Source organism: Notolepis coatsorum, assembly GCF_963971535.1.
Source record: "Notolepis coatsorum genome assembly, chromosome: 2".
NCBI lineage: Eukaryota > Metazoa > Chordata > Actinopteri > Aulopiformes > Paralepididae > Notolepis > Notolepis coatsorum.
In genome coordinates this window covers 63,322,156-63,442,709 of record NC_140166.1, presented here as the reverse complement: position 1 = coordinate 63,442,709, position 120,554 = coordinate 63,322,156, and the positions used below count along the sequence as shown (strand labels likewise).

General features: G+C 42.7%; 4 protein-coding genes across 4 annotated transcripts; all 4 read right to left on the bottom strand.

Moving 5' to 3' along the window:
• Window positions 1-10,191: 10,191 nt before the first annotated feature.
• LOC311223404 (carbonic anhydrase 4-like) lies at window positions 10,192-19,589 on the bottom strand (the record flags this gene model as incomplete). Its single annotated transcript, XM_084308192.1, has 7 exons — window positions 10,192-10,407; window positions 11,665-11,828; window positions 12,478-12,556; window positions 12,805-12,900; window positions 13,308-13,456; window positions 14,898-15,068; window positions 19,565-19,589. The coding sequence occupies 7 exons, from the start codon at window positions 19,587-19,589 to the stop codon at window positions 10,192-10,194; spliced, it is 900 nt and encodes a 299-aa protein (XP_084164318.1).
• A 13,460-nt stretch (window positions 19,590-33,049) lies between these two features.
• LOC311223403 (carbonic anhydrase 4-like) lies at window positions 33,050-65,914 on the bottom strand (the record flags this gene model as incomplete). Its single annotated transcript, XM_084308191.1, has 8 exons — window positions 33,050-33,265; window positions 57,165-57,328; window positions 58,178-58,256; window positions 59,014-59,109; window positions 59,515-59,663; window positions 60,936-61,106; window positions 62,427-62,499; window positions 65,864-65,914. The coding sequence occupies 8 exons, from the start codon at window positions 65,912-65,914 to the stop codon at window positions 33,050-33,052; spliced, it is 999 nt and encodes a 332-aa protein (XP_084164317.1).
• On the bottom strand, window positions 33,518-56,189 carry LOC311248873 (carbonic anhydrase 4-like; the record flags this gene model as incomplete). Its single annotated transcript, XM_084338102.1, has 9 exons — window positions 33,518-33,568; window positions 34,410-34,573; window positions 35,317-35,395; window positions 35,650-35,745; window positions 36,151-36,299; window positions 40,997-41,167; window positions 42,291-42,363; window positions 55,868-56,071; window positions 56,181-56,189. The coding sequence occupies 9 exons, from the start codon at window positions 56,187-56,189 to the stop codon at window positions 33,518-33,520; spliced, it is 996 nt and encodes a 331-aa protein (XP_084194228.1).
• Window positions 65,915-76,533: 10,619 nt separating the features above from the next.
• LOC311223402 (uncharacterized protein) lies at window positions 76,534-116,423 on the bottom strand (the record flags this gene model as incomplete). Its single annotated transcript, XM_084308190.1, has 15 exons — window positions 76,534-76,749; window positions 77,969-78,132; window positions 78,865-78,943; window positions 79,126-79,221; window positions 79,627-79,775; window positions 81,632-81,802; window positions 83,354-83,426; window positions 104,244-104,447; window positions 105,627-105,790; window positions 106,446-106,524; window positions 107,418-107,513; window positions 107,919-108,067; window positions 109,516-109,686; window positions 110,788-110,860; window positions 116,334-116,423. 15 exons carry the CDS (start codon window positions 116,421-116,423, stop codon window positions 76,534-76,536), a joined length of 1,974 nt encoding a protein of 657 aa, XP_084164316.1.
• Window positions 116,424-120,554: the final 4,131 nt, after the last annotated feature.

Here is a 120,554-nt window from a genome sequence, read left to right as displayed (position 1 = left end):
AGTAGAGTAAATTAGAATAAAATGAAATGAAATAAAATATACAGAAATAAATACAGTAAGAATATACTGAGCATGGGGGAAGCAGTGTAAACAATTTGGTCAATATAATTATAATTTAAATCTAACTAAATGAAATATATATTCCAGTATTCACAGTGTCACAAGGTGCACTGTATTGATGCTTCAATACAAAAAATTCGTTCTAAATTATATCAAAACCTAATATCAATGAACCCCAATGACTCGCTATACATTAAGTTGAAGTGGGAGGCTGAGCTCCAACAGGAGATCTCACAAGAGGAGTGGTTCGATGTTTGTACTGAAGCACATAGGTGACTAATTCTAATTCCTGGAGAGAATATAAATGGAAGGTCATTAGTAGGTTTTTCAAGACCCCCTTATTGACCGCTAAAGCAGGTACGACTCCCACAAGCGAATGCTGGAGGGGATGTGGTGAACAAATAGGTAACCATACACACATTTTCTGGACATGCCCAAAACTAGGTCACTTCTGGGATGATGTATTCAGGGATGTAAAAAAAATTATTCAACATGGACATTCCACAAGATTTCAAAACTGCCATCCTCGGAGTCATACCAGAGGGCATTGAGGAAAGGAAAAGTGTGTATCTTCTTCAAATACTGTTAACTGCTGCCAAGAAAATGATCACAATTAATTGGTTAAAACCCAGTCCCCCAACACATAACCAATGGCTAAACAAAGTTAAAGAAATTCAGGACATGGAGAGGATGACTCATCTGATCAGGTTGCAAGGTGAACAGTTTGATAGAAAGTGGGCTTGTATAGAGCGAATAGGGCTATAAAGGCAATGTATTACTTATTTTCATCTTATTATTTTCATCTCACTCCCCATTTTATTGTCATTTTATTTTTTTTAATGGTTTGATCCACACATGTAGTATATTATTTTTAATATTATTATAATTTTAATTTTTTTATTTCTGTTAATGTATTTATTTTTGCGCCCCTTCCCCAAGCATAGCTGTCTCTTGATGACACGGTACATACAGGATGTTGGTTGAGAACTAGTTGTAAGGTATATCTGCATATCTGTACTGTCTTGATTTTGTGCTGAATAGAAGGGAAATGTGAACGGGAAGAAGGACGCAATCCTAACTGCATGCATTTACATGCTTTTGAGAATGGTCAGTGATGGAGGATGAAGGGTTGGATTTGTAATGCAGTGATGGTGATACAACCAAAGCTCTGGTATAAGAGAATGTTTGCTACTGCTGTACTACACCCAGAGAAGAGAGGTTGACAACACGTAGTATATTCTGGGTTACCTGTTTATTTATTTATTTTGTTTTGTTGTTGGTTTTTGTGTGTGTGTCCCACGCCCCTTCCCCAAGCATAGCTGTCTCTTAATGATACGGTACAGACATGATGTTGATTGAGAACGTGATGTAAAGTATATCTGCATATCTGTACTGTTTTGATTTTGTGCTGAATTAAAAAAATATATGATCCGAAAAGGATATAGGTCAGTTCAATCCTTGGAAGTTCTTATGATTCAAGTTCAATCAGTTCAATCCTACCGGACTGTTGGTGTAACAGGAGTTGAGCAACAGGGGTATTCACATCAGGCTGGCATTAGCCTTGAGCGGGGTCATCCCTATGTTCCCCGCTTTTTTTCAAAGAAAGGGTCCTATGTTCCCCGCTCCCGAAATAAGGGTTCTATGTTCCCCGGTCCCGCCCGCTCCCGAGCGCTCGGGAGCGGGGAACATAGGACCCGGGGAACATAGAACCCTTTTTATCTTGACCGGGGAACATAGAACCCAGGGAACATAGGACCCGGGGAACATAGAACCCTTTTTATCTCGACCGGGGAACATAGAACCCGGGGAACATAGAACCCGGGGAACATAGGACCCGGGGAACATAGACATGCTCCCCTGTATTACTACTGTAGCTAGCTAACTAAACAGGTACCATGCTTAGCTGATTCTATGCTAACCTGTGTTCTCAATTTAGAAAAAAAGTGTACAAATTATTTTAGGATTATTTGCACAAAATATACCCATAGTACTTTAAAGTTCAGTGTGAATTGCTTTTTAAAGCTAACTTAAGAGTGGTAGTAAACTTAAAAATGGGTTTAGCATTGGCCTATATTCTATGATTACAGAATGCCAAGGAGAGAAAGAAATCGTTAGAATATTAAAAAGCTGCTGAAAAATGCTGCGAGAGGCAGCTTCTCTTTGAAAGATTGGGTCCAAGGCAACAATAGTAAGGGAGGAGATAAGGATACAGGTATACTTGTAAGTCCTCACTACTAGCTTAGCTACGTGTACAAGCTTGTCTCACAGAGCCATAGTTTGGATTATAACTGAGAATCTGGTTCTAACATGGTCGATAATGCTTATTTTGAACAGAAAAATGTGTCTTAAACATTTAAATTGACCAACCATAGATCCCTTTTATTCCAATCAAGGCAAGAGGGCTAGTGGTGGTGCTATATGACATATTATTTTATAATACAATTATAACATTGTAGGCTACAGTACGAATATTACAGTACAATTATATTACTATTATAAAACAAATATTTGCTCCACCTTAGATAAAGACAGTACAGACAATGAAGATGGAGATATTCAAGAGGGAAATTATGATATCAGGAAGAGAGATGGTGAAGAATTGGAGGAAAGAGAAAATGCAGATGATTCTATGGAGAGAAATGATGAAGAAGTTGACGAAAGAGAGAATGCAGATGATGCTATGGAGAGAAATGATGAAGAAGTTGACGAAAGAGAGAATGCAGATGATGAAGACGGTCATGGAGATGCTAAAGAAAGCGGGGATGAAAATGATGATAGGGAGAGAAATGTTGAACTTGAATGCTCTCATGTTGCCATTAAAATATCCCACTGATCCAGCCAGTATCCAGGTACAATATATTACGTTTATTTTTTTTGGATCTACTTCTTTCTCCCTGTTTTCTATTTTTCTCCCATCCCAATTTCGTATTATCCAATTCTTCCCTCCCCTGTCTCGAACGTTGCTAGACCATGCCTCCCACTGGTCAGTTGCAATGTGGACGAAGCCTTGCATCACGTGTCCCCTCCGGTACACGAGGAGGCAGCCGTCGCATCTTTTCACCTGTACAGCGCAATCTCTCAGTAGCGAGGAGTAACGCGTGGGAGGCTCACGCTGCCCCCGACACTTCCTGATTCTGCTGTACAGGCGCACCAACCTACCTGTAGGAGTCGCTGTCCACAACGTCCGATCCCCACCCACCGGCTTTCCCACCCCCTAATACTGCCAATTGTATTAGTATGAACGACCAGCCAAGCCGGAAGCAACGCCGAGAGATGGGCTCGAACCCAGCATCTCCTGCATTAGTGGCGAGCGCCTTGCCCACTGCGCCACTTAGCCGCCCCACAATATATTAAGTTTAATGGAGAGAATGGGGAAGATAGAGAGGGGGGGAGGGAGTGAGGGAGAAATAGAGGACAGGATGAGAGAAGGAGAGGAGAGGGCATGAGGAGAGAAGGAGAGGACAGGAGGAGAGAATGGGAGTATAGGAGGACAGAAGGAGAGGGCAGGAGGAGAGAAGGAGAGTTAGGAGAGAGAAAGGAAGAAGCTCAACGGCACTCGAATTAACTTTAACTGTTAAACTGTTTTATATCCTGTAAAATATATGTTGTAAATAGCTTTTAAAGAATAGGTTCACTATTTTTCAACCCAGACCATATTAAAATGCTGTTTCCCAAATATTTATATTCCTTATTGATATAGTTAGCATTGAGAAATGTACCACTGCAGCAATGGTTTAGGCCTTCAAACACCATGATAATCTACTTTTCAAACACCATGATAAATCTAAGTTTCAAACACTATGATAAATCCACTTTTCAAATACCATGATAAATCCACTTTTCAAACACCATTGATTGATTGAATTGATTGATTGATTGAATTGATTGATTGAAAAGTTTATTAACAGATTGCAGAATGGGTACAGTACAGTACAGCTCAATACATACAATTGTTAAGAGGATGCAGACCTGAGAAAGACTTTCGTCTTGTTTCCATCAGGGTCCTCCATTTTCAATTCATCATATGACACACACGACATACAGATAGACAGTACTGCTACATCTATACATTTATGACATACCAGATTTTCAAATACAGTACTGTTTGTGATACTAAAAAAATCCAGAAAAAGAGTGTATATACATTTGACATAGAAACTGTGCATTGGGGGAGGTTGGGTAGGTGGGGTGGGGCTGTACATTGGAGGGGGGGGACACACACTGTACATTGGAATACTGACCTACATTTGACATAGAAACTGTACATTGGAGGAGGTTGGGTAGGTGGGGTGGGGTGGGGCTGTACATTGGAGGTGGGGGGGGGGGGGGGGGTTGGGTACATTGGAATACTGACAAAGCCATGCTTGGTCTTTATTGTACAACTGGGTTAGGACATTTGTAGGGGCCAGTTTTGAATTGCAGTCTCCCGTAGGTGTTCTTTGAGAGTGTTTTTGAAGGTGGGTAGTGATTCACATTCCTTTACAGCTTTGGGTAGGGCGTTCCACATTGTTGTGGCATAATTGCGAAACGTGTTTAGTCCCTTGTTTGAGCCGAATCTGGGTTTTACATGATTTGTGGAGCTCCCTCTGGTGTTGTGATCGTGGTATTCACTGACCTTTGGGAAGTATTTTGACATGTACATGGGTACCTTGGTCGTGTAGTGTATCTTGTAGACCAGGCCCATTGCAAGTTGCTGTACTCTGTCGTCTACTCTAAGCCATCCTAGGTTGGCAAAGTGTGCAGGGGTGAGGTGGGTTCTAGGAGTCAGGTCAAGCAGTAGTCTGACTAGTTTGTTTTGAGATGTTTGTAATTTGGTTTTTAGTGCCTTTGAGGTGCTTTGGTACCATGAGGTGCAAGCATAGTCGTAGTACCCTTGAATGAGTGCTCCTGCCAGAGTCTTCAGGGTATTCTTGTTTACCAGGGAGGAGATCCGGTACAAGAATCGAGTTCGTTGATTGACTTTTTTTATTACATTGGATGCCATTTTGTCACAGGAAAGATTAGCCTCTAGGATGGAACCCAGGTAGGTAATTTCATCTTTCCTCTTGACAATATTGTCACCCACTGTAACTGAGAAGCCGTCGGTCTCGCTGAGTTTGTTATTTGAACCGAAGAGAATGGACTCTGTTTTGCCCATGTGTAATGATAGTTTGTTGTCGGCGAGCCATATGCAGATTTTGCCTAGTTCCGATAATTTTTGCCTAGTTCCATGATAATCTACTTTTCAAACACCATAACAATGAGGTGAAATACACATCCCTGTGTTTTTTTTATCATAGAGGTGTGGTTATACTATTAATCTGGATTGTCTATGTTATTCTAATGTTAATCTTAATCAAGGATGAAGACTATTTATAGCTTTTTTCTTTTTTTTATCTCTTTCTCCGATTTTCTCCGTTTTCTCCCCATCCCAATTTAGTCGTTGTGCCACAGCTGTAAAGGAATGTGAATCACTACCCACTTTTAAAACCACTCTCAAGGAGCACCTACGGGAGACTGCAATTCGAAACTGGCCCCGGTAAATCGAAACCCAACCCCCTCCAATGTACAGTTTCTTCCCCCTCAAATGTATATATTCTCTTTTATGCTCTTTTTGTACTCATAAACAGTACTGTATATTTGTAGATCTGGTATGTCATAAATGTATAGATGTAGCAGTACTGTCTATCTGTATGTCATATATGTTATGATGAATTGAAAATGGGGGACCCTGATGTAAACAAGACGAAAGTCATTCTCTGGTCTGCATCCCCTTAACAATTGTGTGTATTGAGCTGTACTGTATTGTACCCAATCTGTTCTGCAATCTGTTAATAAAATGTTCAATCAATTCAATCAAACCCTTCCTGCTGACTTGTTGTACCTTCCTGCTGACTTGTTGTATCTTCCTGCTGACTTGTTCTATCTATGCTGACTTGTTGTACAGAACTTGTAAGTCGCCTTGGATAAAAGCGTTCAGCTACATGACTAAATGTAAATGGTTTATACCAAGATAGTTAATACACCTCTCTGGTTAATAAGCGCCTTTTAATGTTAATTTAGTTTGTGATTAATAAGTCCCTTTTAATTTACATTTAGTTAATGATTAATAAGCGCCTTTTAATGTTCATTTAGTTAATGATTAATAAGCCCTTTTTAATGTTCAGTTCGTTTGTGATTAATAAGACACTTTTGATGTTCATTTAGTTTGTGATTAATAAGCGCCTTTTAATGTACATTTAGAGTAGAGTGTCCACCCTGAGTTCGGGAGGCTGGGAGTTCAAGCCCCGGCCGAGTCATACCAAAGACTATTTAAAAATGGTACCGATAGCCTCCCTGCTTGACACTCAGCATCAAGGGTTGGTTTGGGGGGAAGTCCTTGCGACATACTAGCGTCATGTCCAAGGGGTGTACTTGTACATCAAGCTGCCTCACGCTACGGAAACAGGAGATAGGCTCCTGCCCCATGTGCCGTTGCGGCTCGAGAACCATTGGTTCTCAAAGGCAAACTTTTAATGTACATTTAGTTAATGACTAATAAGCCACTTTTAATGTTTATTTAGTTTGTGATTAATACACCACTTTTAATGTACATTTAGTTTGTGATTAATAAGCCACTTTTAATGTACATTTAGTTTGTGATTAATAAGCGCCTTTTAATGTTCATTTAGTTTATGATTAATAAGCGCCTTTTAATGTACATTTAGTTTGTGATTAATACGTGCCTTTTAATGTTAATTTAGTTTGTGATTAATACGCGCCTTTTAATGTTCATTTAGTTTATGATTAATAAGCGCCTTTTAATGTACATTTAGTTTGTGATTAATACGTGCCTTTTAATGTTAATTTAGTTTGTGATTAATACGCGCCTTTTAATGTTCATTTATTTTGTGATTAATATGCGCCTTGAAATCCTGAGTTTATCTGTACATTGGAGGGGGTTGGGTTTAGACATTTACAGGGGCTAGTTTTGAATTGCAGTCTCCCGTAGGTGCTCTTTTAGAGTGGTTTTGAAGGTGGGTAGTGATTCACAGCTGTCGATTCCTGTGTGTTGGCTCCCACAGCACAAGTGTGTCTCTGGCAGTGACCTGCCAGCTTAATTCTCCTGACTGCTACTTTCTCACTCAACCTTAGCGGCCCCCCATACAGGTTTGCATTGGTGACATGCTCATCCTTGTTGATGCAGCATTCTGGTGTAGCGCCCATCTAGGGACTATAAAGTTAACCATCAAGAATGTCTGTTTTGTCTATTTTACTATGCGTGATGTTAGCTAACCCATCAGAGTTTGTTAGCCTACTGTGAAGTGCTTTTTCAATGTTTTCAGCCTGACATGTGTGACAACAGCACCACCCACCACTATAGTACATAGTATATACACACACACACACGACTCTGAAGCTGAAGGTTCACTTTAGTTTATTCTTATTTATTGTGTCTATAATATAACTAAACCATATTATGTATGCAATTGCTGATAAACTGCGTCTTCACACACACACACACACACACACACACACACACACACACACACACACACACACACACACACACACACACACACACACACACACACACACACACACACACACACACACACACACACACACACACACACACACACACACATATGAGGGGCCGGTTAGGGCATATACTGTGACTTAAATAATCAGGGCTTGGCATTAACGTTTTGGCTCACTAGCCACTGTGGCTAGTGGTTTTCCAAAGTCACTAGCCACTCAGCACTCACCAAAAATCCCCACACACGCCAATCATAATAATGTATTGAGCTGTACTGTACTGTACCCATTCTGCAATCTGTTAATAAAGTTTTCATTCAATCAATCAATCAGAGAGAGAGAGAGAGAGAGAGAGAGAGGGAGAGAGACAGAGAGAGACAGAGAGAGAGGGAGAGAGACAGAGAGAGAGACAGAGAGAGAGAGGGAGAGACAGAGAGAGAGAGAGAGAGAGAGAGAGAGAGAGAGAGAGAGAGAGAGAGAGAGGGGGGGGGGGGGGGGAGAGCGCGCGCATAGGTTCTAGGTTGAATCAATTGATGAACAATGTCGCCGTTGGAACGTTTCATTATAAGCGTCTTGCAAGTTGCAACTCTGGTTAAGATATGAAAATACTTGCCAGTACTGTAAGGATGGTTGTAGGCAGCTGTGTTCAACGAGCCCGTCAGCTTATGTGTATTGGCGACGACGTGACTCAGTGTGAAAATAACTTTGAAGAGAGGTTTCAGGTTTCACATGGCTTTTTTGTTTATTCCGTCATACAGCCAATCAGAGGCAGATCAGGGCATAATGAACATGATATCTGCCAATCAAAGGCAGAGATTTAAAAAAAAAAATAGAATATGCACATGGCCCGGGAGAAAAAGACGCTAAACACACACACATAAACACACACGCATACACACACACACATACACACAGACAGACAGACCACTAGCCACTGTGGCGGGTAGAATGACAGAGGTACACGCCACAGGGGAATTCTACCCTCATCTGGCGGGTGGGCAGGTGCCAATGTCAAGCCCGGTATGCTATTGAAAAAGTTGTGCGTATACTAGTGTTGTCAAAAATATCGAAGTATCGATACATATCGATACTGAATATTTAAAACGGCTTCGATACTCATTTCCCGAAGTACCGATACTTTCTGCAGTATCGGTACCAGCTGGCTTGCTCCCGCAAGTTGTTGACAGACAGACGCGCTGCCAGAGCGCCCTTCCGCCTCCTCCTCCTCCTCGCTCAGAGCAACAGACACAAGCTGCTGCAGCCTCCTCCCTCTCACAGCCGGGCAGCGCAGCCCTGTCTTCAGTTTGTAAACAACGCTATTATTAGCTAACGTTAGCTGTCGTGGCTATCGTTCTGGGAGCTAACGTTAGTAGTACTAGGCTGGTGCGGGCTAACTGGCTATCGTTCTGGCAGCTAACGTTAGTAGTACTAGGCTGGTGCGGGCTAACTGGCTATCGTTCTGGGAGCTAATGTTAGTAGTACTAGGCTGGTGCGGGCTAACTGGCTATCGTTCTGGGAGCTAACATTAGTAGTACTAGGCTATCGTTCTGTGATTTGTTTACTTGGTAACACGGGTTGCTAAGGAATTTAGGTTCGAGGTTGAAGAAAGTGCACTTTAGCTGTCGTTCCTCCGTTAGCTTAATGCTAGCTAGCCACCTATTACTCCGCTAGACCTAACGTTGGAAACGGAGTAACGTCAAGCCGAGCCCACTACACCAGTACACACATGAACTCGACACAACTACCCCATTTCCAACGTTAGGTCTAGCGGAGCCGGAGCCCATCCTACACCAGTACACACATGAACTCGACACAACGTTACCCCGCCTCCATGAAGTGTCCAATTAGCAGCAATGTTGTTGAAAATGTAACGTTAATAAATGCTCCGAGCATAGCTCCGGAGATCTCTCTCTCTCTCTCTCTCTCTCTCTCTCTCTCTCTCTCTCTCTCTCTCTCTCTCTCTTAACTAGAAAGGTACGTGTGCTCAGTAGACCTAAAATCTCTAGCAGCCACTCTCTCTTTCTCTCTCTCTCTCTCTCTGATCTAAAGATAAACAAAGGGTTTTAAAAGTGTATTTATCTTCTCGTATAGTACCAGAGAGAAGCTGAGGAGAATCAACCAGCAACAAAAGCAAAATTTGTTAAAAAAATAAAAATAAAATTATAATAAAAAAAAAATTATTATAATTTTTTTTTTTTGGTATCGAAATGGTATCGAAGTATCGATACTTTTCAAGGTATCGTATCGAAGTCGAAATTCCAGTATCGTGACAACACTAGCGTATACCATTGAAATCTGTCACGTATGCTAGTGAAAAGCTTGTGCGTATATACAAACACTGTCGCATTATGCTACTGAAAGCTGTCACGTATGCTACTGAAACGTTCTTACATATACTACTGAGATCTGTTACGTATGCTGAGAAATATGCAAATTATTTTTTATTTATGCAAATGTAGCTACTTTATGCTTTTGTTTAACTCTGTGTTAATAAATAAATACAAAATACAATACAAATACAAATACCACCTTTCATCCAATTAAATAAAATAAATTAGGCACAAAGCCACCATCGTTTGTTGAGTGTTTGTTGAGTGTTTGTCTGCTAGTTGGAGACGCTCCTCACAGCAGCCTCTAGGTGGAGACAGTCTTCAGCAGCAGGCTCAGGACGATGAGGCCCAGCGAGAAGCCGGCTCTGGAGACGGAGCTGGTGGTGGGGGTGGGGGCGGTGGTGACGGTGGTGACGGTGGTGGTGACGGGCTGTGCGGGCTGGACGCGCCGGAAGATGTTGGTCATCAGCGGCGTGGAGGACACGTTCCCAACATGCAGCTGACTGCTGAAGAGGTCAATCTGGAGGCCGGGGAGAGGTCAAGCGGTTAGCAAACAAGAGAGGATTGTGGGACAGCGCCGCTGTTAGCCTTTTCTTCACAAGCGTTACCTAGCAACAGCCCCATCTCACTTCAAATGTAAATATGAACTAGTAAAACTATACGTTATAGCCATGAGTACTGAGTAGTATATCAACGTATTTTATAAAACATTTACAATTTGTACATATTACAAAAAAGTACATATATTACATATTATTATTATAATTTTCTTTTACGTTCTCAGAAAACGTCCGAGTTCCCCTGCTGGAGAGTGAACCCGGGGCTTCAAGACACCAAGACACCAGAACCACACTGTTACATTAACCAGAACCCTCAAACCCTAACCAGAACCCTAACCACACTGTGACCTTTAATTAATAATTAATAATACCAAACCCTAACCATAACCGTTAGCTGTGTTTGTATCAGGGTGGGTGTCTTAATCTAGTGGTGAGACCTGTGTTTGTATCAGGGTAGCTGTCTTAGTCAAGTGGTGAGAGCTGTGTTTGTATCAGGGTGGGTGTCTTAGTCTAGTGGTGAGAGCTGTTTGTATCAGGGTGGGTGTCTTAGTCTAGTGGTGAGAGCTGTGTTTGTATCAGGGTAGTGGTGAGAGCTGTGTTTGTATCAGGGTGGGTGTCTTAGTCTAGTGGTGAGAGCTGTGTTTGTATCAGGGTGGCTGTCTTAGTCTAGTGGTGAGAGCTGTGTTTGTATCAGGGTGGCTGTCTTAGTCAAGTGGTGAGAGCTGTGTTTGTATCAGGGTGGGTGTCTTAGTCTAGTGGTGAGAGCTGTGTTTGTATCAGGGTGGGTGTCTTAGTCTAGTGGTGAGAGCTGTGTTTGTATCAGGGTGGCTGTCTTAGTCTAGTGGTGAGAGCTGTGTTTGTTTCAGTGTGGGTGTCTTAGTCAAGTGGTGAGAGCTGTGTTTGTTTCAGTGTGGGAGGCTTAGTCTAGTGGTGAGAGCTGTGTTTGTTTCAATGTGGGAGGGGCTTAGTCTAGTGGTGAGAGCTGTGTTTGTTTCAGGGTGGGATGCTTAGTCAAGTGGTGAGAGCACTCAACCACAACTACAATCATTGTTGGTTCGACTCCCGGTCACTTTTTGACTTTTGCTGACTTATACAAGACGTATGAGGATATAACATAATGTACATTATGTACCTTTTTTCCTGTGGTCGATCATTTACATCTCTCTTGAGACTTGTGGTGCCAGCTAGCTAACATCTATGATGAAATGAAACCTCACCAAATCTTTGCTGATTTTGATCGAGTCCTTGAACACGGTCCAAACCACAGCCTCGTTGCAGGCGGGGGTGGTCAAGGAGCCCAGGTAGCGGTAGTACTTGGTACGATCCACTCCTTCTAGCAGATCGTCCAGCGAAAGGCCTGCTGGCAGGGACGCGTGCTGACCTGAAGACGAAGAGACACAGACACACTTCCTCAGAGACGAAGAGACACACGTCCTCAAAGAAGAAGAGACACAGACACACATCCTCAAAGAAGAGACACACATCCTCAGAAAAGAGACGCAGACACACATCCTCAGAGACACAGACACAGACCGGTTAACTGTCTGTCGTGTGATAGTGAAAGGGTTAACCGTCTGTAGTGTGATAGTGAAAGGGTTAACAAGTCTTAAAAAGTATTACGTTCATAATTCTCCATTTAAAGCCTTAAAAGGTCTTGGTTTAACTTGTTGAACCCTGCAGACAGTCAGCCTGATAGGAGATGATTTAACTTGTTGAACCTGCAGCCAGACTGATAGGAGATGATTTAACTTGTTGAACCTACAGACAGCCTGATAGGAGATGATTTAACTTGTTGAACCTGCAGCCAGACAGGAGATGATTTAACTTGTTGAACCTGCAGCCAGACTGATAGGAGATGATTTAACTTGTTGAACCTACAGACAGCCTGATAGGAGATGATTTAACTTGTTGAACCTGCAGCCAGACTGATAGGAGATGATTTAACTTGTTGAACCTGCAGCCAGACAGCCTGATAGGAGATGATTTAACTCTCGTTGGACAAGGCAACACATATCGAAACATCCTCTTACCTTTCAGCGTGACGTTGCTCAGGTGGGAGGTCAAGGTGTTCCAACTGGCAGGTGAGTTAGTCGCATTTCCAGACATTTCCTGTCAAAACGCAGTCATGGTTTAGCGCTCGAGTCTATTGTACCCTGTTCTCTCTCTCTCTCTCTCACACACACACACACACACACACACACACACACACACACACACACACACACACACACACACACACACACACACACACACACACACACACACACACACACACACACACACACACACACACACACACACACACACACACACACACACACACACACACACACACACACACACACACACATCCTCACCTCGATGAAGAAGCCGAAGGCAGCCAGCCCGGCGGGGTCGGCGACGCCCAGCGACGTGTTCCCGCCGTAGGACGACTTGAGGTTCACGATGTGCATCTGAGGGGAAGCCATGCGGGGGTTAATGAACATCTGGCTCAAAACGCTCGCCTGCGCCCACTTCTCACTTTGGACTCCTTTTTCAACGCACCTGCATCTTTTTTCTATTGTTTCAATGGTTTTATATGTACAGTAAAGTACAGTAAAAATGTCATTCAATCAATCACAGCGCAGGTGATTGATTGATTGAACATTTTATTAACAGATTGCAGAATGGGTACAATACAGTACGGCTCAATACACACAGTTGTTCAGGGGATGCAGACCAGAGAAAGACTTTTGTCTTGTTTACATCAGGGTCCCCCATTTTGAATTCATAATGAATTGTAAGTAAGGGTGCAATTAGCACCGTGCAATCCATTCTTTGTGGATCTAGCCCCCAGTCTGATCCCTAGTCGAACCCGTACCTCCATGGCGTAGCGCTTGCCGTTCACCGTGTGCTCGGACCCCTTCACCTCAGAGCCGTTGCCCCAGTGCAGGTGGAACTGTAGGCTGTCGTAGGCCTCGGACAGACCCCCCCCGGACACCTGCACGCCACTCCTCAGAGTCACTTTGACTGGAAGACAAACAAACAGAGGGTGGGTTCAGCTACGTACCGCGACGCTACAGGTTCAAATCCTGGCTTATGACCTTTCGTCGAATTGTCATGGTGCACAATTCGTCTAACTAAACTGTCCCTCTATTCATAACTGCCCTCTATTCATAACTACTAAACTGCCCTCTATTCATAACTGCTAAATTGCCCTCTATTCATAACTGCTAAACTGTCCTCTATTCATAACTGCTAAACTGTCCTCTATTCATACCTGCTATTTGCTAAACTTCTCCGAAGTTGCCTACTGCAGCTTTAATAATCCAAAACAGAGAATAATGCATTGAGTTTTAAAGCACATTCTTGCATACAAAAAAAGAAGTTATTCCAGAAAGCCAGGGCACAAAACGTTGAATAATAAACTGAACAAGCATAACATGCACACAGAGTCAGACATGATGGGGTTGTACAAGAGCATGTGGATGAAAAACATCTCCATACATTAGGCCTACATGTCCCCGTCCTTAACCACCCCTAGGTCAGGGGTCTGGACTGGGAGAGAGGTCCTCTAGGTCAGGGGTCTGGACTGGGAGAGAGGTCCTCTAGGTCAGGGGTCTGGACTGGGAGAGAGGTCCTCTAGGACAGGGGTCTGGACTGGGAGAGAGGTCCTCTAGGTCAGGGGTCTGGACTGGGAGAGAGGTCCTGGACAGGGGTCTGGACTGGGAGAGAGGTCCTCTAGAACAGGGGTCTGGACTGGGAGAGAGGTCCTCTAGGTCAGGGGTCTGGACTGGGAGAGAGGTCCTGGACAGGGGTCTGGACTGGGAGAGAGGTCCACTAGGACAGGGGTCTGGACTGGGAGAGAGGTCCTCTAGGACAGGGGTCTCCAGGGGGTCTTCTTGTTGGGATGGAGGTGATGCACTGAACACAAACTACACCCAGACTGACTGGAGACTCGAGTGAAAGGAATCCTGTTTCTCCTCAAACTAGAAACTCTTTACAAACAGTCTGGTGGCGTTGTTCTAAATGACTACTAATCATCCTGTTTATTTTTGTTCCTCTTTATGTGACTGAATACTATCGTTTATCAATACATGTTCCCTATAGTTTATCAATACAGGTCCCTATCCTTTCTCAATACAGGGTCCATATCCTTTCTCAATACAGGGTCCCTATCCTTTCTCAATACAGGGTCCATATCCTTTCTCAATACAGGGTCCCTATCCTTTCTCAATACAGGGTCCCAATACACGTGCACCATGCACTTACCACTGCACTTGATAATCTCTGATTACCACCCATTATGCACTTTATTATTTAAAATATTCTGTTATGTACAGTGTTATATGTGTTATGTGTTCATGTATGTATATATGTACTACGGTTTGTGGGAGCTCCCCTGAAATTTCGTTGTATACTGTGCAATGACAATTAAAAGTCTATTCTATTCTATTCTATCATTGCTCACCTGTCTTGCCGGTGTTCTCGCTCTCGTACAGGGCAGAGGTGTTGCCATAGTTGACGAAGGAGAAGGCAGTGAGGGCAGAGTCCTCTGTGGCATTAGCCGACACGATGTCGATGGGAGACTGTCTGGAACCATTGCAATGGTCTGGGGCGATAGTGGGCCAGTGGCTGTCACCTGGATACAAAATATAGTATAGTTTAGTAATACATAGATATTATATGATGGAGTGTTAAACATTTTTTAACGTGTCTAAAGTGAATGTTAAAAGTGAGTGTTTAAAGTAGAACGCGCCAACATTATGGGAAATTATCTTATCGTCTTCTCCAGAGTCAGACAAGAAGATAGATACCAGTTTCCTCTCTGTGCATTCAGTAGAAAGATATCCTGCTGAAAGCTAGCCTAGCTTAGCGCAATGAATGGAAACAGAACAGGCCAGCTAGCCTAGCTTAGCACAATGAATGGAAGCAGGTACAGACCAGCTAGCCTAGCTTAGCACAATGAATGGAAACAGAACAGGCCAGCTAGCCTAGCTTAGCACAATGAATGGAAGCAGATACAGACCAGCTAGCCTAGCTTACTGTAGCACAATGAATGCAAGTGGATACAAACCAGCTAGCCTAGCTTAGCACAATGAATGGAAACAGAACAGGCCAGCTAGCCTAGCTTACTGTAGCACAATGAATGCAAGTGGATACAAACCAGCTAGCCTAGCTTACGTAGCACAATGAATGCAAGTGGATACCCACCAGGGGATCATCCCTATGTTCCCCGGGTTCTATGTTCCTCGCTTTGATTGATTAATAGATTGAACATTTTATAAATGTTTATTATTTTATTAATTATTAATGTCCGCGTTGTTTCGAACGGTTAAGCTTAGGCCCTCTTTCAAACTGGTTAAGGTTAGAGTTTGGAATCAGGGCTGGTGGTCTAAAATGTTCAATCAATCAATCAATCAATCAAAGCGGGGAACATAGAACCCGGGGAACATAGGACCCGGGGAACATAGACATGCTCCCCAAACCAGCTAGCCTAGCTTAGCACAATGAATGGAAGCAGATACAAACCAGCTAGCCTAGCTTAGCACAATGAATGGAAGTGGATACAGACCATAAAGTTGCCGTGGTCCTTTAAACAAAGAAAGCAGGTAAAGGTACTTACTGCAGTTTGTCTCATGGTAACACCAGTCTGTGGGGAAGGAGAGGCATCATCATTACTGTGTTTCTCACTCACTTCAATGTGACATTGTCTTCCAACATGGATGAATGAGTAGGAACCGTTAGTGGTTCCATTATTACCTACCTATGTCTTCTGCAGAACCGTGCGCCGTGGCGCTGAGGGCACACAACACAAACGCAACGACGAGTGGATTCATCTGGAGGGAAGGAGGCAAGGAGATCACAAGAGAAGATGCTGCTTACAAATGGAATCCGGTGAATTATTTACATTTAGTGACTTAGCTGAACGCTTTTATCCAAAGAGACTTATATTTAGTCACTTAGCTGAACGCTTTTATCCAAAGAGACTTACATTTAGTCACTTAGCTGAACACGTTTATCCAAAGAGACTTACATTTAGTCACTTAGCTGAACGCTTTAGTTTTATCCAAAGAGACTTATATTTAGTCACTTAGCTGAACGCTTTTATCCAAAGAGACTTACATTTAGTCACTTAGCTGAACACGTTTATCCAAAGAGACTTACATTTAGTGACTTAGCTGAACACGTTTATCCAAAGAGACTTACATTTAGTGACTTAGCTGAACACGTTTATCCAAAGAGACTTACATTTAGTGACTTAGCTGAACACGTTTATCCAAAGAGACTTACATTTAGTGACTTAGCTGAACACGTTTATCCAAAGAGACTTACATTTAGTGACTTAGCTGAACAAGTTTATCCAAAGAGACTTACATTTAGTCATTTAGCTGAACGCTTTTATCCAAAGAGACTTACATTTAGTCACTTAGCTGAACGCGTTTATCCAAAGAGACTTACATTTAGTCACTTAGCTGAACACGTTTATCCAAAGAGACTTACATTTAGTCACTTAGCTGAACACGTTTATCCAAAGAGACTTACATTTAGTCACTTAGCTGAACACGTTTATCCAAAGAGTCAAACAATGTTGAACTTGAGTGCTACAGTGTTGAGTGCATAGTAGCATAGACATAATTACCATGAGAAGTAGTAGTATAAGTATAGAAGCACAGTAGTAGGGTATTATATACCGGTAATAGTACAATTTTGGGTTTTTTACAAGATATGTTTGGAAGAGGTGTGTTTTTAGTTAAAAAATTGGCCGGGTTTCAGCTGTCCTGACTGTGGTGGTTTCAGCTGTCCTGACTGTGGTGGTTTCAGCTGTCTGTCCTGACTGTGGTGGTTTCAGCTGTCTGTCCTGACTGTGATGGTTTCAGCTGTCTGTCCTGACTGTGGTGGTTTCAGCTGTCTGTCCTGACTGTGGTGGTTTCAGCTGTCTGTCCTGACTGTGGTGGTTTCAGCTGTCTGTCCTGACTGTGGTGGTTTCAGCTGTCCTGACTGTGGTGGTTTCAGCGGTCCTGACTGTGATGGTTTCAGCTGTCTGTCCTGACTGTGGTGGTTTCAGCTGTCCTGACTGTGGTGGTTTCAGCGGTCCTGACTGTGATGGGAACAAATAATGATGGTTTCAGCTGTCTGTCCTGACTGTGATGGGTTCAGCTGTCCTGACTGTGATGGTTTCAGCTGTCTGTCCTGACTGTGATGGGTTCAGCTGTCCTGACTGTGATGGGAACCAATAATTAATCACCAATAATTCAAAGCTCAATTCTCCACAAACAACACCAGTACAAGAGTGAGAACACAGTGCACACAGCCAAGTAGCATGATTGAAGACAAACAACAACAAAAACAGTCCCTTGTAAGTAATTAAATGTTTCTGTCAAATATTCTTTTGGTAACATTACCTGACCTACAAAAATTGGCTGCAAAGGTTCCTGAAAGTTTCATGTCTTACCTTCTGAGTTGATCTGTTCACACCTGTGTTCTCCTTCTTCTCCTTCTTCTTCTTCTTCTTGGACATGTGTTCTCCTCCTCCTCCTTTTTATTAGGCCCAGAAAGACACGCCTCTACTGACCTTTTCTCTGTTTGAATATATCTCCTCCCCAAGGGATCAAACACGGGTTCAGGTTGTGTAACACAAATACCTTGTCAGGACCGAAAGGGGTTGAACCATTACTGCGTTGTGTAGGTATAGATTTACATACATACATTTAAGGCCATCCACAACCTCGCCCCTCCATACCTGTCCGACCTCCTCCACATCAACATTCCTGCACGGTCCCTCAGGTCTGCCTCCTCCATCAACCTGACTGTCTCCCCCCCAGCCCGTCTGTCCACCATGGGGTCAAGAGCCTTCAGCTGCTCTGCCCCCCGCCTTCGGAACTCCCTCCCCCCCCGACATCAGGAACATTGACTCCATCATCCCATTCAAAACCCACCGCAAAACCCACCTGTTTAGGCAGGCGTATATGTGTGATTTTATTTTATTTTTTAAATGTATTGTGATTGTTAATGAACTGTTTTTAAATTGTTGTACGGCACCTTGAGTGTCTTGAAAGGCGCCTTATAAATAAAATGCATTATTATTATTATTATTATTACCCCACCTACCCAACCCACCCAACCACCTCCAATGTACAGTCCCCCCCCCTCCACCGCACCTACCCTACGTCCTCCAATGTACAGTTTCTTTGTCAAATGTATATAGTCTCTTTTTTAGACTCTTTTTGTATCACAAACAGTACTGTATTTGTAAAGGTATGTCATAAATGTATAGATGTAGCAGTACTGTCTATCTGTATGTCATGTATGTCTCCTCCCCACCGTATGTATATATTCTCTCCCCACCGTATGTATATTTCTCTCCCACCCACCCCCTCCTAATGTACAGTCCCCTCCCCATCATATGTATACTCTGTCAGGATCTATGGGTAACAGTACTGTATATTTGCATATCGTATAATTATGTCACAAATGTAACAGTACTATATACCTGTATGTCATGTATGTCATATATGTTCTGTATGTCATAAATGTCACTATGAATTTAAAATGGGGGACCCTGATGTAAACAAGACAAACGTCTTTCTCTGGTCTGCATCCCCTTAACAATTGTATGTATTGAGCCGTACTGTATTGTACCCATTCTGCAATCTGTTAAATAAAGTTTTCATTCATTCATTCATTCATTCATTCATTCATTCATTCATTCATTCATTCATTCATTCATTCATTCATTCATTCATTCATATATGTTAAGATGAATTGAAAATGGGGTAACCCTGATGTAAACAAGATGAACGTCTTTCTCTGGTCTGCATCCCCTTAACAATTGTATTGAGCTGTACTGTATTGTCCCATTCTGCAATCTGTTATTACAATTTTCAATCAATCAAAGACCTGCTGTGCTCACAGCCGGCCTGAACGTTCACTGAATCAGACAAAATAGGCAATCTCACTGACCCTTAGCTGCCAGAGTTGTACCCTTCCTGCTGAATTGTTGTACAGAACTTGTAAGTCACTTTGGACAAAAGTGTTCAGCTAAATGACAAAAACTATTGATATTTCCAAATGAGAGGAATGTGTTTTTTATCTGGAATCAAACAGAGCCCCCAGGCTGAGGGACAGTTGACTCACCGGTTTGAGCCAAGATGTCGACCATTGTCGACTAACGAGGCAGTAGCCACACCGGAGTCATCTGTTGAGCTGTTGGTCAATAAAATGCTTTGTTTCATCTGGCATCTGCAGAGCAGACTGGTTTTTGACGGAACTAAACTGGCCCAGTACGTTTGTATCTCAATAGGGAGGTGTAGTCTGACGTCACTGGTTGTTCCACCCGTATAGGGATTTATCATTGGGAAAATGGATTATCGGCTATTGTAACAATTCTGCCGCATGGAAATTGAAAAGCTTTTTGTGCACAAAATGAGTTCCCTTCTATCACTAACATTATTGTTTAAGCATTTTTGGTTGAAATAAAATGTGTTGATTTTTTTTATGATTAATTGCGAATATTTTCATGTTGAGCTATAGATTGTGGATGAATAAGCACAGAAATGTACACCATGCAAATGTTCATGCTTTATTTGTTTTAAACGAGACGATTTAGAAATGGGCAATGGGGAAATACATTGCGTTGGACAGAGGGTGGAACACGAAAAACGGCAATGACGTAACCACTACACCTCCCTATGTTGTTTGTTGCCCATCTCGTTAATCTGCATGACAAATAAAGACTTCTTGAATGGTGTTTTTGATTGATTGATTGATTGAAAACTTTATTAACAGATTGCAGAATGGGTACAGTACAGTACAGCTCAATACATACAATTGTTAAGGGGATGCAGACCAGAGAAAGACTTTCGTCTTGTTTACATCAGGGTCCCCCATTTTCAATTCATCATAACATATATGACATACACGACATACAGATAGACAGTACTGCTACATCTATACATTTATGACATACCAGATTTGCAAATACAGTACTGTTTATGATAGAAAAAGAGTCCAGAAAAGAGAGTATATACATTTGACGTAGAAACTGTACATTGGAGGAGGTTGGGTAGGTGGGGGGGGGGGGATGTACATTGGAGGTGGTTGGGTGGGTGGGACACACACACTGTACAACTGTACAAGCAAAACTGTACATTGGAATATTGACAAAACCATACTTGGTCATTTACTGTACATTGGAGGGGGTTGGGTTAGGACATTTACAGGGGCCAGTTTCGAATTGCAGCCTCCCGTAGGTGTTCTTTGAGAGTGGTTTTGAAAGTGGGTAGTGATTCACATTCCTTTACAGCTTTGGGTAGGGCGTTCCACATTGATGTGGCATAATTGCTAAACGTGTTTAGTCCCTTGTTTGAGCCGAATCTGGGTTTAACATAATTTGTGGAGCTCCCTCTGGTGTTGTGATCGTGGTATTCACTGACCTTTGGGAAGTATTTTGACATGTACATGGGTACCTTGGTCGTGTAGTGTATCTTGTAGACCAGGCCCATTGCAAGGTGTTGTGCTCTGTCGTCTACTCTAAGCCATCCTAGGTTGTCAAAGTGGGCAGGGGTGAGGTGGGTTCTAGGAGTAAGGTCAAGCAGTAGTCTGACCAGTTTGTTTTGAGATGTTTGTAATTTTGTTTTTAGCGCCTTTGAGGTGCTTTGGTACCATGAGGTGCAAGCATAGTCGTAGTACCCCTGAATGAGTGCTCCTGCCAGAGTCTTCAGGGTATTCTTGTTTACCAGAGAGGAGATCCGGTACAAGAATCGAGTTCATTGGTTGACTTTTTCTATTACATTGGATGCCATTTTGTCACAGGAAAGATTTGCCTCTAGGATGGAACCCAGGTCCGTGTAGCCTTTTTACAACGCATCCGCGTTTCCGGCGCTCTGATTGGCCAGGTCATGTGACATGTGCGCCCAATAGCGTGTTTGCCCGTTTCCGCGTCGAACAGCCTGCAAACTACCTGGCATTCTATCGCCATGCTCTAAGACAAACTCTAACCGTAACCAACTTCGAAAGAGTGCCTAAGCTTAACCGGCGAAAGAACTTGCCGTCACGCTCTAAGACAAACTCTAACCTTAACCAACTTCGAAGAGTGCCTAAGCTTAACCAGTGTAGAAACTTGCCGTCCCACGATTGGCGCTCGGCTCATGTCACATGACCTGGCCAATCAGAGCGCAAAACGGGAACCCGGAAATGCGGATGCGTTGTAAAAAGGCTTCAAGCAACCCGCGTAGGTAATTTCATCTTTCCTTGTGACAATATTGTCACCCACTGTAACTGAGAAGCCGTCGGTCTTGCTGAGTTTGTTATTTGAACCGAAGAGAATGGACTCTGTTTTGCCCATGTGTAATGATAGTTTGTTATCAGCGAGCCATATGCAGATTTTGCCTAGTTCCGAGCTGAGGATTTTTTCAACCTGTAACTTGTTCTTGTCAGAGACCAGCAGGGCTGAGTCGACCGCAAACAGGAACAAGTTTGTTTGTTTGTTTGTTTATTAACACAGTTAAACAGAAGTAAAAACAATACATAATAAGTTATAACGATTGTGAAGGAGAAGTTAGAAGCCTAGAGGCTTATCAAGAACTTCCCCTGTTTTATAAAATCAAACATACAAAAATATGCATATTATAAAATACCAGAATACATTCAAAAGATTTGTGTTAATACAAACATACATACACACAGTGCATACATGCATATACTGTATACTGCGTACATAATAATATATAACAACCCACCCACCTGCCTACAAACATACCCATGCACATAACCAAATGCATACCTACATGTATGACCTATTTATCTAACTACTACTTTTGGATATGAGAATTTTTTTGTAGTTTGCTTTAAAAATAAGCAGAGATGGAGATTTCCTCAGCATAGGATCAGCTGCATTCCAAAGATTGGACCCTCTATACCTCATTGAGAATTGCCTAAGTGAAGTACCACAATAAGGTATATGCAGGTCCCTGGACTGACGTGTAACATATAAATGAACATCCGAAAAAAAAAAAAAAAAACTATTAAAACCATTTGGTAGATTGTGATCATGAATGCATTTGTACACAAATATACATATCTGTAAAATATTAACCTCAGACACAGTCAGAATGTTTAGTTTCTTGAAAAGAGGAGCAGATGGTTCAACTGTACAAGCAAAACTGTACATTGGAATATTGACAAAACCATACTTGGTCATTTACTGTACATTGGAGGGGGTTGGGTTAGGACATTTACAGGGGCCAGTTTCGAATTGCAGCCTCCCGTAGGTGTTCTTTGAGAGTGGTTTTGAAAGTGGGTAGTGATTCACATTCCTTTACAGCTTTGGGTAGGGCGTTCCACATTGATGTGGCATAATTGCTAAACGTGTTTAGTCCCTTGTTTGAGCCGAATCTGGGTTTAACATGATTTGTGGAGCTCCCTCTGGTGTTGTGATCGTGGTATTCACTGACCTTTGGGAAGTATTTTGACATGTACATGGGTACCTTGGTCGTGTAGTGTATCTTGTAGACCAGGCCCATTGCAAGTTGTTGTGCTCTGTCATCTACTCTAAGCCATCCTAGGTTGTCAAAGTGGGCAGGGGTGAGGTGGGTTCTAGGAGTAAGGTCAAGCAGTAGTCTGACCAGTTTGTTTTGAGATGTTTGTAATTTTGTTTTTAGCGCCTTTGAGGTGCTTTGGTACCATGAGGTGCAAGCATAGTCGTAGTACCCCTGAATGAGTGCTCCTGCCAGAGTCTTCAGGGTATTCTTGTTTACCAGAGAGGAGATCCGGTACAAGAATCGAGTTCATTGGTTGACTTTTTCTATTACATTGGATGCCATTTTGTCACAGGAAAGATTTGCCTCTAGGATGGAACCCAGGTGCGTGTAGCCTTTTTACAACGCATCCGCGTTTCCGGCGCTCTGATTGGCCAGGTCATGTGACATGTGCGCCCAATAGCGTGTTTGCCCGTTTCCGCGTCGAACAGCCTGCAAACTACCTGGCATTCTATCGCCATGCTCTAAGACAAACTCTAACCTTAACCAACTTCGAAAGAGTGCCTAAGCTTAACCGGCGAAAGAACTTGCCGTCACGCTCTAAGACAAACTCTAACCTTAACCAACTTCGAAGAGTGCCTAAGCTTAACCAGTGTAGAAACTTGCCGTCCCACGATTGGCGCTCGGCTCATGTCACATGACCTGGCCAATCAGAGCGCAAAACGGGAACCCGGAAATGCGGATGCGTTGTAAAAAGGCTTCAAGCAACCCGCGTAGGTAATTTCATCTTTCCTTGTGACAATATTGTCACCCACTGTAACTGAGAAGCCGTCGGTCTTGCTGAGTTTGTTATTTGAACCGAAGAGAATGGACTCTGTTTTGCCCATGTGTAATGATAGTTTGTTATCAGCGAGCCATATGCAGATTTTGCCTAGTTCCGAGCTGAGGATTTTTTCAACCTGTAACTTGTTCTTGTCAGAGACCAGCAGGGCTGAGTCGACCGCAAACAGGAACAAGTTTGTTTGTTTGTTTGTTTATTAACACAGTTAAACAGAAGTAAAAACAATACATAATAAGTTATAACGATTGTGAAGGAGAAGTTAGAAGCCTAGAGGCTTATCAAGAACTTCCCCTGTTTTATAAAATCAAACATACAAAAATACAAAAATATGCATATTATAAAATACCAGAATACATTCAAAAGATTTGTGTTAATACAAACATACATACACACAGTACATACATGCATATACTGTATACTGCGTACATAATAATATATAACAACCCACCCACCTGCCTACAAACATACCCATGCACATAACCAAATGCATACCTACATGTATGACCTATTTATCTAACTACTACTTTTGGATATGAGAATTTTTTTGTAGTTTGCTTTAAAAATAAGCAGAGATGGAGATTTCCTCAGCATAGGATCAGCTGCATTCCAAAGATTGGACCCTCTATACCTCATTGAGAATTGCCTAAGTGAAGTACCACAATAAGGTATATGCAGGTCCCTGGACTGACGTGTAACATATAAATGAACATCTGAATTAAAAGAAAAAAAAACTATTAAAACCATTTGGTAGATTGTGATCATGAATGCATTTGTACACAAATATACATATCTGTAAAATATTAACCTCAGACACAGTCAGAATGTTTAGTTTCTTGAAAAGAGGAGCAGATGGTTCAAATCGATCTGAGAAGGTTGCCAGTCTAACAAATCTTTTTTGAAGTAAAATAATTTTTTGAAGATGAGATGAATGAGTGCTAGCCCATATTATGTTACAATAAGATATGTAAGGAAAGATAAGACTATAATACAGGATTAAAAAACAACTTCTATTTATCAATGAACACACCTTCCTAATTATACCTACTGACTTCATTGCTTTTTTACAAACATGATCAATGTGTTTTTTCCAATTGAGTTTATCATCAACTAGGATCCCTAAAAACGTTGTTGAAGTTACTTGTTTGATTTCGGTGTTACTGATTAATAACTTTGCCTCCTTTTTCGAATAACTTTTACCTTTATTACAAAATACAATAAAATTCGATTTTTCTACATTTAACGATAGCTTATTAGTCTGGAACCAATCTGAGACACAAGATGCAATCTCCGCTACGCCACCGCATCATAGCTTTTTGCTCACTGATGGGGTCCCATGTTGTGCAGTAGGTGCTCTTTTTTTTTCTTTTCGCCCCTGCCCTTCAAACAGCCTGAGTCCGCCACTGTACCCATGACAGTACATCTCAAAATACTTCACAAAGGTCAGTGAATACCACGACCACAACACCAGAGTGAGTTCCACAAATCATGTTCAACCCAGATTCGGCTCAATCAAGGGACTAAACACGATTTGCAATTATGCCACATCAATGTGGAACGCCCTACCCACAGCTGTAAAGGAATGTGAATCACTACCCACTTTTAAAACCACTCTCAAGGAACACCTACGGGAGACTGCAATTCGAAACTGGCCCCGGTAAATCCAAACCCAACCCCCTCCAATGTACAGTTCCCCCCCCCCCCCCCCACCTCCTCCAATGTACAGTTTCCCCCCCCAGCCCCACCTCCTCCAATGTACATCTTCCCCCTCAAATGTATATACTCTCTTTTATGCTCTTTTTGTACTCATAAACAGTACTGTATATTTGTAGATCTGGTATGTCATAAATGTATAGATGTAGCAGTACTGTCTATCTGTATGTCATGTATGTCATATATGTTATGATGAATTGAAAATGGGGGACCCTGATGTAAACAAGACGAAAGTCTTTCTCTGGTCTGCATCCCCTTAACAATTGTGTGTATTGAGCTGTACTGTATTGTACCCAATCTGTTCTGCAATCTGTTAATAAAATGTTCAATCAATTGAATCAAACCCTTCCTGCTGACTTGTTGTACCTTCCTGCTGACTTGTTGTACCTTCCTGCTGACTTGTTGTATCTTCCTGCTGACTTGTTCTATCTATGCTGACTTGTTGTACAGAACTTGCAAGTCGCCTTGGATAAAAGTGTTCAGCTACATGACTAAATGTAAATGGTTTATACCAAGATAGTTAATACACATCTCTGGTTAATAAGCGACTTTTAATGTTCATTTAGTTTGTGATTAATAAGTCCCTTTTAATGTACATTTAGTTAATGATTAATAAGCGCCTTTTAATGTTCATTTAGTTAATGATTAATAAGCCCTTTTTAATGTTCAGTTCGTTTGTGATTAATAAGCCACTTTTGATGTTCATTTAGTTTGTGATTAATAAGCGCCTTTTAATGTACATTTAGAGTAGAGTGTCCGCCCTGAGTTCGGGAGGCTGGGAGTTCAAGCCCCGGCCGAGTCATACCAAAGACTATTTAAAAATGGTACCCATAGCCTCCCTGCTTGACACTCAGCATCAAGGGTTGGTTTGGCGGGAAGTCCTTGCGACATACTAGCGTCATGTCCAAGGGGTGTACTTGTACATCAAGCTGCCTCACGCTACGGAAACAGGAGATAGGCTCCTGCCCCATGTGCCGTTACGGCTCGAGAACCATTGGTTCTCAAAGGCAAACTTTTAATGTAAATTTAGTTAATGATTAATAAGCCACTTTTAATGTTTATTTAGTTTGTGATTAATACGCCACTTTTAATGTACATTTAGTTTGTGATTAATAAGCCACTTTTAATGTACATTTAGTTTGTGATTAATAAGCGCCTTTTAATGTTCATTTAGTTTGTGATTAATAAGCGCCTTTTATTGTACATTTAGTTTGTGATTAATACGTGCCTTTTAATGTTAATTTAGTTTGTGATTAATACGCGCCTTTTAATGTTCATTTATTTTGTGATTAATATGCGCCTTGAAATCCTGAGTTTATCTGTACATTGGAGGGGGTTGGGTTTAGACATTTACAGGGGCTAGTTTTGAATTGCAGTCTCCCGTAGGTGCTCTTTTAGAGTGGTTTTGAAGGTGGGTAGTGATTCACATTACAGCTGTCGATGCCTGTGTGTTGGCTCCCACAGCACAAGTGTGTCTCATGGCAGTGACCTGCCAGCTTAATTCTCCTGACTGCTACTTTCTCACTCAACCTTAGCGGCCCCCCATACAGGTTTGCATTGGTGACATGCTCATCCTTGTTGATGTTAAGTACTACACGCAGCATTCTGGTGTAGCGCCCATCTAGGGACTATAAAGTTAACCATCAAGAATGTCTGTTTTGTCTATTTTACTATGCTTGATGTTAGCTAACCCATCAGTGTTTGTTAGCCTACTGTGAAGTGCTTTTTCAATGTTTTCAGCCTGACATGTGTGACAACAGCACCACCCACCACTATAGTACAGTCAGGGCCGCCTCAGGGGGTGTGCGAGCAGTGCGGTCGCACAGGGCCTCGCGGGAAGGGGGGCCTCGCACAAAAAAAAAAAAAAAAAAAAAAAAAAAATACTTTTTATTTATTATTTTTTTTATTTTTATTTTTTATTTAATTTTTTTTTGCGAGGCCCCCCTTCCCGCGAGGCCCTTTTTCATCACAGACCTAAAATCTAGTTTTGCTTATATGCTTATATATTTCACATTAGACACGTTTGTAGAATGTGTCTGACTTGTTCCTGGGTCTGCAGACATACTCACTATTGGAGCTCTGGGGCTCTGCAGCAGACATACTATTGGTTTCAACGAAGGGAGTGGTTACATCATGTGTAGTACGCCGGCGTGCATCAGCTGCGTTTGACTATTTCGCGCGTGCAGCTTTGGAGGTTATGCTTAGTTATGCCAGCCAAGACGAAGAGGTCGGTCATTATCAGTCGGTCGGTCACCAAGGAACGTTGATGAAAGGCCTCTCGCTGGCAGGACAAAAAGAAGCTATGGTGGAGCCTTGTCATGGTGCAGTCGGGATATAGCCATGATGATGTCGGCTAGTAGCTAGCTTAGCTAAAGGCTAACTAGCGTTAGCTAACCTAGAGACAGCGCATGCAGCCAAGATGAAGAGGATGGTCGTTTGGCAGATGAACTTCGTCAACTCCACACGGTTGTCTCCATCCTCTTGGACGTTTGGTGAGTTTTTAACCTATTCTATTAACTCTATTCTATTCCCGCCGTGGATCTCTCTCTCTCTCTCTGGAGCCAAACTGGCCGACTAGCTGTTGTAGTACTAGTAGCTAACGGTGTGTGGCCTGGTGTCAGCACCTGTATTGCTTTTCTCACGTTGTACAGTTGTTCAGTGGTAGCCGCATAGCTTGCTTCTGCGTTAGCTAATGGTTAGCGATAGCCGGGTTGAGCTAACTGTTAGTCAGTTAGCTGTTTAGCTACGACGTTAGCTGCCGGCTGCGCTCGGCTGGGAACGTTAGCTTGATGCTATCAGTTAGCCTAGAGTTAGCTGTTAGCTTGTGCTACGACCATTGACATTAGCCGTGAGAATAGCAGGGGGTTCTGGCACTCTGACTACGACATCATCTTTGACAGAAGATGTAGTCGGGCCTGCACCATGACAAGGCTCCGGCCATAGCTTATTTTTGTCCCGCCAGCGAGAGGCCTTTCGTCAACGTGGAGACCTGTGTTGCGGCCTTTCGCCCTGCGTTCCTTGGTGCAGGTAAGATGAATGAAAATGTCATGACATTACCCCACTCTTCCTTCCTTCCCCTCCCGAATGTTTTGTTAATAACGATGTTTTTTTCCAGGCAAAACATATGTTACTTCACAACATTTGGAGATACGACATGTGCTGTGTGTGAATGAATTGTCTTGGTCGTTTGTGTAGCTTGGGTAGCGTTGGGCCGTTGGCCAAAGCTGTGTGTGGCCTGGTGTCAGTAGCCTACCTGGCTAGCCTATTTAGCTGATGTCGGCCATTGGCTCCTTGCTGCTTTGTTTTCTCTGGTATAGACCCTCTTCTCTTTGGATTTAAGTGTTGATCTTTGTCCTTTTGGATCTATGTATATTCATGTTGCCTTTGTGAAGTTATCTTTTCCTTCTGTTTTGTACTTTCATTAAAAGTTGAATATCCTTTAGGGGGTCATCTTTGCTTATCTCTCTCATACATGCTCTCTCTCTAACACACACACACGACAAACACACATGCTCTCTCTCTCTCTCTCTCTCTCTCTCTCTCTCTCTCTTTCTAACACACACAGTCTGCCTATGGCGGCCTTTCTCGATGGCTAGGCTGTGCTCGCTGAGTCTGTACCTAGTCAAGGATCTTCAGTCACAGTGCTCAGGTATTCTGCCACTGTGTACTCTCTGTTTAGGGCCAAATAGCATTTCAATTTCTTTCCAATGTGTCTCTCTCTCTCTCTGTACACTGTATATTGACTGTAGAACGGGAGCTCTCTCTCGCTCTCTCTCTTGCTATATGTTGACTGTATCATGCCCAGCCTCGGGCAGCGCTATTATTTAAGAATATGTTGACCGTATGAAAAAAAAATAAAAAATAATAATATATATATATATATATATATATATATATATATATATATTTATATATTTTTTTTACCTTTTTTGGGGTCGGGGGGGGGGGGGGGGGGGGGGCTCGCGTTTAAATCTCGCACAGGGCCTCGCATTTCTCCCAGGCGGCCCTGAGTACAGTACATAGTATATACACACACACACGACTCTGAAGCTGAAGGTTCACTTTAGTTTATTCTTATTTATTGTGTCTATAATATAACTAAACCATATTATGTATGCAATTGCTGATAAACTGCGTCTTCACACACACACACACACACACACACACACACACACACACACACACACACACACACACACACACAAACACAACACACACACACACACACACACACACACACACACACACACACACACACACACACGCGCACACACACACACACAGATATAAGGGGCCGATTAGGGCATATACCGTCACTTAAATAATCAGGGCTTGACATTAACGTTTTGGCTCACTAGCCACTGTGGCTAGTGGTTTTCCAAAGTCAATAGCCACTCAGCATTTTCACCAACCAAAAATCCCCACACACGCCGATCATAATAATGTATTGAGCTGTACGGTACTGGACCCATTCTGCAATCTGTTTATAAAGTTTTCATTCAATCAATCAGAGAGAGAGAGAGAGAGAGAGAGAGGGAGAGAGACAGAGAGAGACAGAGAGAGAGGGAGAGAGACAGAGAGAGAGACAGAGAGAGAGAGGGAGACAGAGAGAAAGACAGAGAGAGAGAGAGAGAGAGAGAGAGAGAGAGAGAGAGAGAGAGAGAGAGAGAGGGAGAGAGAGAGAGAGAGAGGGGGGGGGGGAGCGCGCGCATAGGTTCTAGGTTGAATCAATTGATGAACAATGTCGCCGTTGGATTGATTGATTGATTGATTGAAAACTTTATTAACCGATTGCAGAATGGGTACAGTACAGTACAGCTCAATACATACAATTGTTAAGGGGATGCAGACCAGAGAAAGACTTTCGTCTTGTTTACATCAGGGTCCCCCATTTTCAATTCATCGTAATTCGTAATGGAACGTTTCATTATAAGCGTCTTGCAAGTTGCAACTCTGGTTAAGATATGAAAATACTTGCCAGTACTGTAAGGATGGTTGTAGGCAGCTGTGTTCAACGAGCCCGTCAGCTTATGTGTATTGGCGACGACGCGACTCAGTGCAATAGGGGGTATCTGCAGAGCCGCAGAGCCGGGCTGCCTAAATATTAAAGGCAACCAACTTGTGTCTAGCCACGCCCAACTTGCGTCTAGCCACGCCCCCGCGGCGACGCGGCAGCAGTGGCAGCATTATGTAGCAGTAATCCGCCTTTTTTTATATCTAGAACTAGCTCAATTGGCAGTGCTGCCTTGCTGTGAATCCTACGGTCCGTTGCTGGCAAGTTTGATTCCCTTCATTTTTTTTTTTTTTTTTTTTAACGTGCCTTTTTCTTTCGCCGTTAAGTTTAGGCATGTTAACTTTAAGCATTGTTTCGGAGTTGGTTAAGGTTAGGCATTGTTTCGGAGTTGGTTATGGTTAGAAGGGTTAAGTTTAGGCGCTGTTAAGGAGCTGGTTAAGGTTAGAGTTTGTCTTAGAGAATGGCAATATTCTTTCGGAGTTGGTTATGGTTAAGGTTAAGGTTAGGCATTCTTTCGGAGTTGGTTATGGTTAAGGTTAGTAAACTTGTACATAGACAGTAATGTTACATCTAGACATTTATGACATACCAGATCTAGTAATAATAGAGTAAACTTAACTTTCGTCTCAGTAACAATGTTCATAAAGTGTTGAGTGCTACAGTGTAGGTTAGTTTATTAGGACAAGTGCATGACAGTAAGGTTAGTTAGGGTTAGATTTAAAAAAAAAAATTATTCAGATAATGGTTGAAGAAGTGAGTCTTTAAGTGCATGACAGTAAGGTTAGTTAGGGTTAGATTTTTTTTTATTTTTTTATTCAGATAATGGTTGAAGAAGTGAGTCTTTAAGTGCATGACAGTAAGGTTAGTTAGGGTTAGATTTTTTTTATTCAGATAATGGTTGAAGAAGTGAGTCTTTAGTCGACGGCGAAATAATAGAGTAAACTTAACTTTCGTCTCGTTTACATAGACAGTAATGTTACATCTAGACATTTATGATTAGCCGACGCTTTTATCCAAAGCGACTTACAAGTTCTGTACGACAAGCCATCAGGAAGGGCACAACTCTATCAGCTGAGTAACAATGTTCATAAAGTGTTGAGTGCTACAGTGTAGGTTAGTTTATTAGGACAAGTGCATGACAGTAAGGTTAGTTAGGGTTAGATTTTTTTTATTTAGATAATGGTTGAAGTAGTGAGTCTTTAGTCGACGGTGAAAGATTGGACGGGTTTCGGCTGTCCTAACTGGGGTAGGTAGTTCATTCCACCATTGTGGGGCAAGGACTAAGAATAGGCGACTTCTCTTTGATGACCCGACTTCTCTTTGATGACCCTCCCGGAGCTTGGATATAGGAGTAGGAATAAACTGTACATATACAGCACTGTTTGAACCTGGCACACAACATACTTCACATGTAATTTTTCTTTTTGTGGAGACGAAGATGATGAGTACTGGTCTTCTCCTCAGACATATAAAATCAGTTTTTCAATACAAGTACGACTCAAGACACAGAACATTAGTATGCAAAATAAAAAATGAACACAGATTTTGAGTGTGAATGAAAACTTTATTTCAACAAGATTGCAGAATGGGTACAATACAGTACGGCTCAATACACACAATTGTTAAGGGGATGCAGACCAGAGAAAGAAGTTTTGTCTTGTCTTCTCGTACTGAAAACGTGACTGTTAGCACAGAGACGGCTGCAGTTACACACAGGGCCATACACATTGCGCACTCCAACACATAGCGAGATAGCCCCCCCCCCCTCATCCGCAATACTTGTCCAGACCACTAATACTTGTCCAGACCACGAAGCCCCGCCTCCAACCCATCCAGCCTGGCTCTGCGGCTCTGCAGATACCCCCTATTCACTCAGTGTAAAAATAACTTTGAAGAGAGGTTTCAGGTTTCACATGGCTTTTTTGTTTATTCCGTCATACAGCCAATCAGAGGCAGATCAGGGCATAATGAACATGACATCTGCCAATCAAAGGCAGAGATTTAAAAAAAATTTAGTATGTACATGGCCAGGGAGAAAAAGACGCTAAACACACACACATAAACACACACGCATACACACACACATACACACAGACAGACAGACCACTAGCCACTGTGGCGGGTAGAATGACAGAGGTACACGCCACAGGGGAATTCTACCCTCATCTGGCGGGTGGGCAGGTGCCAATGTCAAGCCCGGTATGCTATTGAAAAAGTTGTGCGTATACCATTGAAATCTGTCACGTATGCTAGTGAAAAGCTTGTGCGTATATACAAACACTGTCGCATTATGCTACTGAAAGCTGTCACGTATGCTCCTGAAACGTTCTTACATATACTACTGAGATCGGTTACGTATGCTACTGAGAAATATGCAAATTATTTTTTATTTATGCAAATGTAGCTACTTTATGCTTTTGTTTAACTCTGTGTTAATAAATAAATACAAAATACAATACAAATACAAATACCACCTTTCATCCAATTAAATTAAATAAATTAGGCACAAAGCCACCATCGTTTGTTGAGTGTTTGTTGAGTGTTTGTCTGCTAGTTGGAGACGCTCCTCACAGTAGCCTCTAGGTGGAGACAGTCTTCAGCAGCAGGCTCAGGACGATGAGGCCCAGCGAGAAGCCGGCTCTGGAGACGGAGCTGGTGGTGGGGGTGGGGGCGGTGGTGGTGGTGGTGACGGTGGTGGTGACGGGCTGTGCGGGCTGGACGCGCCGGAAGATGTTGGTCATCAGCGGCGTGGAGGACACGTTCCCAACATGCAGCTGACTGCTGAAGAGGTCAATCTGGAGGCCGGGGAGAGGTCAAGCGGTTAGCAAACAAGAGAGGATTGTGGGACAGCGCCGCTGTTAGCCTTTTCTTCACAAGCGTTACCTAGCAACAGCCCCATCTCACTTCAAATGTAAATATGAACTAGTAAAACTATACGTTATAGCCATGAGTACTGAGTAGTATATCAACGTATTTTATAAAACATTTACAATTTGTACATATTACAAATAAGTACATATATTACATATTATTATTATAATTTTCTTTTACGTTCTCAGAAAACGTCCGAGTTCCCCTGCTGGAGAGTGAACCCGGGGCTTCAAGACACCAAGACACCAGAACCACACTGTTACATTAACCAGAACCCTCAAACCCTAACCAGAACCCTAACCACACTGTTACCTTTAATTAATAATTAATAATACCAAACCCTAACCATAACCGTTAGCTGTGTTTGTATCAGGGTGGGTGTCTTAGTCTAGTGGTGAGAGCTGTTTGTATCAGGGTGGGTGTCTTAGTCTAGTGGTGAGAGCTGTGTTTGTATCAGGGTGGGTGTCTTAGTCTAGTGGTGAGAGCTGTGTTTGTATCAGGGTGGCTGTCTTAGTCTAGTGGTGAGAGCTGTGTTTGTATCAGGGTGGGTGTCTTAGTCTAGTGGTGAGAGCTGTGTTTGTATCAGGGTGGGTGTCTTAGTCTAGTGGTGAGAGCTGTGTTTGTATCAGGGTGGCTGTCTTAGTCAAGTGGTGAGAGCTGTGTTTGTTTCAGGGTGGGAGGCTTAGTCAAGTGGTGAGAGCTGTGTTTGTTTCAGTGTGGGAGGGGCTTAGTCTAGTGGTGAGAGCTGTGTTTGTTTCAGTGTGGGAGGGGCTTAGTCTAGTGGTGAGAGCTGTGTTTGTATCAGGGTCGGTGTCTTAGTCTAGTGGTGAGAGCTGTGTTTGTTTCAGGGTGGGATGCTTAGTCAAGTGGTGAGAGCACTCAACCACAACTACAATCATTGTTGGTTCGACTCCCGGTCACTTTTTGACTTTTGCTGACTTATACAAGACGTATTAGGATATAACATAATGTACATTATGTACCTTTTTTCCTGTGGTCGATCATTTACATCTCTCTTGAGACTTGTGGTGCCAGCTAGCTAACATCTATGATGAAATGAAACCTCACCAAATCTTTGCTGATTTTGATCGAGTCCTTGAACACGGTCCAAACCACAGCCTCGTTGCAGGCGGGGGTGGTCAAGGAGCCCAGGTAGCGGTAGTACTTGGTACGATCCACTCCTTCTAGCAGATCGTCCAGCGAAAGGCCTGCTGGCAGGGACGCGTGCTGACCTGAAGACGAAGAGACACAGACACACTTCCTCAGAGACGAAGAGACACACGTCCTCAAAGAAGAAGAGACACAGACACACATTCTCAAAGAAGAGACACACATCCTCAGAAAAGAGACGCAGACACACATCCTCAGAGACACAGACACAGACCGGTTAACTGTCTGTCGTGTGATAGTGAAAGGGTTAACAAGTCTTAAAAAGTATTAAGTTCATAATTCTCCATTTAAAGCCTTAAAAGGTCTTGGTTTAACTTGTTGAACCCTGCAGACAGTCAGCCTGATAGGAGATGATTTAACTTGTTGAACCTGCAGCCAGACTGATAGGAGATGATTTAACTTGTTGAACCTGCAGCCAGACTGATAGGAGATGATTTAACTTGTTGAACCTGCAGTCAGCCTGATAGGAGATGATTTAACTTATTGAACCTGCAGCCAGACAGCCTGATAGGAGATGATTTAACTTGTTGAACCTACAGACAGCCTGATAGGAGATGATTTAACTTGTTGAACCTGCAGCCAGACAGGAGATGATTTAACTTGTTGAACCTGCAGCCAGACTGATAGGAGATGATTTAACTTGTTGAACCTACAGACAGCCTGATAGGAGATGATTTAACTTGTTGAACCTGCAGCCAGACTGATAGGAGATGATTTAACTTGTTGAACCTGCAGCCAGACAGCCTGATAGGAGATGATTTAACTCTCGTTGGACAAGGCAACACATATCGAAACATCCTCTTACCTTTCAGCGTGACGTTGCTCAGGTGGGAGGTCAAGGTGTTCCAACTGGCAGGTGAGTTAGTCGCATTTCCAGACATTTCCTGTCAAAACGCAGTCATGATTTAGCGCTCGAGTCTATTGTACCCTGTTCTCTCTCTCTCTCACACACACACACACACACACACACACACACACACACACACACACATACACACACACACACACACACACACACACACACACACACACACACACACACACACACACACACACACACACACACACACACACACACACACACACACACACACACACACACACACACACACACACACACACACACACACATCCTCACCTCGATGAAGAAGCCGAAGGCAGCCAGCCCGGCGGGGTCGGCGACACCCAGCAACGTGTTCCCGCCGTAGGACGACTTGAGGTTCACGATGTGCATCTGAGGGGAAGCCATGCGGGGGTTAATGAACATCTGGGGCTCAAAACGCTCGCCCGAGCCCACTTCTTTGGACTCCTTTTTCAACGCACCTGCATCTTTTTTCTATTGTTTCAATGGTTTTATATGTACAGTAAAGTACAGTAAAAATGTCATTCAATCAATCACAGCGCAGGTGATTGATTGAATGAACATTTTATTAACAGATTGCAGAATGGGTACAATACAGTACGGCTCAATACACACAGTTGTTCAGGGGATGCAGACCAGAGAAAGACTTTCGTCTTGTTTACATCAGGGTCCCCCATTTTGAATTCATAATGAATTGTAAGTAAGGGTGCAATAAGCACCGTGCAATCCATTCTTTGTGGATCTAGCCCCCAGTCTGATCCCTAGTCGAACCCGTACCTCCATGGCGTAGCGCTTGCCGTTCACCGTGTGCTCGGACCCCTTCACCTCAGAGCCGTTGCCCCAGTGCAGGTGGAACTGTAGGCTGTCGTAGGCCTCGGACAGACCCCCCCCGGACACCTGCACGCCACTCCTCAGAGTCACTTTGACTGGAAGACAAACAAACAGAGGGTGGGTTCAGCTACGTACCGCGACGCTACAGGTTCAAATCCCGGCTTATGACCTTTCGTCGAATTGTCATGGTGCACAATTCGTCTAACTAAACTGTCCCTCTATTCATAACTGCCCTCTATTCATAACTACTAAATTGCCCTCTATTCATAACTGCTAAACTGTCCTCTATTCATAACTGCTAAACTGTCCTCTATTCATAACTGCTATTTGCTAAACTTCTCCGAAGTTGCCTACTGCAGCTTTAATAATCCAAAACACAGAATAATGCATTGAGTTTTAAAGCACATTCTTGCATACAAAAAAAGAAGTTATTCCAGAAAGCCAGGGCACAAAACGTTGAATAATAAACTGAACAAGCATAACATGCACACAGAGTCAGACATGATGGGGTTGTACAAGAGCATGTGGATGAAAAACATCTCCATACATTAGGCCTACATGTCCCCGTCCTTAACCACCCCTAGGTCAGGGGTCTGGACTGGGAGAGAGGTCCTCTAGGTCAGGGGTCTGGACTGGGAGAGAGGTCCTCTAGGTCAGGGGTCTGGACTGGGAGAGAGGTCCTCTAGGACAGGGGTCTGGACTGGGAGAGAGGTCCTCTAGTACAGGGGTCTGGACTGGGAGAGAGGTCCTCTAGGTCAGGGGTCTGGACTGGGAGAGAGGTCCTCTAGGTCAGGGGTTCCCAAACTTTTCAGGCCGGGGCCCAGAAAATAAGGCGTCAGAGAGCCGCGGCCCATTGCACATCGTCAGGCTTTTTTTTTTTTTTTTTTTGCCAGGCGACCGATTTTTTAAGCCAAATATCACTTCAATCCTATTAAGTTAGTTCAAGTTAGTTATTAATTTATATGTGCTATTTATGAGAGGGCTAACTTGTTGCAAAATAATAATGATAATAATAATAGCCTCATTAAAATACTATTGTTGCTTCGGTTGTTTTCAGCGTTTTATGTGCATAATCTGTTATTTAGTTTGAAATGTTCGTTGAAATAAGTAGATTTTTCGTTTTTGTTTATTTATTAAGTTAATATAAAACCATATAGTCACATTTTAGAATACAATAGAAAATAATTTTAGAATACAACTAGAAACACTGTCCTGGCCTGCTTCTAAGTTCAGTGGCCTGAAAAAAAAAAAAAATGTTTATTTTTTATTTTTTTTTATTTTAATTTAATTTTTTTTAATCATCTCGCGGCCCATCCGTGGCTGCTCGCGGCCCACCTTTGGGTCGCGACCCCGACTTTGGGAACCACTGCTCTAGGTCAGGGGTCTGGACTGGGAGAGAGGTCCTCTAGGACAGGGGTCTGGACTGGGAGAGAGGCCCTCTAGGTCAGGGGTCTGGACTGGGAGAGAGGTCCTCTAGGACAGGGGTCTGGACTGGGAGAGAGGTCCTCTAGGACAGGGGTCTGGACTGGGAGAGAGGTCCTCTAGGTCAGGGGTCTGGACTGGGAGAGAGGTCCTGGACAGGGGTCTGGACTGGGAGAGAGGTCCTCTAGGACAGGGGTCTGGACTGGGAGAGAGGTCCTCTAGGTCAGGGGTCTGGACTGGGAGAGAGGTCCTCGACAGGGGTCTGGACTGGGAGAGAGGTCCACTAGGACAGGGGTCTGGACTGGGAGAGAGGTCCTCTAGGACAGGGGTCTCCAGGGGGTCTTCTTGTTGGGATGGAGGTGATGCACTGAACACAAACTACACCCAGACTGACTGGAGACTCGAGTGAAAGGAATCCTGTTTCTCCTCAAACTAGAAACTCTTTACAAACAGTCTGGTGGCGTTGTTCTAAATGACTACTAATCATCCTGTTTATTTTTGTTCCTCTTTATGTGACTGAATACTATCGTTTATCAATACATGTTCATGTTCCATTCTGATTGACAAGCTAAAAGCAATTGGTTTTGATAGTTTATCAGTGAGCTGGATACAATCCTACCTGGAGGGGAGGGAACAGATGGTGGAAGTAAACGGTACCCTATCCCCCCCCCTCACAGTGAGCTGTGGTGTTCCACAAGGAAGCATACTAGGACCGCTACTATTCCTAATTTATGCAAATGACATGTCGTCAGCTTGTGACTGCAACTTGTTCCTGTTTGCGGACGACTCAGCCCTGCTGGTCTCTGACAAGAACAAGTTACAGGTTGAAAAAGCCCTCAGCTCGGAACTAGGCAAAATCTGCATATGGCTCGCCGACAACAAACTATCATTACACATGGGCAAAACAGAGTCCATTCTCTTCGGTTCAAATAACAAACTCAGCAAGACCGACGGCTTCTCGGTTACAGTGGGTGACAATATTATCACAAGGAAAGATGAAATTACCTACCTGGGTTCCATCCTAGAGGCTAATCTTTCCTGTGACAAAATGGCATCCAATGTAATAAAAAAAGTCAACCAACGAACGCGATTCTTGTACCGGATCTCCTCTCTGGTAAACAAGAATACCCTGAAGACTCTAGCAGGAGCACTCATTCAAGGGTACTACGACTATGCTTGCACCTCATGGTACCAAAGCACCTCAAAGGCACTAAAAAACAAATTACAAACATCTCAAAACAAGCTAGTCAGACTACTGCTTGACCTGACTCCTAGAACCCACCTCACCCCTGCCCACTTTGACAACCTAGGATGGCTTAGAGTAGACGACAGAGTACAGCAACTTGCAATGGGCCTGGTCTACAAGATACACTACTTGACCAAGGTACCCATGTACATGTCAAAATACTTCCCAAAGGTCAGTGAATACCACGATCACAACACCAGAGGGAGCTCCACAAATCATGTAAAACCCAGATTCGGCTCAAACAAGGGACTAAACACGTTTCGCAATTATGTCACATCAATGTGGAACGCCCTACCCAAAGCTGTAAAGGAATGTGAATCACTACCCACTTTCAAAAACACTCTAAAAAAACACCTACGTGAGACTGCAATTCAAAACTGGCCCCTACAAATGTCCTAACCTAGTTGTACAGTAAATGACCAAGTAAGGCTTTGTCAGTATTCCAATGTACAGTGTAAAATGTGTGTGTGTCCCCTACCCAACCCCCCCCCCCCCCCCCCACCTCCAATGTACAGCCCTCACCCAACCCACCTGTGACGTACCTTGGGTACGTGGGTTGGTCATTACCATTATTACTGTATTTATGACACCTTCTGAACATCAGGTTAGTATATTTTAATGTGTTGTTTTGTATATGATGTGTGTGTGTGTAAACATGAGAGCTAATGCTGTCTCTTCTCTCCCTGTCAGGTGCTGCCCATCCCTACTGAAGAGTGCTGATTACTTGATGAATGACAGCTGATGGCAATCAATCTCGAGAGGGATGGGTAGCCAAATACCTGACAGCACACACACGTCTCGGCGCCTCATTCTCAGTCAATTGCTCAGTCTTTGAGTAGAGTGAGGTTGCCATTGTGTTTACATGTTTGTGGGAGATGTATATACTGTTGGCCACCTTGGATTCATCCTGCACATGGGTAGAGTGGTGTTTCTATGTTTAAGAAGGTGAGCTTGTATGTTTAAGTATATGTATGTGGATCTTGTTGGCTTCATGGCATCCTAAACCATGAGCTGTACGGTTAGAGCGGTGGTTCATCCCACACTCCATGTGATAGGAGGTGGATTGGTGTTCATCCTAAACTGGAGCGGCATGGTTAGAGTGGTGGTTCTTTGTGTTTGTCCAGACTTGGTTACTATCATACTTCCCTTGTTTGTTCTCCCCTTATATCTCCCTGTTTGTTAATTGTTGTGGGTTGAAATCCCCACCGACGACATCCCCTTTTCCCTTTGGGAAAAGGCCGTGGGTTGAAACCCCCACATTCTAATAAAACCTCATTTACTAATTTTGGAACAACGTCTTGTGTTTGTTATTACCTACCTGCCCGGGACTATTTTGAAAACATTTACTGAGAGAGGCTGTTTCTGTTCATGTACAGCCTGCTCCAGATACTCTTCAGGTGCGGTCGTTAGACCTTCGTACATGACACCACCCAACCCCACCCCACCCACCCAACCTCCTCCAATGTACAGTTTCTACGCCAAATGTATATACACTCTTTTTCTGGACACTTTTGTATCACAAACAGTACTGTATTTGCAAATCTGATATGTCATAGATGTAGCAGTACTGTCTATCTGTATGTCATGTATCATGTCATATATGTTATGATGAATTGAAAATGGGGGACCCTGATGTAAACAAGACGAAAGTCTTTCTCTGGTCTGCATCCCCTTAACAATTGTATGTATTGAGCTGTACTGTACTGTACCCATTCTGCAATCTGTTAATAAACTTTTCAATCAATCAATTCAATTCAATGTTCCCTATAGTTTATCAATACAGGTCCCTATCCTTTCTCAATACAGGGTCCATATCCTTTCTCAATACAGGGTTCCTATCCTTTCTCAATACACGGTCCATATCCTTTCTCAATACAGGGTCCCTATCCTTTCTCAATACAGGGTCCCAATACACGTGCACCATGCACTTACCACTGCACTTGATAATCTCTGATTACCACCCATTATGCACTTCATTATTTAAAATATTCTGTTATGTACAGTGTTATATGTGTTCATGTATGTATATATGTACTACGGTTTGTGGGAGCTCCCCTGAAATTTCGTTGTATACTGTGCAATGACAATTAAAAGTCTATTCTATTCTATTCTATCATTGCTCACCTGTCTTGCCGGTGTTCTCGCTCTCGTACAGGGCAGAGGTGTTGCCGTAGTTGACGAAGGAGAAGGCAGTGAGGGCAGAGTCCTCTGTGGCATTAGCCGACACGATGTCGATGGGAGACTGTCTGGAACCATTGCAATGGTCTGGGGCGATAGTGGGCCAGTGGCTGTCACCTGGATACAAAATATAGTATAGTTTAGTAATACATAGATATTATATGATGGAGTGTTAAAAAAAAATTAACGTGTCTAAAGTGAATGTTAAAAGTGAGTGTTTAAAGTAGAACGCGCCAACATTATGGGAAATTATCTTATCGTCTTCTCCAGAGTCAGACAAGAAGATAGATACCAGTTTCCTCTCTGTGCATTCAGTAGAAAGATATCCTGCTGAAAGCTAGCCTAGCTTAGCGCAATGAATGGAAACAGAACAGGCCAGCTAGCCTAGCTTAGCACAATGAATGGAAGCAGGTACAGACCAGCTAGCCTAGCTTAGCACAATGAATGGAAACAGAACAGGCCAGCTAGCCTAGCTTAGCACAATGAATGGAAGCAGATACAGACCAGCTAGCCTAGCTTACTGTAGCACAATGAATGCAAGTGGATACAAACCAGCTAGCCTAGCTTAGCACAATGAATGGAAACAGAACAGGCCAGCTAGCCTAGCTTACTGTAGCACAATGAATGCAAGTGGATACAAACCAGCTAGCCTAGCTTACGTAGCACAATGAATGCAAGTGGATACCCACCAGGGGATCATCCCTATGTTCCCCGGGTTCTATGTTCCTCGCTTTGATTGATTAATAGATTGAACATTTCATACATTTTTATTATTTTATTAATTATTAATGTCCGCGTTGTTTCGAACGGTTAAGCTTAGGCCCTCTTTCGAACTGGTTAAGGTTAGAGTTTGGAATCAGGGCTGGTGGTCTAAAATGTTCAATCAATCAATCAATCAAAGCGGGGAACATAGAACCCGGGGAACATAGGACCCGGCGAACATAGACATGCTCCCCAAACCAGCTAGCCTAGCTTAGCACAATGAACTGAAGAAGATACAAACCAGCTAGCCTAGCTTAGCACAATGAATGGAAGTGGATATACAGACCATAAAGTTGGCGTGGTCCTTTAAACAAAGAAAGCAGGTAAAGGTACTTACTGCAGTTTGTCTCATGGTAACACCAGTCTGTGGGGAAGGAGAGGCATCATCATTACTGTGTTTCTCACTCACTTCAATGTGACATTGTCTTCCAACATGGATGAATGAGTAGGAACCGTTAGTGGTTCCATTATTACCTACCTATGTCTTCTGCAGAACCGTGCGCCGTGGCGCTGAGGGCACACAACACAAACGCAACGACGAGTGGATTCATCTGGAGGGAAGGAGGCAAGGAGATCACAAGAGAAGAGGCTGCTTACAAATGGAATCCGGTGAATTATTTACATTTAGTGACTTAGCTGAACACGTTTATCCAAAGAGACTTACATTTAGTGACTTAGCTGAACACGTTTATCCAAAGAGACTTACATTTAGTCATTTAGCTGAACGCTTTTATCCAAAGAGACTTATATTTAGTCACTTAGCTGAACGCTTTTATCCAAAGAGACTTATATTTAGTCACTTAGCTGAACGCTTTTATCCAAAGAGACTTACATTTAGTCACTTAGCTGAACACGTTTATCCAAAGAGACTTACATTTAGTCACTTAGCTGAACGCTTTAGTTTTATCCAAAGAGACTTATATTTAGTCACTTAGCTGAACGCTTTTATCCAAAGAGACTTACATTTAGTGACTTAGCTGAACACGTTTATCCAAAGAGACTTACATTTAGTGACTTAGCTGAACACGTTTATCCAAAGAGACTTACATTTAGTGACTTAGCTGAACACGTTTATCCAAAGAGACTTACATTTAGTGACTTAGCTGAACACGTTTATCCAAAGAGACTTACATTTAGTCATTTAGCTGAACGCTTTTATCCAAAGAGACTTACATTTAGTCACTTAGCTGAACGCGTTTATCCAAAGAGACTTACATTTAGTCACTTAGCTGAACACGTTTATCCAAAGAGACTTACATTTATTCACTTAGCTGAACACGTTTATCCAAAGAGACTTACATTTAGTCACTTAGCTGAACACGTTTATCCAAAGAGTCAAACAATGTTGAACTTGAGTGCTACAGTGTTGAGTGCATAGTAGCATAGACATAATTACCATGAGAAGTAGTAGTATAAGTATAGAAGCATAGTAGTAGGGTATTATATACCGGTAATAGTACAATTATGGGTTTTTTACCAGATATGTTTGGAAGAGGTGTGTTTTTAGTTAAAAAATTGGCCGGGTTTCAGCTGTCCTGACTGTGGTGGTTTCAGCTGTCTGTCCTGACTGTGGTGGTTTCAGCTGTCTGTCCTGACTGTGATGGTTTCAGCTGTCTGTCCTGACTGTGGTGGTTTCAGCTGTCTGTCCTGACTGTGGTGGTTTCAGCTGTCTGTCCTGACTGTGGTGGTTTCAGCTGTCTGTCCTGACTGTGATGGTTTCAGCTGTCTGTCCTGACTGTGGTGGTTTCAGCCAGGGGCGTCCATTTGGTATGGCAAGGTATGGCACTCGCCATACCTTGGCAAATAAATATGTAAAAAAATAATTTTTTTTTCTTTTTTCTTTTTTACAATTTTTTATGTTGATTTAAAATTTGAATATCAACATTATGAACGAAGCTTCGAACTATTCGGTACAGCCCTAGCATATTTTGATATTGTCAATTATCTCACTTTTACTAGGTGACTTTTGCTGTGACTAACTGAAATATGCCCAAATAAAAAGGAAAATGGACATAGGCCCTAGGGACGTTTTTTTTTATCAAAGGGCAGCAGAGACAAGTGATACAGGGACACAGGTAAGGTCTGGCTTAGTGATTATAATAGTGCAGTTCAGCATTCAGTAACCCATACTTTTTGTGAATGTGTTTTTGATACTACATTCTGTTGAACACACACCTCAAAACCGTACCTAAGGAAAATTGGCTCAATTGCAAGAAAAGTAATAGACAGTTATGATATTACATTCTGCATAATTCGTATGCAAAATATTGTGGTTCCCTGCTATAGTCTGTTGACACATTTCTATACTAAAAATGCTTGTGTAGTCCTGTGTCATACCTAAATGTCATATAACTGAATTGTATAGAAACAACTCACCAAAAGTGACTATTGCACAACTGATTTGACAAAAAAATCCACCAAGGGGGGGAAACTCCCCCTTCACCCCCCCTCCCACCCCCCCCCCCCCCCCCCTCCTCGCCATACCTTGCCTTTTAGTAAAAGGACGCCACTGGTTTCAGCTGTCCTGACTGTGGTGGTTTCAGCGGTCCTGACTGTGGTGGTTTCAGCGGTCCTGACTGTGATGGGAACAAATAATGATGGTTTCAGCTGTCTGTCCTGACTGTGATGGGTTCAGCTGTCTGTCCTGACTGTGATGGGTTCAGCTGTCCTGACTGTGATGGGTTCAGCTGTCCTGACTGTGATGGTTTCAGCTGTCCTGACTGTGATGGTTTCAGCTGTCTGTCCTGACTGTGATGGGTTCAGCTGTCCTGACTGTGATGGTTTCAGTTGTCTGTCCTGACTGTGATGGGTTCAGCTGTCCTGACTGTGATGGGAACCAATAATTAATCACCAATAATTCAAAGCTCAATTCTCCACAAACAACACCAGTACAAGAGTGAGAACACAGTGAACACAGCCAAGTAGCATGATTGAAGACAAACAACAACAAAAACAGTCCCTTGTAAGTCATTAAATGTTTCTGTCAAATATTCTTTTGGTAACATTACCTGACCTACAAAAATTGGCTGCAAAGGTTCCTGAAAGTTTCATGTCTTACCTTCTGAGTTGATCTGTTCACACCTGTGTTCTCCTTCTTCTCCTTCTTCTTCTTCTTCTTGGACATGTGTTCTCCTCCTCCTCATTTTTATTAGGCCCAGAAAGACACGCCTCTACTGACCTTTTCTCTGTTTGAATATATCTCCTCCCCAAGGGATCAAACACGGGTTCAGGTTGTGTAACACAAATACCTTGTCAGGACCGAAAGGGGTTGAACCATTACTGCGTTGTACATACATACATTTAAGGCCATCCACAACCTCGCCCCTCCATACCTGTCCGACCTCTTCCACATCAACATTCCCGCCCGGTCCCTCAGGTCTGCCTCCTCCATCAACCTGACTGTCCCCCCAGCCCGTCTGTCCACCATGGGGTCAAGAGCCTTCAGCTGCTCTGCCCCCCGCCTTCGGAACTCCCTTCCCCCCGACATCAGGAACATTGACTCCATCATCCCATTCAAAACCCACCGCAAAACCCACCTGTTTAGGCAGGCGTATGTGTGATTTTATTTTATTTTTTAAATGTATTGTGATTGTTAATGGACTGTTTTTAAATTGTTGTACGGCACCTTGAGTGTCTTGAAAGGCGCCTTATAAATAAAATGCATTATTATTATTATTATTATTACCCCGCCTACCCAACCCACCCAACCACCTCCAATGTACAGTCCCCCCCCCCCCCCCCCCCCCTCCACCGCACCTACCCTACGTCCTCCAATGTACAGTTTCTTTGTCAAATGTATATAGTCTCTTTTTTAGACTCTTTTTGTATCACAAACAGTACTGTATTTGTAAATCTGGTATGTCATAAATGTATAGATGTAGCAGTACTGTCTATCTGTATGTCATGTATGTCTCCTCCCCACCGTATGTATATATTCTCTCCCCACCGTATGTATATTTCTCTCCCACCCACCCCCTCCTAATGTACAGTCCCCTCCCCATCATATGTATACTCTGTCAGGATCTATGGGTAACAGTACTGTATATTTGCATATCGTATATGTCACAAATGTAACAGTACTATATACCTGTATGTCATGTATGTCATAAATGTCACTATGAATTGAAAATGGGGGACCCTGATGTAAACAAGACAAACGTCTTTCTCTGGTCTGCATCCCCTTAACAATTGTATGTATTGAGCCGTACTGTATTGTACCCATTCTGCAATCTGTTAAATAAAGTTTTCATTCATTCATTCATTCATTCATTCATTCATTCATTCATTCATTCATTCATTCATTCATTCATTCATATATGTTAAGATGAATTGAAAATGGGGTGACCCTGATGTGAACAAGACGAAAGTCTTTCTCTGGTCTGCATCCCCTTAACAATTGTATTGAGCTGTACTGTATTGTCCCATTCTGCAATCTGTTAATACAATTTTCAATCAATCAAAGACCTGCTGTGCTCACAGCCAGCCTGAACGTTCACTGAATCAGACAAAATAGGCAATCTCACTGACCCTTAGCTGCCAGAGTTGTACCCTTCCTGCTGAATTGTTGTACAGAACTTGTAAGTCACTTTGGACAAAAGTGTTCAGCTAAATGACAAAAACAATTGATATTTCTAAATGAGAGGAATGTGTTTTTTAACTGGAATCAAACAGAGCCCCCAGGCTGAGGGACAGTTGACTCACCGGTTTGAGCCAAGATGTCGACCATTGTCGACTAACGAGGCAGTAGACACACCGGAGTCATCTGTTGAGCTGTTGGTCAATAAAATGCTTTGTTTCATTTGGCATCTGCAGAGCAGACTGGTTCTTGACGGAACTAAACTGGCCCAGTACGTTTGTATCTCAATAGGGAGGTGTAGTCTGACGTCACTGGTTGTTCCACCCGTATAGGGATTTATCATTGTAACAATTCTGCCGCATGGAAATTGAAAAGCTTTCCATTTGTGCACAAAATGAGTTCCCTTCTATCACTAACATTATTGTTTAAGCATTTTTGGTTGAAATAAAATTTGGTGATTTTTTTTATGATTAATTGCGAATATTTTCATGTTGAGCTATAGATTGTGGATGAATAAGCACAGAAATGTACACCATGCAAATGTTCATGCTTTATTTGTTTTAAACGAGACGATTTAGAAATGGGCAATGGGGAAATACATTGCGTTGGACAGAGGGTGGCACACGAAAAACGACAATGACGTAACCACTACACATCCCTATGTTGTTTGTTGCCCATCTCGTTAATCTGCATGACAAATAAAGACTTCTTGAAGGGTGTTTTTGATTGATTGATTGATTGATTGAAAACTTTATTAACAGATTGCAGAATGGGTACAGTACAGTACAGCTCAATACATACAATTGTTAAGGGGATGCAGACCAGAGAAAGACTTTCGTCTTGTTTACATCAGGGTCCCCCATTTTCAATTCATCATAACATTATGACATACACGACATACAGATAGACAGTACTGCTACATCTATACATTTATGACATACCAGATTTGCAAATACAGTACTGTTTGTGATACAAAAAGAGTCCAGAAAAGAGAGTATATACATTTGACATAGAAACTGTACATTGGAGGAGGTTGGGTAGGTGGGGGGGGGGGGACACTGTACATTGGAGGTGGTTGGGTGGGGGGGAGGGGTTGGGTAGGAGGGTTGGGTGGGAGGGTTGGGTGGGTGGGCGACACACACTGTACAACTGTACAAGCAAAACTGTACATTGGAATATTGACAAAACCATACTTGGTCATTTACTGTACATTGGAGGGCGTTGGGTTAGGACATTTACAGGGGCCAGTTTCGAATTGCAGCCTCCCGTAGGTGTTCTTTGAGAGTGGTTTTGAAAGTGGGTAGTGATTCACATTCCTTTACAGCTTTGGGTAGGGCGTTCCACATTGATGTGGCATAATTGCTAAACGTGTTTAGTCCCTTGTTTGAGCCGAATCTGGGTTTAACATGATTTGTGGAGCTCCCTCTGGTGTTGTGATCGTGGTATTCACTGACCTTTGGGAAGTATTTTGACATGTACATGGGTACCTTGGTCGTGTAGTGTATCTTGTAGACCAGGGCCCTGTTTCATGTACGTGGTTCAACTAAGTCGATCAACATGTCCATTATCCAGCTTCAGTTAACCCGATGTTCAAAGCCGGGATTTTCCTGTTTCACAAAGGAGGATTCAGTCTCGTTAACTCAAGCCAGACTTGAGAGTCAGGCTCAAGTCAGGCTAGATGCGCGCTCCCGTTTTAGGTGGAAAGCCAGCACGTATCGATGGCAGAGACCCTGATTCTCAACGGCATTGATTGATTAATTGATTTAAGACTTTATTGACAGATTGCAATAGGCTCAATCGCCTCGCCGACAAGTTAAATGCGTTATCTATAGGCTAATTCTAAGTCCCTCATTACCTCAATCAATCAGATTATATTTCTTTAAACTTGCCTGCTGGATTGAATAATCAAATGAGATCTTGCTAGCGAAAATAACTAGTTAACTGTTATACAGAATTACGAGACGGCTTTCTTGCCCATTGATTGATGTATAGTCAATGTTTAACTTATCTCCAATGTGGTCCAACGGGTTGTTCTTTTGACTTCCACACGGACGACCCGGGTTCAAGACCGGGGTCCTTCTTTTTGCAATATAGGAATAATTCAATTTGGTGCACGTTGAGAGCTATATAAAGAATGACATCCTCAATGCATGTAGATTTATAATATTTTAACTTAAGACCAGGCTACTTTGGCGTATAATCATTAATATTATATTCAAAAAAATCATATTGGAAACACCGGGATTTGAACCCGGATCACTAGGTTGGCAGACTTGAGCGCTACCGCTGGGCCACTGTGCCAGATGGGATAGATTCATTGTTTATACATTAATGAACGAGAGACCCGTGTTTAGAATATCCCTTATTTTGAATGAAGTTTTATTTCTTTATCCTCATTCATTCATGTGACGTCAACGGCTCATTCAATTTATCAAATCCGTCAAACAGCGCATCTCATCAGACATCTTAATCCCAGTTACAATTAAAATAACCACATCATGTGTACGTCGCACGAGCGAGCGCCACCGTCGCCACGGTATATATAACGTGCATTATTTAGGACAAAGTGAATTTAATATCAGCATTTTGGGTCTATTTTACATTTCGCTGCTGTCGGGACAAAACCTCATAACTCCAAAAACCCAACTTTTCAGCAGATGAAAAAAACGAACACAGATTTGAGGGTGAATAGAGTTAGGAGGTTTAGACAGATGATCGGTTTAATGCTTTCCCATTGTTTAAACTTTGTAAAACCCACACACACATATGGAGGATGATCTACGGAGTTGATTTATATAATAAAAAAAAAATTCAAAAAATGGAGTTATGAGGTTTTGTCCCGACAGCAGCGATTTCAAAAGCCCCCTCTGGAAGAATGGAGCACAAAAACGTAATTCAGAATGGTATAATGCAGATCGTAGACTGTGGGAATAGTTTCAGGAAACGGGCTGTCACTTCTTTGCGGGGGCGTGGCGATAGTTCAGGCTAACTTGAACTTGAACTCTGCTTTCGAGCAGGCTCAAACTTTTGGATCTGTTGGCATGGTGATCTGGAAAATCCACGTATATGAAACCGGAAAGTCCGGCTAACCCAGTTATCCAGCTAAAGTTATCCGGCTAACTCAGTTATCCAGGTACATGAAACGGGGCCCTGGCCCATTGCAAGTTGTTGTGCTCTGTCGTCTACTCTAAGCCATCCTAGGTTGTCAAAGTGGGCAGGGGTGAGGTGGGTTCTAGGAGTAAGGTCAAGCAGTAGTCTGACCAGAGAGGAGATCCGGTACAAGAATCGAGTTCATTGGTTGACTTTTTTTATTACATTGGATGCCATTTTGTCACAGGAAAGATTTGCCTCTAGGATGGAACCCAGGTGCGTGTAGCCTTTTTACAACGCATCCGCGTTTCCGGCGCTCTGATTGGCCAGGTCATGTGACATGTGCGCCCAATAGCGTGTTTGCCCGTTTCCGCGTCGAACAGCCTGCAAACTACCTGGCGTTCTATCGCCATGCTCTAAGACAAACTCTAACCTTAACCAACTTCGAAAGAGTGCCTAAGCTTAACCGGCGAAAGAACTTGCCGCCACGCTCTAAGACAAACTCTAACCTTAACCAACTTCGAAGAGTGTCTAAGCTTAACCAGTGTAGAAACTTGCCGTCCCACGATTGGCGCTCATGTCACATGACCTGGCCAATCAGAGCGCAAAATGGGAACCCGGAAACGCGGATGCGTTGTAAAAAGGCTTCAAGCAACCCGCGTAGGTAATTTCATCTTTCCTTGTGACAATATTGTCACCCACTGTAACTGAGAAGCCGTCGGTCTTGCTGAGTTTGTTATTTGAACCGAAGAGAATGGACTCTGTTTTGCCCATGTGTAATGATAGTTTGTTATCAGCGAGCCATATGCAGATTTTGCCTTGTTCCGAGCTGAGGGTTTTTTCAACTTGTAACTTGTTCTTGTCAGAGACCAGCAGGGCTGAGTCGTCCGCAAACAGGAACAAGTTTGTTTGTTTGTTTGTTTATTAACACAGTTAAACAGAAGTAAAAACAATACATAATAAGTTATAACAATTGTGAAGGAGAAGTTAGAAGCCTAGAAGCTTATCAAGAACTTCCCCTGTTTTATAAAATCAAACAAACAAAAATACAAAAATATGCATATTATAAAATACCAGAATACATTCAAAAGATTTGTGTTAATACAAACATACATACACACAGTACATACATGCATATACTGTATACTGCATACACAGGGACGTGCACAGGACTTTAGAGGGGCAGGTGCTCAAAGGCTGAAAAGGGCACTACACTTGTGTGTATATATTATCCGAGCACGCGTAGCGCGCTCGGATAATATATACACACAAGTGTAGTGTATTTGGTGATCAAATATTGAATATTGAACTATAATAATCAGTGCAGGAGCTCACTTATCCTTGAAAGACACTTTTATCACTGACTTAAAAGGCCCATACATCTCCATAAATGTTCAGGGGGGAGGGAATAAGTGCTTACCCTACAGACCCCAAGAAGTGCTGTATATTCTGTATTGTTTAATATAAATGCATTTTTTATTCCAATCCCGATTTGTATTTGAGATTCCCAAATCCCATCAGACTTGACTTCTTCGTGTCCCTCAATGAGTGTAATACCAGCATTCAACTGTATGCGCCACAGCGGTTTCTATCATCATCATCATCATCACCCACGCTATGCATAAAATATATAGATCCGCGGAGAGGCACGCTGAGGACATTTTTCAGTTGGAAGGGCAGTCTATATGCGTAACGGTAAAAATAAAATAAAAAAAAGGGCACTTTTTTGATGAGGCTCAAAAAGGCAGGTGCTCAAGCACCCCTTGGCCTCTATGTGTGCACGTGCCTGTGCATACATAATAATATATAACAACCCACCCACCTGCCTACAAACATACCCATGCACATAACCAAATGCATACCTACATGTATGACCTATTTATCTAACTACTACTTTTGGATATGAGAATTCTTTTGTAGTTTGCTTTAAAAATAAGCAGAGATGGAGATTTCCTCAGCATAGGATCAGCTGCATTCCAAAGATTGGACCCTCTATACCTCACTGAGAATTGCCTAAGTGAAGTACCACAATAAGGTATATGCAGGTCCCTGGACTGACGTGTAACATATAAATGAACATCTGAATTAAAAGAAAAAAAACTATTAAAACCATTTGGTAGATTGTGATCATGAATGCATTTGTACACAAATATACATATCTGTAAAGTATTAACCTCAGACACAGTCAGAATGTTTAGTTTCTTGAAAAGAGGAGCAGATGGTTCAAATCAATCTGAGAAGGTTGCCAGTCTAACAAATCTTTTTTGAAGTAAAATAATTTTTTGAAGATGAGATGAATGAGTGCTAGCCCATATTATGTTACAATAAGATATGTAAGGAAAGATAAGACTATAATACAGGATTAAAAAACAACTTCTATTTATCAATGAACACACCTTCCTAATTATACCTACTGCCTTCATTGCTTTTTTACAAACATGATCAATGTGTTTTTTCCAATTGAGTTTATCATCAACTAGGATCCCTAAAAACGTTGTTGAAGTTACTTGTTTGATTTCGGTGTTACTGATTAATAACTTTGCCTCCTTTTTCGAATAACTTTTACCTTTATTACAAAATACAATAAAATTCGATTTTTCTACATTTAATGATAGCTTATTAGTCTGGAACCAATCTGAGACACAAGATGCAATCTCCACTATGCCACCGCATCATAGCTTTTTGCTCACTGATGGGGTCCCATGTTGTGCAGTAGGTGCCCTTTTTTTCTTTTTCGCCCCTGCCCTTCAAACAGCCTGAGTCCGCCACTGTACCCATGACAGTACATGTCAAAATACTTCACAAAGGTCAGTGAATACCACGACCACAACACCAGAGGGAGCTCCACAAATCATGTTCAACCCAGATTCGGCTCAAACAAGGGACTAAACACGGTTCGCAATTATGCCACATCAATGTGGAACGCCCTACTCACAGCTGTAAAGGAATGTGAATCACTACCCACTTTTAAAACCACTCTCAAGGAGCACCTACGGGAGACTGCAATTCAAAACTGGCCCGGGTAAATCCAAACCCAACCCCCTCCAATGTACAGTTTCCCCCACCCCACCTTCTCCAATGTACAGTGTCTTCCCCCTCAAATGTATATACTCTCTTTTATGCTCTTTTTGTACTCATAAACAGTACTTTGTAGATCTGGTATGTCATAAATGTATAGATGTAGCAGTACTGTCTATCTGTATGTCATGTATGTCATAATTATATGTTATGATGAATTGAAAATGGGGGATCCTGATGTAAACAAGACGAAAGTCTTTCTCTGGTCTGCATCCCCTTAACAATTGTGTGTATTGAGCTGTACTGTATTGTACCCAATCTGTTCTGCAATCTGTTAATAAAATGTTCAATCAATTCAATCAAACCCTTCCTGCTGACTTGTTGTACCTTCCTGCTGACTTGTTGTACCTTCCTGCTGACTTGTTGTACCTTCCTGCTGACTTGTTGTATCTTCCTGCTGACTTGTTCTATCTGTGCTGACTTGTTGTACAGAACTTGTAAGTCGCCTTGGATAAAAGCGTTCAGCTACATGACTAAATGTAAATGGTTTATACCAAGATAGTTAATACACCTCTCTGGTTAATAAGCGCCTTTTAATGTTCATTTAGTTTGTGATTAATAAGTCCCTTTTAATGTACATTTAGTTAATGATTGATAAGCGCCTTTTAATGTTAATTTAGTTAATGATTAATAAGCCCTTTTTAATGTTCAGTTCGTTTGTGATTAATAAGCCACTTTTGATGTTAATTTAGTTTGTGATTAATAAGCGCCTTTTAATGTACATTTAGAGTAGAGTGTCCGCCCTGAGTTCGGGAGGCTGGGAGTTCAAGCCCCGGCCGAGTCATACCAAAGACTATTTAAAAATGGTACCGATAGCCTCCCTGCTTGACACTCAGCATCAAGGGTTGGTTTGCGGGGAAGTCCTTGCGACATACTAGCGTCATGTCCAAGGGGTGTACTTGTACATCAAGCTGCCTCACGCTACGGAAACAGGAGATAGGCTCCTGCCCCATGTGCCGTTACGGCTCGAGAACCATTGGTTCTCAAAGGCAAACTTTTAATGTACATTTAGTTAATGATTAATAAGCCACTTTTAATGTTTATTTAGTTTGTGATTAATACACCACTTTTAATGTACATTTAGTTTGTGATTAATAAGCCACTTTTAATGTACATTTAGTTTGTGATTAATAAGCGCCTTTTAATGTTCATTTAGTTTATGATTAATAAGCGCCTTTTAATCTACATTTAGTTTGTGATTAATACGTGCCTTTTAATGTTAATTTAGTTTGTGATTAATACGCGCCTTTTAATGTTCATTTATTTTGTGATTAATATGCGCCTTGAAATCCTGAGTTTATCTGTACATTGGAGGGGGTTGGGTTTAGACATTTACAGGGGCTAGTTTTGAATTGCAGTCTCCCGTAGGTGCTCTTTTAGAGTGGTTTTGAAGGTGGGTAGTGATTCACATTACAGCTGTCGATGCCTGTGTGTTGGCTCCCACAGCACAAGTGTGTCTCTGGCAGTGACCTGCCAGCTTAATTCTCCTGACTGCTACTTTCTCACTCAACCTTAGCGGCCCCCCATACAGGTTTGCATTGGTGACATGCTCATCCTTGTTGATGTTAAGTACTACACGCAGCATTCTGGTGTAGCGCCCATCTAGGGACTATAAAGTTAACCATCAAGAATGTCTGTTTTGTCTATTTTACTATGCTTGATGTTAGCTAACCCATCAGTGTTTGTTAGCCTACTGTGAAGTGCTTTTTCAATGTTTTCAGCCTGACATGTGTGACAACAGCACCACCCACCACTAGTACATATACATAGTATATACACACACACACACGACTCTGAAGCTGAAGGTTCACTTTAGTTTATTCTTATTTATTGTATCTATAATATAACTAAACCATATTATGTATGCAATTGCTGATAAACTGCGTCTTCACACACACACACACACACACACACACACATATGAGGGGCCGATTAGGGCATATACTGTCACTTAAATAATCAGGGCTTGACATTAACGTTTTGGCTCACTAGCCACTGTGGCTAGTGGTTTTCCAAAGTCACTAGCCACTCAGCATTTTCACCAACCAAAAATCCCCACACACGCCAATCATAATAATGTATTGAGCTGTACTGTACTGTACCCATTCTGCAATCTGTTAATAAAGTTTTCATTCAATCAATCAATCAGAGAGAGAGAGAGAGAGAGAGGGAGAGAGACAGAGAGAGACAGAGAGAGAGGGAGAGAGACAGAGAGAGAGACAGAGAGAGAGAGGGAGAGAGAGAGAGACAGAGAGAGAGAGACAGAGAGAGAGAGAGAGAGAGAGAGAGAGAGAGAGAGAGACAGAGAGAGAGAGAGAGAGAGAGAGAGAGAGAGAGAGAGAGAGAGAGAGAGAGAGAGAGAGAGAGAGAGAGAGAGAGAAGAGAGAGAGAGAGGAGGAGAGAGAGAGAGAGAGAGAGAGAGGGGGGGGGGGGGGGGGGAGAGCGCGCGCATAGGTTCTAGGTTGAATCAATTGATGAACAATGTCGCCGTTGGAACGTTTCATTATAAGCGTCTTGCAAGTTGCAACTCTGGTTAAGATATGAAAATACTTGCCAGTACTGTAAGGATGGTTGTAGGCAGCTGTGTTCAACGAGCCCGTCAGCTTATGTGTATTGGCGACGACGCGGCTTTTTTGTTTATTCCGTCATACAGCCAATCAGAGGCAGATCAGGGCATAATGAACATGATATCTGCCAATCAAAGGTAGAGATTTAAAAAAAAATTAGAATATGCACATGGCCCGGGAGAAAAAGATGCTAAACACACACACATAAACACACACGCATACACACACACACATACACACAGACAGACAGACCACTAGCCACTGTGGTGGGTAGAATGACAGAGGTACACGCCACAGGGAAATTCTACCCTCATCTGGCGGGTGGGCAGGTGCCAATGTCAAGCCCGGTATGCTATTGAAAAAGTTGTGCGTATACCATTGAAATCTGTCACGTATGCTAGTGAAAAGCTTGTGCGTATATACAAACACTGTCGCATTATGCTACTGAAAGCTGTCACGTATGCTACTGAAACGTTCTTACATATACTACTGAGATCTGTTACGTACAGTATGCTACTGAGAAATATGCAAATTATTTTTTATTTATGCAAATGTAGCTACTTTATGCTTTTCTTTAACTCTGTGTTAATAAATAAATACAAAATACAATACAAATACAAATACCACCTTTCATCCAATTAAATAAAATAAATTAGGCACAAAGCCACCATCGTTTGTTGAGTGTTTGTTGAGTGTTTGTCTGCTAGTTGGAGACGCTCCTCACAGCAGCCTCTAGGTGGAGACAGTCTTCAACAGCAGGCTCAGGACGATGAGGCCCAGCGAGAAGCCGGCTCTGGAGACAGAGCTGGTGGTGGGGGTGGGGGCGGTGGTGACGGTGGTGACGGTGGTGGTGACGGGCTGTGCGGGCTGGACGCGCCGGAAGATGTTGGTCATCAGCGGCGTGGAGGACACGTTCCCAACATGCAGCTGACTGCTGAAGAGGTCAATCTGGAGGCCGAGGAGAGGTCAGGTGGTTAGCAAACAAGAGAGGATTGTGGGACAGCGCCGCTGTTAGCCTTTTCTTCACAAGCGTTACCTAGCAACAGCCCCATCTCACTTCAAACATGTAAATATGAACTAGTAAAACTATACGTTGTAGCCATGAGTACTGAGTAGTATATCAACGTATTTTATAAAACATTTACAATGTGTACATATTACAAATAAGTACATATATTACATATTATTATTATAATTTTCTTTTACGTTCTCAGAAAACGTCCGGGTTCCCCTGCTGGAGAGTGAACCCGGGGCTTCAAGACACCAAGACACCAGAACCACACTGTTACATTAACCAGAACCCTCAAACCCTAACCAGAACCCTAACCACACTGTTACCTTTAATTAATAATTAATAATACCAAACCCTAACCATAACCGTTAGCTGTGTTTGTATCAGGGTGGGTGTCTTAGTCTAGTGGTGAGAGCTGTGTTTGTATCAGGGTGGCTGTCTTAGTCAAGTGGTGAGAGCTGTGTTTGTATCAGGGTGGCTGTCTTAGTCTAGTGGTGAGAGCTGTGTTTGTATCAGGGTGGGTGTCTTAGTCTAGTGGTGAGAGCTGTGTTTGTATCAGGGTGGCTGTCTTAGTCTAGTGGTGAGAGCTGTGTTTGTATCAGGGTGGCTGTCTTAGTCTAGTGGTGAGAGCTGTGTTTGTATCAGGGTGGCTGTCTTAGTCAAGTGGTGAGAGCTGTGTTTGTTTCAGGGTGGGAGGCTTAGTCAAGTGGTGAGAGCTGTGTTTGTTTCAGGTGGGAGGCTTAGTCAAGTGGTGAGAGCTGTGTTTGTTTCAGGGTGGGTGTTAGTGGTGAGAGCTGTGTTTGTTTCAGGGTGGGATGCTTAGTCAAGTGGTGAGAGCACTCAACCACAACTACAATCATTGTTGGTTCGACTCCCGGTCACTTTTTGACTTTTGCTGACTTATACAAGACGTATGAGGATATAACATAATGTACATTATGTACCTTTTTTCCTGTGGTCGATCATTTACATCTCTCTTGAGACTTGTGGTGCCAGCTAGCTAACATCTATGATGAAATGAAACCTTACCAAATCTTTGCTGATTTTGATCGAGTCCTTGAACACGGTCCAAACCACAGCCTCGTTGCAGGCGGGGGTGGTCAAGGAGCCCAGGTAGCGGTAGTACTTGGTACGATCCACTCCTTCTAGCAGATCGTCCAGCGAAAGGCCTGCTGGCAAGGACGCGTGCTGACCTGAAGACGAAGAGACACAGACACACTTCCTCAGAGACGAAGAGACACACGTCCTCAAAGAAGAAGAGACACAGACACACATCCTCAAAGAAGAGACACACATCCTCAGAAAAGAGACGCAGACACACATCCTCAGAGACACAGACACAGACCGGTTAACTGTCTGTCGTGTGATAGTGAAAGGGTTAACCGTCTGTAGTGTGATAGTGAAAGGGTTAACAAGTCTTAAAAAGTATTACGTTCATAATTCTCCATTTAAAGCCTTAAAAGGTCTTGGTTTAACTTGTTGAACCCTGCAGACAGTCAGCCTGATAGGAGATGATTTAACTTGTTGAACCTGCAGCCAGACAGGAGATGATTTAACTTGTTGAACCTACAGGCAGACTGATAGGAGATGATTTAACTTGTTGAACCTGCAGCCAGACTGATAGGAGATGATTTAACTTGTTGAACCTGCAGCCAGACAGCCTGATAGGAGATGATTTAACTTGTTGAACCTGCAGTCAGCCTGATAGGAGATGATTTAACTTGTTGAACCTGCAGCCAGACTGATAGGAGATGATTTAACTTGTTGAACCTACAGACAGACTGATAGGAGATGATTTAACTTGTTGAACCTGCAGCCAGACAGGAGATGATTTAACTTGTTGAACCTACAGGCAGACTGATAGGAGATGATTTAACTTGTTGAACCTACAGACAGCCTGATAGGAGATGATTTAACTTGTTGAACCTGCAGCCAGACTGATAGGAGATGATTTAACTTGTTGAACCTGCAGCCAGACAGCCTGATAGGAGATGATTTAACTCTCATTGGACAAGGCAACACATATCGAAACATCCTCTTACCTTTCAGCGTGACGTTGCTCAGGTGGGAGGTCAAGGCGTTCCAACTGGCAGGTGAGTTAGTCGCATTTCCAGACATTTCCTGTCAAAACGCAGTCATGGTTTAGCGCTCGAGTCTATTGTACCCTGTTCTCTCTCTCTCTCTCTCACACACACACACACACACACACACACACACACACACACGCGCGCGCACGCACGCACGCACGCACGCACGCACACACGCACGCACGCACGCACGCGCACGCACGCACGCACACACACACACACACACACACACACACACACACACACACACACACACACACTAAAGCTGTCCCCGAAGCCTGTTTGTGGGATTCGAACTTCGTCAGGGTTTTTCGAATGGACATTTGATCCTACGTTTTTAATTAAAAGAATCTTTAAAAAAAAAATTATTTCTTTTTTTATATATATAAATATCCTCAAACTAAATCCTCAATTTGAATAAAGTGATTCATCTGATTAAATGAGTCTTTTTCTTTTATTAAATCAACTTTCTTTAATGAATATAATTCATCAGTTTTTAATACTATAATATTAGTGTAGCCTAATCTCTATCTGCAACTGTGAAGAAAAACCCCATTGGTTTAAACAGAATGAATAGACATAAACAATTAAAAATAATAGATTTATTTTTTTAATTAAAAATGAAAATTTTCGAATGTTGATTTAGAATTTGAATGCCAACGTAACGAACGAAGGTCCGAACGTTCGAACGTTTGGGCTCAGCCCTAACACACACACACACACACACACACACACACACACACACACACACACACACACACACACACACACACACACACACACACACACACCTCGATGAAGAAGCCGAAGGCAGCCAGCCCGGCGGGGTCGGCGACGCCCAGCGACGTGTTCCCGCCGTAGGACGACTTGAGGTTCACAATGTGCATCTGAGGGGAAGCCATGCAGGGGTTAATGAACATCTGGGGCTCAAAACGCTCGCCTGCGCCCACTTCTTTGGACTCCTTTTTCATCGCACCTGCATCTTTTTTCTATTGTTTCAATGGTTTTATATGTACAGTAAAGTACAGTAAAAATGTCATTCAATCAATCACAGCGCAGGTGATTGATTGATTGAACATTTTATTAACAGATTGCAGAATGGGTACAATACAGTACGGCTCAATACACACAGTTGTCCAGGGGATGCAGACCAGAGAAAGACTTTCGTCTTGTTTACATCAGGGTCCCCCATTTTGAATTCATAATGAATTGTAAGTAAGGGTGCAATTAGCACCGTGCAATCCATTCTTTGTGGATCTAGCCCCCAGTCTGATCCCTAGTCGAACCCGTACCTCCATGGCGTAGCGCTTGCCGTTCACCGTGTGCTCGGACCCCTTCACCTCAGAGCCGTTGCCCCAGTGCAGGTGGAACTGTAGGCTGTCGTAGGCCTCGGACAGACCCCCCCCGGACACCTGCACGCCACTCCTCAGAGTCACTTTGACTGGAAGACAAACAAACAAAGGGTGGGTTCAGCTACGTACCGCGACGCTACAGATTCAAATCCCGGCTTATGACCTTTCGTCGAATTGTCATGGTGCACAATTCGTCTAACTAAACTGTCCCTCTATTCATAACTGCCCTTTATTCATAACTGCTAAACTGTCCTTTATTCATAACTGCTAAACTGCCCTCTATTTATAACTACTAAACTGCCCTCTATTTATAACTACTAAACTGTCCTCTATTCATAACTGCTAAACTGTCCTCTATTCCAGTGGTTCCCAAAGTCGGGGTCGCGACCCAAAGGTGGGCCGCGAGCAGCCACGGGTGGGCCGCGAGATGATTTAAAAAAAAAAAAAAAAAAATAAAAAAAAAATTTTTTTTTATTTTTTTATTTTTTATTTAAAAAAAATTTGTCAGGCCACTGAACTTAGAAGCAGGCCAGGACAGTGTTTCTAGTTGTATTCTAAAATTCTATTCTATTGTATTCTAAAATGTGACTATATGGTTTTATATTAACTTAATAAATAAACAAAAATGAAAAATCTACTTATTTCAACGAACATTTCAAACTAAATAACAGATTATGCACATAAAACGCTGAAAACAACAGAAGCAACAATAGTATTTTAATGAGGCTATTATTATTATCATTATTATTTTGCAACAAGTTAGCCCTCTCATAAATAGCACATATAAATGAATAACTAACTTGAACTAACTTAATAGGATTGAAGTGATATTTGGCTTAAAAAATCGGTCGCCTGGCAAAAAAAAAAAAAAAAAAAGCCAGACTATGTGCATTGGGCCGCGGCTCTCTGACGCCTTATTTTCTGGGCCCCGGCCTGAAAAGTTTGGGAACCCCTGCTCTAGGACAGGGGTCTGGACTGGGAGAGAGGTCCTGGACAGGGGTCTGGACTGGGAGAGAGGTCCTCTAGGACAGGGGTCTCCAGGGGGTCTTCTTGTTGGGATGGAGGTGATGCACTGAACACAAACTACACCCAGACTGACTGGAGACTCGAGTGAAAGGAATCCTGTTTCTCCTCAAACTAGAAACTCTTTACAAACAGTCTGATGGCGTTGTTCTAAATGACTACTAATCAACCTGTTTATTTTTGTTCCTCTTTATGTGACTGAATACTATCGTTTATTAATACATGTTCCCTATAGTTTATCAATACAGGTCCCTATCCTTTCTCAATACAGGGTCCATATCCTTTCTCAATACAGGGTCCCTATCCTTTCCCAATACAGGGTCCCTATCATTGCTCACCTGTCTTGCCGGTGTTCTCGCTCTCGTACAGGGCAGAGGTGTTGCCATAGTTGACGAAGGAGAAGGCAGTGAGGGCAGAGTCCTCGGTGGCATTAGCTGACACGATGTCGATGGGAGACTGTCTGGAACCATTGCAATGGTCTGGGGCGATAGTGGGCCAGTGGCTGTCACCTGGATACAAAATATAGTATAGTTTAGTAATACATAGATATTATATGATGGAGTGTTAAAAAAAATTTAACGTGTCTAAAGTGAATGTTAAAAGTGAGTGTTTAAAGTAGAACGCGCCAACATTATGGGAAATTATCTTATCGTCTTCTCCAGAGTCAGACAAGAAGATAGATACCAGTTTCCTCTCTGTGCATTCAGTAGAAAGATATCCTGGTGAAAGCTAGCCTAGCTTAGCGCAATGAATGGAAACAGAACAGGCAAGCTAGCCTAGCTTAGCACAATGAATGGAAGCAGGTACAGACCAGCTAGCCTAGCTTAGCACAATGAATGGAAACAGAACAGGCCAGCTAGCCTAGCTTAGCACAATGAATGGAAGCAGATACAGACCAGCTAGCCTAGCTTACTGTAGCACAATGAATGCAAGTGGATACAAACCAGCTAGCCTAGCTTAGCACAATGAATGGAAACAGAACAGGCCAGCTAGCCTATCTTACTGTAGCACAATGAATGCAAGTGGATACAAACCAGCTAGCCTAGCTTAGCACAATGAATGGAAGCAGATACAGACCAGCTAGCCTAGCTTACTGTAGCACAATGAATGCAAGTGGATACAAACCAGCTAGCCTAGCTTAGCACAATGAATGGAAACAGAACAGGCCAGCTAGCCTAGCTTACTGTAGCACAATGAATGCAAGTGGATACAAACCAGCTAGCCTAGCTTACTGTAGCACAATGAATGCAAGTGGATACCCACCAGGGGATCATCCCTATGTTCCCCGGGTCCTATGTTCCCCCGGGTTCTATGTTCCTCACTTTGATTGATTAATAGATTGAACATTTTATTAATTTTTATTATTTTATTAATTATTAATGTCCGCGTTGTTTCAAACGGTTAAGCTTAGGCCCTCTTTCGAACTGGTTAAGGTTAGTGTTTGGAATCAGGGCTGGTGGTCTAAAATGTTCAATCAATCAATCAATCAAAGCGGGGAACATAGAACCCGGGGAACATAGGACCCGGCGAACATAGACATGCTCCCCAAACCAGCTAGCCTAGCTTAGCACAATGAATGGAAGCAGATACAAACCAGTTAGCCTAGCTTAGCACAATGAATGGAAGTGGATACAGACCATAAAGTTGCCGTGGGCCTTTAAACAAAGAAAGCAGGTAAAGGTACTTACTGCAGTTTGTCTCATGGTAACACCAGTCTGTGGGGAAGGAGAGGCATCGTTATTACTGTGTTTCTCACTCACTTCAATGTGACATTGTCTTCCAACATGGATGAATGAGTAGGAACCGTTAGTGGTTCCATTATTACCTACCTATGTCTTCTGCAGAACCGTGCGCCGTGGCGCTGAGGGCACACAACACAAAGGCAACGACGAGTGGATTCATCTGGAGGGAAGGAGGCAAGGAGATCACAAGAGAAGAGGCTGCTTACAAATGGAATCCGGTGAATTATTTACATTTAGTGACTTAGCTGAACACGTTTATCCAAAGAGACTTACATTTAGTGACTTAGCTGAACACGTTAAGAGACTTACATTTAGTCACTTAGCTGAACACGTTTATCCAAAGAGACTTACATTTAGTGACTTAGCTGAACACGTTTATCCAAAGAGACTTACATTTATTCATTTAGCTGAACGCTTTTATCCAAAGAGACTTATATTTAGTCACTTAGCTGAACACATTTATCCAAAGAGACTTACATTTAGTCACTTAGCTGAACGCTTTTATCCAAAGAGACTTACATTTAGTCACTTAGCTGAACGCGTTTATCCAAAGAGACTTACATTTAGTCACTTAGCTGAACACGTTTATCCAAAGAGTCAAACAATGTTGAACTTGAGTGCTACAGTGTTGAGTGCATAGTAGCATATAATTACCATGAGAAGTAGTAGTATAAGTATAGAAGCATAGTAGTAGGGTTATAGGGTATTATATACCGGTAATAGTACAATTATGGGTTTTTTACCAGATATGTTTGGAAGAGGTGTGTTTTTAGTTTAAAAATTGGCTGGGTTTCAGCTGTCCTGACTGTGGTGGTTTCAGCTGTCCTGACTGTGCTGGTTTCAGCTGTCCTGACTGTGCTGGTTTCAGCTGTCCTGACTGTGCTGGTTTCAGCTGTCCTGACTGTGGTGGTTTCAGCTGTCTGTCCTGACTGTGGTGGTTTCAGCTGTCCTGAATGTGGTGGTTTCAGCTGTCTGTCCTGACTGTGGTGGTTTCAGCTGTCCTGACTGTGGTGGTTTCAGCTGTCTGTCCTGACTGTGGTGGTTTCAGCTGTCCTGACTGTGGTGGTTTCAGCTGTCCTGACTGTGGTGGTTTCAGCTGTCTGTCCTGACTGTGGTGGTTTCAGCTGTCCTGACTGTGGTGGTTTCAGCTGTCTGTCCTGACTGTGATGGTTTCAGCTGTCTGTCCTGACTGTGGTGGTTTCAGCTGTCTGTCCTGACTGTGGTGGTTTCAGCTGTCCTGACTGTGGTGGTTTCAGCTGTCTGTCCTGACTGTGATGGTTTCAGCTGTCTGTCCTGACTGTGGTGGTTTCAGCTGTCCTGACTGTGGTGGTTTCAGCGGTCCTGACTGTGATGGTTTCAGCTGTCTGTCCTGACTGTGATGGTTTCAGCTGTCCTGACTGTGGTGGTTTCAGCTGTCTGTCCTGACTGTGATGGGAACAAATAATGATGGTTTCAGCTGTCTGTCCTGACTGTGATGGGTTCAGCTGTCCTGACTGTGATGGTTTCAGCTGTCTGTCCTGACTGTGATGGGTTCAGCTGTCCTGACTGTGATGGGAACCAATAATTAATCACCAATAATTCAAAGCTCAATTCTCCACAAACAACACCAGTACAAGAGTGAGAACACAGTGAACACAGCCAAGTAGCATGATTGAAGACAAACAACAACAAAAACAGTCCCTTGTAAGTCATTAAATGTTTCTGTCAAATATTATTTTGGTAACATTACCTGACCTACAAAAATTGGCTGCAAAAGTTCCTGAACGTTTCATGTCTTACCTTCTGAGTTGATCTGTTCACACCTGTGTTCTCCTTCTTCTCCTTCTTCTTCTTCTTGGACATGTGTTCTCCTCCTCCTCCTTTTTATTAGGCCCAGAAAGACACGCCTCTACTGACATTTTCTCTGTTTGAATATATCTCCTCCCCAAGGGATCAAACACGGGTTCAGGTTGTGTAACACAAATACCTTGTCAGGACCGAAAGGGGTTGAACCATTACTGCGTTGTGTAGGTATAGATTTACATACATACATTTAAGGCCATCCACAACCTCGCCCCTCCATACCTGTCCGACCTCTTCCACATCAACATTCCCGCCCGGTCCCTCAGGTCTGCCTCCTCCATCAACCTGACCGTCCCCCCAGCCCGTCTGTCCACCATGGGGTCAAGAGCCTTCAGCTGCTCTGCCCCCCGCCTTCGGAACTCCCTCCCCCCCGACATCAGGAACATTGACTCCATCATCCCATTCAAAACCCACCGCAAAACCCACCTGTTTAGGCAGGTGTATGTGTGATTTTATTTAATTTTTTAAATGTATTGTGATTGTTAATGAACTGTTTTTAAATTGTTGTACGGCACCTTGAGTGTCCTGAAAGGCGCCTTATAAATAAAATGCATTATTATTATTATTATTATTATTATTATTATTATTATTATTATTATTATTATTATTATTATTATTATTATTATTATTATTATTATTATTATTATTATTACCCCGCCTACCCAACCCACCCAACCACCTCCAATGTACAGTCCCCCCCCCTCCACCGCACCTACCCTACGTCCTCCAATGTACAGTTTCTTTGTCAAATGTATATAGTCTCTTTTTTAGACTATTTTTGTATCACAAAAAGTACTGTATTTGTAAATCTGGTATGTCATAAATGTATAGATGTAGCAGTACTGTCTATCTGTATGTCATGTATGTCTCCTCCCCACCGTATGTATATATTCTCTCCCCACCGTATGTATATTTCTCTCCCACCCACCCCCTCCTAATGTACAGTCCCCTCCCCATCATATGTATATACTCTGTCAGGATCTATGGGTAACAGTACTGTATATTTGCATATCGTATATGTCACAAATGTAACAGTACTATATACCTGTATGTCATGTATGTCATATATGTTCTGTATGTCATAAATGTCACTATGAATTGAAAATGGGGGACCCTGATGTAAACAAGTCAAACGTCTTTCTCTGGTCTGCATCCCCTTAACAATTGTATGTATTGAGCCGTACTGTATTGTACCCATTCTGCAATCTGTTAAATAAAGTTTTCATTCATTCATTCATTCATTCATTCATTCATTCATTCATTCATTCATTCATTCATTCATTCATTCATTCATATATGTTAAGATGAATTGAAAATGGGGTGACCCTGATGTGAACAAGACGAAAGTCTTTCTCTGGTCTGCATCCCCTTAACAATTGTATTGAGCTGTACTGTATTGTCCCATTCTGCAATCTGTTAATACAATTTTCAATCAATCAAAGACCTGCTGTGCTCACAGCCAGCCTGAACGTTCACTGAATCAGACAAAATAGGCAATCTCACTGACCCTTAGCTGCCAGAGTTGTACCCTTCCTGCTGAATTGTTGTACAGAACTTGTAAGTCACTTTGGACAAAAGTGTTCAGCTAAATGGACAAAAACAATTGATATTTCTAAATGAGAGGAATGTGTTTTTTAACTGGAATCAAACAGAGCCCCCAGGCTGAGGGACAGTTGACTCACCGGTTTGAGCCAAGATGTCGACCAACGAGGCAGTAGCCACACCGGAGTCATCTGTTGAGCTGTTGGTCAATAAAATGCTTTGTTTCATTTGGCATCTGCAGAGCAGACTGGTTTTTGACGGAACTAAACTGGCCCAGTACGTTTGTATCTCAATAGGGAGGTGTAGTCTGACGTCACTGGTTGTTCCACCCGTATAGGGATTTATCATTGTAACAATTCTGCCGCATGGAAATTGAAAAGCTTTCCATTTGTGCACAAAATGAGTTCCCTTCTATCACTAACATTATTGTTTAAAGTGGAGATGAAGCAGTGAACAATGTGATCCTAGTTTGTTTGTTGTGTACCTTGTGTAAGACAGGGTTCTATAATCAAATGTGAAATCTATCTTATTTGTCTGAAAAATCAAATATAATATCCCTGTTTTCCCTGTTCCCTGTTGCAGTTCAGTTCATGGCTGACGTCATGGGGCTGGTTTGGTGTATACACTGCTGGTTAGCTGCCTATAGTGAATGGGTCAGTCAGTAAATAAAATGTTGCCTACAAAACAACGGGACCGCGGTGGTTCTGTTTGTATTGCCCTTGGCTGTTCAAACTAATTTTACCATGTGAGAGAGAGGAAAGTTGGTTAATTTCCACAAACTACCAGTGAAAAAAACAGTGTTGTTGGCACGTTGGCTCAGGCTGGCTGCACTCAGGCGGCGCGACCAGCCTGTTGGACAGGGAAGGAGGATCTGCAGCGAACACTTCATTGCCTCGGATTATGTTGTTGGGGGTGGAAGATTTGTCCAGAAGACCACTAATCAGCTGAAGCCGGACGCGGTTCCCTCAGTCTTCGACAGACAGACCGGCCCAGGCAGTTCAGCGTCACGGAGCATTCAGCCTGCTGGCTACCTAGATCCACTTCAACCAGCGTCGCGGAGCATTCAGCCTGCTGGCTACATAGCTCCACTTCAACCAGCCGAGCGTCGGGAGCTCCAGCAGCTTGTCGATGTGCTAATAGCCTGTAGCCAGCTACCGTTAGCTTGCCGAGGCTATTAGCACACCGACAAGCTGTGTAGCCAGATACCGTTAGCTTGCCGAGTCTATTAGCACACGACAAGCTGTGTAGCCAGCTACCGTTAGCTTGCCGAGGCTATTAGCACACCGACAAGCTGTGTAGCCAGCTACCGTTAGCTTGCCGAGGCTATTAGCACACCGACAAGCTGTGTAGCCAGCTACCGTTAGCTTGCCGAGGCTATTCGCACACCGACAAGCTGTGTAGCCAGCTACCGTTAGCTTGCCGAGGCTATTAGCACATCGACAAGCTGTGTAGCCAGCTACCGTTAGCTTGCCGAGGCTATTCGCACACCGACAAGCTGTGTAGCCAGCTACCGTTAGCTTGCCAAGGCTATTCGCACACCGACAAGCTGTGTAGCCAGCTACCGTTAGCTTGCCGAGGCTATTAGCACACCGACAAGCTGTGTAGCCAGCTACCGTTAGCTTGCCGAGGCTATTAGCACATCGACAAGCTGCTGGAGCTCCCGACGCTCGGCTGGTTGAAGTGGATCTAGGTAGCCAGCAGGCTGAATGCTCCGCGACGCTGAACTGCCTGGGCCGGTCTGTCTGTCAAAGACCGAGGGAACCGCGTCCGGCTTCAGCTGATTAGTGGTCTTCTGGACAAACATCCCACCCCAACAACATAATCCGAGGCAATGAAGTGTTCGCTGCAGATCCTCCTTCCCTGTCCAACAGGCTGGTCGCGCCGCCTGAGTGCAGCCAGCCTGAGCCAACGTGCCAACAACACTGTTTTTTTCACTGGTAGTTTGTGGAAATTAACCAACTTTCCTCTCTCTCACTTGGTAAAATTAGTTTGAACAGCCAGGAGCAATACAAACAGAACCACCGCGGTCCCGTTGTTTTGTAGGCAACATTTTATTTACTGACTGACCCATTCACTATAGGCAGCTAACCAGCAGTGTATACACCAAACCAGCCCAATGACGTCAGCAACAAAATGGCCACGCCCATAATGATAAATGCTTCAAAAATGCACATAACAAATCGTTTTTTCTTAGAAACTGCTTATTTTTATAACGTGATTTTTTCTGTGGCTTATCTAAATACTAATGTGATGCTATGAATATGTATTTATCGCTATGCTTCATCTCCACTTTAAGCATTTTTGGTTGAAATAAAATTTGGTGATTTTTTTTATGATTAATTGCGAATATTTTCATGTTGAGCTATAGATTGTGGATGAATAAGCACAGAAATGTACACCATGCAAATGTTCATGCTTTATTTGTTTTAAACGAGACGATTTAGAAATGGGCAATGGGGAAATACATTGCGTTGGACAGAGGGTGGAACACGAAAAACGACAATGACGTAACCACTACACCTCCCTATGTTGTTTGTTGCCCATCTCGTTAATCTGCATGACAAATAAAGACTTCTTGAAGGGTGTTTTTGATTGATTGATTGATTGAAATTTTATTAACAGATTGCAGAATGGGTACAGTACAGTACAGCTCAATACATACAATTGTTAAGGGGATGCAGACCAGAGAAAGACTTTCGTCTTGTTTACATCAGGGTCCCCCATTTTCAATTCATCATAACATTATGACATACACGACATACAGATAGACAGTACTGCTACATCTATACATTTATGACATACCAGATTTGCAAATACAGTACTGTTTGTGATACAAAAAGAGTCCAGAAAAGAGAGTATATACATTTGACATAGAAACTGTACATTGGAGGAGGTTGGGTAGGTGGGGGGGGGGGGGGGGACTGTACATTGGAGGTGGTTGGGTGGGGGGGAGGGGTTGGGTAGGAGGGTTGGGTGGATGGGCGACACACACTGTACGACTGTACAAGCAAAACTGTACATTGGAATATTGACAAAACCATACTTGGTAATTTACTGTACATTGGAGGGCGTTGGGTTAAGACATTTACAGGGGCCAGTTTCGAATTGCAGCCTCCCGTAGGTGTTCTTTGAGAGTGGTTTTGAAAGTGGGTAGTGATTCACATTCCTTTACAGCTTTGGGTAGGGCGTTCCACATTGATGTGGCATAATTGCTAAACGTGTTTAGTCCCTTGTTTGAGCCGAATCTGGGTTTAACATGATTTGTGGAGCTCCCTCTGGTGTTGTGATCGTGGTATTCACTGACCTTTGGGAAGTATTTTGACATGTACATGGGTACCTTGGTCGTGTAGTGTATCTTGTAGACCAGGCCCATTGCAAGTTGTTGTGCTCTGTCGTCTACTCTAAGCCATCCTAGGTTGTCAAAGTGGGCAGGGGTGAGGTGGGTTCTAGGAGTAAGGTCAAGCAGTAGTCTGACCAGAGAGGAGATCCGGTACAAGAATCGAGTTCATTGGTTGACTTTTTTTATTACATTGGATGCCATTTTGTCACAGGAAAGATTTGCCTCTAGGATGGAACCCAGGTGCGTGTAGCCTTTTTACAACGCATCCGCGTTTCCGGCGCTCTGATTGGCCAGGTCATGTGACATGTGCGCCCAATAGCGTGTTTGCCCGTTTCCGCGTCGAACAGCCTGCAAACTACCTGGCGTTCTATCGCCATGCTCTAAGACAAACTCTAACCTTAACCAACTTCGAAAGAGTGCCTAAGCTTAACCGGCGAAAGAACTTGTCGCCACGCTCTAAGACAAACTCTAACCTTAACCAACTTCGAAGAGTGCCTAAGCTTAACCAGTGTAGAAACTTGCCGTCCCACGATTGGCGCTCATGTCACATGACCTTGCCAATCAGAGCGCAAAACGGGAACCCGGAAACGCGGATGCGTTGTAAAAAGGCTTCAAGCAACCCGCGTAGGTAATTTCATCTTTCCTTGTGACAATATTGTCACCCACTGTAACTGAGAAGCCGTCGGTCTTGCTGAGTTTGTTATTTGAACCGAAGAGAATGGACTCTGTTTTGCCCATGTGTAATGATAGTTTGTTATCAGCGAGCCATATGCAGATTTTGCCTTGTTCCGAGCTGAGGGTTTTTTCAACCTGTAACTTGTTCTTGTCAGAGACCAGCAGGGCTGAGTCGTCCGCAAACAGGAACAAGTTTGTTTGTTTATTTGTTTGTTTGTTTATTAACACAGTTAAACAGAAGTAAAAACAATACATAATAAGTTATAACAATTGTGAAGGAGAAGTTAGAAGCCTAGAAGCTTATCAAGAACTTCCCCTGTTTTATAAAATCAAACAAACAAAAATACAAAAATATGCATATTATAAAATACCAGAATACATTCAAAAGATTCGTGTTAATACAAACATACATACACACAGTACATACATGCATATACTGTATACTGCGTACACAGGGACGTGCACAGGACTTTAGAGGGGCAGGTGCTCAAAGGCTGAAAAGGGCACTACACTTGTGTGTATATATTATCCGAGCACGCGTAGCGCGCTCGGATAATATATACACACAAGTGTAGTGTATTTGGTGATCAAATATTGAATATTGAACTATAATAATCAGTGCAGGAGCTCACTTATCCTTGAAAGACACTTTTATCACTGACTTAAAAGGCCCATACATCTCCATAAATGTTCAAGGGGGAGGGAATAAGTGCTTACCCTACAGACCCCAAGAAGTGCTGTATATTCTGTATTGTTTAATATAAATGCATTTTTTATTCCAATCCCGATTTGTATTTGAGATTCCCAAATCCCATCAGACTTGACTTCTTCGTGTCCCTCAATGAGTGTAATACCAGCATTCAACTGTATGCGCCACAGCGGTTTCTATCATCATCATCATCATCACCCACGCTATGCATAAAATATATAGATCCGCGGAGAGGCACGCTGAGGAGGCCGTGCAAACTGCAATGGAATATGGGGCATCTCTCTCTCTTTACCTAATATTTTGATTCTATCCTGACATTTTTCAGTTGGAAGGGCAGTCTATATGCGTAACGGTAAAAAAAAAAAAAAAGGGGCACTTTTTTGATGAGGCTCAAAAAGGCAGGTGCTCAAGCACCCCTTGGCCTCTATGTGTGCACGTGCCTGTGCGTACATAATAATATATAACAACCCACCTGCCTACAAACATACCCATGCACATAACCAAATGCATACCTACATGTATGACCTATTTATCTAACTACTACTTTTGGATATGAGAATTCTTTTGTAGTTTGCTTTAAAAATAAGCAGAGATGGAGATTTCCTCAGCATAGGATCAGCTGCATTCCAAAGATTGGACCCTCTATACCTCACTGAGAATTGCCTAAGTGAAGTACCACAATAAGGTATATGCAGGTCCCTGGACTGACGTGTAACATATAAATGAACATCTGAATTAAAAGAAAAAAAACTATTAAAACCATTTGGTAGATTGTGATCATGAATGCATTTGTACACAAATATACATATCTGTAAAGTATTAACCTCAGACACAGTCAGAATGTTTAGTTTCTTGAAAAGAGGAGCAGATGGTTCAAATCAATCTGAGAAGGTTGCCAGTCTAACAAATCTTTTTTGAAGTAAAATAATTTTTTGAAGATGAGATGAATGAGTGCTAGCCCATATTATGTTACAATAAGATATGTAAGGAAAGATAAGACTATAATACAGGATTAAAAAACAACTTCTATTTATCAATGAACACACCTTCCTAATTATACCTACTGACTTCATTGCTTTTTTACAAACATGATCAATGTGTTTTTTCCAATTGAGTTTATCATCAACTAGGATCCCTAAAAACGTTGTTGAAGTTACTTGTTTGATTTCGGTGTTACTGATTAATAACTTTGCCTCCTTTTTCGAATAACTTTTACCTTTATTACAAAATACAATAAAATTCGATTTTTCTACATTTAACGATAGCTTATTAGTCTGGAACCAATCTGAGACACAAGATGCAATCTCCGCTACGCCACCGCATCATAGCTTTTTGCTCACTGATGGGGTCCCATGTTGTGCAGTAGGTGCCCTTTTTTTCTTTTTCGCCCCTGCCCTTCAAACAGCCTGAGTCCGCCACTGTACCCATGACAGTACATGTCAAAATACTTCACAAAGGTCAGTGAATACCACGACCACAACACCAGAGGGAGCTCCACAAATCATGTTCAACCCAGATTCGGCTCAAACAAGGGACTAAACACGGTTCGCAATTATGCCACATCAATGTGGAATGCCCTACCCACAGCTGTAAAGGAATGTGAATCACTACCCACTTTTAAAACCACTCTCAAGGAGCACCTACGGGAGACTGCAATTCAAAACTGGCCCGGGTAAATCCAAACCCAACCCCCTCCAATGTACAGTTTCCCCCACCCCACCTTCTCCAATGTACAGTTTCCCCCACCCCACCTCCTCCAATGTACAGTTTCTTCCCCCTCAAATGTATATACTCTCTTTTATGCTCTTTTTGTACTCATAAACAGTACTTTGTAGATCTGGTATGTCATAAATGTATAGATGTAGCAGTACTGTCTATCTGTATGTCATGTATGTCATATATGTTATGATGAATTGAAAATGGGGGACCCTGATGTAAACAAGACGAAAGTCTTTCTCTGGTCTGCATCCCCTTAACAATTGTGTGTATTGAGCTGTACTGTATTGTACCCAATCTGTTCTGCAATCTGTTAATAAAATGTTCAATCAATTCAATCAAACCCTTCCTGCTGACTTGTTGTACCTTCCTGCTGACTTGTTGTACCTTCCTGCTGACTTGTTGTATCTTCCTGCTGATTTGTTCTATCTGTGCTGACTTGTTGTACAGAACTTGTAAGTCGCCTTGGATAAAAGCGTTCAGCTACATGACTAAATGTAAATGGTTTATACCAAGATAGTTAATACACCTCTCTGGTTAATAAGCGCCTTTTAATGTTAATTTAGTTTGTGATTAATAAGTCCCTTTTAATGTACATTTAGTTAATGATTAATAAGCGCCTTTTAATGTTAATTTAGTTAATGATTAATAAGCCCTTTTTAATGTTCAGTTCGTTTGTGATTAATAAGCCACTTTTGATGTTAATTTAGTTTGTGATTAATAAGCGCCTTTTAATGTACTTTTAGAGTAGAGTGTCCGCCCTGAGTTCGGGAGGCTGGGAGTTCAAGCCCCGGCCGAGTCATACCAAAGACTATTTAAAAATGGTACCCATAGCCTCCCTGCTTGACACTCAGCATCAAGGGTTGGTTTGGCGGGAAGTCCTTGCGACATACTAGCGTCATGTCCAAGGGGTGTACTTGTACATCAAGCTGCCTCACGCTACGGAAACAGGAGATAGGCTCCTGCCCCATGTGCCGTTACGGCTCGAGAACCATTGGTTCTCAAAGGCAAACTTTTAATGTACATTTAGTTAATGATTAATAAGCCACTTTTAATGTTTATTTAGTTTGTGATTAATACGCCACTTTTAATGTACATTAAGTTTGTGATTAATAAGCCACTTTTAATGTACATTTAGTTTGTGATTAATAAGCGCCTTTTAATGTTCATTTAGTTTGTGATTAATAAGCGCCTTTTAATGTACATTTAGTTTGTGATTAATACGTGCCTTTTAATGTTAATTTAGTTTGTGATTAATACGCGCCTTTTAATGTTCATTTATTTTGTGATTAATATGCGCCTTGAAATCCTGAGTTTATCTGTACATTGGAGGGGGTTGGGTTTAGACATTTACAGGGGCTAGTTTTGAATTGCAGTCTCCCGTAGGTGCTCTTTTAGAGTGGTTTTGAAGGTGGGTAGTGATTCACATTACAGCTGTCGATGCCTGTGTGTTGGCTCCCACAGCACAAGTGTGTCTCTGGCAGTGACCTGCCAGCTTAATTCTCCTGACTGCTACTTTCTCACTCAACCTTAGCGGCCCCCCATACAGGTTTGCATTGGTGACATGCTCATCCTTGTTGATGTTAAGTACTACACGCAGCATTCTGGTGTAGCGCCCATCTAGGGACTATAAAGTTAACCATCAAGAATGTCTGTTTTGTCTATTTTACTATGCTTGATGTTAGCTAACCCATCAGTGTTTGTTAGCCTACTGTGAAGTGCTTTTTCAATGTTTTCAGCCTGACATGTGTGACAACAGCACCACCCACCACTATAGTACAGTACATACACATAGTATATACACACACACACGACTCTGAAGCTGAAGGTTCACTTTAGTTTATTCTTATTTATTGTATCTATAATATAACTAAACCATATTATGTATGCAATTGCTGATAAACTGCGTCTTCACACACACACACACACACACACACACACACACACACACACACACACACACACACACACACACACACACACACACACACACACACACACAGATATGAGGGGCCGATTAGGGCATATACCGTCACTTAAATAATCAGGGCTTGACATTAACGTTTTGGCTCACTAACCACTGTGGCTAGTGGTTTTCCAAAGTCACTAGCCACTCAGCATTTTCACCAACCAAAAATCCCCACACACGCCGATCATAATAATGTATTGAGCTGTACTGTACTGGACCCATTCTGCAATCTGTTTATAAAGTTTTCATTCAATCAATCAGAGAGAGAGAGAGAGAGAGAGAGAGGGAGAGAGACAGAGAGAGACAGAGAGAGAGGGAGAGAGACAGAGAGAGAGACAGAGAGAGAGGGAGACAGAGAGAGAGACAGAGAGAGAGAGAGAGAGAGAGACAGAGAGAGAGGGAGAGAGACAGAGAGAGAGACAGAGAGAGAGAGGGAGACAGAGAGAGAGACAGAGAGAGAGAGAGAGAGAGAGAGAGAGAGAGAGAGAGAGAGAGAGAGAGGAGAGAGAGAGAGAGAGAGAGAGAGAGAGGGGGGGGGGGAGCGCGCGCATAGGTTCTAGGTTGAAACAATTGATGAACAATGTCGCCGTTGGATTGATTGATTGATTGATTGATTGATTGAAAACTTTATTAACCGATTGCAGAATGGGTACAGTACAGTACAGCTCAATACATACAATTGTTAAGGGGATGCAGACCAGAGAAAGACTTTCGTCTGGTTTACATCAGCGTCCCCCATTTTCAATTCATCGTAATTCGTAATGGAACGTTTCATTATAAGCGTCTTGCAAGTTGCAACTCTGGTTAAGATATGAAAATACTTGCCAGTACTGTAAGGATGGTTGTAGGCAGCTGTGTTCAACGAGCCCGTCAGCTTATGTGTATTGGCGACGACGCGACTCAGTGCAATAGGGGGTATCTGCAGAGCCGCAGAGCCGGGCTGCCTAAATATTAAAGGCAACCAACTTGTGTCTAGCCACGCCCAACTTGCGTCTAGCCACGCCCCCGCGGCGACGCGGCAGCAGCGGCAGCATTATGTAGCAGTAATCCGCCCTTTTTTACTATCTAGAACTAGCTCAATTGGCAGCGCTGCCTTGCTGTGAATCCTACTTTGCTGGCAAGTTCAATTCCCTTCATTTTTTTTTTTTTTTTTACGTGCCTTTTTCTTTCGCCGTTAAGTTTAGGCATGTTAACTTTAAGCATTGTTTCGGAGTTGGTTAAGGTTAGGCACAACATACTTCACATGTCATTTTTCTTTTTGTGGAGACGAAGATGATGAGTACTGGTCTTCTCCTCAGACATATAAAATCAGTTTTTCAATACAAGTACGACTCAAGACACAGAACATTAGTATGCAAAATAAAAAATGAACACAGATTTTGAGTGTGAATGAAAACTTTATTTCAACAAGATTGCAGAATGGGTACAATACAGTACGGCTCAATACACACAATTGTTAAGGGGATGCAGACCAGAGAAAGAAGTTTTGTCTTGTCTTCTCGTACTGAAAACGTGACTGTTAGCACAGAGACGGCTGCAGTTACACACAGGGCCATACACATTGCGCACTCCAACACATAGCGAGAGAGCCCCCCCCCCCCCCCCCCCCCTCATCCGCAATACTTGTCCAGACCACTAATACTTGTCCAGACCACGAAGCCCCGCCTCCAACCCGTCCAGCCTGGCTCTGCGGCTCTGCAGATACCCCCTACTCACTCAGTGTAAAAATAACTTTGAAGAGAGGTTTCAGGTTTCACATGGCTTTTTTGTTTATTCCGTCATACAGCCAATCAGAGGCAGATCAGGGCATAATGAACATGATATCTGCCAATCAAAGGCAGAGATTTAAAAAAAAATTAGAATATGCACATGGCCAGGGAGAAAAAGACGCTAAACACACACACACATACACACAGACAGACAGACCACTAGCCACTGTGGTGGGTAGAATGACAGAGGTACACGCCACAGGGGAATTCTACCGTCATCTGGCGGGTGGGCAGGTGCCAATGTCAAGCCCGGTATGCTATTGAAAAAGTTGTGCGTATACCATTGAAATCTGTCACGTATGCTAGTGAAAAGCTTGTGCGTATATACAAACACTGTCGCATTATGCTACTGAAAGCTGTCACGTATGCTACTGAAACGTTCTTACATATACTACTGAGATCTGTTACGTATGCTACTGAGAAATATGCAAATTATTTTTTATTTATGCAAATGTAGCTACTTTATGCTTTTCTTTAACTCTGTGTTAATAAATAAATACAAAATACAATACAAATACAAATACCACCTTTCATCCAATTAAATTAAATAAATTAGGCACAAAGCCACCATTGTTTGTTGAGTGTTTGTTGAGTGTTTGTCTGCTAGTTGGAGACGCTCCTCACAGCAGCCTCTAGGTGGAGACAGTCTTCAACAGCAGGCTCAGGACGATGAGGCCCAGCGAGAAGCCGGCTCTGGAGACAGAGCTGGTGGTGGGGGTGGGGGCGGTGGTGACGGTGGTGACGGTGGTGGTGACGGGCTGTGCGGGCTGGACGCGCCGGAAGATGTTGGTCATCAGCGGCGTGGAGGACACGTTCCCAACATGCAGCTGACTGCTGAAGAGGTCAATCTGGAGGCCGAGGAGAGGTCAGGTGGTTAGCAAACAAGAGAGGATTGTGGGACAGCGCCGCTGTTAGCCTTTTCTTCACAAGCGTTACCTAGCAACAGCCCCATCTCACTTCAAATGTAAATATGAACTAGTAAAACTATACGTTATAGCCATGAGTACTGAGTAGTATATCAACGTATTTTATAAAACATTTACAATGTGTACATATTACAAATAAGTACATATATTACATATTATTATTATAATTTTCTTTTACGTTCTCAGAAAACGTCCGAGTTCCCCTGCTGGAGAGTGAACCCGGGGCTTCAAGACACCAAGACACCAGAACCACACTGTTACATTAACCAGAACCCTCAAACCCTAACCAGAACCCTAACCACACTGTTACCTTTAATTAATAATACCAAACCCTAACCATAACCGTTAGCTGTGTTTGTATCAGGGTGGGTGTCTTAGTCTAGTGGTGAGAGCTGTGTTTGTATCAGGGTGGCTGTCTTAGTCAAGTGGTGAGAGCTGTGTTTGTATCAGGGTGGGTGTCTTAGTCTAGTGGTGAGAGCTGTTTGTATCAGGGTGGGTGTCTTAGTCTAGTGGTGAGAGCTGTGTTTGTATCAGGGTGGGTGTCTTAGTCTAATGGTGAGAGCTGTGTTTGTATCAGGGTGGCTGTCTTAGTCTAGTGGTGAGAGCTGTGTTTGTATCAGGGTGGGTGTCTTAGTCTAGTGGTGAGAGCTGTGTTTGTATCAGGGTGGCTGTCTTAGTCTAGTGGTGAGAGCTGTGTTTGTATCAGGGTGGGTGTCTTAGTCTAGTGGTGAGAGCTGTGTTTGTATCAGGGTGGCTGTCTTAGTCTAGTGGTGAGAGCTGTGTTTGTATCAGGGTGGGAGGCTTAGTCAAGTGGTGAGAGCTGTGTTTGTTTCAGTGTGGGAGGCTTAGTCTAGTGGTGAGAGCTGTGTTTGTATCAGGGTGGGTGTCTTAGTCTAGTGGTGAGAGCTGTGTTTGTTTCAGGGTGGGATGCTTAGTCAAGTGGTGAGAGCACTCAACCACAACTACAATCATTGTTGGTTCGACTCCCGGTCACTTTTTGACTTTTGCTGACTTATACAAGACGTATGAGGATATAACATAATGTACATTATGTACCTTTTTTCCTGTGGTCGATCATTTACATCTCTCTTGAGACTTGTGGTGCCAGCTAGCTAACATCTATGATGAAATGAAACCTCACCAAATCTTTGCTGATTTTGATCGAGTCCTTGAACACGGTCCAAACCACAGCCTCGTTGCAGGCGGGGGTGGTCAAGGAGCCCAGGTAGCGGTAGTACTTGGTACGATCCACTCCTTCTAGCAGATCGTCCAGCGAAAGGCCTGCTGGCAGGGACGCGTGCTGACCTGAAGACGAAGAGACACAGACACACTTCCTCAGAGACGAAAAGAGACACACGTCCTCAAAGAAGAAGAGACACAGACACACATCCTCAAAGAAGAGACACACATCCTCAGAAAAGAGACGCAGACACACATCCTCAGAGACACAGACACAGACCGGTTAACTGTCTGTCGTGTGATAGTGAAAGGGTTAGCCGTCTGTAGTGTGATAGTGAAAGGGTTAACAAGTCTTAAAAAGTATTACGTTCATAATTCTCCATTTAAAGCCTTAAAAGGTCTTGGTTTAACTTGTTGAACCCTGCAGACAGTCAGCCTGATAGGAGATGATTTAACTTGTTGAACCTGCAGCCAGACAGGAGATGATTTAACTTGTTGAACCTACAGGCAGACTGATAGGAGATGATTTAACTTGTTGAACCTGCAGCCAGACTGATAGGAGATGATTTAACTTGTTGAACCCTGCAGACAGTCAGCCTGATAGGAGATGATTTAACTTGTTGAACCTGCAGCCAGACAGGAGATGATTTAACTTGTTGAACCTGCAGCCAGACTGATAGGAGATGATTTAACTTGTTGAACCTACAGACAGCCTGATAGGAGATGATTTAACTTGTTGAACCTGCAGCCAGACTGATAGGAGATGATTTAACTTGTTGAACCTGCAGCCAGACAGCCTGATAGGAGATGATTTAACTCTCGTTGGACAAGGCAACACATATCGAAACATCCTCTTACCTTTCAGCGTGACGTTGCTCAGGTGGGAGGTCAAGGCGTTCCAACTGGCAGGTGAGTTAGTCGCATTTCCAGACATTTCCTGTCAAAACGCAGTCATGGTTTAGCGCTCGAGTCTATTGTACCCTGTTCTCTCTCTCTCTCTCTCTCTCACACACACACACACACACACACACACACACACACACACACACACACACACACACACACACACACACACACACACACACACAGACACACACACACACACACACACATCCTCACCTCGATGAAGAAGCCGAAGGCAGCCAGCCCGGCGGGGTCGGCGACACCCAGCGACGTGTTCCCGCCGTAGGACGACTTGAGGTTCACGATGTGCATCTGAGGGGAAGCCATGCGGGGGTTAATGAACATCTGGGGCTCAAAACGCTCGCCTGCGCCCACTTCTTTGGACTCCTTTTTCAACGCACCTGCATCTTTTTTCTATTGTTTCAATGGTTTTATATGTACAGTAAAGTACAGTAAAAATGTCATTCAATCAATCACAGCGCAGGTGATTGATTGATTGAACATTTTATTAACAGATTGCAGAATGGGTACAATACAGTACGGCTCAATACACACAGTTGTTCAGGGGATGCAGACCAGAGAAAGACTTTCGTCTTGTTTACATCAGGGTCCCCCATTTTGAATTCATAATGAATTGTAAGTAAGGGTGCAATTAGCACCGTGCAATCCATTCTTTGTGGATCTAGCCCCCAGTCTGATCCCTAGTCGAACCCGTACCTCCATGGCGTAGCGCTTGCCGTTCACCGTGTGCTCGGACCCCTTCACCTCAGAGCCGTTGCCCCAGTGCAGGTGGAACTGTAGGCTGTCGTAGGCCTCGGACAGACCCCCCCCGGACACCTGCACGCCACTCCTCAGAGTCACTTTGACTGGAAGACAAACAAACAAAGGGTGGGTTCAGCTACGTACCGCGACGCTACAGGTTCAAATCCCGGCTTATGACCTTTCGTCGAATTGTCATGGTGCACAATTCGTCGAACTAAACTGTCCCTCTATTCATAACTGCCCTCTATTCATAACTGCTAAACTGTCCTCTATTCATAACTGCTAAACCGCCCTCTATTCATAACTGCTAAACTGCCCTCTATTCATAACTGCTAAACTGCCCTCTATTCATAACTGCTAAACTGTCCTCTATTCATAACTGCTAAACTGTCCTCTATTCATAACTGCTAAACTGTCCTCTATTCATAACTGCTATTTGCTAAACTTCTCCGAAGTTGCCTACTGCAGCTTTAATAATCCAAAACACAGAATAATGCATTGAGTTTTAAAGCACATTCTTGCATACAAAAAAAGAAGTTATTCCAGAAAGCCAGGGCACAAAACGTTGAATAATAAACTGAACAAGCATAACATGCACACAGAGTCAGACATGATGGGGTTGTACAAGAGCACGTGGATGAAAAACATCTCCATACATTAGGCCTACATGTCCCCGTCCTTAACCACCCCTAGGTCAGGGGTCTGGACTGGGAGAGAGGTCCTCTAGGTCAGGGGTCTGGACTGGGAGAGAGGTCCTCTAGGTCAGGGGTCTGGACTGGGAGAGAGGTCCTCTAGGTCAGGGGTCTGGACTGGGAGAGAGGTCCTCTAGGTCAGGGGTCTGGACTGGGAGAGAGGTCCTCTAGGTCAGGGGTCTGGACTGGGAGAGAGGTCCTCTAGGTCAGGGGTCTGGACTGGGAGAGAAGTCCTCTAGTCTAGGTCAGGGGTCTGGACTGGGAGAGAGGTCCTCTAGGTCAGGGGTCTGGACTGGGAGAGAGGTCCTGGACAGGGGTCTGGACTGGGAGAGAGGTCCTGGACAGGGGTCTGGACTGGGAGAGAGGTCCTCTAGAACAGGGGTCTGGACTGGGAGAGAGGTCCTCTAGGACAGGGGTCTGGACTGGGAGAGAGGTCCTCTAGGTCAGGGGTCTGGACTGGGAGAGAGGTCCTGGACAGGGGTCTGGACTGGGAGAGAGGTCCTCTAGGACAGGGGTCTCCAGGGGGTCTTCTTGTTGGGATGGAGGTGATGCACTGAACACAAACTACACCCAGACTGACTGGAGACTCGAGTGAAAGGAATCCTGTTTCTCCTCAAACTAGAAACTCTTTACAAACAGTCTGGTGGCGTTGTTCTAAATGACTACTAATCATCCTGTTTATTTTTGTTCCTCTTTATGTGACTGAATACTATCGTTTATCAATACATGTTCCCTATAGTTTATCAATACAGGTCCCTATCCTTTCTCAATACAGGGTCCATATCCTTTCTCAATACAGGGTCCCTATCCTTTCTCAATACAGGGTCCCTATCCTTTCTCAATACAGGGTCCATATCCTTTCTCAATACAGGGTCCCTATCCTTTCTCAATACAGGGTCCCTATCCTTTCTCAATACAGGGTCCATATCCTTTCTCAATACAGGGTCCCTATCCTTTCTCAATACAGGGTCCCTATCCTTTCTCAATACAGGGTCCATATCCTTTCTCAATACAGGGTCCCTATCCTTTCTCAATACAGGGTCCCAATACACGTGCACCATGCACTTACCACTGCACTTGATAATCTCTGATTACCACCCATTATGCACTTTATTATTTAAAATATTCTGTTATGTACAGTGTTATATGTGTTATGTGTTCATGTATGTATATATGTACTATGGTTTGTGGGAGCTCCCCTGAAATTTCGTTGTATACTGTGCAATGACAATTAAAAGTATATTCTATTCTATTCTATCATTGCTCACCTGTCTTGCCGGTGTTCTCGCTCTCGTACAGGGCAGAGGTGTTGCCGTAGTTGACGAAGGAGAAGGCAGTGAGGGCAGAGTCCTCGGTGGCATTAGCCGACACGATGTCGATGGGAGACTGTCTGGAACCATTGCAATGGTCTGGGACGATAGTGGGCCAGTGGCTGTCACCTGGATACAAAATATAGTATAGTTTAGTAATACATAGATATTATATGATGGACTGTTAAACATTTTTTAAAGTGTCTAAAGTAGGGATGTCCGATATTATCGGCCTACCGATATTATCGGCCGATATCGGCATTAAAATGTGATATTGGAAAATATCGGTATCGGTTTAAAAAAAACGTTTTTTTTTACATTTCTAGAACCTTTATTTACCCAGGCAAGCAAGTAAGAACAAATTCAGATTTTATTTATTGTCAAAAGTATGCATAATGTTGTGTTAATTCCACAACAAGAGATATGTAATGTTAATTACCTGAAATTATTCAGTTTTTTTGGGGGGGGAACCCTGCATATATCGGTATCGGTTGATATCGGTTGATATCGGTATCGGAAATTAAGAGTTGGACAATATCGGTATATCGGTATCGGTAAAAAAGCCAATATCGAGCATCCCTAGTCTAAAGTGAATGTTAAAAGTGAGTGTTTAAAGTAGAACGCGCCAACATTATGGGAAATTATCTTCTCCAGAGTCAGACAAGAAGATAGATACCAGTTTCCTCTCTGTGCATTCAGTAGAAAGATATCCTGCTGAAAGCTAGCCTAGCTTAGCGCAATGAATGGAAACAGAACAGGCAAGCTAGCCTAGCTTAGCACAATGAATGGAAACAGAACAGGCAAGCTAGCCTAGCTTAGCACAATGAATGGAAGCAGGTACAGACCAGCTAGCCTAGCTTAGCACAATGAATGGAAACAGAACAGGCCAGCTAGCCTAGCTTAGCACAATGAATGGAAGCAGATACAGACCAGCTAGCCTAGCTTACTGTAGCACAATGAATGCAAGTGGATACAAACCAGCTAGCCTAGCTTAGCACAATGAATGGAAACAGAACAGGCAAGCTAGCCTAGCTTACTGTAGCACAATGAATGCAAGTGGATACAAACCAGCTAGCCTAGCTTACGTAGCACAATGAATGCAAGTGGATACCCACCAGGGGATCATCCCTATGTTCCCCGGGTCCTATGTTCCCCGGGTTCTATGTTCCTCGTTTTGATTGATTAATAGATTGAACATTTTATAAATTTTTATTATTTTATTAATTATTAATGTCCGCGTTGTTTCGAACGGTTAAGCTTAGGCCCTCTTTCGAACTGGTTAAGGTTAGTGTTTGGAATCAGGGCTGGTGGTCTAAAATGTTCAATCAATCAATCAATCAAAGCGGGGAACATAGAACCCGGGGAACATAGGACCCGGCGAACATAGACATGCTCCCCAAACCAGCTAGCCTAGCTTAGCACAATGAATGGAAGCGGATATAAACCAGCTAGCCTAGCTTAGCACAATGAATGGAAGTGGATACAGACCATAAAGTTGGCGTGGTCCTTTAAACAAAGAAAGCAGGTAAAGGTACTTACTGCAGTTTGTCTCATGGTAACACCAGTCTGTGGGGAAGGAGAGGCATCGTCATTACTGTGTTTCTCACTCACTTCAATGTGACATTGTCTTCCAACATGGATGAATGAGTAGGAACCGTTAGTGGTTCCATTATTACCTACCTATGTCTTCTGCAGAACCGTGCGCCGTGGCGCTGAGGGCACACAACACAAAGGCAACGACGAGTGGATTCATCTGGAGGGAATTAAGGAGGCAAGGAGATCACAAGAGAAGAGGCTGCTTACAAATGGAATCCGGTGAATTATTTACATTTAGTGACTTAGCTGAACACGTTTATCAAAAGAGACTTACATTTAGTGACTTAGCTGAACACGTTTATCCAAAGAGACTTATATTTAGTCATTTAGCTGGACGCTTTTATCCAAAGAGACTTACATTTATTCATTTAGCTGAACGCTTTTATCCAAAGAGACTTATATTTAGTCACTTAGCTGAACACGTTTATCCAAAGAGACTTACATTTAGTCACTTAGCTGAACGCTTTTATCCAAAGAGACTTACATTTAGTCACTTAGCTGAACACGTTTATCCAAAGAGACTTACATTTAGTCACTTAGCTGAACACGTTTATCCAAAGAGTCAAACAATGTTGAACTTGAGTGCTACAGTGTTGAGTGCATAGTAGCATAGACATAATTACCATGAGAAGTAGTAGTATAAGTATAGAAGCATAGTAGTAGAGTAGGGTATTATATACCGGTAATAGTACAATTATGGGTTTTTTACCAGATATGTTTGGAAGAGGTGTGTTTTTAGTTAAAAAATTGGCTGGGTTTCAGCTGTCCTGACTGTGGTGGTTTCAGCTGTCCTGACTGTGGTGGTTTCAGCTGTCCTGACTGTGGTGGTTTCAGCTGTCCTGACTGTGCTGGTTTCAGCTGTCCTGACTGTGGTGGTTTCAGCTGTCCTGACTGTGGTGGTTTCAGCTGTCTGTCCTGACTGTGGTGGTTTCAGCTGTCTGTCCTGACTGTGATGGTTTCAGCTGTCTGTCCTGACTGTGGTGGTTTCAGCTGTCCTGACTGTGGTGGTTTCAGCTGTCTGTCCTGACTGTGATGGTTTCAGCTGTCTGTCCTGACTGTGGTGGTTTGAGCTGTCCTGACTGTGGTGGTTTCAGAGGTCCTGACTGTGATGGGAACAAATAATGATGGTTTCAGCTGTCTGTCCTGACTGTGATGGGTTCAGCTGTCCTGACTGTGATGGTTTCAGCTGTCTGTCCTGACTGTGATGCGTTCAGCTGTCCTGACTGTGATGGGAACCAATAATTAATCACCAATAATTCAAAGCTAAATTCTCCACAAACAACAACAGTACAAGAGTGAGAACACAGTGAACACAGCCAAGTAGCATGATTGAAGACAAACAACAACAAAAACAGTCCCTTGTAAGTCATTAAATGTTTCTGTCAAATATTATTTTGGTAACATTACCTGACCTACAAAAATTGGCTGCAAAAGTTCCTGAAAGTTTCATGTCTTACCTTCTGAGTTGATCTGTTCACACCTGTGTTCTCCTTCTTCTCCTTCTTCTTCTTCTTGGACATGTGTTCTCCTCCTCCTCCTTTTTATTAGGCCCAGAAAGACACGCCTCTACTGACCTTTTCTCTGTTTGAATATATCTCCTCCCCAAGGGATCAAACACGGGTTCAGGTTGTGTAACACAAATACCTTGTCAGGACCGAAAGGGGTTGAACCATTACTGCGTTGTGTAGGTATAGATTTACATACATACATTTAAGGCCATCCACAACCTCGCCCCTCCATACCTGTCCGACCTCTTCCACATCAACATTCCCGCCCGGTCCCTCAGGTCTACCTCCTCCATCAACCTGACCGTCCCCCCAGCCCGTCTGTCCACCATGGGGTCAAGAGCCTTCAGCTGCTCTGCCCCCCGCCTTCGGAACTCCCTCCCCCCCGACATCAGGAACATTGACTCCATCATCTCATTCAAAACCCACCGCAAAACCCACCTGTTTAGGCAGGCGTATGTGTGATTTTATTTAATTTTTTAAATGTATTGTGATTGTTAATGAACTGTTTTTAAATTGTTGTACGGCACCTTGAGTGTCCTGAAAGGCGCCTTATAAATAAAATGCATTATTATTATTATTATTATTATTACCCCGCCTACCCAACCCACCCAACCACCTCCAATGTACAGTCCCCCCCCCCTCCACCGCACCTAGTTTCAAGTTTCAAGTTTCTTTAATAGTTGTCATACAGAAGTACAGAATACTTTTATACAAAATGCTTCTTACTGTTACGCTCCAGAGACTGTGCAAGACAAGATAAGTATGAAATAAAATAACATAGTATAGCACAGGGCCGCCTGGGAGAAATGCGAGGCCCTGTGCGAGATTTAAATGCGAGCCCCCCCCCCCCCCCCCCCCACCCCCAAAAGGTAAAAAAAAATAAAAATTATATATATAATTTTTTTTATTTTTTTTTTCATACAGTCAACATATTCGTAAATAATAGCGCTGCCCGAGGCTGGGCATGATACAGTCAACATATAGCAAGAGAGAGAGCGAGAGAGAGCTCCCGTTCTACAGTCAATATACAGTGTACAGAGAGAGACACATTGGAAAGAAATTGAAATGTTATTTGGCCCTAAACAGAGAGTACACAGTGGCAGAATACCTGAGCACTGTGACTGAAGATCCTTGACTAGGTACAGACTCAGCGAGCACAGCCTAGCCATCGAGAAAGGCCGCCATAGGCAGACTGTGTGTGTTAGAAAGAGAGAGAGAGAGAGAGCATGTGTGTTAGAGAGAGAGCATGTATGAGAGAGATAAGCAAAGATGACCCCCTAAAGGATATTCAACTTTTAATGAAAGAACAAAACAGAGGGAAAAGATAACTTCACAAAGGCAACATGAATATACATAGATCCAAAAGGACAAAGATCAACACTTAAATCCAAAGAGAAGAGGGTCTATACCAAGAGAAAACAAAGCAGCAAGGAGCCAATGGCCGACAGCTAAAGGCTAGCCAGGTAGGCTACTGACACCAGGCCACACACAGCTTTGGCCAACGGCCCAACGCTACCCAAGCTACACAAACGAACAAATGAATTCACACACAGCACATGTCGTATCTCCAAATGTTGTGAAGTAACATATGTTTTGCCTGGAAAAAAACATCGTTATTAACAAAACATTCGGGAGGGGAAGGAAGGAAGAGTGGGGTAATGTCATGACATTTTCATTAATCTTACCTGCACCAAGGAACGCAGGGCGAAAGGCCGCAACACAGGTCTCCACGTTGACGAAAGGCCTCTCGCTGTCGGGACAAAAATAAGCTATGGCCAGAGCCTTGTCATGGTGCAGGCCCGACTACATCTTCTGTCAAAGATGATGTCGTAGTCAGAGTGCCAGAACCCCCTGCTATTCTCACGGCTAATGTCAATGGTCGTAGCACAAGCTAACAGCTAACTCAAGGCTAACTGATAGCATCAAACGAACGTTCCCAGCCGAGCGCAGCCGGCAGGTAACGTCGAAGCTAAACAGCTAACTGGCTAACAGTTAGCTCAACCAGGCTATCGCTAACCATTAGCTAACGCAGAAGCAAGCTATGCGGCTACATACAGATACAGGTGCTGACACCAGGCACACACCGTTAGCTACTAGTAGTACTACAATCTACAACAGCTAGTCGGCCAGTTTAGCTCCAGAGAGAGAGAGAGAGAGAGAGAGAGAGAGAGAGAGAGAACGATGTCCACGGCGGGAATAGAATAGAGTTAATAGAATAGGTTAAAAACTCACCAAACGTCCAAGAGGATGGAGACAACCGCGTGGAGTTGACGAAGTTCATCTGCCAAACGACCATCCTCTTCATCTTGGCTGCATGTCTCTAGGTTAGCTAACGCTAGATAGCCTTTAGCTAAGCTAGCTACTAGCCGACATCATCATGGCTATATCCCGACTGCATCATGACAAGGCTCCGGCCATTTGTCCCGCCTTTCGTCAACGTTCCTTGGTGACCGACCGACTGATAATGACCGACCTCTTCGAGTTGGCTGGCATAACTAAGCATAATAGTCAAAAGCTGCACACGCGAAATAGTCAAACGCAGCTGAAGTAAGTAACCACTCCGCTCCCTTCGTTGAAACCAATAGTATGTCTGCTGCAGAGCACCAGAGCTCCCTTCGTTGAAACCAATAGTATGTCACTGCAGACCCAGGAAGAAGTCAGACACATTCTACAAACGTGTCTAATGTGAAATATATAAGCATATAAGCAAAACTAGATTTTAGGTCTGTGATGAAAAAGGGCCTCGCGGGAAGGGGGGCCTCAAAAAAAAAAAAAAAAAAAAAAAAAAAATTTGCGCGGCCCCCCTTCCCGCGAGGCCCTGTGCGACCGCACTGCTCGCACACCCCCTGAGGCGGCCCTGGTATAGCATGTAAATTAGAAGTAAAAAAAATGAGGTCACAGTGTTCAGTATAGACATATGTACAATGTTCGATGCAGAATAGACGTAACTGAGTTACCATATAACATACAATACTGTGCAGTGTACTAATACAATACTATATAGTGCAAGGCAGAAATGGGATGAGGTGCAATTTAGGTACAATTTACAGTGGGTGTACGAGTTGTAGTGCAAATCCTTTATCAATAAATATAGAGTGTGTTTGTGTGGTTTAAGTGAGTGTGTGCGTGTGGGTGTGTGTGCTGTGTGCATTTGATGGTTGTTGCATAGTGTTTATTGTTCGTTTAGCAGCCTGATGGCCTGGGGATAGAAGCTTCTTCTGAGTCTTTCTGTGCTCGCCTTAAGACTCCGGTATCGCTTGCCTGACCGCAGCAGTTCAAAGAGGCAGTTGTTCGGGTGGCTCGAGTCCTTAATAATTCTCTTAGCCTTCCCCCTGCACCGCTTGTTGTAAATGTTCTGGAGGGTGGGAAGCCCCCCTCCAATTGTGCGTTCGGCTGAACGTGTCACTCTATTTTTTTTTTTCTTTTTTTTTTTTATTATTGCAAAACAGAAATTATTAAAAGTCAGTACTCAACACATAATGCATAATGAAACTAACAGTCAAGGTGGTTAAAATTACATGCAAGTACAGAAACAAGACAAAAAAAAAAGTCTATAATAATATTTTACCGTATACAGTGTATATCCAGCGAAATTAACAATTATACAAATGCTTATATAGGACATACCCCTAATACCTATTTTCTAAAACCCTACACACATATGCTCCAGCTCGAACCCCCCCCTCCCGGACCCCTCCTTGGATAGTACCTCCATTATCCCTCACTCCTAACCAGACACTACCATTATAAGCTAGCTTTTATTCTCTCCACCACTTCTACCCACATTGACATTTTGGATTCGTTGAGACCCAGAATTCTTGCTGTAGATAATTCTTGATATATCACATCGAGATATGTAAGAGACCAAACTTTCCGGCACATTTTTTCCGGTTGAAACCAGCGTGATGCGATCAGTTTTTTAGCTACTGTGATACCCGATAAAACCAATCTCTTTAGCTGTGGATTTACTGCAAACTCAAAAACATCATTCAAAAGCAATACAGAGGGGTGTACTGGTATATTCCAAGATACGAGTTTTGATAATTGATGGGTCACATCTTTCCAGAATGCCTTAACTGGTGGGCAGTCCCAATACATGTGCATAAATGTCCCTTCGTCTCCATTTGTACATTGGGAGCATTTTGAGTCTTGTTTCAGGCCCATTCTGTTCAGTCTTATAGGAGTCAAGTATGTCCTGTGAATATAGTTAAGATTGATTTGTTGATGGTCCGGGTTCCTTGATGTAAGACGGACATTTGCCCATGCTTCTTGCCAATCAAAGTCACTTTCCAGGTCTGGAATATCCCTCCTCCAGACAGTGTCTAGTTGAAGGGTTTCATACGAGGACGTTAGTAATTGATAATAAAAACCTGATACAAAACCTCCCAATGTTTCTCTTTCATAGAAGAATTTGTGGTATCTGTGGTGTTCAACTGGTATGTCTAATGGAACACTGTGAGACCTCAAACATAGGCGTAACTGTATGTAAAAAAGCCATGTGGACTCGGTAAGGTTAAACTTTGTGCATATTTCTCCATAACTACAGAAGCCCTGGTTATTAAAAATATCCCCTAATGAGTGTATGCCTTGCTCTTCCCATATAGGGAATCTTATAGGACGTTTTTCCATTAAGAGTGCATTGTTATTGAATATGGGAGTGTGGTTATGCCATTTTTGAGGGTTAGGATATTTTTTTTGTGTTTCCCGCCATGTTCGGATTGCATGGGTAATTATGGGGCCAAATTTCCGTTCACAGTGCTTGATTGGAAGTTTAGTGTGTGCTATGTCCTTCAGTCTCTGTGGGGCTACTATGTTTTCTTCCAATTCTCTCCATGATACCAAAGCCTGGGGATCAAACCATATTGTCAATGGTCTTAATGTGTAAGCCTTAAAATATTGGAAAAAATCTGGAACTGCCATGCCACCGTCTGCTTTATTTCTCTGTGCGGTGGATCTTTTTATGCGAGGTGGTTTGTTATTCCAAATAAATTTGTATGTGGAGGAGTGTAATCTTTTCCAGTAGCCCTCTGGAGGGGGTAACGGTAGCATTGAGCTGATGAAGTTGATTCTTGGTAATACATCCATCTTAACTATTGATACCCTTGCCTGTACTGAGTTTTTAAGTTTTGCCCACCTGTCCAGGTCGTCTTTGATTTTGTTCTGTATTTTTGTGTAATTGTGCTTCACCGTTTGTCTTATGGTGGGAAATATTTCCACACCCAAGCATCTAAAATGTTTTACCATGGGTATCGCACCTGGGAGGGTTGTGTCTTTTTTTGCATGGATGTTAAGTGGAAGGAAAGCCGACTTCGGCCAATTTATTTTAAATCCCGATAAATCACCAAAGTTCTCTATCAACTTGAGTAGATGAGGCAATGTGGTGTTGGGGCTTTGCATGAACAATATTACGTCGTCCGCATATAAACTAATTTTATGTTGTGTGCCCTTGATTACGATTGGTTCTATGTATTGGGATTGTCTTATATATTGTGCTAAAGGCTCTAATGATAGATCGAATAGTCCGGGACTAAGAGGGCAACCCTGTCTGGCTGAGCGTGATACCGGAAAGATTTCGGAGACGAATGTGCCTGTTGTAATCATGGCCGATGGGTCCTTGTATAATACTTTAATCATATCAATGAATCCTTTTCCTAACCCCATCCTTTCTAATACTGCCCATAGAAACGACCATTCCACCCTGTCAAATGCTTTCATAGCATCCAGGGACAGCATCGCCTTAGGTGTGGTGTCCTCTTTGTCTGCATCTAGTACGTGCAGTATTCGTCTTATGTTATCATTGATCAGGCGACCTCTTATGAAGCCAGTTTGGTCCGGATGAACTAAAGACGTCATATGCTTTTGCAATCTGATGGCTAATACCTTAGAGTACAGTTTGACATCGGTTCAGAGGAGGCTTAAAGGTCTGTAACTACCGCACTCGGTGGGGTCTTTGTCTTTTTTGAGAAGGACTGAAATGAGTGCAATATTGTCGTGTTTATGGAAGCTCCCCTCCTTGACTGAGTATAAGATCATATTTAGTAATAAGGGTCCAAATATGTCCCAACAAGAAAGGTACATTTCTGATGGGATACCGTCTCTTCCAGGAGCCTTACCATTTTTCATTTCGGATATGGCCTTCTTGAGTTCCTCTAATGTGATCGGTGCTTCTAACTGTTTAGCGTCGTCCTCCGAAAGTTTAGGGAGAATAATTTGATTAAGATATGTGTCCAATTTGTTTTGATCAAAGGTCGTTTCTGAATTATATAAGTCGGAGTAGAATTCTTTGAATGTATCGTTTATTATTTTGGGGTCTGTTACAAGTACTTGTTGTTTTCTAATGGCAGTTATATCTGCAAATTTTGCATTAATTCTTAATCGCATGGCTAATAGGTGACTAGGTTTAGAACCTTGGAAGTACTTCTGTTGTCTTGTGCTGCGTATTTGCATTTCCGATTTTTGTCTGTATATTGCATTGATCTCTGTTTTTAGTACGTTAACTTGATTTTCAAGTCTAGTTGAGTTGTTGTATTTTAAAGAATTAAATAACGTTGAGTAAAGCGTTTCCAGTTCAGACAGTTTTGTGCATTGATTTTTGCGCAATATGGAGGAAAATCTATCCGTGAAATCCTTGATCATACCCTTTACCGACATCCATATTATTCTGGGGTCTTGCACCGCGTTTGCATTCTCCCGTAGGAATACTGTGAGAGCTTCTTTGAGTTGTGTAATGAATTCCTTGTTGTTAAGCAGCATAGTATTAAAACGCCATCTTGGGGCCCGGGAAGATAGTATACCAAATGTTGCTTTTAGGAGTAAATAACAGTGATCTGAAAGCGCATTGGGTATCATTTCCACTTCATATTTATCAAATAGTCTCGGGGATGCAAAGACATAATCAATTCTGGATAATGTGTTATGTCTCGCCGATCGACAGGAGTACTTTCGGGTCGTGGGATTAAGTGAACGCCATAAATCATTTACCCCTGTAGTCTTTGACCAATCTTTTAATGCTTTAGATGAATTTTTTTGTTCACTGGAAAAGGCGAGGTAAGATTTGTCCATCCTTGGATTCCAAATGGCATTAAAATCCGCACCTATTATAAATGAGTACTCGGGATGGTTTAACATTTCATCGGTTAGTGAAGTGAAGAAACCCTCTTCGTACAAATTTGGGGCATATACCGCTGCCAACGCTATTTTCCTGTTATTGTGTACAATCCTAGCTATAGTTATACGCCCCTCAGCATCCGACCATACCCCTTTTAATTCGATATTTAATTTACGTCTGACGACTATGGCTACACCTCGAGTTCTCGTACCAAAAGAAGAGTGACTAATATTATGGTATGTGTTATCCGCTAACGTATCTATGTCTTCCTCTAAAATGTGCGTTTCGCTTAGTAGAGCCACGTCCACATGTTCTTTTTTCATCAGTGTGAGCACGCTTTTGCGTTTGTGTTGTTTGTTTATCCCACCAGTGTTCCATATCATTATATTCAAACTAGCCATAATCTATGCATGTTTTTGTGTAGTTTTTGGTAATGCTTCTGGAGTGTGAAGCTACAATAGATGTACATCCAATTATTGAGGTCCCGTTGAGAGCCGAGCTTAAAAACATATATATATACAAATAAAAATCCCCTATTTTCCCCTCTCCCAGAGAGTCGTACAGGCCTGTGTTCCAAAAACACATCCTCCGCGTATGACTTTCTCCCTTAGGCCACCGGATTGCCCAAACTGAGCATTGTAATCCTAATCTTCCTATGCTAATTGCCATAGGATCTAACATTTTCATTCTAATACAATAGAATGTCGCTTTTGGTCTTGCACCTTCCCTTACTGTAATGAAATATTGTGAAAAATGAAAAAAAAGAGAATAAACTTTCATCAACATATTCATTTGAACCCTCTACTAACATATGTAGGAAACATCAGGAAAAAGGAAAAGATTGTAGAGAAATATTAACACCTTAATGTGAAGAACAATGGAAAAGAACAATGTAAGATAAAAGAAAGAGAGAAAAAATAGAAATAATAAAAAAAAGATAAAGATAAGGAGTGAGAGATAGAATAATACTCAACGTGGAGAAGCCACTAGAACCGAATTGAGTGATTAGATCAAATAAAAAAAACAGAGCCTTTTAGAGCTACAATGTGCCAATCTCTTCATCAGTGGAGTGTTTACTTAAATTGTTAGAATAACCTTGTTGTGTTCATACGTTTAGGTGTGGTTGATTTTTTAAAGTTTTATTAAGGTCTGATTAAACTTCAGTCAATTGATCATATGCTATGTTTATACACACCGGATGTTTAATGTTAGAGTTGCAAGCCTTCGTTGTCATGGTGCATTATATTCTAGAAGGTTGTAGAATACACTAGTACTAATAGACTGTTGTTGTGTTCCAGAATGATCTAAGTGACCCAGAGCAGTCGAGCGATAAACCCAGAATCTTCCAGATTGTTCTTATTGCCAATGATATGTTCTTGTCTCCCCGGACCAGAGGTCTAAAATTATAATGTATTACGAATTGTATTATACACAATACGCCTTTGTGTAGACGGCCTGCATATCATCTGCTACTTTTGATGAACACAATAAAAGTCATTCTAATACTGATATACACAGAGAAAGAGAGAGATGAAACGGCTTATCTGTTTTCAGACAGTGTTTCGTTCTGCCTTGGGGGATCTGCTCCATATCGATTCCAATATTCCTCAGATTCTTTAGGTGTGTGTAATCCAATCCTACGGCCGTCCCTGCCCACGATCGATAACAGCGCCGGGTATGTTAGCCTTGGTCTGAGGCCAGACATGAAAAATGTTTGCATCACCTCCTTGTAGGGTAGACGTCGAGCGATGGCGTCTTTGCTTAGATCCTCATAGATAAATATTGAATGATCACCATCACGTGTCACTCTTTGTAGTCTGCTACGGTCTTGTGCAGTGCTATTCCCAAACCAGTAGGTGATGTTGCCAGTCAGGATGCTCTCTATTGTACATGAGTAGAAGTTCCTAAGGATCTTCTGACTGACTTGGAACTTCCTTAGGCGCCTGAGGAAGTAGAGGCGTTGTCGTGCCTTCTTCACAACACTGTCAATGTGTGTGGTCCATGTCAAGTCCTCGGATATGTGGGCTCCGAGGTACTTGAAACTGTTCACTCTCTCAACCGGTGCCCCGTCGATGCTGAGGGGGCTGTAGTCCTTGACCCCCGACCTCCTGAAGTCCACAATCATCTCTTTTGTTTTGCTGACGTTCAGGGAGAGGCAGTTCTCCTGACACCACTGTGACAGATTCTCTACCTCTTCCAGGTAGGCCCTCTCGTCGTTGGCAGAGATCAGGCCCACCACTACTGTGTCATCAGCAAATTTGATGATTGTGTTGTTGTTCCGCTGTGCCACGCAGTCATGTGTGTACAGGGAGTAGAGGAGGGGGCTCAGAACACAGCCCTGGGGGGCCCCTATGTTGAGCATGATGGATGAGGAGGTGCAGTTGCCTGCTCTTACCACCTGGGGTCTGCCCGTCAGGAAGTCCAGGACCCACTGGCAGAGGTCATAGTTCAAGCCCAGGTCCCTGAGCTTGGCTATGAGTTTGGAGGGGACTATGGTATTGAATGCTGAGCTGTAGTCGATGAACAGCATTCTCACATAGTTCCCCTGCCTCTTGTCCAGGTGTGATGCTGCTGTGTGCAGCACATGGGCTATGGCGTCCTCCGTGGACCTGTTGGGGCGATATGCAAATTGCAGGGGGTCCAGGTTGATGGGGAGGGAGGAACAGATGTAGCCCTTCACTAGCTTCTCAAAGCACTTCATGGCTATGGAGGTGAGGGCTACAGGGCGGTAGTCGTTGAGGCAAGCAGGCGTAGATTTTTTGGGTACAGGGATGATGGTGGACTTCTTCAGACAGGTGGGGATGACAGCCTGTTCCAAGGACAGGTTGAAGATGTCAGTGAATACCGGGGCCGGGGTACCCTACGTCCTCCAATGTACAGTTTCTTTGTCAAATGTATAGTCTCTTTTTTAGACTATTTTTGTATCACAAAAAGTACTGTATTTGTAAATCTGGTATGTCATAAATGTATAGATGTAGCAGTACTGTCTATCTGTATGTCATGTATGTCTCCTCCCCACCGTATGTATATATTCTCTCCCCACCGTATGTATATTTCTCTCCCACCCACCCCCTCCTAATGTACAGTCCCCTCCCCATCATATGTATATATTCTCTCCCCACCGTATGTATATTTCTCTCCCACCCACCCCCTCCTAATGTACAGTCCCCTCCCCATCATATGTATATACTCTGTCAGGATCTATGGGTAACAGTACTGTATATTTGCATATCGTATATGTCACAAATGTAACAGTACTATATACCTGTATGTCATGTATGTCATATATGTTCTGTATGTCATAAATGTCACTATGAATTGAAAATGGGGGACCCTGATGTAAACAAGACAAACGTCTTTCTCTGGTCTGCATCCCCTTAACAATTGTATGTATTGAGCCGTACTGTATTGTACCCATTTTGCAATCTGTTAAATAAAGTTTTCATTCATTCATTCATTCATTCATTCATTCATTCATTCATTCATTCATTCATTCATTCATTCATTCATTCATTCATTCATTCATTCATTCATTCATTCATATATGTTAAGATGAATTGAAAATGGGGTGACCCTGATGTGAACAAGACGAAAGTCTTTCTCTGGTCTGCATCCCCTTAACAATTGTATTGAGCTGTACTGTATTGTCCCATTCTGCAATCTGTTAATACAATTTTCAATCAATCAAAGACCTGCTGTGCTCACAGCCAGCCTGAACGTTCACTGAATCAGACAAAATAGGCAATCTCACTGACCCTTAGCTGCCAGAGTTGTACCCTTCCTGCTGAATTGTTGTACAGAACTTGTAAGTCACTTTGGACAAAAGTGTTCAGCTAAATGACAAAAACAATTGATATTTCTAAATGAGAGGAATGTGTTTTTTAACTGGAATCAAACAGAGCCCCCAGGCTGAGGGACAGTTGACTCACCGGTTTGAGCCAAGATGTCGACCATTGTCGACTAACGAGGCAGTAGCCACACCGGAGTCATCTGTTGAGCTGTTGGTCAATAAAATGCTTTGTTTCATTTGGCATCTGCAGAGCAGACTGGTTTTTGACGGAACTAAACTGGCCCAGTACGTTTGTATCTCAATAGGGAGGTGTAGTCTGACGTCATGGTTGTTCCACCCGTATAGGGATTTATCATTGTAACAATTCTGCCGCATGGAAATTGAAAAGCTTTCCATTTGTGCACAAAATGAGTTCCCTTCTATCACTAACATTATTGTTTAAGCATTTTTGGTTGAAATAAAATTTGGTGATTTTTTTTATGATTAATTGTGAATATTTTCATGTTGAGCTATAGATTGTGGATGAATAAGCACAGAAATGTACACCATGCAAATGTTCATGCTTTATTTGTTTTAAACGAGACGATTTAGAAATGGGCAATGGGGAAATACATTGCGTTGGACAGAGGGTGGAACACGAAAAACGACAATGACGTAACCACTACACCTCCCTATGTTGTTTGTTGCCCATCTCGTTAATCTGCATGACAAATAAAGACTTCTTGAAGGGTGTTTTTGATTGATTGATTGATTGAAAACTTTATTAACAGATTGCAGAATGGGTACAGTACAGTACAGCTCAATACATACAATTGTTAAGGGGATGCAGACCAGAGAAAGACTTTCGTCTTGTTTACATCAGGGTCCCCCATTTTCAATTCATCATAACATTATGACATACACGACATACAGATAGACAGTACTGCTACATCTATACATTTATGACATACCAGATTTGCAAATACAGTACTGTTTGTGATACAAAAAGAGTCCAGAAAAGAGAGTATATACATTTGACATAGAAACTGTACATTGGAGGAGGTTGGGTAGGTGGGGGGGGGGGGGACTGTACATTGGAGGTGGTTGGGTGGGGGGGAGGGGTTGGGTAGGAGGGTTGGGTGGGTGGGCGACACACACTGTACAACTGTACAAGCAAAACTGTACATTGGAATATTGACAAAACCATACTTGGTAATTTACTGTACATTGGAGGGCGTTGGGTTAGGACATTTACAGGGGCCAGTTTCGAATTGCAGCCTCCCGTAGGTGTTCTTTGAGAGTGGTTTTGAAAGTGGGTAGTGATTCACATTCCTTTACAGCTTTGGGTAGGGCGTTCCACATTGATGTGGCATAATTGCTAAACGTGTTTAGTCCCTTGTTTGAGCCGAATCTGGGTTTAACATGATTTGTGGAGCTCCCTCTGGTGTTGTGATCGTGGTATTCACTGACCTTTGGGAAGTATTTTGACATGTACATGGGTACCTTGGTCGTGTAGTGTATCTTGTAGACCAGGCCCATTGCAAGTTGTTGTGCTCTGTCGTCTACTCTAAGCCATCCTAGGTTGTCAAAGTGGGCAGGGGTGAGGTGGGTTCTAGGAGTAAGGTCAAGCAGTAGTCTGACCAGAGAGGAGATCCGGTACAAGAATCGAGTTCATTGGTTGACTTTTTTTATTACATTGGATGCCATTTTGTCACAGGAAAGATTTGCCTCTAGGATGGAACCCAGGTGCGTGTAGCCTTTTTACAACGCATCCGCGTTTCCGGCGCTCTGATTGGCCAGGTCATGTGACATGTGCGCCCAATAGCGTGTTTGCCCGTTTCCGCGTCGAACAGCCTGCAAACTACCTGGCGTTCTATCGCCATGCTCTAAGACAAACTCTAACCTTAACCAACTTCGAAAGAGTGCCTAAGCTTAACCGGCGAAAGAACTTGCCGCCACGCTCTAAGACAAACTCTAACCTTAACCAACTTCGAAGAGTGCCTAAGCTTAACCAGTGTAGAAACTTGCCGTCCCACGATTGGCGCTCATGTCACATGACCTGGCCAATCAGAGCGCAAAACGGGAACCCGGAAACGCGGATGCGTTGTAAAAAGGCTTCAAGCAACCCGCGTAGGTAATTTCATCTTTCCTTGTGACAATATTGTCACCCACTGTAACTGAGAAGCCGTCGGTCTTGCTGAGTTTGTTATTTGAACCGAAGAGAATGGACTCTGTTTTGCCCATGTGTAATGATAGTTTGTTATCAGCGAGCCATATGCAGATTTTGCCTTGTTCCGAGCTGAGGGTTTTTTCAACCTGTAACTTGTTCTTGTCAGAGACCAGCAGGGCTGAGTCGTCCGCAAACAGGAACAAGTTTGTTTGTTTGTTTGTTTGTTTATTAACACAGTTAAACAGAAGTAAAAACAATACATAATAAGTTATAACAATTGTGAAGGAGAAGTTAGAAGCCTAGAAGCTTATCAAGAACTTCCCCTGTTTTATAAAATCAAACAAACAAAAATACAAAAATATGCATATTATAAAATACCAGAATACATTCAAAAGATTCGTGTTAATACAAACATACATACACACAGTACATACATGCATATACTGTATACTGCGTACACAGGGACGTGCACAGGACTTTAGAGGGGCAGGTGCTCAAAGGCTGAAAAGGGCACTACACTTGTGTGTATATAGGATAATATATACACACAAGTGTAGTGTATTTGGTGATCAAATATTGAATATTGAACTATAATAATCAGTGCAGGAGCTCACTTATCCTTGAAAGACACTTTTATCACTGACTTAAAAGGCTCATACATCTCCATAAATGTTCAGGGGGGAGGGAATAAGTGCTTACCCTACAGACCCCAAGAAGTGCTGTATATTCTGTATTGTTTAATATAAATGCATTTTTTTTATTCCAATCCCGATTTGTATTTGAGATTCCCAAATCCCATCAGACTTGACTTCTTCGTGTCCCTCAATGAGTGTAATACCAGCATTCAACTGTATGCGCCACAGCGGTTTCTATCATCATCATCATCATCACCCACGCTATGCATAAAATATATAGATCCGCGGAGAGGCACGCTGAGGAGGCCATGCAAACTGCAATGGAATATGGGGCATCTCTCTCTCTTTACCTAATATTTTGATTCTATCCTGACATTTTTCAGTTGGAAGGGCAGTCTATATGCGTAACGGTAAAAAAAAAAAAAAGGGGCTCAAGCACCCCTTGGCCTCTATGTGTGCACGTGCCTGTGCGTACATAATAATATATAACAACCCACCCACCTGCCTACAAACATACCCATGCACATAACCAAATGCATACCTACATGTATGACCTATTTATCTAACTACTACTTTTGGATATGAGAATTCTTTTGTAGTTTGCTTTAAAAATAAGCAGAGATGGAGATTTCCTCAGCATAGGATCAGCTGCATTCCAAAGATTGGACCCTCTATACCTCACTGAGAATTGCCCAAGTGAAGTACCACAATAAGGTATATGCAGGTCCCTGGACTGACGTGTAACATATAAATGAACATCTGAATTAAAAGAAAAAAAACTATTAAAACTAGGGATGTCCGATATTATCGGCCGACCGATATTATCGGCCGATATCGGCAGTAAAATGTGATATCGGAAAATATCGGTATCGGTAAAAAAAAAATTTTTTTTAACCTTTATTTACCCAGGCAAGCAAGTAAAAACCAATTCTTATTTTATTTATTGTCAAAAGTATGCATTTTGGTTTAATTCAACAACAAGAGATATGTAATGTTAATTTTTACTTTTTTAATTATCATATTTTGCACAGATAATGCTTACATTTAGAAAGCCTTTTGAATGCATCCAGTGAAATTATTAGTTACCTGAAATTATTCAGTTTTTTTGGGGGGAAACCCTGCATATATCGGTATCGGTTGATATCGGTATCGGTATCGAAATTAAGAGTTGGACAATATCGGAATATCGGTATCGGTAAAAAAGCCAATATCGAGCATCCCTAATTAAAACCATTTGGTAGATTGTGATCATGAATGCATTTGTACACAAATATACATATCTGTAAAGTATTAACCTCAGACACAGTCAGAATGTTTAGTTTCTTGAAAAGAGGAGCAGATGGTTCAAATCAATCTGAGAAGGTTGCCAGTCTAACAAATCTTTTTTGAAGTAAAATAATTTTTTGAAGATGAGATGAATGAGTGCTAGCCCATATTATGTTACAATAAGATATGTAAGGAAAGATAAGACTATAATACAGGATTAAAAAACAACTTCTATTTATCAATGAACACACCTTCCTAATTATACCTACTGACTTCATTGCTTTTTTACAAACATGATCAATGTGTTTTTTCCAATTGAGTTTATCATCAACTAGGATCCCTAAAAACGTTGTTGAAGTTACTTGTTTGATTTCGGTGTTACTGATTAATAACTTTGCCTCCTTTTTCGAATAACTTTTACCTTTATTACAAAATACAATAAAATTCGATTTTTCTACATTTAACGATAGCTTATTAGTCTGGAACCAATCTGAGACACAAGATGCAATCTCCGCTACGCCACCGCATCATAGCTTTTTGCTCACTGATGGGGTCCCATGTTGTGCAGTAGGTGCTCTTTTTTTCTTTTTCGCCCCTGCCCTTCAAACAGCCTGAGTCCGCCACTGTACCCATGACAGTACATGTCAAAATACTTCACAAAGGTCAGTGAATACCACGACCACAACACCAGAGTGAGCTCCACAAATCATGTTCAACCCAGATTCGGCTCAAACAAGGGACTAAACACGGTTCGCAATTATGCCACATCAATGTGGAACGCCCTACCCACAGCTGTAAAGGAATGTGAATCACTACCCACTTTTAAAACCACTCTCAAGGAGCACCTACGGGAGACTGCAATTCAAAACTGGCCCGGGTAAATCCAAACCCAACCCCCTCCAATGTACAGTTTCCCCCACCCCACCTTCTCCAATGTACAGTTTCCCCCACCCCACCTCCTCCAATGTACAGTTTCTTCCCCCTCAAATGTATATACTCTCTTTTATGCTCTTTTTGTACTCATAAACAGTACTTTGTAGATCTGGTATGTCATAAATGTATAGATGTAGCAGTACTGTCTATCTGTATGTCATGTATGTCATATATGTTATGATGAATTGAAAATGGGGGACCCTGATGTAAACAAGACGAAAGTCTTTCTCTGGTCTGCATCCCCTTAACAATTGTGTGTATTGAGCTGTACTGTATTGTACCCAATCTGTTCTGCAATCTGTTAATAAAATGTTCAATCAATTCAATCAAACCCTTCCTGGAAGTTCCTGCTGACTTGTTGTACCTTCCTGCTGACTTGTTGTACCTTCCTGCTGACTTGTTGTATCTTCCTGCTGACTTGTTGTACCTTCCTGCTGACTTGTTGTACCTTCCTGCTGACTTGTTGTATCTTCCTGCTGACTTGTTCTATCTGTGCTGACTTGTTGTACAGAACTTGTAAGTCGCCTTGGATAAAAGCGTTCAGCTACATGACTAAATGTAAATGGTTTATACCAAGATAGTTAATACACCTCTCTGGTTAATAAGCGCCTTTTAATGTTCATTTAGTTTGTGATTAATAAGTCCCTTTTAATGTACATTTAGTTAATGATTAATAAGCGCCTTTTAATGTTAATTTAGTTAATGATTAATAAGCCCTTTTTAATGTTCAGTTCGTTTGTGATTAATAAGCCACTTTTGATGTTAATTTAGTTTGTGATTAATAAGCGCCTTTTAATGTACATTTAGAGTAGAGTGTCCGCCCTGAGTTCCGGAGGCTGGGAGTTCAAGCCCCGGCCGAGTCATACCAAAGACTATTTAAAAATGGTACCGATAGCCTCCTTGCTTGACACTCAGCATCAAGGGTTGGTTTGGGGGGAAGTCCTTGCGACATACTAGCGTCATGTCCAAGGGGTGTACTTGTACATCAAGCTGCCTCACGCTACGGAAACAGGAGATAGGCTCCTGCCCCATGTGCCGTTACGGCTCGAGAACCATTGGTTCTCAAAGGCAAACTTTTAATGTACATTTAGTTAATGATTAATAAGCCACTTTTAATGTTTATTTAGTTTGTGATTAATACACCACTTTTAATGTACATTTAGTTTGTGATTAATAAGCCACTTTTAATGTACATTTAGTTTGTGATTAATAAGCGCCTTTTAATGTTCATTTAGTTTTTAAGATTAATAAGCGCCTTTTAATGTACATTTAGTTTGTGATTAATACGTGCCTTTTAATGTTAATTTAGTTTGTGATTAATACGCGCCTTTTAATGTTCATTTATTTTGTGATTAATATGCGCCTTGAAATCCTGAGTTTATCTGTACATTGGAGGGGGTTGGGTTTAGACATTTACAGGGGCTAGTTTTGAATTGCAGTCTCCCGTAGGTGCTCTTTTAGAGTGGTTTTGAAGGTGGGTAGTGATTCACATTACAGCTGTCGATGCCTGTGTGTTGGCTCCCACAGCACAAGTGTGTCTCTGGCAGTGACCTGCCAGCTTAATTCTCCTGACTGCTACTTTCTCACTCAACCTTAGCGGCCCCCCATACAGGTTTGCATTGGTGACATGCTCATCCTTGTTGATGTTAAGTACTACATGCAGCATTCTGGTGTAGCGCCCATCTAGGGACTATACAGTTAACCATCAAGAATGTCTGTTTTGTCTATTTTACTATGCTTGATGTTAGCTAACCCATCAGTGTTTGTTAGCCTACTGTGAAGTGCTTTTTCAATGTTTTCAGCCTGACATGTGTGACAACAGCACCACCCACCACTAGTACATATACATAGTATATACACACACACACACACGACTCTGAAGCTGAAGGTTCACTTTAGTTTATTCTTATTTATTGTGTCTATAATATAACTAAACCATATTATGTTGCAATTGCTGATAAACTGCGTCTTCACACACACACACACACATATGAGGGGCCGATTAGGGCATATACTGTCACTTAAATAATCAGGGCTTGACATTAACGTTTTGGCTCACTAGCCACTGTGGCTAGTGGTTTTCCAAAGTCACTAGCCACTCAGCATTTTCACCAACCAAAATCCCCACACACGCCAATCATAATAATGTATTGAGCTGTACTGTACTGTACCCATTCTGCAATCTGTTAATAAAGTTTTCATTCAATCAATCAATCAGAGAGAGAGAGAGAGAGAGAGAGGGAGAGAGACAGAGAGAGACAGAGAGAGAGGGAGAGAGAGAGAGAGACAGAGAGAGAGAGAGAGAGAGAGAGAGAGAGAGAGAGAGAGACAGAGAGAGAGACAGAGACAGAGACAGAGAGAGAGAGAGAGAGAGAGAGAGAGAGAGAGAAGAGAGAGAGAGAGACCCACAGAGAGAGACAGAGAGAGAGGGAGAGAGACACAGAGAGAGACAGAGAGACAGAGAGAGAGACAGAGAGAGAGAGAGAGAGAGAGAGAGAGAGAGAGAGAGAGAGAGAGAGAGAGAGAGAGAGAGAGAGAGAGAGAGAGAGAGAGAGAGAGAGAGACAGAGACAGAGACAGAGAGAGAGAGAGAGAAGAGAGAGAGAGAGAGAGAGAGAGAGAGAGAGAGAGAGAGAGAGAGAGAGAGAGAGAAGAGGGGGGGGGGGGGGGGGGAGAGCGCGCGCATAGGTTCTAGGTTGAATCAATTGATGAACAATGTCGCCGTTGGAACGTTTCATTATAAGCGTCTTGCAAGTTGCAACTCTGGTAAGATATGAAAATACTTGCCAGTACTGTAAGGATGGGTTGTAGGCAGCTGTGTTCAACGAGCCCGTCAGCTTATGTGTATTGGCGACGACGCGACTCAGTGTGAAAATAACTTTGAAGAGAGGTTTCAGGTTTCACATGGCTTTTTTGTTTATTCCGTCATACAGCCAATCAGAGGCAGATCAGGGCATAATGAACATGATATCTGCCAATCAAAGGTAAAGATTTAAAAAAAATTTAGAATATGCACATGGCCCGGGAGAAAAAGACGCTAAACACACACACATAAACACACACGCATACACACACACACATACACACAGACAGACAGACCACTAGCCACTGTGGTGGGTAGAATGACAGAGGTACACGCCACAGGGAAATTCTACCCTCATCTGGCGGGTGGGCAGGTGCCAATGTCAAGCCCGGTATGCTATTGAAAAAGTTGTGCGTATACCATTGAAATCTGTCACGTATGCTAGTGAAAAGCTTGTGCGTATATACAAACACTGTCGCATTATGCTACTGAAAGCTGTCACGTATGCTACTGAAACGTTCTTACATATACTACTGAGATCTGTTACGTATGCTACTGAGAAATATGCAAATTATTTTTTATTTATGCAAATGTAGCTACTTTATGCTTTTGTTTAACTCTGTGTTAATAAATAAATACAAAATACAATACAAATACAAATACCACCTTTCATCCAATTAAATTAAATAAATTAGGCACAAAGCCACCATCGTTTGTTGAGTGTTTGTTGAGTGTTTGTCTGCTAGTTGGAGACGCTCCTCACAGCAGCCTCTAGGTGGAGACAGTCTTCAACAGCAGGCTCAGGACGATGAGGCCCAGCGAGAAGCCGGCTCTGGAGACAGAGCTGGTGGTGGGGGTGGGGGCGGTGGTGACGGTGGTGACGGTGGTGGTGACGGGCTGTGCGGGCTGGACGCGCCGGAAGATGTTGGTCATCAGCGGCGTGGAGGACACGTTCCCAACATGCAGCTGACTGCTGAAGAGGTCAATCTGGAGGCCGAGGAGAGGTCAGGTGGTTAGCAAACAAGAGAGGATTGTGGGACAGCGCCGCTGTTAGCCTTTTCTTCACAAGCGTTACCTAGCAACAGCCCCATCTCACTTCAAACATGTAAATATGAACTAGTAAAACTATACGTTGTAGCCATGAGTACTGAGTAGTATATCAACGTATTTTATAAAACATTTACAATGTGTACATATTACAAATAAGTACATATATTACATATTATTATTATAATTTTCTTTTACGTTCTCAGAAAACGTCCGAGTTCCCCTGCTGGAGAGTGAACCCGGGGCTTCAAGACACCAAGACACCAGAACCACACTGTTACATTAACCAGAACCCTCAAACCCTAACCAGAACCCTAACCACACTGTTACCTTTAATTAATAATTAATAATACCAAACCCTAACCATAACCGTTAGCTGTGTTTGTATCAGGGTGGGTGTCTTAGTCTAGTGGTGAGAGCTGTGTTTGTATCAGGGTGGCTGTCTTAGTCAAGTGGTGAGAGCTGTGTTTGTATCAGGGTGGCTGTCTTAGTCAAGTGGTGAGAGCTGTGTTTGTATCAGGGTGGGTGTCTTAGTCTAGTGGTGAGAGCTGTGTTTGTATCAGGGTGGGTGTCTTAGTCTAGTGGTGAGAGCTGTGTTTGTATCAGGGTGGGTGTCTTAGTCTAGTGGTGAGAGCTGTGTTTGTATCAGGGTGGCTGTCTTAGTCTAGTGGTGAGAGCTGTGTTTGTATCAGGGTGGCTGTCTTAGTCTAGTGGTGAGAGCTGTGTTTGTATCAGGGTGGCTGTCTTAGTCAAGTGGTGAGAGCTGTGTTTGTTTCAGGGTGGGAGGCTTAGTCAAGTGGTGAGAGCTGTGTTTGTTTCAGGTGGGAGGCTTAGTCAAGTGGTGAGAGCTGTGTTTGTTTCAGGGTGGGTGTTAGTGGTGAGAGCTGTGTTTGTTTCAGGGTGGGATGCTTAGTCAAGTGGTGAGAGCACTCAACCACAACTACAATCATTGTTGGTTCGACTCACGGTCACTTTTTGACTTTTGCTGACTTATACAAGACGTATGAGGATATAACATAATGTACATTATGTACCTTTTTTCCTGTGGTCGATCATTTACATCTCTCTTGAGACTTGTGGTGCCAGCTAGCTAACATCTATGATGAAATGAAACCTCACCAAATCTTTGCTGATTTTGATCGAGTCCTTGAACACGGTCCAAACCACAGCCTCGTTGCAGGCGGGGGTGGTCAAGGAGCCCAGGTAGCGGTAGTACTTGGTACGATCCACTCCTTCTAGCAGATCGTCCAGCGAAAGGCCTGCTGGCAGGGACGCGTGCTGACCTGAAGAGAAGACGAAGAGACACAGACACACTTCCTCAGAGACGAAGAGACACACGTCCTCAAAGAAGAAGAGACACAGACACACATCCTCAAAGAAGAGACACACATCCTCAGAAAAGAGACGCAGACACACATCCTCAGAGACACAGACACAGACCGGTTAACTGTCTGTCGTGTGATAGTGAAAGGGTTAACCGTCTGTAGTGTGATAGTGAAAGGGTTAACAAGTCTTAAAAAGTATTACGTTCATAATTCTCCATTTAAAGCCTTAAAAGGTCTTGGTTTAACTTGTTGAACCCTGCAGACAGTCAGCCTGATAGGAGATGATTTAACTTGTTGAACCTGCAGCCAGACAGGAGATGATTTAACTTGTTGAACCTACAGGCAGACTGATAGGAGATGATTTAACTTGTTGAACCTGCAGCCAGACTGATAGGAGATGATTTAACTTGTTGAACCCTGCAGACAGTCAGCCTGATAGGAGATGATTTAACTTGTTGAACCTGCAGCCAGACAGGAGATGATTTAACTTGTTGAACCTGCAGCCAGACTGATAGGAGATGATTTAACTTGTTGAACCTGCAGCCAGACAGCCTGATAGGAGATGATTTAACTCTCGTTGGACAAGGCAACACATATCGAAACATCCTCTTACCTTTCAGGGTGACGTTGCTCAGGTGGGAGGTCAAGGCGTTCCAACTTGCAGGTGAGTTAGTCGCATTTCCAGACATTTCCTGTCAAAATGCAGTCATGGTTTAGCGCTTGAGTCTATTGTACCCTGTTCTCTCTCTCTCTCACACACACACACACACACACACACACACACACACACACACACACACACACACACACACACACACACACACACACACACACACACACACACACACACACACACACACACACACACACGCACGCACACACACACACACACACACACACACACACACACACACACACACACACACACACACACACTAAAGCTGTCCCCGAAGCCTGTTTTTGGGATTCAAACTTCGTCAGGGTTTTTCGAACGAACATTTGATCCTACGTTTTTAATAAAAAAATTCTTTAAAAAAAATGTATTTCTTTTTTTTATATATATAAATATCCTCAAACTAAATCCTCAATTTGAATAAAGTGATTCATCTGATTAAATTAGTCTTTTTCTTTTATTAAATCAACTTTCTTTAATGAATATAATTCATCAGTTTTTAATACTATAATATTAGTGTAGCCTAATCTCTATCTGCAACTGTGAAGAAAAACCCCATTGGTTTAAACAGAATGAATAGACATAAACAATTAAAAAGAATAGATTTATTTTTTTAATTAGAAATGAAAATTTTCGAATGTTGATTTAGAATTTGAATGCCAACGTAATGAACGAAGGTCCGAACGTTCGAACGCCCAACACACACACACACACACACACACACACACACACACACACACACACACACACACACACACACACACACACACACACACACACACACACACACACACACACACACACACACACACACACACGCACGCACGCACACACACACACACACACACACACACACACACACACACACACACACACACACACACACACACACACACACACACACATCCTCACCTCGATGAAGAAGCCGAAGGCAGCCAGCCCGGTGGGGTCGGCGACGCCCAGCGACGTGTTCCCGCCGTAGGACGACTTGAGGTTCACGATGTGCATCTGAGGGGAAGCCATGCGGGGGTTAATGAACATCTGAGGCTCAAAACGCTCGCCTGCGCCCACTTCTTTGGACTCCTTTTTCAACGCACCTGCATCTTTTTTCTATTGTTTCAATGGTTTTATATGTACAGTAAAGTACAGTAAAAATGTCATTCAATCAATCACAGCGCAGGTGATTGATTGATTGAACATTTTATTAACAGATTGCAGAATGGGTACAATACAGTACGGCTCAATACACACAGTTGTTCAGGGGATGCAGACCAGAGAAAGACTTTCGTCTTGTTTACATCACGGTGCCCCATTTTGAATTCATAATGAATTGTAAGTAAGGGTGCAATTAGCACCGTGCAATCCATTCTTTGTGGATCTAGCCCCCAGTCTGATCCCTAGTCGAACCCGTACCTCCATGGCGTAGCGCTTGCCGTTCACCATGTGCTCGGACCCCTTCACCTCAGAGCCGTTGCCCCAGTGCAGGTGGAACTGTAGGCTGTCGTAGGCCTCGGACAGACCCCCCCCGGACACCTGCACGCCACTCCTCAGAGTCACTTTGACTGGAAGACAAACAAACAAAGGGTGGGTTCAGCTACGTACCGCGACGCTACAGATTCAAATCCCGGTTTATGACCTTTCGTCGAATTGTCATGGTGCACAATTCGTCGAACTAAACTGTCCCTCTATTCATAACTGCCCTCTATTCATAACTGCTAAACTGTCCTCTATTCATAACTGCTAAACTGCCCTCTATTTATAACTACTAAACTGTCCTCTATTCATAACTGCTAAACTGTCCTCTATTCATAACTGCTAAACCGCCCTCTATTCATAACTGCTAAACTGTCCTCTATTCATAACTGCTATTTGCTAAACTTCTCCGAAGTAAGTTGCCTACTGCAGCTTTAATAATCCAAAACACAGAATAATGCATTGAGTTTTAAAGAACATTCTTGCATACAAAAAAAGAAGTTATTCCAGAAAGCCAGGGCACAAAACGTTGAATAATAAACTGAACAAGCATAACATGCACACAGAGTCAGACATGATGGGGTTGTACAAGAGCACATGGATGAAAAACATCTCCATACATTAGGCCTACATGTCCCCGTCCTTAACCACCCCTAGGTCAGGGGTCTGGACTGGGAGAGAGGTCCTCTAGGTCAGGGGTCTGGACTGGGAGAGAGGTCCTCTAGGTCAGGGGTCTGGACTGGGAGAGAGGTCCTCTAGTCTAGGTCAGGGGTCTGGACTGGGAGAGAGGTCCTCTAGAGGACAGGGGTCTCCAGGGGGTCTTCTTGTTGGGATGGAGGTGATGCACTGAACACAAACTACACCCAGACTGACTGGAGACTCGAGTGAAAGGAATCCTGTTTCTCCTCAAACTAGAAACTCTTTACAAACAGTCTGGTGGCGTTGTTCTAAATGACTACTAATCATCCTGTTTATTTTTGTTCCTCTTTATGTGACTGAATACTATCGTTTATCAATACATGTTCCCTATAGTTTATCAATACAGGTCCCTATCCTTTCTCAATACAGGGTCCATATCCTTTCTCAATACAGGGTCCCTATCCTTTCTCAATACAGGGTCCCTATCCTTTCTCAATACAGGGTCCATATCCTTTCTCAATACAGGGTCCCTATCCTTTCTCAATACAGGGTCCATATCCTTTCTCAATACAGGGTCCCTATCCTTTCTCAATACAGGGTCCCTATCCTTTCTCAATACAGGGTCCATATCCTTTCTCAATACAGGGTCCCTATCCTTTCTCAATACAGGGTCCCAATACACGTGCACCATGCACTTACCACTGCACTTGATAATCTCTGATTACCACCCATTATGCACTTTATTATTTAAAATATTCTGTTATGTACAGTGTTATATGTGTTATGTGTTCATGTATGTATATATGTACTACGGTTTGTGGGAGCTCCCCTGAAATTTCGTTGTATACTGTGCAATGACAATTAAAAGTCTATTCTATTCTATTCTATCATTGCTCACCTGTCTTGCCGGTGTTCTCGCTCTCGTACAGGGCAGAGGTGTTGCCGTAGTTGACGAAGGAGAAGGCAGTGAGGGCAGAGTCCTCTGTGGCATTAGCCGACACGATGTCGATGGGAGACTGTCTGGAACCATTGCAATGGTCTGGGGCGATAGTGGGCCAGTGGCTGTCACCTGGATACAAAATATAGTATAGTTTAGTAATACATAGATATTATATGATGGACTGTTAAAAAAAATTTAAAGTGTCTAAAGTGAATGTTAAAAGTGAGTGTTTAAAGTAGAACGCGCCAACATTATGGGAAATTATCTTATCGTCTTCTCCAGAGTCAGACAAGAAGATAGATACCAGTTTCCTCTGTGCATTCAGTAGAAAGATATCCTGCTGAAAGCTAGCCTAGCTTAGCGCAATGAATGGAAACAGAACAGGCAAGCTAGCCTAGCTTAGCACAATGAATGGAAGCAGGTACAGACCAGCTAGCCTAGCTTAGCACAATGAATGGAAACAGAACAGGCCAGCTAGCCTAGCTTAGCACAATGAATGGAAGCAGATACAGACCAGCTAGCCTAGCTTACTGTAGCACAATGAATGCAAGTGGATACAAACCAGCTAGCCTAGCTTAGCACAATGAATGGAAACAGAACAGGCCAGCTAGCCTAGCTTACTGTAGCACAATGAATGCAAGTGGATACAAACCAGCTAGCCTAGCTTACTGTAGCACAATGAATGCAAGTGGATACCCACCAGGGGATCATCCCTATGTTCCCCGGGTCCTATGTTCCCCGGGTTCTATGTTCCTCGCTTTGATTGATTAATAGATTGAACATTTTATTAATTTTTATTATTTTATTAATTATTAATGTCCGCGTTGTTTCAAACGGTTAAGCTTAGGCCCTCTTTCGAACTGGTTAAGGTTAGAGTTTGGAATCAGGGCTGGTGGTCTAAAATGTTCAATCAATCAAAGCGGGGAACATAGAACTCGGGGAACATAGAACCCGGGGAACATAGGACCCGGCAAACATAGACATGCTCCCCAAACCAGCTAGCCTAGCTTAGCACAATGAATGAAAGTGGATACAGACCATAAAGTTGGCGTGGTCCTTTAAACAAAGAAAGCAGGTAAAGGTACTTACTGCAGTTTGTCTCATGGTAACACCAGTCTGTGGGGAAGGAGAGGCATCGTCATTACTGTGTTTCTCACTCACTTCAATGTGACATTGTCTTCCAACATGGATGAATGAGTAGGAACCGTTAGTGGTTCCATTATTACCTACCTATGTCTTCTGCAGAACCGTGCGCCGTGGCGCTGAGGGCACACAACACAAAGGCAACGACGAGTGGATTCATCTGGAGGGAAGGAGGCAAGGAGATCACAAGAGAAGAGGCTGCTTACAAATGGAATCCGGTGAATTATTTACATTTAGTGACTTAGCTGAACACGTTTATCAAAAGAGACTTACATTTAGTGACTTAGCTGAACACGTTTATCCAAAGAGACTTACATTTAGTCATTTAGCTGAACGCTTTTATCCAAAGAGACTTACATTTATTCATTTAGCTGAACGCTTTTATCCAAAGAGACTTATATTTAGTCACTTAGCTGAACACGTTTATCCAAAGAGACTTACATTTAGTCACTTAGCTGAACGCTTTTATCCAAAGAGACTTACATTTAGTCACTTAGCTGAACGCTTTTATCCAAAGAGACTTACATTTAGTGACTTAGCTGAACACGTTTATCCAAAGAGACTTACATTTAGTCACTTAGCTGAACGCTTTTATCCAAAGACCTTACTCCTAGAACCCACCTCACCCCTGCCCACTTTGACAACCTAGGATGGCTTAGAGTAGACGACAGAGTACAGCAACTTGCAATGGGCCTGGTCTACAAGATACACTACACGACCAAGGTACCCATGTACATGTCAAAATACTTCCCAAAGGTCAGTGAATACCACGATCACAACACCAGAGGGAGCTCCACAAATCATGTTAAACCCAGATTCGGCTCAAATAAGGGACTAAACACGTTTCGCAATTATGCCACATCAATGTGGAACGCCCTACCCAAAGCTGTAAAGGAATGTGGATCACTACCCACTTTCAAAACCTCTCTCAAGGGACACCTACGGGAGACTGCAATTCAACACTGGTCCCTGTAAATATCCTAACCCAACCCCCTCCAATGTACAGTCACTTACCTAGTATGGTTTTGTCAATAGTCCAATGTACAATTTTGTTTTTTTGTACAGTGTCCCCCCCCCCCCCCTCAATGTACAGTTTTGCCAATGTACAGTCATTTACCTAGTATGGTTTTGTCAATAGTCCAATGTACAATTTTGTTTGTTTGTACAGTGTCTCCCCCCCCCCCTCAATGTACAGTTTTGCCAATGTACAGTTATTTACCTAGTATGGTTTTGTCAATAGTCCAATGTACAATTTTGTTTGTTTGTACAGTGTCTCCCCCCCCCCCCCCCCCTCAATGTACAGTTTTGCTTGTTTATACAGTGTGCCCCCCCCCCCAACCACCTCCAATGTAGATTACCCAGTATGGTTGTCAATATCCCAGTGTACCCAACCCCCCCCCACCCAACCTCCTCCAATGTACAGTTTCTACGTCAAATGTATATACTCCCTTTTCCTGACTCCTTCTGTATCACAAACGGTACTGTATTTGCAAATCTGGTATGTCATAAATGTATAGATGTAGCAGTACTGACTATCTGTATGTCATGTATGTCATATATGTCCTGATGAATTGAAAATGGGGGACCCTGATGTAAACAAGACGAAAGTCTTTCTCTGGTCTGCATCCCCTTAACAATTGTGTGTATAGAGCTGTACTGTATTGTACCCATTCTGCAATCTGTTAATAAAGTTTTCAATCAATCAATCAATCAAGAGACTTACATTTAGTCACTTAGCTGAACGCGTATCCAAAGAGACTTACATTTAGTCACTTAGCTGAACACGTTTATCCAAAGAGTCAAACAATGTTGAACTTGAGTGCTACAGTGTTGAGTGCATAGTATCATAGACATAATTACCATGAGAAGTAGTAGTATAAGTATAGAAGCATAGTAGTAGGGTATTATATACCGGTAATAGTACAATTATGGGTTTTTTACCAGATATGTTTGGAAGAGGTGTGTTTTTAGTTAAAAAATTGGCCGGGTTTCAGCTGTCCTGACTGTGGTGGTTTCAGCTGTCCTGACTGTGGTGGTTTCAGCTGTCTGTCCTGACTGTGGTGGTTTCAGCTGTCCTGACTGTGGTGGTTTCAGCTGTCTGTCCTGACTGTGATGGTTTGAGCTGTCTGTCCTGACTGTGGTGGTTTCAGCTGTCCTGACTGTGGTGGTTTCAGCTGTCCTGACTGTGATGGTTTCAGCTGTCTGTCCTGACTGTGATGGTTTCAGCTGTCTGTCCTGACTGTGATGGGTTCAGCTGTCCTGACTGTGATGGTTTCAGCTGTCTGTCCTGACTGTGATGGGTTCAGCTGTCCTGACTGTGATGGGAACCAATAATTATTCACCAATAATTCAAAGCTCAATTCTCCACAAACAACACCAGTACAAGAGTGAGAACACAGTGAACACAGCCAAGTAGCATGATTGAAGACAAATAACAACAAAAACAGTCCCTTGTAAGTCATTAAATGTTTCTGTCAAATATTCTTTTGTTAACATTACCTGACCTACAAAAATTGGCTGCAAAAGTTCCTGAAAGTTTCATGTCTTACCTTCTGAGTTGATCTGTTCACACCTGTGTTCTCCTTCTTCTCCTTCTTCTTCTTCTTGGACCTGTGTTCTCCTCCTCCTCCTTTTTATTAGGCCCAGAAAGACACGCCTCTACTGACCTTTTCTCTGTTTGAATATATCTCCTCCCCAAGGGATCAAACATGGGTTCAGGTTGTGTAACACAAATACCTTGTCAGGACCGAAAGGGGTTGAACCATTACTGCGTTGTGTAGGTATAGATTTACATACATACATTTAAGGCCATCCACAACCTCGCCCCTCCATACCTGTCCGACCTCCTCCACATCAACATTCCCGCCCGGTCCCTCAGGTCTGCCTCCTCCATCAACCTGACCGTCCCCCCAGCCCGTCTGTCCACCATGGGATCAAGAGCCTTCAGCTGCTCTGCTCCCCGCCTTCGGAACTCCCGCCCCCCCGACATCAGGAACATTGACTCCATCATCCCATTCAAAACCCACCGCAAAACCCACCTGTTTAGGCAGGCGTATGTGTGATTTTATTTTATTTTTTAAATGTATTGTGATTGTTAATGAACTGTTTTTAAATTGTTGTACGGCACCTTGAGTGTCCTGAAAGGCGCCTTATAAATAAAATGCATTATTATTATTATTACCCCGCCTACCCAGCCCACCCAACCACCTCCAATGTACAGCCCCCCCCCCTCCACCGCACCTACCCTACGTCCTCCAATGTACAGTTTCTTTGTCAAATGTATATAGTCTCTTTTTTAGACTATTTTTGTATCACAAACAGTACTGTATTTGTAAATCTGGTATGTCATAAATGTATAGATGTAGCAGTACTGTCTATCTGTATGTCATGTATGTCTCCTCCCCACCGTATGTATATATTCTCTCCCCACCGTATGTATATTTCTCTCCCACCCACCCCCTCCTAATGTACAGTCCCCTCCCCATCATATGTATATACTCTGTCAGGATCTATGGGTAACAGTACTGTATATTTGCATATCGTATATGTCACAAATGTAACAGTACTATATACCTGTATGTCATATATGTTCTGTATGTCATAAATGTCACTATGAATTGAAAATGGGGGACCCTGATGTAAACAAGACAAACGTATTTCTCTGGTCTGCATCCCCTTAACAATTGTATGTATTGAGCCGTACTGTATTGTACCCATTCTGCAATCTGTTAAATAAAGTTTTCATTCATTCATTCATTCATTCATATATGTTAAGATTAATTGAAAATGGGGTGACCCTGATGTAAACAAGACGAAAGTCTTTCTCTGGTCTGCATCCCCTTAACAATTGTATTGAGCTGTACTGTATTGTCCCATTCTGCAATCTGTTAATAAAATTTTCAATCAATCAAAGACCTGCTGTGCTCTCACTGACCCTTAGCTGCCAGAGTTGTACCCTTCATGCTGAATTGTTGTACAGAACTTGTAAGTCACTTTGGACAAAAGTGTTCAGCTAAATGACAAAAACAATTGATATTTCCAAATGAGAGGAATGTGTTTTTTATCTGGAATCAAACAGAGCCCCCAGGCTGAGGGACAGTTGACTCACCGGTTTGAGCCAAGATGTCGACCATTGTCGACTAACGAGGCAGTAGCCACACCGGAGTCATCTGTTGAGCTGTTGGTCAATAAAATGCTTTGTTTCATTTGGCATCTGCAGAGCAGACTGGTTTTTGACGGAACTAAACTGGCCCAGTACGTTTGTATCTCAATAGTGAGGTGTAGTCTGACGTCACTGGTTGTTCCACCCGTATAGGGATTTATCATTGGGAAAATGGATTATCGGCTATTGTAACCATTCTGCCGCATGGAAATTGAAAAGCTTTCCATTTGTGCACAAAATGAGTTCCCTTCTATCACTAACATTATTGTTTAAGCATTTTTGGTTGAAATAAAATTTGGTGATTTTTTTTATGATTAATTGCGAATATTTTCATGTTGAGCTATAGATTGTGGATGAATAAGCACAGAAAGGTACACCATGCCAATGTTAATGCTGTATTTGTTTTAAACGAGACGATTTAGAAATGGGCAATGGGGAAATACATTGCGTTGGACAGAGGGTGGAACACGAAAAACGGCAATGACGTAACCACTACATGTTTGTCGCCCATCTCGTTAATCTGCATGACAAATAAAGACTTCTTGAAGGGTGTTTTCACATTATAGTCCTTTTTAAACAAACTAAACTCAGTCCTTTTGGAGAACAAATGTACTCATTCCTCTTTGATCCCATTTACACTTGATATAACATGTGCTATAAGTGGTATTTGTTTATAGAAATAAGTGTTAAGTAGCTCTACATTCTGACAGTCATCACTGATATAGAATAAAGTGGTTGGTCACTCAGTAACATGGGTCCCTCTCTGTCCCTCCACTCTGCAGTAAACACAAAATACATTTTCTAGTATTCCTTCCCACTTCATCCAATCAAGATAGAGAACCCTAGATATTTTTTACTTATTTTCAAGAAATCTTGCCAAGCCAAATTTGCTGGCAGATTATTTAATTATTTCAAGCACATAATATCTGTTTTTATTTCTTATTTTTCTCTCTCTCTGATTGTATGAAATTTAGGTTTAGGTTTACTTTATTTGATCAAGGGGGACAGCGTACATTAAGAAAACATTTTACAAATGTAAATGCACCCAGTTTTAGCCAAAAGGCTAATTTCCATTTGGCAGTCCCCCTGCCAGAAGGTACAGGCTAAAATCCTCTGTGAAAAAGGGTTAGCAATAAAAACAGAATAAAATAAAGATAAATAACATTAGAATAAAAACACAACAAAAGCACATAGAACATACGATAGGGATACAGGGCACAATACAGTTATGTGTAACGGATATGTACCGCGATAGTGTGACCAGAGACGTGGCTGGCTCGGTAGCGGTACATAGAAGTAAAACTCACTCCCTGATAGACATGGTTAGTTAGTGGGGAATTCCTTCCTAGCGCAAAGGTCTGTGTTGTCGCCCGCGGTGCGGGAGACCGGGGTTCGAATCCCACTCAAGGCATCGAAGTGCCTTGGGTGGAGTGGAGTGAGTTTAGGGGGGGTGAATGTAACGGATATGTACCGCGATAGTGTGACCAGAGACGTGGCTGGCTCGGTAGCGGTACATAGAAGCAAAACTCACTCCCCTGATCCTCAGAGACAGGATAGACATGGTTAGTTAGAGGGGAATTCCTTCCTAGCGCAAAGGTCTGTGGTGTCGCCCGCGGTGCGGGAGACCGGGGTTCGAATCCCACTCAAGGCATCGAAGTGCCTTGGGTGGAGTGGAGTGAGTTTAGGGGGGGTGAATGTAACGGATATGTACCGCGATAGTGTGACCAGAGACGTGGCTGGCTCGGTAGCGGTACATGGAAGTAAAACTCACTCCCCTGATCCTCAGAGACAGGATAGACATGGTTAGTTAGCGAGGAATTCCTTTCTTGGCGCAGCGGTTTGTGTTGCTGGCCCCGGTGTGGACGCCCGGGGTTCGACTCCCACTCAAGGCATGGTCGAAGTAGTGGCAGGTTCAGCGTTGAACCGGCTACACATGGACACAAGGACAGAGCACATCATGACATAATATTAGAAGACCCAGACATAGACAAACGCACCATATCCACACACACACACACACACACACACACACACACACACACACACCTCAGTGTTGACAATTCTGGTTTTCAATGAGCCATTCCTTAACCCTGCTCTTGAATGAGTGATATGATGTGGACACTCTAAGGTCAGTTTGTAACAGAAAGAAATGTGACGATCACAGTGGTGCATAAACGTAAATATTTATTGTTTTCCAGAAAGCCACACAAATATTAATAACCCTTTCTGGGATCTTCACAGAAAAAAGTCAGGAAATAAATAATAACACTATTAATGAAATAAATATACAGTACTACTATGTACTATTTAAAATCACAGTGCAGGACACACTCAAATGTTATCGCACCTCAGAGATGTATAACAGGACAAAGGCCATATGTAATGGCCTTGGGATTGAGGAACATACTACCAGCCAAAGGAGGAAGCAGAACAGGATGGACGAGTATGTAGTTGAGTCATCTTGTGGCACAAGCTCAGACCTCAGCTCAGGAGATCAGCTGAGACAGAGACTGTTCTATCCAGTCCTCGACAGAATGCTGCAAGAGCTTGAGAGCAGGTTCTCATGAGTTGGAGAACAACTTATTTATGAGAGGCATACAGGCATGTTATCCAGCCTCAAACCAGTTTCTCTCAGTGGAATTGCTGCCACCCCTCGCCACACATTATTACAATATCCAACTACTGCCAGAGGAGATCACAGTTGCAAAGTGTTTCCTGGCCAGGACAGGCAGAGATGCAGTCCTATACTATCCAAAGTGTCTTTTCCCTCCTGGATGATAATAATAATAATGCATTTTATTTTATAAGGCGCCTTTCAGGACACTAAAAAAAAAGTCCACAAATCGGTGAAAGAAAAAATTATAGGATCAAATGAAAACTACTATACTTACTAAAAATGGATGTTTAAAAGTACTAAAAACCAACAAAAAATATCAAACACTAACAAACATTCAGCACAGACAATGGGGATGCTGCCATCTTAAAAAAAAAATCATATATAATATTTTTTAAAGCTCCGGGGCTCTAGGGGGCCGGGCGCAATTTGGAGGCGGGCCGGATGCGGCCCGTGGGCCGTAGTTTGGGGACCACTGCTCCAATTGTTTGAGGTATTAGTTCCATTGGTGGGATGCTCTAGTCTATATGAAAAGACAAGACTGCCTGGCCAAATGCACTTTTTTTTAAAGGGATTGTATTGTACAATGATAACAAACTATCATTACACATGGGCAAAACAGAGTCCATTCTCTTCGGTTCAAATAACAAACTCAGCAAGACCGACGGCTTCTCAGTTACAGTGGGTGACAATATTGTCACAAGGAAAGATGAAATTACCTACCTGGGTTCCATCCTAGAGGCTAATCTCTCCTGTGACAAAATGGCATCCAATGTAATAAAAAAAGTCAACCAACGAACTCGATTCTTGTACCGGATCTCCTCTCTGGTAAACAAGAATACCCTGAAGACTCTGGCAGGAGCACTCATTCAGGGGTACTACGACTATGCTTGCACCTCATGGTACCAAAGCACCTCAAAGGCGCTAAAAACATAATTACAAACATCTCAAAACAAACTGGTCAGACTACTGCTTGACCTTACTCCTAGAACCCACCTCACCCCTGCCCACTTTGACAACCTAGGATGGCTTAGAGTAGACGACAGAGTACAGCAACTTGCAATGGGCCTGGTCTACAAGATACACTACATGACCAAGGTACCCATGTACATGTCAAAATACTTCCCAAAGGTCAGTGAATACCACGATCACAACACCAGAGGGAGCTCCACAAATCATGTTAAACCCAGATTCGGCTCAAATAAGGGACTAAACACGTTTCGCAATTATGCCACATCAATGTGGAACGCCCTACCCAAAGCTGTAAAGGAATGTGGATCACTACCCACTTTCAAAACCTCTCTCAAGGGACACCTACGGGAGACTGCAATTCAACACTGGCCCCTGTAAATATCCTAACCCAACCCCCTCCAATATACAGTCATTTACCTAGTATGGTTTTGTCAATAGTCCAATGTACAATTTTGTTTGTTTGTACAGTGTCTCCTCCCCCCCCCCCTCAATGTACAGTTTTACTTGTTTATACAGTGTGCCCCCCCCCCCAACCACCTCCAATGTAAATGACCCAGTATGGTTGTCAATATCCCAATGTACCCAACCCCCCGGGCCCCCACCCAACCTCCTCCAATGTACAGTTTCTACGTCAAATGTATATACTCCCTTTTCTTGACTCCTTCTGTATCACAAACAGTACTGTATTTGCAAATCTGGTATGTCATAAATGTATAGATGTAGCAGTACTGACTATCTGTATGTCATGTATGTCATATATGTCCTGATGAATTGAAAATGGGGGACCCTGATGTAAACAAGACGAAAGTCTTTCTCTGGTCTGCATCCCCTTAACAATTGTGTGTATTGAGCTGTACTGTATAGTACCCATTCTGCAATCTGTTAATAAAGTTTTCAATCAATCAATCAATCAATCCCCCTTGCCGCACCTCTAGTATTCCTGGTTGAGGCAGACTTGAGGTTGATGAGGTCAATGTGGAACGCCCTACCCAAAGCTGTAAAGGAATGTGAATCACTACCCACTTTCAAAAACACTCTCAAAAAACACCTACGGGAGACTGCAATTCGAAACTGGCCCCTGTAAATGTCCTAACAACCCCCTCCAATGTACAGTAAATTACCAAGTATGGTCTTGTCAATATTCCAATGTACAGTTTTGTTTGTACAGTTGTACAGTGTCCCCCACCCACCCCTCCTACCCAACCCCCCTCCCCCTCCCACCCAACCACCTCCAATGTACAGACCCCCCCACCCCCACCTACCCAATCCAATGTACAGTTTCTACGTCAAATGTATATACTCTTTTTTTTCTGGACTCTTTTGGTATCACAAACAGTACTGTATTTGCAAATCTGGTATGTCATAAATGTATAGATGTAGCAGTACTGTCTATCTGTATGTCATGTATGTCATATATGTTACGATGAATTGAAAATGGGGGACCCTGATGTAAACAAGACGAAAGTCTTTCTCTGGTCTGCATCCCCTTAACAATTGTGTGTATTGAGCCGTACTGTATTGTACCCATTCTGCAATCTGTTAATACAATGTTCAATCAATCAATCATTATAATATACAGATTAATTATAATATGATTATTATAATTCTAGATAATTCTAGGTCTAGATCATGAACCTGTCATTTATATACATTCTTTTCGCTGTCTGCATTCTGCCGGCATTGTGATCAGATCAAATTTCTCAACATTCTCAACACTGGCGGACCCCCCCTGGTGCCCCCACAGTTGAAAAACGTGCGCTAAAGTGCCCCCCACTCTTCCAATGGTCTAAACTTGACCATGTGCCCCCACAGTTGAAAAACATCACGCAAAAGTGCCCTTTTGAGTGCTTTTGTGCCCCACGGTTAAATAATGTCATGCAAAAGTGCCCATTTTGAGTGGAAATAATTAGAGGATGTGCCCCTCTAATGGTTAAACATGACCATGTGCCCCCACAGTTGAAAACATCGCGCTAAAGTCCCCTTTTGTGTTACGATGGGGTTGCTAAATGAAGGTTAGAACACAGTTTGCAGAGAGGGAACAGAGGCAGAGACGAGGATCGATGCTTGGAGAAGAGAAGTTTACTGGAGAACCAAGTACAATACAAA